Source organism: Gymnodraco acuticeps, unplaced genomic scaffold (genome assembly GCF_902827175.1).
Source record: "Gymnodraco acuticeps unplaced genomic scaffold, fGymAcu1.1, whole genome shotgun sequence".
In the NCBI taxonomy this organism is placed as follows: Eukaryota; Metazoa; Chordata; class Actinopteri; order Perciformes; family Bathydraconidae; genus Gymnodraco; species Gymnodraco acuticeps.
This window is the reverse complement of record NW_022989800.1, coordinates 3,218,433-3,353,088: the sequence shown is the minus strand read 5'-3', so window position 1 is coordinate 3,353,088 and position 134,656 is coordinate 3,218,433. Positions and strand designations below refer to the sequence as shown.

Below are 134,656 nucleotides of genomic sequence, written 5' to 3'. Positions count from 1 at the left end.
AAACGGCCTAACTGTCAAACTGCAGCGCTTCTGTTTCCCATCTCCCTTCCCTCTTTCTGTTTGGACCTTTGACCCCCTCAAGAACCGGTGGGACATCCCTCTGCCTCTTACCAGAAGCGATGAATATTAACCAACCACTTGGGCTCTGACTCTCTTATACTCATTAACATACAGAAGCCCAACAGGAAGTCATTATTAGCGCTGCATAATTGCTGTAGAACTCCTACACAAGCTCTTTGGACACTCCTAACAGCGTGAAGTGTTCATGAGTGAATTATAGCAAACACATGAGAGCAGAGGTGTAATTCTCTCCAGATACTGAATAATTTGATGGACAGTCCAAGCTTTGGTTCATTTAATAACGTCATTTATTTGCAAAGGAAAGAAGACATGTGGAGATTCAAAGATGTGATTAGGTCCGTCTCTCAGGATTCATCTCCTTTTTTTCTTAAGTGCGTGTAATAATTGACCATATTTAAAGGCTTAATTTGCACAGGGGGGAGATGGTGCGATGAATATGAATAAGGAGATAACCTACAGCTAATGCTACAGGTTGTGTTTGATTTGCAGCTGTGTGTATCCAAGCAGTGTTTCAGGGGAGTTTGTGTTTATCTATTGATGTGTGCTCTTTCTGGGACTTGTCTCGTCCAATTTCTATCACTTTGCTACGCGGTGAGGAAAACAAATCAAATCAAGCAGAACCGGAGTGGCGTTAAAAAAAATTGGAAACGCAATAATGGTTTGTTTGCTTTAGAAAATAGCTTTCATCAAACACTGAATCCTTGTGTGTGTTTACATTTTGATCCAGGCTGATTCTGATGGAATAGTTAGGGTTTCATTTGACCATGAAGATTATCTGTGAGGCACAAGGAATACAAATAGATTTATTTTACCTTTAATACATATATAATAATATATAAGGGTTACTAATTGTCTGAGTAAAAGCTCTGTAACGTATGCGTGGTCCAGCAAGTGTTTTCCTGGTGAAAGGGGACACAGACAGGAAATTGGATTCTTCTGCTTTCTAGTCGCACTGGCACACGGGTGCTCCCTGCGTCCCCATGGCACGGCTCTCTCAAACACTTTCTCACTCACAGCGCTCCAACATAAGGCTATTAGAGCTGCCGCACAGATGGATGTAATCCATACACAGTGGTGCGGTGAATCACAGAGACATGTCCCACTCTGCTTTTTCTAATGGACACAGCCAGCACTTCAAAGCATTTCTATTTAAAGCAGTGTGTCTGAAAGATGTAATAATAATAAATAATAATGCATTACGTTTTTAATTAGAGCGCTTTTACAGGTGCTCAAAGCGCGTTACAATTACACATTACACATATTAGACATGTAAGAGTCATTACTGTGGACATTACCCACAGGAGCAGATGCGGGTAAAGTGTCTTGCCTAAGGACACAACGGCCGAGGCAGTGGCGGCCGAGGCGGGTTTCGAACTGGAGCTCACCACGCCCCTTGATCTGATGATCAACACTCTAACCACTGCGCCGACCTGCGTAAGAATGCGACTTTAAAGCATCAATTTGAAATCAGACTGGACCATGAAATTACAGCGGCAGGGAAATCGTATCCATCTCGCCGCATTATTGTAACTCACAGAGAACAATTAATCCCATGTTTGATTCCAATCAAACCTAACCTTGTTATATTCTAGGCAGAAACACAGTTATTTCTGAACTCACAGGTAACATATGTAATTTAATTAGAATAATTAAAGGGATCAAAGTGTTCAAGGATTTTCCTTTCTTTTAACTTCAGTTGGATGCAAACATTGGTGTGTTTACACATTCCTGCAGTACTTAGAAAGATCTGCATAATTACCTTGTTAAATGTGAATGTGCATCTGGAGTGGAACTAAAACAAATAACATAAATATCAACATGCAACAGTCCAGGCACAGTTCACTGGAAGATATGATGATATTTTTTTACATTTTGCATAATATATAGAAGGAGGTTCAGTGTAACTCCAGGCCAGGCCCATCGGGAGGACCGGGAGGTTTCCCGATGGCCTGGCCTGCTAAGTGGCCTGCTGGCCTGAGGACTTTTTTTTTTTGTATGTATGTCGCAAATGTGGGTCTGACTCTGCCTCACAGAGGGTGACTGGCTGTCTACATGATGTGGCCTGCCGACATGGCCACTTTCATACAGATCATACTAATGCCCGTCTCTGTGTGTCATTCAAGCTCGGGAGGGTGTGTGTTATGTGTGGCGCGAGCAGTGAGATAAAGCACGCGCACCGGTTACGTGTATTGTTGTTGTTGTTAGCATCTGTTGCTAGCTAGCTGCGCTAACGGATATAAGGAGCTTTTTCAACAACAAGGTGGAAGAGAGTCCTCTGCTGTCAGACTGAGAGGCTGATAACCTCAGACCCCCTATAGGATTTGAGGTCCACCCCCACTTAAAATATGTTCACATAGGTTCCTAAATAGATTTGCAATTTTTTTAAATAGTAACCCATGTCCATATGTTTATTTTTGGGTAGTAGATTTAAACTAGAGGGCTATCACTACGGGCAGCAATGCTGTAAATTTGACAAATAAATCCAGCAAAATGGCACAAAAAACTGGTAGTGGCCTGGCTGGGTGTGTAATTCCCGGCCTGACTTATTGTCCCAGTCCGGCCCTGCTCCAGGCTAAGCATTTTACTGTTGATTTTTCTGCGTCGCTAGAGCAAGATGGAAAATAATCTTCAAATAATGCAGTCACATCAGTGTGTTTCATCTAATATCTATATTTTTCTAATGCAGTCTTTACATTCCAGTTGTTTTGTGATTCCACATCTGCAGGGCCCACAGCCAGCGCTCTACTTAACATGCATCTGCTGGACAACAGGAAAGCATGTGAATTATTCAACACGCTGCTAGATTGGAAACAGCTTGGAATGCAATATGGTGGAATAAGATGTCCACAGTCCTACATTGGTTTGCACAGCTAAACGCAGCAGGAAGTGAGATGAAGCGGAAACAGTAGGTGTGCCAGGTGAAAAAGACTGAACGCGCTTGACTCAATCAAGCTAACCCCGCGCTGCCGCGCATCTCGACAGGCTGCCTGCCTGCGGGTGCGTAAATTGAATGATATCTCATCTCTACATGTTGTAATTAACTTCGATGAGAGGCAGCAAAGGGATCATCTCTTTGAAATGGGAAGAGAACACCTTGTAGCTACACTACCAGTCAGCACATGGACTACTTGGCGAAATGTTTCTCACATATGGGGTTAGATTTGTCTCAATAATATGTGTCTGAACATGAGTGTAAATGTGTGATTCGTAAAAGTAAAACACCTTCCACAAATGCATTCAAAAGATTTGAAAACTCTCAAAAAAAAATTGCAAATGTAAAGCAGACCCGCAAATAAGATCTATGAATACTGTAATTATTTTTACAAATAAAGAAAAGGAATTTGTGAATCTCTCTATAACATTGACAACTTTCGATCAGGCATTTGTGAATCCATTTTGTATTTGTCAACCAAAAATGCGCTTGTGGATCTCAAATCTCTGCTTGTGGATCTTTAAACCTTGAAATGCGGAACTGTCATTAGCAGGCCATCACGTGGTTTCTGAAAATAACCGAGTGACACAAGCAGATTTTAGTAGAGACCGGCGCAAAGTTTGTCTCGATCCACAAGCAGAGATTTGAGATCCACAAGCGCATTTTTGGTTGACAAATACAAAATGGATTCACAAATGCCTGATTGAAAGTTGTCAATGTTATAGAGAGATTCACAAATTCCTTTTGTTTATTTGTAAACTAATTAAAGTATTCACAGATCTTTCTTTTATTTGTGAAAATATTTAGCGTATTTGCAGATCCGTTCACATTTGCATTTTTTGTGAGTTTGCAAATTTTTTTTTTGTGATACATTTTTTATTTATTAAACAAATGGTACAATCAATAACATAAAATGCAACAGTACAAAAACAGCACAAAACTAAAGAAACAAAACCCAGTGACGTCCCTAAACCCACCCACCCCCATCCAGATCACCATCCCCATTAGATAGTTATCCTAATATGCTCTTGAGGTTCACAATGAGCGAAGTCCACATCTCTATTGTTGACTCCTTTGCCCCATGTACCCGGGATGTCGATACTTCTAGATACGATATGTCTAGATATGTTAGAACCCAGACCTTACGTGAGAGGGAATGGGGAGGCTTCCACCGAGTCGCAACCAATTTTTTTGCTGCTGTAAGCCCGGCTAATAGTGCTCGCCTTTTGGTCAGGGTTAAACCCAGGTTGGACAGGTCGTTTAGGATAAGTGTAACAGGTGAATGGGACGTTGGTCTCAAATATCGCCGAAAGGTTAGAAGCAACCATCTCCCAGAATCTGGCCACTGGCGGACATTCCCAGAACATATGTATTAAGTACCAATAGCCTCTACGTCACATAGAGTGCAATTTGGATCAGCAATTATTTTCATTAAACAAAGCTTCTAGGTGTAAGGTAAACTCTATGAGTGAAATTATAATGTATGTGTTGGTGGTCAGGATTCCTAGAAGCTATTAGTATATTGGACCAGACTTCATCCCAATCAAACTCTGGATCCAGATCTGGGACATCGGCCCTCCATATCGCCTCTAACGCCAGGGGTCTATAAGTGTGTTGTGAAATGAACCAGTAAAGTTTGGAAACAAGGCCACTTGTACCTCTAGTGGAGTGTAGAATGTTATGCAGCGGGTGTGTGATAGAGGACTTTGCAATGGAACACCGCTAGCCCTTAAAGCCGACCTCAACTGTAAATAAAAGAAAAAAAAGATCAATCAAATTCTGTACACAGCTCCTGAAACGAACGCAGACCTTCATCTCCATAGACGTTCCCCAGTATATGAACCCCTCTCCTTTTCCACTGAGGAAACTGAATGGGATGGCCACCAATCAACAATCTGGCATTGTTAAATAATGGGGAACATGGATTCCATACATAGGGGCAGCCACATAGTTTCTCTACCGCCCTCCAGACAGACAGCAATTGTGATACAATGGGGCCGAACCTGCAACGACACTGCGCAATAGGAATGTTTGAATACAAGAGATCTTGAAGGGTGTAAGGATGCACTAGACTCTCTTCCAGGGCCCGCCATGACACTGAAGTCTCAGACTGGAGCCAGGTTAATAAGGGTCTAAGCGTGAAGGCCCAATAATAGTGTTTAAAATTTGGGAGAGACAAACCCCCGGCCTGTCTTTCCCGCTGCATTGTAGAGAGCTTGATGCGTGGGCGTTTGCCTTGCCATAAAAATTTCGTCACAGCTGTCTGTAGCTTGCTCCAGTACTGAGTTGGTGGAGGAAGAGGTAGCATTGAACTAAAAAAATTAACTCTGGGTAGAATGTTCATCTTGATTATTGATACACGGCTGCGAAGTGAATTAGGCAATGAAGACCATCTATCCAAATCAGAAATTATTTTATGAAGCGTGTTACCATAGTTATGTTTAACTATTGTCTGAATCGAAGGAAAAACGTCTATCCCCAGGTATGTAAAAGTTTTGACAACTGGGATAGATGGAGGGACAGGTGCATTGATCATTGCCTGGTTAAGTGGCATCAAAGCAGATTTCTGCCAATTTATCTTAAACCCAGAAAGCTGACCATATCGATCGACAATAGACAGTACTCTTGGGATACATTGTACAGCATTGCCCAAATACAATAGCACATCATCAGCATATAACGAAAGATGATGATGCGTACCATTAATAGAGATTGGAGATAACGTGGGTGACTGACGAATGGTGTGTGCCAGCGGTTCAAGTGACAGCGCAAATAGCAAGGGGCTTAGCGGACAGCCTTGCCTTGATCCTCTCGAGATAGCAAAATATGGGGAGCATACCTTGCCTGTAAGCACCATAGCTGTTGGGTTTTTATATAGCACCTTGACCATGTCAATAAAAGGGGCGCCAAAGCCCATTGCCCCGAGTACCGACCACAAAAAGGGCCATTCTAGGCGGTCGAAGGACTTCATCGCATCAAGTGAGAGAACTGCAGCTGGGGAAGGTAGATGTTGGGCCCCATCTATGATGTGTAGTGCTGTAGCGACGCGTCGACTTCAAAATATCGTCGACGGCATATTTCCGCGTCGACGCGTCGCTACACACACGTGGGTCACCCAAGGCAACAAGCAGTTCGCAATCGCACTTCAAACACAATGGAGACTGAAACGGCTACCACCTCCTCCTCACAGGATTGCGCACGAAGCCCCCAAACGAAAACATCTCGCCCTAGGTCTTCAAAAGCATGGGAATATTTTTTAGTTAGTCCAAAACGCAAAGATATGTATATCTCACTGAGACTGCTGCATAGCCTAGCAGAAGCAGCAGCTAGCTGTGGTGGCTACCATTAGCAGCTAGCATTTGCTCTCCGATGTTTACATACAAATGGAATTATGGATTATAAATTCAATCATTTTTTATACATGGACGTTAAAAACCTATGGATTAACCGATTCAGCCGCGTTTTTTCTCATTTTAATGCCATTGAACACGTCTTTTGATCAGATTGACAGACAGCTACAGTGGTGAGACGATCTCCCTAGAAGCTCTGTGAAGGTACGTGTTGTGATGACTGTATTTGCTTCCCCTGTCGCGAGTCCGGATCACTCAGTGATGATACTATATACTAGTGATGCACCGAATATTCGGCCACCGAAAATTATCGGCCGAAAATGGTTAAAAAGCACCGAAAAAATATCACCGAATGTCAGAACAGGCTTACGTTGGTAACCTAACGTGTTGTTGTGATGACGTAATAAAGACGCGGTGACCATGCTCGCAGCTGGCTAGACAAATTAGACAAATTGCTCGTGCTTACATGCTAAACTCTTATTGCACTTATGGTAACAAGTATTCTCCACATCGAGACGGGTAAAGTTTAACCACCTCGGAGCGCGTTCTCTCCGCCATCTCCGCAATGTGCTCCGCTGCATGTAGCAGCTGCGTGTGTGTAAACTGCCCCGCCCCCTCGCACACAGACGGGGGAGAGAGATCTCGTCTAATCGAAAATACATCATAGACGCATTTGTTGTCTTTGCATATTAGAAACGAGTTGGCGACACTAAGACTGCGATATAATGTTTTTTAGCAATAATACATGACATTATATATGTACTGTATGCATTCAAAAGTGCTGAATAAATGTTTTATGGACCCATAATAGTGATTATTATTTAAGTTAAGTTTTGCCATAATCATGTCTATTTCCATAATCAGGTAGCTGAACAACATTGGTAAAAAATGTATACATTATATATATATATTTCTATTAATCATTTTCGGCCTTTCGGCATTCGGTTTTCGGCCAACTGTTTCCTATTTTCGGTATCGGTTTCGGCCAAGAATTTCCCATTCGGTGCACCCCTACTATATACCTACATAATCTGTGGAATCTCAGCTTTAATCGGATATATTGCATGTGCAGCTACGATAAGTAATAAGGGTACTTTATCTTGAGTTCTGTGCCAATGTCCGTTAGCATTTTTCGCTCAGGGGTCATTTAGATGCTTCTTATGAGACTTGTGTTTGTTTTGGTAAACATGGTTTGTATCGTCAATTAGCTGAGATTATTTCCGTTAATCTGGTATAACACATTAATAAATTCTTAAATATTAAGATCCCCTGAGACACAGTATCGTGAAATTTTTTTTTTTTACATTATGTTTTTTATGAATTGAACAACAGAAAAATAATCGTTAGATTAGTCGACTAATCGATCAAATAATCGCCCGATTAATCGTTTTCAAAATAATCGTTTCCCCCCAGCACTAATGATGTGTAATAGCCTCCTTACATTGTCAGCGGCAAGCCTGGATTTTATAAAGCCTGTCTGAACGCTATGTACTAGATTCGTCATGTGAGACTGAATGCGCCTAGCCAGCACTTTGGCATAGATCTTTACGTCAGTGTTTAAGAGTGAGAGGGGCCTGTAACTAGTACACTCTGTCGGATCCTTGCCTTTTTAAGAAGCAAGGATAACAGGGCAGTGTTGACGTCTCTCAAAAATGAACCCTCCTTAATAGAAAATAATATCATCTCTACAAGCAAGGGGCCGAGCAAGGGCCAAAAGGTGAGATAGAATTCGGGTGGAATACCATCTGGGCCTGGCGACCTGCCCTTACGCATGTCCATTACTGCTTTCTCAATTTCGTGGTGTGTGATGGGGGCATTCAGATTTTCAGAGTCGCTGACAGAAAGAGACTCCATTTGGATATTATTTAAAAAATCATCGCATTCAGATTGTACAAAGCCACTCTCCGAACTGTACAGCTCCTTGTAGAAAGAAACAAAGGTGGTGTTCACGCTCTTGGGATCGGTTAGAACAGTGCCATCGATAGATTTAACACTGAAAATATCAGCAAATAGTTCATTGGTCCGAAGCCTCAAGGCCAGCAGGTGGCTAGGTCTGGCGGAGTGGAAGTAGTAAGTCTGTCTGGTTCTGTGCATAAGAAATTCTGAACGGCGTCTGAGGAGAGAATTCATTTCTTTTTTTATCAGGTCTTTTTGGAGAGCAACAGAATCGCTGTAATGGTGTTGTAAGTTAGCATCGAGAGCAGCATACTTTAGTTCTAATGCTTCCAATTTAGCTGCACGTTCCTTGTTTCGGGTGGATGCGTACAGAGTGGTGTTGCTTCTAATAAAGCCCTTTGTTGCCTCCCACAAAAATCTCGGGTCAGACACTGACCCCTTGTTGAACCCCAAAAACTCACGGAGGTTAGTCTCAAACTGAGACTTGTATGTTTCGTCACGCAGCAGTGAGGAGTTAAAACGCCATCTGGGAGCTCTAGTGGGGACAGCCCTAAGTGTGACAGAACAGTAGATGGGTTTGTGATCAGTCCATGTAACTGGTATATAGAAAGCCTTCCGAACATTATGAAATAGATCTTTGGACGCAAAGAGAAAATCTATCCTAGAAAAGGATTTATGTCTACCTGAGAAAAAAGAGTAATCTTTTATGGAGGGATTCATCACACGCCAGATGTCTATCAATTTGTTTTTGTTTTTGTGTTTTTGTTACCTGCGTAACACATCAGAAGCGAGACGTTGGTCTCTACTCTCTGCCCCACCTGTTCTATCCATACTGCTATCCCATACTGCATTGAAATCTGCGCCCATAACCAGACGAAAGCCTGTGAGATCCCGTAGAGTTTTGGTTAATTGGTCATAAAAGCCAGCCTCAAAAGTGTTGGGAGCATAGGCAGAAATCAATGCTATATTCTGCCCGTCGAGACGAATCTTGGCAATGGCCAGTCTCCCCTCTTTGTCTGTCCAAGAGCCGATCAGATCAAATTTCAGCTTGCGCCTACAAACTATCATCACACCCTTGGTCTTCGTAGGAGCAGACGAAAAGACAATAGGGTGATAGAGCCTATTTGCAAAGCGGGCCGCATCCTTGATGAGTAAATGTGATTCCTGTATCATGGCAAAGTCAATATTTTCTTATGCAAAAATCCTAAAATAGTGGTTCTTTTATGTGGGATATTCAGTCCCCTGGCATTAATGGAAATTAAATTGAGATTAGTCATAAGTAGAGTAGTGTAAGAATACAATATAAAGTATAGTCACCTCAACAAGCAGGATATGGTGATCTGGATCCCAAAAAAAACCTTCCCCAAAAAAGAAAAAACATAAAACATAAACAAACTCAAAAACAACCCAAGAAAAGTGAGGAGATATGTCCCTCCTCGACATTCCTGATAAGTCCCTAACTGGACAAATAACTCAAATCTGGGAACTCTAACTGCCTAATGCCCCGGCCACACGAGGACGAAAACGGCCGTTTGCGTTACTGTTTAGTGTCATATAGACCATTCGGCCATACGAGGACGACCGAATACGGCACTAAACGACTGAGGAAACGATAACGGGTCCCAAGGTGGATAGAACGGCATACGCAACGCTCTGGGGGTCAAACGGCTCCGTGTGTGCGCCCTATACGAACATTTTCTGATAGTGATTGCGCAATAGCAATAGCCCCGCCTCTCCCCACCTCTTCTGCTCACCTCCGTTTACCCCGCGCCATTGCTGATGTGTTTCGCCACCAACAACAACAATGGCGGATCGCAGAGTTGCTATCGTGCTCCGGACGCTACTGACCATGCTACAGTTCTTTGTGCAACATCTACAGCAGACTTACACATCCGGGGGGGATCTTACTCGCTGCTTTTGTGGATATGTACTGCAGCTTCAGCGATCATTTTCTGATAATGATTGCGCAATAGCCCCGCCTCCCCCCACCTCTGCTGCTCACCCCCGCGTTAAAGTAAACTGCACACTGAATTCAGATTATTTATCTTTCTCTCGATATGGACATAAACGCGAGAGAAGTCTAATCTGACAGGACGGAGACACCTCTCAAACTACCTAAACTAGTTATAAATATGTTTAGTTTACTGTTGGCCGGGTCACTCATTACTGGATCAGCTGCTGCATGATGAATTGGAAATGGGGGACCCTGATGTAAACAAGACGAAAGTCTTTCTCTGGTCTGCATCCCCTTAACAATTATATGTTTTGAGCTGTACTGTACCCAATATACAAGCTGTTAATACACTTTTCAATCAATCAATCAAAACAGACACTGACGCTGTCCAAAGAGAGGGTGGAAAAAGAGAGGCTCCGTGTATTTTTATTATTATATTATATAGAGTCGTTATTCATTTGTTTTAAAGCTCAATATATAATACAGAAGACCTTTGACTGGCACTTTTATAATTTTGTCGGAAGGTTTAAACTTGAATACACGTTGACTGGCGAAAAACTCTGCCCGGTTCCCTCGGCCCCCACCGCGGAGAATAAACAGAAGGGCAACCATGACAACCATGCTTCTTCGCTGCTTTTGTGGAGGAAGTTACAGCTCCACGTACAGGCTCCTGCATATGTACTGCAGCTTCTCCAGCGGTTGGAGCTAAACGGAGCGGTCTCGTGTGGGCAGACACTATCCGGATAACTATTGCGTGTGGACGGAAGCTTGTTTGCGATTGCGTTTGCGTTAATCCTATGCGTTTAGCCGTTTTCGTCCTCGTGTGGCCGGGGTCTAAGAGGGGCAGCACCATCACCAACCATTAGATCAGGTGATATCTGTTAATTGCTAGACAATGATCTAACGAACTGCTGAGCAACACGTCAGCGTAGTGAGTCATCAGCACACATGCAAAAGATCCATCACAACATCAAATAATCAAGAGAAACATTTAAATGTGGCCAAGTAACGTAAGAGCATGTGAAATAAACGAAAGAGATACAACAAGATAATAGTTTGTACCACTTTGACATGGAATGTCGATATAAGCCCAGCCATACAGCCTGCCCAACACCCACACGCATACACTCGCACCAGCACTCTCCCACCAAGCCGATACATCAGCGTCCGTACACTCTTAACTCCATCCCGCGTATAGGCACAAACCCAGGCCGTGCGCGGCCACCACGCCAACCATACACCCGAGAGCACGGATGCGCAATTATGGCACTTTGAGCTTCCATACATAATAGACACCCACAAACCTATGCCACAAACACACCGCCAGCGCGACAACCACACACGGAGCCCACACATACAACAGGACAAATTATGCTTGGCTAGGAATAGGCTACAAGAGAAAGACTTACCGGTCTACATATGGCCAGTGCATAATAAAAATAATTAAACAAATAAATGTAGAAAGAAAAAGGCAGTCCAAAAACTATGGTCTCTACGTATACGCCCCGCGGGTCGGGGGTTCCATCCAGACAGACAGCGTAACTGAAACTTCACACTCCCCCCACCCCCAAAGCCCTTAGAATGTTATGCCAAACACCTACGAATTATTAAATAAAACCGGAGCTCAAAATGTCTTACCACAATAATGCAGTGTTCTTCAGGGGAGGGGAGGGCTAATAATCAGTTTACTAAGACACAGTCCGGTCCGTGATAACACTTATACGTTTATAAACTTCTGATGCACTGCATAGCCTTCTTCGGGTCGTCAAAGCGGTGCTTAGTCCCACCAGGTGCAGTGAAGGACAGCACAGCCGGGTATCCGATGCCAAACGGGATCTTAGCCGAGTGAAGTAGCCGTTACATTCCAAAAAGGAGCGTCGCCGATCTTGCGTTGCCTTTGAGAAATCCTGGTAGAAGCTTATTTTATGGGTCTTCCACCTGACATCTCCGATTTCCCTCGCGACGTTTCTCATGTGCTCCTTTTGCTGGAATCTCAGGAAACGCACCACGAAAGGTCTCGGTGGAGCCCCGGGCCTGATTGGCGCTAGAGACCTGTGAGCACGCTCCAAATCCAGGCCCCCAGGAAAATCCGTCTGAAGGATGTCCGGCAGCGCTGTCCTCAGGAAGGATAAAGCATCTTTCTCCTCAGAATGCTCCGGTAATCCATAGATGCGTAGATTCACCCGCATATCCCTATCCTCATATTCCACTAGCTTAGCATTCAGCGTTTCTACCTCCGAAGCCAGGGCTGGCGGAGAATTGCGGCGCCGGTCTTCTGTGTCTTCCAGCATATCCAGCCGGGCCTCAGCACTGGTAATTCGGGTAAGCACGTCAGCTAGCTTCTGCTCAACAGCAACAACGGCTCTCCGCGTTTCCGATAGCTCTTTCCGAAGGTCAGTAAAGTGCTTTGTTTGGTCCTCAGATAGCTTTTGAAGAAGCTCGAGAATCGCGGTGTTGGTAGGCTCAGTAGCAGCTGAGTTCAACACCGACATGTCCGGTGAGACATTCGCAGGCTTCGGGCTAGCATTAGCCTTGAGAACCAGGTGTTGTTGAGTTGCATTAACTACGGTTTTCGGAGTTTTTTTTACTATTCGGCATGTTTAATGTAACAGATGACTATTGGGACTAATAACTCGTGATTGAGATAAAAAAGTATCACTGATAGTGGGATATTTAAGCAAAAATAAATGGTGATGGCGCCGGAGCCACGAACTTAAGCAGCCATCTTCCTCGAGGTCCACTCCTCCCCGACCAGTTTGCAAATCTTTTGAATGCATTTGTGGAAGGTGTTTTACATTTACAAAACACACCATTTACACAAATTATTTTTATGTTCACACAAATATTATTGAGACAAATCTAACCCCATACTCAGAGCATCGAGATTTAAACTGAGTGAAGACTGGAGTTGAGGTTGCGTGCAGTTTTAATGAGTCAGATATGTTTTGTATTTGTTTCACGAGTGCTGACAGGGGATCTACTTCGGCTGAGAGCTGGTACTCACAGGAGGAATGGCTGCTGGGGAAGCTCTTGCGTCCCTCGGAGACTATATCGGGCTCACCGGTGCAAAGCATCTTCGCATTTATCTGTCCATCCGGGAAACAACGGTGGAAGTAATCGGGCCTGGGTCTGAAAGAAAATAAAACCCAAAAGATGGTTTGCGTGTCTTTGATGAAGATAATTCCTGTCAAACAATGTATTACTCATAAATCTAATAAGCGTATGCTGCAAAATGTATCATCAGTGACAGATCTTGTTTGTTTGTTAAGCATACCTTCCAACAATCAACTTGATAGTGTTTGTGAAGACTCCATTCAATGCGAGGGCCAGGGACACAGCTGGAATAAGCAGATTGACAGCCAAATAAGCGTTTTGGATTACACAGACAAGGTTGACACATTAGCAATGTGGTAGCATTCATAGAAACAGTGATGCTGTAGTAAAATGATTGATATGTTTTATCAGCTCTTCTGACAAAATGTTCAAATTAAACAGCCAATGAGGTTTACTGGAGTTCTTTCTTGCAGCTGGACAGATGGTTGTCAGGATTAATGTGGTTATAATTTCTATGCAGCAACAGTAGAAATAATGTTTTATCACAGTGCAAGCTTAAAAAACAAATATAAAACACAACTAAACCTTTACATACATAGAAATAGACAAATCTCTATTTTAATGCATGGACATTTCTCCCATAGATTGTTTAATTGAGAGAATAATGTAATCCCTTGTGCATCTCAATGAAACACATTGTATAACATTCATATGCAGATATCTGTTTTTAGAGGTTTATATTATAAATATAGACCATAGATTCAAAGAACACATGTTGGCCTATGTATTCTGCCTCTTTTGCTTTTCAGCGTCATTCAACTGAGCTCTGCTAGAATGTAATTGTTAGGGCTAATCTGATTTAAAACAAAACAAAACAGCAAAATCACGTCCCATTGCCTATAGATTATGCATCTATCTGCAGATTCCAATACGGTATACATTAAATCATTAACCTAAGCATTACAAAAAAGGAACTTTGCATGTTCAACCCTTTTTTCTTCTTCTTGACATTCCATGCAATACTTTTGAGACATTTTATTCAAAGCCATGGTGACAATGATATTAGTATCTAACCTACAGTATGGGCAACATGATTGTGTGGTGTGATGGCCACAGCCACACATGGTAAAGCAATAACACTGAACCCTAACCTCTACTAGTTTTACCTCATTTCAGATGAAGTCAACCACATCAATAATTAACAGCACACATTAGATTTAAATGGTAAACCCTTTATTTGATTTAAATCTGACATTATTTAGTATATTTGCCCACATTTTAGCATAGTTAACACAGGTATTTTTTGTATTTCTAACTATATTTGCGTTACCATGGTTGTTAGGGGAGGTTCCTTCCTGGTTCAGCAAAAGGCGTGGCTGAGGGCTGAGGACTCATAAGTAGTGCAAGCAGCCAATTGGGCCAAATTGGGACAAACCATGTACTTCAATGTCAGAGGGGGGATTTGGGTTTGTCAGTGTCAGTTTGTATTGTGTTTATCTTTATTACCCTTGTCTCTATTTGGTTTAGCCAATCCACTATATATGTTCCATTTTGCATCATTGTCTTCATACATTTTTGGGGTAAATAAAAAAAAAAACCCAGTTTAACTCCTGTTTCATGTTGACTCAGTGCTTGGTCCCAAATGAATGAGAAATGCTGCAAACTGTTTGGTTTCATGCTGGTAAGTATCAATCAGATATGTAATTATGAGAAAAGTGTCTCTACAATTGTGGTGGCAAAATGATTTCACCCACTTAGAGCCAATCTAACTGTTAAGCAATTACTGCCTCTGCTCAACTTTTGGTAATGAGAAACGGAAGGACTGCCTTTGGTTGTCATGTAGGCATTGCACTGTACATTCATTTAATTAGCTCTGAGCCAAGCCACTGGGGCTCATCATTAGCTGATACCTGCCCTCACAGGTTAATCCCAGTGGCCTGAGGTTCAATTGAATGCACCCCATGTCGCAAGAGCGCAAACCCATTATCCTGCTGAGCTGCAGGGGCAAACTCAATATTATTTAACAGCTTGTTAATTGGGGCAAACTCTGCAGATGAAATGAAAATGATCCAGTTGACCGGTTGAAAAATAGAACATTAACTTGCAATGAGTTCCCTTTGACAGATCGCTCTTGGTGTGAGGAGGCATTATTGTAATAAACTCCAGCTCATATAAAGTATAGCCTCTGAGCGTTTGCTTATTATGATCATTAAAGTATACATACATTTTGGATGGCCCAACAGCAACAGTAGCACTAACACAGCTTTAGCAGTTCAGTTTGTACTGCACTTATGCCTGTTTGTGACACTTATGACATCAAAAGAGCGTTAGCTAGAGTAGCACAGCTCATAAAGGAGACTTCCTCTGACCTTGTGGCATATTTTAGTAATGTATTATTGTGGTGAAAGGTATATTCTGCCTTGCACTGGTGGAATGGAACACAGTACATTTACTCATGTCCAATTCTGAGGTACTTGTATTTTCATTTTATGATTTATTATGATATATTTTATACTTCTACTCAAATACATTCTGGAGGCAATATTGTATGTTTACTCTACTACATCTATCTGACAGATTTACCTACTTTAGATTTAGTTTATTAACAGGCACAACATATTTATTTAGTAGAGAATAATAGATAATAATAGAGAAACACTGACATATCATTATAGATATACAGCAGGTAAGGTAATTAAAATACGCTCCACCATTACTAGCTGTGATAAACACATTAATACATCAAAATCCAACAATTAATGAATGATTCTGAATTGTACACATGACGAGTTCTCTTTAATGTTGGAACTTTTATGAAGACGTTTGCACTTTTTCTTGAGTAAGATTTAAAATGCATGACTTTTCTCACAAGCCTCACTCATTTTGAATGGTATAAGAAACTAATTATGTCACATTAACCCTACCACAGAGTTTGCATTATTGAATGCCATGGGCAGAGGTGGGAAGTAGTGGAGTACAAATACTTGTTACTGTACTTAATTAAATTGTTCTGGTATCAGTACTTTACTCCACTACTTACTGACAACTCTTTACTTGTACTTTTTTACGTTTTTAACATGAATACCTGTACTTTCTACCTCTTACATTTTCAAAACAGGTTTGTTACTTTAGTTTTAATCTGTGTTTCATTACATTTAAAAGAACACTTCCGAATGCTCAAAGCGCTTACATTACATATTACACATATCAGACATGTAACAGTGAATACAGCAAATTAGGGTGACGTGTCTTGCCCAAGGACACAAAGTTAACGGTACTTTTTACTCAAGTACATTTCGAAGCCTATACTTCTATACTTTTAATTGAGTGAAGAGGTTTAGTCAGTACTTCTACTTTTACCAGAGTATTTTAAAACACGAATATCTGTACTTCTACTTGAGTAAAGCCTTTGTGACCTCAAGACTGGACTATTGTAACGCTCTGTATGTGGGTATGGACGAGGCATCAATTAAACGCCTGCAGCTAGTCCAAAACGCAGCTGCATGTCTCCTGACTGGCCACAAAAAGCGTGACCACATCACCCCAATTCTGGCCTCACTACTGGCTTCCAGTTCGGTTCAGAATTGATTTTAAAATCCTTTTATTTGTTTTTAAAGCACTAAAAGCTACAGCTACAGCTACATATAGGCTCCGGCCTATACTGTAGCTGAACTCCTCCAGCGCTACACGCCAGGCAGAGCCTTAAGATCTGCTGACCAGGCTCTGGAACACTCTTCCCTTCCATGTGAGGTCGGCCCAGACCCTAGGGCTTTTAAATCCACACTGAAGACACACTACTTCTCTCTGGCCTTCTAGTTAGAGTGGGGTCACGACTCCTGACTGTTCCATGTGTTGTTTTTATCTGTTGTGATTTATTGTGATGTAATGTGTTTTTTATGTGTTTATATTACATGTACAGCACTTTGGCTCGACCAAAATCGTTTTTAAATGTGCTCTACAAATTTGATTTGATTTGTGTATACTTTTGCCATCTCTAAACAATCTCAGGAACTCAGTCACATTGAGTTAAGACAGCGTTTCTGCCACCCTACCAAAGTCCCTAATGTGTTAGCTCATATTTGATTGACAGCTAATCTGACCTGCTGTTGATGACTGGAATAAAATCTCTGTATGTCAAAACAAATGCCAGTAAAATAATTGGTCTAAATCTTCTCAGTAGTGTCCTGATTTTGATAAACATAATCAAATCTGTGTTTCAAGTTTTAACACATTATACTACATTTGCAGACACCACATACTCTTCTAGTATTGAAAGCATTCTTATTGTCTCACTGGGAGATAACTCCCTCTACACGCATTAAGAAATGCGGTGGTCGCTATGAAACTCCCTTCTAATTGATGAATAATATCCTTTATGCTGTTTGACCCGAATAAAAATAATCACTGCAGAATCATCTCTGCATCATTCTCAGCAGAATGTAGTCTTTCTTTGGAAAGTCTAATCAAACTTCCGAAAAGGTCCCATTGTTTCATGACTGATGGATAATCACACAATAAAGCTTCAGGAGTTTGGGAATCATAAAATGTTATTAGGCTACTCAAAATGGGTGCATTGTGTTCTTTGCACTCAACGGAACAATAAAGGATTTGGTGTTAAAGCAGAGTGCACTCCAGTTCACGCTTTAACTTACAACGACCCCTGATAGATCTCGCGAAAATGTGGAATCGGACCATATGGAGAAAGAACTCTGTGCTGTTAGAATCTGTGGAGGTTAAACCTATAAAACCTTTTGGAAGTGCTTCTCTGCAGGCTGTAATTGGGCTGTTACATAGCACCCTAATCTGATGCATAGTCACCATTTCTCCACCAGATGCATCTCTGTGTGACTCTTTAATTGGATTTGTGTTAATGTTATTTAATGCTCTCTGATGCGCCAAAGCCTCTGCAGGCCTGTCGACCCAGCGGGAAATGGAAACCGGAGAGAAAGAGAGTGAAATAAATGGCCAAATGCTCTGAGAATGAAACCAGCAAGACTTTGTATGAGTTTTAAATATAATGTCAATTCAGATGAACTTGTGTTTTGCCATAACGACTGTAACAGTATAACACAGTTGAAATATCTGCACCACTGAACACAATAAATGACTTTCAGGTGACCAATTAGCACACGCCCTCCAGGTAGAACAGGTTATTAAAAACTCCAATATTGCAACTGTAAAATAAGACCAACAACACATTTTTTACACTTCAACTAATATGCTCCACATACCAAAGCATGCCTCTTTCAGCTCTGTCCTGTCCGTCCTCTGAATGATCTTCACCACAAATATCACCGCCAATGGGGCAAGAAATGAAATAGCCTGGGGGGAAATAAAAAGGAAAAAAGTACCGTTATTGTGACATTAGAGACGTGCCGCAGCTCTCCACGGGGTCTGTTTTGCAGGTTAATGGTAAAATGGCTTCTGCCTCCGGGAATGACATGAACCTATCCATTATTCAGAGTTAATTTCTAACAAGGCAAATTGCAGGGCCAAACAAGCCTCTTTATTGCTCAGTGGGGTCTCAGAGAAGAATTTCGCCCTCCACTTGAGAAGAGATTTGGGCTTCCTCAGCACCTCTGTAATTATTCATGACTCAGAATAGATTAATTACATTTTGGCCACATTCAATATATGTTCTTTGCCTTAAGCAACAGAGGTAGTAAAACAAAGACGGGGTTTCTGTTCCATTATTAAAACACGCATTCTGAATTTCCCTGGAGTGCTGTTCATCAGTCCCTGCCAATTTTGAACTCATTTTGTTCCTCACTATCCTCTTTGAAGTGGCTAGATTCAAACTATAAATGGCACTTGGATCAAAGTGCAATAACAGTTACTATCTGTACTGTAAGTGGAAATAAAAATCAGCCAACATTTATTTGATGTGTTCTCACATATGCAGAGACTTAACTGCTGTTAACAAATTGGAATCACCACCATGTTATATTGATGCATTTCATCTTTACTTCAATAATGGCTATTTTAACATACAGAGTTATGTTAAACAGTAGGATCTAATGAAGACACAAAATATATCATGCCTCAGACAAGGAGATTTTGTTTTCAGTCCTGGTTGTTGGTTTGTTTGTCTGTTATTCAGAAGGATTAAAGAAAAACGACTAACTTGATTTTAATGAACCTTAAGCACGTACGAACAACAAACCCATTACATATTTTCAATTAATCTGAAACAGGTGGCGGATACACGCAATCATTTTCCATTTTGTAAAAGACCTTAGAATGCCCTTCTATCTCATATTTGAGATCATTTTCCCCAAAAAGAAGAACCTTTGAATTATTAAAACTTTCATTTAGTTGATTTCCCTACAGTGTTGCATGACAGTGACAAATATTGATGTAACTATTTATTCCCCTACACACCTTTCAATTTAGTTTTCTATTCTCCAACAGTGCAATTGGGGATACAATATATTGGGAAGCTGTTTTGTTTTGCTCCTCTGCAGTCTGATCAGTGGTTATATTGAATAGGTCAACAAGGAATGAAATCAGAAATCCAATTTATTCGTCCAACAAAAGGAAATTTACATGCTAAATCATAAATAAAGGCTAAGATATCTTTTCAAATTCCTTGTGTTCCATAGATGATCAAATCAAACAGCAACACATACTTTAGCCCTCTTTTAACAGTTTGCACTTACACATACAGTAGATGCCTTTTGACAGTGGTGGCACGTTACACAACCACTATGGCCAAAATACCAGGAGGTATTTATTTTATGTTTTTAGCAGTCCCTGCTCTGGGGAACCCTAGATCTTTTTCTGAATTGTAAGAACTTTAGCTGTTATTTCCTGATCCATTCTCAAAGTGCTAACTCTAACCTCAGTGTTTCCCCTATATACAAATAACGGCGGCGCTATATTTTGTATTTTTGTTTTTAAATTAAAATAATAATAAGTGGCGACCCTTTTTGATTGTTTGTTATGTGGATTTGTAGTATTTGTGTGACTGTATGTTCAATAAAGGTGTATTTTGCTAAATCTTGAGACATTGCCATATGTACTAGGCCTCAAGAGCCTTTCTTGTGCTGGCAGACATATAGAAACATATTGGCGGGGCGCACTTCGCACACGCTCACATTAAAAGATTCCACACGCTCCACGCTCACATTTAGCTGGGCCTTAGCCGGTGCCTTAGCACCGCTGCTATGACTCCATCCTAGGGGAAAAACTGAACCTATACAACACTTTGTTGAACTGCACCAGTTCTTTGCAATGGCTAGGCACACAACTAGGCATCTACTCTTATTCTATTTAGATGCCCTAGATTTATCTTTAATTTGTATTGTGAAGTTTGAGACACAGCTTTGCTAATGCTTCTAATTGAAGCCTTTTAGAGGAATGATTGTGCACTTGACACTGAAACCTGTATCTATTTAAATCTGCAAACATTTTGATGTTATGCTTCCAGTTTCTTTAACAAAGGATTTCTGATCTCTTGTATTCTTTTAATTGTTGCTCAGAGCTATCGTTATCTCTTTCTGCCCCTCTGGTTGAAATAATTTCTACAACTTAAAAGCATAAAACACCATTCAATTGGCAGGCAACCTTTTGAATGTCATTGTATGTCAAAATGTAACTTCAGATTTTGACTGATGTCCTACTTCACATTCTGTAGTTGGGACCACATAGTGCTAAAACTTGGAGTTACCATGAGTGTAAAACCATACAAGGTGTTCTATAATAGACAGTATCACATAATATTCAGTGGGACACATTGTGGTTGCCCCTGCAGATTGAAACTATTTTAACAATGGCTTGCAAAAATGAGGCATTTACTGTATCAAATCAAATCAAATCAAGTTTTATTTATATAGCACATTTATAAACGATTTTTGGTCGAGCCAAAGTGCTGTACATAAAATAAAAATAGCCTACAGTAGAGACACTTTACAGCAAATACAACAGCACAGATTGTTCAGAATATCAGAATAAAAAAAACGACACCCTCTATCCTTAGACCCTCACATCGTACAAGGAAAAACTTCCAGAGAAAACCCACAGTTTAAGGGGGAAAATGGGAGAAACCTCAGGGAGAGCAACAGAGGAGGGATCCCTCTCCCAGGACGGACAGACGTGCAATAGATGCCGTGTGTAAATCGAAGAGATAATACATTTTACAGCATATAGACCGAATGTTAGGAAATGCATGTGTCTGTAATAAGAAGATGAATCCACGAGGATGTCAGCTACAATCCTGTGGAAGCCATCAGGGAAGCAGCATGACGAGACCCAAGGCAGGACCGCAGAGACAGGTTCAGCCACGACCCGAAGTCCACGACTTAATCCAGAACTCAGGATAGAGGATCCAAGACACAGGACTACAGCAAGAGGATCAGCCTCGACTCCGGTTCCCGGCGTAGATATAGATACAAAACAAGAAAAAAGATTTGGCTGGGTTAATCGGAACAAGAGAATACACAGACACAGACAGAGAGGGAAAAGTTATTCTTGATAACCCTCTAGAAAGATCTCATGAACTTCCCCACTCAATCTATCAAGACCCGAGCAGTTCTATTAGATATAGGATAAGAAACAGAGATAGGGAGCACAACAACCTATCTCTTCGTCAGATGCACTCCCCCGCTTATCTAAGCGACTCTGTACCCCGTTACCCTCTACAAGGCCAAAGACCAGCAGAGGGAAAATGGGGGGTATGTAAGGATTTTTAAGAATAAACCGCAAGTAATCCTATCTACTATTCCTATATTTGAATAATGTATAAACTATTTTAAAAATACTTTATGAAATCCTATGTTATGTATACTGCACAGTGATTAGAATGAGCTTGTATGGTCACGCTTCATAATCCTTGTTCACATCTTAAAAAAAGACAGACACCCACAGATTTAGATACTGGAAATATTTACTCGTAAATGGATTGAAGCAACTAAGCTGTGGTGACTCAGCAGCTGGTGGCATCCGTCATGTTTGCCAGAAGTGCACCCTGAGTCTGAGTGGCCTTTCAGTCACAGCGGCTGCCATCACTTTGTCACTGTGAGGGAATCCACTGAAGTCTCTGCTGACTTAGAATATGCCCGCTGAAACGGCCATTTTTAGATTTACTCTTTTGCAGTACTTTATTTACAGAAGCTCTTCATAACCTACAATTAAACATTGGCACCCCTGGGAGTATAAACCACTGATCAAAGATGTTTAGAGTCATGATGAAAGGAGGATTTGTGAAGGTTTGAGTTGCTTAAAGGTTTGACAACTTAAATTATATTGTCTCTTAAATATACTTAAAATTAACATTCACGTCTATTAAAGAGATATATTTAGCACATCATTTTTATTAATGTTCATCATCATTTTTTCACATTTATAGAAATCCTTTTTATAAATCTGAAAAAAAGTGTAACTTAAAGAGGCCCTTTTTGTTTTCACTTTCCTTAGTGTGTTATATAGGTTTCAGTGCATGTAAATGGTCTGCAAAGGCTCAAATTCTACAGTTCCCTACAGAGGGAGTTTCTCTCCCAGACAGCCCCCCGCCTTAAACGCCTCCATTGGACTCCTTTCTTTACTTGTGCGACATGGTGACATCACTATGTAAAACGTTCCTATTGGCTAGCACTCCAACACATTGTACGTGATAGGCTAACTATGAACCTGGAAATTAGCATTATAGGGCCCCTTTAAATGTAGGGCTGTAACAAATTGTTTGACATTTGATTCATAACCTTGACATTTAAATGATAAATCAAAATTAGAATGCTGTGCAGCCTGCATGTTTATCCATTGTGGTATTTTTGCACAGTTGCAGATAAAGACTAGAGAGTGCAATTCCTGAAGAAATTGCTAGTGGGAATGCTTTATGCTGAAAAGCTGACGCTAAACTGTTATGCTGAAATGTAATGTGTAAGAAGAAAGTGAAGAATTTAGATTGAAATGATACATGAACACAGGGGGCTTGAATGTGTGATGAGAGAAGAAAAGAAAGTAAAAAGGCTTGGAAAAGCATCAGAATATTTGAAATGCAAACCTTTGAACTAACTTGATGGCGAATTATCTGTCGCTATGGCAACGGCATTTTATGACACCCCATAATACGCTTAGATGCGTTGATGGCTGCATCGTTACCAAACCTGTGAAGTTTTGGGCTGTTTGGAGTATTTTCACTGAAGTTATGAGAAAACCGTGTTTCAAGGCGAGCATTTTGTTGCCATGGTAACGGCATTTGAAGAAATCTCAAAACTGTCCCGTAGATGTCTTCAAGGCTGGACTGTTAGCACACATGTGAAGTTTGAGCACTTTTTGAACATTTTCATATCATGTTTTATGGCGAGGGATGCGTTTCCATGGAAACGGCATATGGTGAGATCTCAGATTTGGCGTAGAGCTCTTGAGGCATGGACCGGTGATATACAAGTGAAGATTGGGGGACGATTGGACAGTGTCGATTGGACTTACAGCCTCATCGTGTTTCATGGCGAGTGGTCTGTCGCCACGGCAACGACATTTGATGACACCCCATACTACACTTAGATGCATTGATGGCTGCATCGTTATCAAACCTGTGAAGTTCTGGGCTGTTTGGAGTATTTTCACTGAAGCTATGAGAAAACCGTGTTTCAAGGCGAGCATTGTGTTGCCATGACAACGGCATTTGGAGAAATCTCAAGACTGTCCAGAAGATGTCTTCACAGCTGGACTGTTGAAGTCTGCTGCATGTCAGTTGGAGTGATGACATCATCGTGTTCCATTACACAGGTGTTTATATTTGAGCTAACGAGCTCTGTAGAGATCACAGGTTTCCATTGTTCTGAATGAGAGATGAACCTCTTACATGTGAACGTTTTGTGGAAGAAACGTAACAGATATCTGTGAAATTTCAAAACGTGAAGCATGTCAAGGAAGTTGAGTATCTGAAGTGTAATTTTGTGTAGTTTCGGGTTAATAATGTGGCCTTTTTGGCAGTTTAACCAAAGGTGTGCGGCTGCTACCGTGAGGAAATATCTGCCTGAAATTACAATGGGATTCAATGGAGGAATTTTGAACGTTTTTGTCACTTCATGCCCTCAAGAGGCATTTTGTTTAATTATTTTGCTTAATTATTTGTTATTTTTCAAGCTACGAGATGTTTTCCTACGTTTATCATGAAAAAGTATGTCTCAGGAATGTAGGGTTTGAGAATTATGGCAGTTTTAAAAAAAGATATGAAGGCAAATTTCAAGATTTTCTACCCTTACGCACTCTAGTTAATGTTAAAATCTGAAGAAAACCTCTAAAACAAGGTCTGAACAAATGTTAATATCTCTAAAAGTAAGAATCAGATTTAAAAGTTTTTGTACACGAATAATGTCAGAAAGATTTGTAACATTTTAAAGTTGGAATGAGGTTTCTGAGTGAAAGTATGAATGAACAGTTAGCAGTTGAAGTCGCATGAAGATTTGTTGAAGTCTGAAGATTTCCTCCATTGACTTCAATGTTAAAAATGTGATGTATTATGGGATGTATCTCTGGAATTATGAAAGTTATGAATGAGAAAAGTAATAGCCATCGATTCCCGACCGAGCTGAACGTTTTGATGTTTGAACGGAGTTTCTGCGATTTTCAATGCGGGAGGAGAAGAGGGCCAAATAAGTCGGCGGAATAATAATAAAAAAATGTGTCTGTAGAAGAACAGTTAGTGGTTATATTAATTATGCTACAGTAATATTGGTAGTATAATACTATTTGCAGAATTAGATTCCAGTGTTGGCTGCGTAGGATTGTTTTGGACTGGTGTGATAAAAAAAAGACAATTCCAAAGGAAGTCTGAAAGTAAACTCATTGAAAGAATATAAATGCAATCATTTCCAAAATTCACAACTTGCTTTCAGCATTACACTCAGCTTCAATCAATGTTTGTGTTTTGACTGCTCTCCCTCTATTCACAAAGAAAGGCAAGCACTGACGAGTTATTTTAATATAAAAGGTTGATTTAATCAAAAAAGGCTAACTCATTTAATTCAGAGAAATCACTTTATTCAAAGTGTTCATGGGACAAATTACATTCAGTATAGCCCTACTGTCAAACAAGATTTTAAAGGTCAGATTTATCTTGGTATGTGAATAACTGCCGAGAGCGGGGACTCGCATTTGCAGCTGTCAGGGACATTCCCAAGGTCTGTATCGTTAAGTACAAATCTTTTAGTATAATTTTCTGTTATTTTCACATTTTGTTGCATTCTAAATATCTCCTCTGGAAATGCTCAGTATTTGTTTTCCTGTGAGTTTCATGAACTTTGCAGAAAATGGGAATTTTGAGATTTCCTCAAAGATTAGGTTTGATTGTATCCACTGATTTGAGGTCTGTACACTAGTATCAGCCTGCTTACATAATGTACAGACAGAAACCAGAACTTCGGCTACACTGATCATTGGGTCCTACAATAAATACCAAACACTGAAGAAATTACTTCCCCTCACATAATGAGAGAGACTCTTGAGGCTATGCAAACTAATCCAGCATATAGCTTAATGAAGGACGCAGTGATTCATAATGTAGCTTCATAATGTAAATCCCTTCCATAGGACTATTTTTAATGGCCAGATAAATTCCCCCCAGCTTCAGGGCTACTGTCAGCGCGGTGACATTGAAGAAGGCTGACTGTTGGGTCTCAGCACTGGAAGCATTTTCCCTAAGAGGTCAGTGGGTTGAGGGGAAGGGGGTCTCTTTCACTATTTAGTGGCCTGTCACTAGCAAAGATCCATGGACATTGAAGTTAATATAAACTGTCATTTTTTTTTAATAGCATGATAAAAACAGAAATAAGAAAATAAAAGAGTTCAGATACCCTGTGTTTAAGCTCACGGGTTCATCTGCTCAGCATTATGGTGTCTAAAAGGCTAATAGGCGTTCATTTGTTTTCTACTTGATTAGTGGAGTCTCTCTATAGTCAATGCACCTATAAGCAACTATAACAAATGATTTGTTGATGAACAATTTAAAGCTCAGTGTTTTATCTATGAACAAATCTGCCTCCATTGATGTTTTACCCATTTTATGTTTACCATTGGCTAAATACATGCAAGCTTCTTAACTTCATTAAAGTGGAGCTATTATGCTCATTTTCAGGTTTTGTATTTGTATTTTGTGCCTCTACTGTACATGTCTCCATGCTTTAATGTTCAAAATGCTCTTTAATTTTCTCATACTGCCTCATTCACCCTCTGTCTGAAACCAGATTAGCAGGCCGGCTCTGTTATGATTTGTCAACTTTTTTTATGATGCCCTGCCTCTTAACCTATCAAGTGCAATGTGTTGGCGCGCGAGCCAATAGAAGCGTGGGTGTTGCATAGTGATGTCATTATGTTATGGTAAAGTAAACAAAGATTAAAACGAAAAAACCCAAGCATATGCAGGGCATAATAGAGCCCCTTTAAGCGGAGTCAAGCTAAGCCTTAAATCACTATCAACAGTTGATTGTACCTATTTTGTTACTTATTTATGTAGGAGAGAACTGCTCCATAAAGTTTACATTTACAGAAGCGGATTACTTCTAGCTTGAAACGACTGGTGTAGTGCTGAACACTTACTCTGCAGCTGTTTCTGTCCAAAATGAAAGATTGATGTGTGTGGGCGAGCATATGACAGATTGCAGAGCTACTCAGTCAAGAGCTGTCAGTTGGCAAAGAGGAGAGCTAAACAATTGGACAGGCCTGCCTTTGCCTGTTAAGTAGGTTTGATTGTTTGATTTAACAGTCTGATGTCCAACTGCACAGCATTTGGACATCAGACTGTGAAACTGTTGACTATTCATCTAAAACTCTCAACCACATGCTAACCCTTCCTAGATCATGGCCTGAAGCCTATGAAAGATGACTTGATTGTTGTTTAATTTGGCGGAATTTTTTTTAATTATACGAGCAAACAGGGAACAGAATGCAATCATTATCAGGACTCAATGTCTGTCCTTGAGTGCTAATGTGAAAACACATTCAGGTTCAACAAACTTTAAACAGTCTGCCAATAGTTTCTAAACGTTCAAGTTTATCTAATTTGACCATGGAGGTGATTACATGGAGGCATAATGTAAGTGGTTGCAGATTTTGCGCAACCACTAAGGAAATTCTTGTTATACTTCCGATATATGCTATACTGTATTCTCCCACCGCTTCCAATCTTCATGCTAAGCTACACTTTAGTGCGTCACCATACGTTTTTACAGAAATGACAGTGGTATGAATCTTTAGTATCAAATTCACAGCAAGGAAGCAAAAAAAAAACATTTCATCCAAATCGAACACCAATTTTCTCCCAAACGTTTCATGTCAGTTATGGTGTATGTTGGTGGCACATTTAGTTTATTATTCACAGGTTTAGCCACAGCTTTTGTTTTGGCATCGTATGCAGTACTCAAGTTGTAAAAATAAATCAGGGGGGATGGTGGATTTTATCATATGGGGACATCATTTGTGCTGATAACCCGCCGAGGGTGGGAGACCAACCAGCATAAAGATAATTATTATACTCCTAAAACAACATGCATGTTATGGATGTTCAGATACTCCTTTCATTGCTCTTGACCAAGGCACCTCAGAATTAGAGTCGGTCCCCAGGCTGCCATGGCACCACTAACATTTAGGGTCAAATGCAGAGGACAATTAGTGCAAAATCTTTTTTTCACTTTAATTTAAAGGGGGGGAGGGGATACAAAAATGTGGTTATAATGGAAGTCTATGGTATAAATCTTGTAGGTTAACAGTCCCTCATTTATTATTCAGATGGATCAACTGATTATACTAATAATAAAGGTAAAATAGTTTTTAGAATATTGAATTATAGTGTATTTTTTCAAAAAAGCAGTTACTGGTATACGATCAAAACTCGTATCTAAAGGGTTACATTTGTATCGTAATTAATTAAATCATTATGTAAATTAAACACTTCATAAAAAATTTGAGGGAAAAAAAATATATATATTGATCCGTCATCATTTTATTGCAGTTAAAATACAAATATTTTATGTTAACATTCCCAATGTTGCTTTTTTTAACAGGGCATTAAGTGAAAATGGAAATTGTTTACAAGATATGAAAATATATTAAAAGATTATACAGATAATACAAAATAGGACCAATGTTGTCAATGGCTGCCTACTCCACTCTCTCCCATCTCATAGAAGTTTCCAAAGATTTTCATAATCATGCTTTTTGGTCTCAATTTATCTGGCTCTTGCTTTTGGATTGTTAGCTAAGCAATGGCTTTGAAGCCAAGTCTTGACATATACCTCTGGTCTGAACTTGTTCAGTGGAGGGCCAACACACTTGATGAAAAGCAAGGCTGACATGCTTTTTACCTCTAGGGAGCTTCTAGTTGTGGTTAAAATGTTCATCTGACTAAACCACGTTCACACTCAGCTGTGGAGCTTGAAGGAGGGGTTTCAGCTCTTCTGGTGCTGGTGGTATCATTTCATCAACAGTTTTGAGTCTTACCAGCTCGCTAACAAGAGAGAAAAACCTATAACTCCAAACTAAGTTGTTATTGCTGCTTATGTCCATAGATTCCACCTTTGGTGACTAAAGTAATGAGTAATGACTAAGATTACTGACTCTTGACTTACCTGAAATGTTATTTTTAGTATTTTTAAATATGAAGTCCCTCAGATCGCGTTGTCCTCCTGGTCGCTTGGCCATTGTGATGACCGTTACCTGCGCTTCTGGCATCGATCAAACAGGCGCATCACGGCGCTCACTAGGGCACTCGCATAGTATAGCGTCAGTGACTTGGTAAAAATGTCATTGCGTGTGTGCGTGCTCCCTCGCCCACAGTATTTAACTCAAAATGTGCAAAATTAATGTTGAAATAGCAGTAATACCAGTGCCACGTTCATTGATAAAATTACATAAGGGATGGAAAGGGGGAATGGCAGTTTTAGAAGGGGGATGATTTTGACAGTTTTTATTTCAGGGGGGATGCCATCCCCCCTCATCCCCCCTCAACTCGACTACTGATCGTATGTGTTGTCATATTTCACCATTATCACTCTTTGAAAATAGGACCATCTTGCGTCCGCCTTCCAAGTCTGTAAACAATGTATGACTCACAACAATATTGGAATGATTCCTGTGATGCTCAGTAAGCTGTCAACTGCATTGAAGCCAGGGATGAAGCCACTGAGAACTGTGTTGACAAAGGGAATGTTTTTTCCAAGAGATTTTTTAGGTTATTTTCTCAGTAATTAACAGCAGAATAAAAATTCCAATTCATTTCGCGCAGCAGAAATTCATCTGAACCTTTTCTCGCCCACTTCTGTCCAAGTTGATTGTATATATATATATATATGTTGGAAGTGTTAATCGGCACAGCTCAGTAAAGCCCTTTTTGTATCTGTATAAACGAGATTCAGAGCCTGAACTCAAGAGCGGAAACAAGAGGCTTTGCAGCATTGATCATCCTAATAGAAGGATTTCTGCAGCGCAAAGATCACTAAGAATAAACCAGAGGATGCACGTCATGTAGACCAAAATGTTCATATTTTTTGGCAATCAAGTCTGAAACAGGAGGAATGAAAAATTGGACAGCAGGTACTTACGAACATGACCCTCTTGGGAATGTGGTCTGACTCAACGAGGGGATTCTTGTAGAGCCAAAGCTCCTCTGGTTGAATCACTCTCTCAAAGGGCTCCAGAAACTCTGTAAATCTGTAGCAGGGAACAAAAGTACACAGATCAGTATCTCGTTTTTTTGGCATTTATGCTTTTACAAAGAGCAGCATGCCATGTACCCTATTGAGATATCTCGTTCTGATTATGTGGAGAGGAGGAATGTTTCTTCCCAAGGATAAACATATCTGAGGCTATGAAAGTACGGGGACTTCACCCGACATCACCTCCACTGAAGAGCTCTGTCTCACACTTTGGATACGAAATTAGCATGCTCCAGCTTCCTCCAGCCCCCGGTGATCTGTCAGACACGACCTTGTTTTCCGTCATCTCAACAAAGTATTTTTCTCTCCGCTTTCTAAAACACTTCAATAGGCTGTTGGGTTGTGAGATTATGTACCTCCTATAGGGCCATAGAGAGCTCTACATATTGAAAGGCTATAAGCAAAGCAGAAAAGGATTATTCAAAACAAAGTGTAGCTGGGATATTGTCTCCTTTAAAAACATTTTTTATATATATATATATATATATCTATCATTGGGGAATTTTGGTATTCAAATAGGGGAATTAGGAAGGTATTACAAGGGTTATAGAAGAATTACATTTTCTCTCTGTCATAGTTTTAAACATGCGGGGATGTGTTGAAAATTGAAAGAAAACATAACAAAAACAAACTTATTGGTTTAAGTTTAGGCAAGAAAAAGGCACCATGATAGACTTAAAATAAGTATGTTTGTTACGTAAATAGATTTTGGATTTAAATTAAAATATGCTGGGGCTCTGAGGTAGATTGTTCATCTACCAATCGAAAGGTTGGTTGTTAGATTCCCAGGCCCAACATGTCAATGTGTCCTTAAGCAAGAGACCTATTCTTAAGTCTCTTCCATGAGCGTTCTCAGTTTGTACGTGTCAACGATGAATCTTCCACGCAAACCAAAGTTAGCCATGGAGTGCCACAGGGCTCAGTGCTCGGACCTATTTTGTTCACATTATATATGCTTCCGTTAGGCAATATTATAAGGAATCATTCTGTAAATTTTCATTGTTATGCGGATGATACTCAACTATATTTATCAATCAAGCCTGATGAAATTAATCATCTAAATAAAATTCAAGACTGCCTCAAGGACTTAAAACGTGGATGACCTTAAACTTTTTGATGTTAAACATGACCAAAACTGAAGTTATTGTACTTGGCCCAAAGAATCTACGAAACAAATTATCTAAAGATATACTAACTATGGATGGCATTAAAGGTGGGGTAGGTAAGTTTAGAAACCGGCTCGAGATAACTTTTTGTTATATTCCATGGAATGCTCTTAACTAGGGCTGGGCGATTTTTTCGGTTTTCACGATTAATCGCATTTTTACTTTCCTACGGTTTGTGAAATGGCTAAACCGAAAAACCGCGATTTTTTTTGGATCTGTAATCAAAAAGCTCCTCAAAAACACTATCGAAGCAGTTCCTGCCGTTGCTACGTTAGTTCAAACAGTAACACGCACTATTTTTCTTAGCGGATGCATGTCAATTTAAATCAATACAAAACTATTTTTTAAATCAATAAAATCATTTTCTAAATCCATAAAAGCATTTCAATTAATATTGGGAGTCATGTCGTTACTTTGCTGAGAATTTGGCCATGTAATAAGCGGGATAATGTGCAGCGAGTTGCACATTGCATAATGTGCCTTCATGTCGATCCCTCCGCAAAAAAAAACGGCTCGTTCGCGGGGCGAGAGCCGGCTCCCGTCGTTCACTTAAATAGTTCGCGACCGACACATCACTACGACAGACGTAGCATAAAAATGTCCACGAACACAGATGAAGAAGAACTCATTCCTAAAAAAGGTACCACTTCAGTAAGTTCAGTTGTATGGAAGTGGTTCGGGTACAAGCAGTCAGACATAGAACAAACAACTGTTCTGTGTAAGGTCTGTAGAAAGACGATCGCTGCAAAACATGGGAACACAACCAACTTATTCCAGCACCTGCGACAGAGACATGCAGTGGTGGAAGCTACATGAAGCTAACTTCCCAAGACTGAGTTATCTGGCCAAGAAATATCTCTCCATTCCTGCCACAAGTGCCCCTTCGGAGAGGGTTTTCAGTACGGGGGGTAATATTGTAACATGCCAAAGAGCATGCCTCAAGCCAGAGGCAGTAGACAGGCTTGTCTTCCTCGCGAAAAACCTGTAGAAAACTTCCTAGAAAGTTAAAGGGATGTTATTTTGTTTGAGGGTATTTTTTTATTTCATTATTTGTTGTATTTGTATCATTCAACATGATGATATTTTTAAATGATGAAACCAGTCTGAAGTGATGTTTTTTGTTTGATGCCAACAGCAAGACTAACCTGGGAATTCTGCATTGCAATTATTCTAATGGTTAACTTCCTGCAAGCTATAACAAACCCCAATATTACCTTTCCTGAAATCAACATCCTGTAACCTGATTTATTTTGGACATGTTTTTCTATTTCCACTATTATATTAAAAACATTAATACACTATATATTTTATTTTTAAAATGTTTAACTGATGACCTATAGCCTTTATATTGTGTATTGGAAACATAACAAAAACATATTTCATAAACAGTGTTACCATTTTCAAAGATATATGAATGCTTTATACTTTCTTTTAATTTCTTTGAGCTATTATTGTGAAATGATTGACAAAAGTGTATAATGTATATTTTTCTCACATAACTAAATATGCAACCCAAATTATTCTGGACAGTGATATTTAATAGGTTTTTTTCCATGCAGTGCATTTGGAAATAATAGAAATGTTGAAATTGATATGAAACCAGATGCAGTCAACATTTCTAACATCAGATTCAGTATTGGCATTTTTTTCATCCGTGAACCTTTGTTGGAAATGTGGATGATCCCAAAATAAATGTCAAGTCCTCGCATCTTTACTCCAACCATCTGTTTTATTCTTCTTTTACTCGCCATACTTAACTCACCACATCCAGGAGGATCCATATCATTTCAGAAAAAATCGAGGTTTAAATCGAAAATCGTCCATTAGTTAGAAAAAATCGAGGTTTTATTTTTAGGCCAAATCGCCCAGCCCTACTCTTAACATCCCGATAGCAATGTAAATCTTAAGTGCTTTGACAAAAAATCCATTAAAAAATGTCATCTGTGGAAGCCGTAGTACTGTAAAAAGCACGACCAATCATCTGAGCCGGCCCGGCTAAAATAACTGGATGGCCAACCTGCCTGTCAGCCTTCCAGCTGTGCACAAACTTATCTTGTGCCCTCATTGGTCATGTGCGCGTTCGTGTGTGTTGGAGGAGGGTGCTCTGTAAGGACAGTGGCAGATTTTTTCCGGCTGTGTATTTTCAATTGTAGCACACTCGAGCTGGTTTTCTCCAAAATTACTACCCCACCTTTAATTTGGCCTCCAGTGAGACTGTAAGGAAACTTGGTGTTATATTTGATTAGGATTTATCCTTTAACGCCCACATACAATCTATTTCAAGGACCGCCTACTTCCATCTACGTAACATTGCAAAAATCAGGCATATCTTGCCTCAAAACGATGCAGAGAAAACTAGTCCATGCATTTGTTACTTCAATGCTGGATTATTGTACTCTTCCTTATTATCAGGGTGTACCAAGAAGTCAGTCAAGTCGCTTCAGCTGATTCAAAATGCTGCAGCTCGTGTACTAACCAGAGTTAGGAAAAGGGACCACATTATTCCTGTTCTGGCTGCCTTACACTGGCTCCCTATAGAACACAGGATATCATTTACAAGTCTTCTTCTCGCCTACAAAGCCCTTAATGGGCAGGCGCCATCTTACCTTAAAGAACTCATTATACCCTACTGTCCTACTAGGACATTGGTGTTCCAACAATGCAGGGTTGTTGGTTGTTCCTAGAGTCTCTAAAAAGTACAATGGGAGCCAGAGCCTTTTCTTATCAAGCTCCACATTTGTGGAATCAGCTTCCAGTTTGTGTTCGGGCGGGCAGACACCCTATCCGTTTTTTTAGAGTGCGCTTAGACCTTCCTTTTTTGATAAAGCTTATAGTTAGGGCTGATTAGATTCACCCTTAGTTTTTGCTGATATAGGCTTAGTTTGTCGGGGGACATCTTACTTCTTCCTTCTCTCTGTCTATACCTGTGTACTCTCATGTTCCGATTAACCCAGTTTTCCCCCATGTCTTTCTTTTTGGTGTCTATATACGCTGGGATCCGGAGTCCTGGATGATCCTGCGGTCCTGTGTCCTGGATCGCGAGCCCTGGATCTTGAGTCGTGGCTGTGGTCCTGGATCATAGGTCCTGGATGGATATCCTCTTGGATTCATCTTCCTATTATACACACATGCATTTCCAAACATTTGGACTACCTATGTTGCAAATGAATTATCTTTTCAATTTACACACGGCATCTATTGCACGTCTGTCCGTCCTGGGAGAGGGATCCCTCCTCTGTTGCTCTCCCTGAGGTTTCTCTCATTTTTCCCTTTAAAACCGTGGGTTTTCTCTGGTTGTTTTTCCTTGTACGATGTGAGGGTCTAAGGATAGAGGGTGTCGTATTGTCATACTGATATTCTGTACAAACTGTGAAGTCCACTGAGACAAATGTAACATTTGTGATATTGGGCTATATAAATAAACATTGATTGATTGGCAGTGAAAGCGGAGGGTCTCGACGGACCAGACCCGGGCGACAGAAGCTGGCTTTGGGGACGTAGAACGTCACCTCTCTGGGGGGGAAGGAGCCGGAGCTTGTGCGGGAGGTGGAGCGTTACCAGTTGGATCTGGTTGGGCTCACCTCTACGCACAGCGTCGGCTCTGGAACCTTACTTCTGGATAGGGGTTGGACTCTATTCTTCTCCGGAGTTGCTCAAGGTGTGAGGCGCCGGGCGGGTGTGGGGATACTCACAAGTCCCCGGTTAGGTGCTTCGTTGTTGGAGTTTACCCCAGTGGACGAGAGGGGTCGCCTCCCTACGCCTGCGGGTTATGAGGGGGGAACACTCTGACTGTTGTGTGTGCTTATGCACCCAACAGCAGTTCAGAGTATACGGCCTTCTTGGAGACCCTGGAAAGAGTCCTGTATGGGGGCTCCTGAAGGGGACTCTTTAATCTTGCTGGGAGACTTCAACGCACATGTGGGCAATGATGGAGACACTTGGAGGGGCGTGATTGGGAGGAACGGCCCCCCTGATCTGAACCGGAGTGGTGGTTTGTTACTGACTTCTACCATGTTCGAACATAAGGATGCTCATAAGTGTACGTGGTACCCAGAGCACCCGAGGCAGAAGGTCCATGATCGATTTCGTTATCGTATCATCGACCTGAGGCCGTATGTTTTGGACACTCGGGTAAAGAGAGGGGCGGAGTTGTCAACTGATCACCATCTGGTGGTGAGTTGGGTCGAGTGGCGGGGGAAGCCTCTGGATAGACCTGGTAAGTCCAAACGTGTAGTTCGGGTGAACTGGGAACGTCTGGAGGAGGGCCCAAGTTCAGGAGGCCTTCAACTCACACCTCCGGCGGAGCTTTTCGGGCATTCCTGTGGAGGTTGGGGACATTGAACCAGAGTGGTGGGTGTTCAAAGCCTCTATTGCCCGAAGCCGCGGCGGGGAGCTGTGGTCTCAAGGTCCTAGGTGCCTCAAGGGGGCGGTAACCCTCGAACCTCCTGGTGGACACCGGTGGTCAGGGAAGCCGTCCGACTGAAGAAGGAGGCCTTCAGGGATTTGTTATCCCGGGGGACTCCTGAGGCAGTCGCAAGGTACCGACAGGCCCGAAGGGCAGCAGCCTCATCCGTGGCAGAGGCAAAGCAGCGGGTGTGGGAGAAGTTCGGAGTAGACATGGAGAAGGACTTTCGAGAAAAGTTGTTCTGGAAAACTGTCCGACACCTCAGGAGGGGGAAGCAGGGAACCATCCAAGCTGTGTACAGTAAGGATGGGACGTTGTTGACCTCAACTGATGGAGTGTTAGTGCGTTGGAAGGAACACTTTGAGGAACTCTTGAACCCGACAACTCCGCCCTCTTTGTTAGAGGCAGAGCTGGAGTATGACGGGGGATCAACACCAATCTCCCGGGGGGAGGTCACTGAGGTCGTCAAACAACTCCACAGTGGCAAAGCCCCGGGGGTGGATGAGATCCGCCCGGAAATGCTGAAGGCTCTGGGTGTTGAGGGACTGTCATGGTTGACAGGTCTCATCAACGTTGCGTGGAAGTCGGAAACAGTAACGAAGGAGTGGCAGACCGGGGTGGTGGTTCCCCTTTTTAAAAAGGGGGATCAGAGGGTGTGTGCCAATTACAGAGGCATCACACTACTCAGCCTCCCCGGGAAAGTTTACTCTAAGGTACTCGAAAGGAGGGTCAGGCCGATTGTCGAACCTCAGATTGAGGAGGAACAATGCGGATTCTGTCCTGGTCGTGGACAACGGATCAGCTTTTTACTCTCGCAAGGATCCTGGAGGGGGCCTGGGAGTACGCTTATCCGGTCTACATGTGTTTTGTAGACTTGGAGAAGGCGTATGACCGAGTTCCCAGGGAGTTACTGTGGGAGGTGCTGCGGGAGTATGGGGTGAGGGGGTCTCTACTCAGGGCCATCCAATCTCTGTACTTCCAAAGCGAGAGCTGTGTCCGGGTCCTCGGCAGTAAGTCGGACCCATTTCCGGTGAGGGTTGGCCTCCGACAGGGCTGCACTTTGTCACCAATCCTGTTTGTAATATACATGGATCAGATTTCGAGGCGTAGTCATGGGGGGAGGGGGTCTGCGGTTCGGTGGACTGAGGATTGCACCACTGCTTTTTGCAGATGATGTGGTTCTAATGGCTTCAATCGGTCTGCGACCTTCAGCACTCACTGGATCGGTTCGCAACCGAGTGTGAAGCGGCTAGGATGAGGATCAGCACCTCCAAATCTGAGGCCATGGTTCTCAGCAGGAAACCGATGGACTGTCCACTCCAAGTAGGGAATGAGTCCTTACCCCAAGTGAAGGAGTTCAAGTATCTCGGGGTCTTGTTCTCGAGTGAGGGAACAATGGAGCGTGAGATGGGCCGGAGAATCGGAACAGTGGGAGCGGTACTGCAGTCGCTTTACCGCACCGTTGTGACGAAAAGGGAGCTGAGCCAGAAGGCAAAGCTCTCTGTCTACCGGGCCATTTTCGTTCCTACCCTCACCTATGGTCATGAAGGATGGGTCATGACCGAAAGAACGAGATCGCGGATACAAGCGGTCGAGATGGGTTTTCTCCGCAGGGTGGCTGGTGTCTCCCTTAGGGATAAGGTGAGAAGTTCGGGTCATCAGGGAGGGACTCGGAGTTGAGCCGCTCCTCCTTCGCGTCGAAAGGAGCCAGTTGAGGTGGTTCGGGGCACCTAGTTAGGATGCCACCTGGGCGCCTCCCTAGGGAGGTGTTCCAGGCACGTCCAGCTGGGAAGAGACCAAGGGGTAGACCTAGGACCAGGTGGAGGGATTATATCTCTTCGCTGGCCTGGGAGCGCCTTGGGATCCCCCAGTCAGAGCTGTTGATGTGGCCAGGGAAAATAAAGTTTGGGGGCTCTCTGATGGAACTGTTACCCCCGCGACCCGACCACGGATAAGCGGGAGAAGATGGATGGATGGATGATTGATTCCATGTCATGGCCAACGGTGTGTGAATGTGTGTGAATGTGAGTCTCCCTGAGCAGGTGTTATCTTCAATGGCTGCCTCTGCCTTTGTATGAATGTGTGTGTGGGAGAATGCTGACTTGTACAAGTAAAAGCGCTTTGAGCAAAGACTGAGAAAGTGCTCTGTAAATGCAGTCCATTTACCATTTTCCCCTCCAGAACGCGGTACATTAATGAAAAAACGTACAGCTTGAATCAGTAATTATATTCATTAAGAGTAATGGCACAGTTTAAATAGCAAGATCAATCTAAATACATATATGGTTAATATAGAGGGAGTAGAGTAATGGATAAAGAGTTGACATAGCTAAAAGTTACAGAGTTAAAAAGTAAGTGTTATGCTTTTGGGGTTTTCCCTTTCCTGTAGTGTGTTATTAGGTTTTTGTCCCACACATTCTCTCTCTGCCTTTAAGTTTGTTGAAGAATTATTGGGTCGAGCAGTGCATTTGTCAGATATACTGCATCACTTTATTGGAAATAGAGATTAAGTAGTTCTCTCCAAAACGGCATGCCCTTCAGCAAGGCATTTATCTCTCATCTGCTCCAGTAGAGCTGCTCAGTGGCTGGCGGCAGAAGTGTGAGGAAATGCTGGCTGCTGTGCGTCTTCTCAATGTGAATGTAACAGTGGAAATGAGAAGGATGCCTTTGACTAAAAGGCACTTGCATCTTCTGCAAACCATTTTCTAGATAAAAACGGATTCCTGCAGAGCAAATTGTTTTATTCTTCCTCTCTTCAGGAAATCAATTATACGTTTTTAATCTCTCTGAAAGACAAGCAGCTTATTACACAGTGTGGAAAGTCTATTTGTTGGTCTGATAACTGCGTGTCATTATGTTTTTACGAGAGAACAGTAACTTAATCAGTACTTGCTCATTTTACACCTTGCTGAGCCTGTGTGCATGATTCACTTCAGCCTTATTACATTTTCTGCTATGTGGGGCACAACAATTAAAGTGCTAATGACACACAATATGCTTCCTGAATTACTCCCATTTTTCCCAGCTTGTCCTTTTTTTAACAGGGAATATTATTTTGGGGCCCCAGGGATAAAAAAAGAAAGAAGGTAGAGATACAGTAGGGCTTTGGCAGCTAGCCATCTGCCCCCCACACCCCTCCAACTCTTCTGGACACACACAGTGTTCTCAAGTCATTACATAGAGCAGCAGTTTAACTGTCACTCTGCAAGGCTTATCATGTATTCAACCCCTGATGTCTTAATGAGTTTGAGACACTCTGCCCCAAGGTAACTACAGAGATAAGATTCTTCGGCACAATATTTGCTCTCATTAAAACGTGGAAAGCTTGCACACAACTTGCTGCTGTGGGGAAATGAACAGTTATATATTAAAAAAGGGGCCATTATATAAGGTATTAGGGTTGAAACCCAGACTACTTCACAAATCTGAAATCCAATCCTATTTTGAAATTATTTATATAATCTTGGTTTTTCTGAAATATGCTAAATATAATTTTCTTTTGATAATTTCATGGTTGTTAGGGTTTCCTCTGGAACAGTCATTGTATATTGTGTCAAGGAACATTGTAATCCTGGGTCTCCCATGGCAAATTAGTCTCAGGTGATGGTCCAGAAGAATGGTTTGAGAAAACACCTCATAGAAGATAGAGGAAGAAGGAAGGTTACCCCGCCCAGAAGAAGCCTGGGTTCTCCTTTTGGAGCCAGGCCCAGAAGGAGGACCCATCAGCGAGCGTCTAGTGGCCGGGCTATGTGGAGGCTGGCCGGAGCACAGTCTGAAAAAGCCACATGGACAACACCTACACTTCTTGGTCCCGTGGGCCCACCACCCAAGGGAGAGACCAATGCAGTCGGGTGCGCTGCCAGATGGGTTGCAATAGGGGTAGAGGGTCTCGACTCTCGATTGATCTGACCCTAGCAGCAGAAACTAGCTTGTGGGACGTGGAACTTCAACTCTATGGGGAGGAAGGAGCTTGTGCTGGAAGAAGTGCTACCAGTTGGATCTGGTTGGGCTCACCTCTGCACACAGCGTCAGCTTTCTACAAGCGGTCAAAATTGTTTTCCTCCGGAGGGTGGCTGGCATCACTCCATCCGGGTTTTGTTCCGACCTCCTACAGCGTCAAACCCCACCGGGAGCGTTTCAGAAGCGGAGCGTCTTGCGTGCCGGCTCGCAGTTTTTGTTGATTTGGGAATATTTCTTGGACAGGCTACTTTGTACAGACAAAGTTAATAATACTTTTAATAGTCCAGTTATAAATGACATGAATCAAAGATGTGTTGCTGTATTTTAGTGGTAAAAACACGGTGCCTGTAAACCGGAGGAGAACGCTGGCATTCCTCCTACTTGAAAGACTACAGAGGGATAGGGTCTGCAAAATTTGTTTATTTTGGGGATTGACTGGATGCTCTGACCGTTCCACTTCCTGCCCGGCGCCATGCAACGCCCCGTGTCTCGCGCCGAGACGCTTCTGGGACGCTTCTGGGACGCTTCTGAGCCGTAACGTGGCGCGTCTGGTGGAATAACACCCATTGACTAGAGTGGCCGTGATCGCCGTGAATACGGGAACGCCGCGGCGCAGCCGTAACACGGTGCAGACGGACCCGGTGGAATCCAGGGGTAAGGGATCAGGTGAGAACCTCAGTCATCATGAGGGACTCGGAGTAGAGGTGCTGCTCCTTGCCGTAGAAAGGAGCCAATTTATGTGTTTCTGAACTCTGGTAAGGATGCCACCTGGCCACCACCCTCGGGGGTGTTCCAGGTATGTCCAGCTGGGAAGAGACCTAGGGGCAGACCCAGGACCAGTTGGAGGGATTATATCTCCACGATGGCCTTGGAATCCCCCTTTCAGAGCAGGTTGATGTGGCCAGGGAAAAGGACGTTTCGGGTCCTCTGCAGGAACTGCTTCCACTGCGACCAAACTTCGAATAAGCAGTTGTAATTATAATTCACAACTGTTTCATTTATTTTTTTTTATTCTTAGAAGAAAAGGAACACTTCAAATTTCACTTGAGGCACTCTATTTTCAAATATCTGTGTTCGCTGGGGATGATTACTTTCATAGGCTCAATATTGAAATTTCTGTTCTACATGCAATAATATTCCTCCTACATTTACAGAATTGAGTATCCAATCTTCTCCAACAAATCAAAACTGCCCTCGAAGGATTTCCCTTGGCTCAAGATTGTCTTGCCTCATTTTCTCTTTTCTAACCGTAAACTTTATTAAAAGAAAGACTCCAATATGTTTTAGGTGTACTTTAAGGACCCAAGGCTCTACGTAAGTGTCAAACACAGTTAGAATTAATCAAGGCTTCATCCTCGAAGCATGTATTGAAGATCTTAAAAAAATGAATTTTACTGCGCACTTTATTTACAGGCTGGTGACTGAGGATGCCTTTTATTTGAGTGAGCAAGGACGATAAGAATTACAGTCACATTGTTGGAGCTAATGTCAGCGCTTGGAGGGGTAATGACAGTAACAGCATGTGCCTCGATTAATCTTGCGGGGAAATAATTGTTAGCATGGTTTAAAGAGAGAGACGGAGAGGTTGGAAAGTGCTGGTGGGCTGAAACTCAGAATTGGCAGATTTAGACAGACAAAATGTCATAACAACGTAAGTGTCATTTAGGGGCTAATCTCTCATTACATTTGCACATATTTTCCATTTAATTTCAAAGCTTAAAAGCCTTTCAACACTTTCTGTAGATGACCGTGAGAGCAGGAGCTATAGAGAACAGACAAAGAGGGAAATAAAGAAGTAGAGAGATCCAACCATGTTGAAAGTCTTTCCAAAGGGCATAAAGAAATGTACAAAAAAGCAGACGTTTCTTCTACAAAAGCTGACTCTCATCATTGTTCTAATGAGACCCAAGGCCCTCTGACACAATCTCTGGCCTGAATGGATGAGCTCTCTAAGTGCCCATAAACACAGGGCACACCAAAAAGCCCTGAACTCAGCACTGCCTGGGGAGCAACTCATTTTGTTATCTTCGATTAAACAAGACATCGCTGAACAAAGGCACACATTATAGATACAACGTAGTGGGTCTGAGGGTGATTATGGAAAGTTTTCAAGATAACCGCTAATGGCAAAACTCAAGATTTCGAGTTTTGGGAAGCTTCATTATTTTTTTAAGATGATTTTATTGTATGGGATATTCATGCTCAGTAGGCCATATTACATGCATTCTCATCAATTGTAATAAAGACAATACTCAAACTTCTCTTCAGTCAGAAACTTTTGTCTTTTCCCTGTTTCTCTTCATTAAAACTGAATTTATCTTCACCAATTCCTATCCAACTCTGCACAGCCATGGCCAAGGACACAAAACAAAATAGCTGAAACACATTTGAGATTTAGCACAAAGCAACACCCAGAACACTAAGAGCAGCTTTGAAAACTCTTAATTCTGTGAGCCAAATCTTTGACTATTGGGAATACACATCCTTTGCTGTGCCACCGTGACAGAAAGCAAAACAATTATATATTTACAAGTCGAAAATTCCTCCTTAATTAGTTAGAAACGCTGTGAATCAACGATGAATAGAAGAGTCGAAAAGCTTAGTTGGAATAACCTTAGGCATGACCCCATTTTCATAGAAAGTTTGAAAGTAATCTAAACTCCAAGCAGAAGCTGTTTTTTGATTATATTGACTTCATTATATCTCCTAGCAGGGGCCGACCAAACAGTGAGAGCTAGTATTAAGCTGCACTCACACAGAGAATATTCTGCTTCCTCATGTCAATGTCAATGAGTTTGAGTTGGAATGGATTGTTAGTAAGCCGTTTAAACAAGCTGAATACATTTATTTTTAAGCTTTTACACTGTAAGAAATGCAGTTGCTAACACGTAGCTAAATGGGTCTGCGGAGGGATGTCGATGGGACGTCTGTGTGTCCCGAGGTTTGTTCGGTCTGTGGGGAAGCGACGCCTCTGTACGGAGCCAGCCTGTCTCTGTGGAGCACCACTTTTCTCCCCTTTGGTGGCAGCTGCACCCTGTAGACCACTTCCCCCACCCTCTCCAGTACTCGGCAAGGACCCACCCACTGACTGTCCAACTTTGGGCACCGGCCTTTCGTTCGTTGTGGGCTGTAGACCCAAACCAGTTCCTCGGCCCGGAAATGCTGCCCTCTGGTCCTGATGTCGTAGTTCCGCTTCTGTCTCACCGCAGCACTTTTCTGCTGCTCGCGGGCAAAGGCATGAGCGGACTCAAGCCGGTCCTGCAGCCTCCTTGCGTACTCAGGACCAGGAGGCGTGTCCAGGGAATCTGGTGGCCGACCAAACGCCAACACCGCAGGGGTTCGAAGCTCTCTCCCCAGCATGAGGAGGGCCGGCGAACAGGCTGATGACTCCTGGACTGCAGACCGACATGCCATGAGCACCAGGGGCAGATGTTCGTCCCAGTCGCGCTGATGCCGCGACGTGAGGATGGCCAGCTGCTTGCCCATGGTGCGATGAAATCTCTCTACTAGTCCGTCGCTCTGTGGTCGCAGGGGGGAGGTGCGTGTTTTGTGAATGCCCAGTTGAGAGCACATGGAGGCGAACACCCGGGACTCGAAATTCCTCCCCTGGTCACTGTGCAGGGTCTCCGGTACTCCAAACCGGCTGAACATGCCGGACACCAAGGCATCCGCGACTGTCTCTGCTTCTTGGTCAGGGAGCGCATACGCCTCTGTCCACTTTGTGAAGTAGTCTATGGCCGTGAGAACGTAGCGGTTACCCCTGTTTGACAAGGGTAGCGGCCCCACCACATCAACCGCTACTCTCTCCATCGGGTCCCCGACGGGAGATTGTTGCAGCAGAGCATGGGAACGCCCCGGGGGGCCCTTCCGTGCCGTACACGGATCACAGCGGCGACAGAAGTCTTCGACATCCCTCCTGCACTGTCCCCAGTAGCAGCCCTGACGAAGGCGGCGGAGGGTCTTAGTGACTCCAAAGTGACCAGAGCCTGCCGTGCCATGCATGGCCTTGAGTACGACCTCTTGCAGGACCCTAGGAACCACCACTTGCCACCTCTTCTCCCCCATTGCTGGCTCCTTCCACGCCCGCTGCAGTACGCCCTGACACAGACGTAGAGACTCAAACTGAGACCACAGCCCCTTTGTCGCTTTGGAGAGCGCTGCCACTTCCTCCCACGGTGGCCGCTGCTGCGACTCAACCCACTGCAGTACAGGCTGAAGAACGGCATCCAGCTCTTGATGTTGCTTCCACTCTGACGCATCCACTGTCTGGAGCTCCCTGCAGATAGCCTCCTCCACTTGCTGCGCTGCCGCACAGACGATGTCCTCCTCCAGCAGCTCCTTTTCGCGAGTCTCTCTCTTCTCGCAGTAGTGGCATCCGCCGGCGGCACACGGCCGCCGGGAGAGGGCGTCTGCATTGGTGTGGCGCACCCCAGCCCGGTGCTCCACCCTGAAGTCGAACGATTGGAGCTCTTCTAGCCACCTGGCGACCTGCCCTTCTGGCTCTTTGAACGTCATGAGCCACTGTAATGCAGAGTGATCCGTCCTCACCGTGAACGCTTGCCCGCACAGGTAGTACTTAAAGTGCTTGATGGACAGCACCACTGCCAAAAGTTCTCTGCAGGTAACGAAGTATCGTCGCTCCGCTTTGTTGAACGCCCGGCTGAAGTATGCCACCACCCGCTCCCCCTCTGGTGTAGTCTGGGATAGCACTCCGCCTACCCCAACGCCGCTAGCGTCGGTGTCCAGGGTGAACGGCAGCCGGGGGTTGGCTGGGACGAGAACCGGGGCTTCGCTCAGGGCACGCCGAAGGCCGTCAAACGCTGCTTGACATTGTTCAGACCACAGAAACTCCCTGTCCTTCTGCAGCAGCTGGAACAGGGGTGCGGCAATACAGGCAAAACCCCGTACAAACTTCCTGTAGTACGAGGCCAGGCCCAGGAAACTCTTCAGCTGTTTCTGGTTGCGAGGATTTGGCCAGCCTGTGACCGCCTGCACTTTCTCGTGCAGGGTGCCGATGCCCTCCCCCCCCACTTTGTGGCCCAGGAAGGTGACCTCTCTCTGTAGGAAATGGCACTTATCTGGATGTAGCTTCAACTCAGCGGCTCTGATCCTCTCCAGCACCACTTTTAGCGATCCCAGGGCCGCCTCAAACGAGCTGCCATGCACCAGGATGTCGTCCAGGTAAACCAAACACTGTTGGCGGGGAATCCCAGACAGCACCCTGTCCATCAACCGCACGAAGGTGGCCGGGGCATTACACAGCCTAAAACTGAGGACCTTGAACTGCCATAGTCCTCGGCCGGTGCAGAAAGCTGTTTTTGGTCTGGCCTCCGGGGCAAGAGGGACTTGGTAATACCCGCTGCGGAGGTCCAAGGAAGAGAACCACGACGACCCTGCGACCAGGTCCAGGGACTCATCGATGCGGGGAAGGGGGTATGAATCCTTCTTGGTGACCCCGTTCACCGGTCTGTAGTCTGAGCACAGCCGCCAGCCCCCTGTCTTCTTCGGGACCATGACTACCGGTGCTGCCCACGGGGCTGTCTGAGGGCTCGATGATGTCTGCCTGCAGCATGCTCTGCACTGCCTCGTCGCAAGCCTGCTGACGAGCCAGGGGGAGTCGCCGCGGGCGACACCTGATGGGCCGCGAGTCCCCCGTATCGATCTCGTGTTCCACCAGATGCGTTCGGCCCACTTCTTCCTCCTTCATGGCGAAACTGCTCTGGAACTCTAGCAGGAGCTGCTCCAATTGCTCCTGCTGCTCGGGATTCAGGCCGCCACAGTTCTTCCTCCACACCTCCAATACTGCAGACCGAGCCTCTTCTACCTCCGTCTGGGGTACTTGGGGGGGGGGCTGTGCTCGGGTGGCGCAGCCCGGGGGTGACAGGTGGGGAATTGTCCTGAGTGGGCGTCACCGTGGGTACAGGAAGGGAGGGAGGGTTTGCTTCCGTGTCTAGGGTACTCACGGTGGGTGTCGGGGGTCTCCCCGCAGGCTCAGCAGGGTTGTGGACACAGGTCATAGTGATTACAGGTCCCCCCCCGAAACTCACTGTGCCGGCTTGAAGATCAAGGAGGCAGCACGTCGCCTTCAGAAAGTCCAAACCCAGAATGCACGGGTCCTGTACATCCGCTATCCACACGGGGTGCCGCACTTCCACTCCCCCCACCGACACAGACAGCACTCCTCTTCCTTTCATAGCCGCCAACTCTCCGGTGACTGTGCGCAGACGCACCGCTGTCGGCTCGAACATAGTCCCACTGGGCAACACTTCTGCTCTCACCAGGGTTACTGTAGAGCCTGTGTCCACCAGTGCATCGCAGGGCACCCCCTCCACCTCGACAGGGACATAGCAGGAGTCCCCACCAGCACGGCCCACCGCGACGACAGGCTCCACTCCGGTGCTGTCATCTTTTTCAGGAGGGAGTAGAGTCTGGCTCCCCCTGCTGTGCTGTCGGGCTCCCTCCGCGGATGTCTGAGTCGGTGGCAATAAAGCTGTGGTTTGTTTGGGGAGTCTTCAGGCTTGGTTCCACATATCCTCCTCTATGCGGGCCCCCCGTAGTTTCCCTGGCGTCGCCGAGCCTTGGTGCAGTCTCTGGCAAAATGTCCTGGCTGACCACACTCCCAGCAGACTCTGGTGTCTGGTCTGTGTGTTGGCTGCAGAGAAACAGCCCTTATCATCTCTGTCAGCTCGGTAACCCATGCAGGCTTCTCCTCCTCCCTGCAGCTCCTCACCGCCGGCACTCCGCCGCTCCTAGCAGCTCCACTCCACACGTTCTCCCTCTCCACAGCCATCTCCAAGGCCGCCTGTAAGGACTGTGGATGCTGCAGCTGTACCTCGACCCTCAAGTCCGCAGGCCGGAGGGCCCTGATGAACTGATCACGTGCCAGCTCACTCTGTACTCCGGGTGCCATGTGTGCATACGCCCGCCACGTCAGGCTCTCCACGTTGTTAGCCAGTGCACGCAGCGTCTCTCCAAACTCTCTACAGCAGTTACTCAACTCATTCCGGAGCAGCTCTGGCGGGAAACACTGTCCAAACCGCCTCTTCAAAGCCCCCGCTAACGCTCCATAGCTGAGTCGGTCCACAGGGCTAAGTAGTAGCAGACATGAAAGAGCTTCTTCTGTGAGGCACAAAGCTAGCTGTAGTGCTTTAGTCTCTACTGACCACCCCCCGGCATGAGCAAGCAGTTCAAATTGGGCATGGAAAGCCTCCCAGTCTGCCTTACCCGAGAATTTGGGTGTTTTCACTGACCCGGCGGCGGCTGCTGCGGGTTGATGGGCGCCGCCATTGTTGTTTACCTCCAGCTTGGAAATGGTGCGAACTGTCGCAGAAGATGGAGACATTCCCGCGTCTCTAGCCATCCTCACCGCCTACTCTCTCAGGCGCTCTCTCACCTCCCGTGCACTCATGAACTCCTCTCTCATGTCCTTCGACCACCCGCATGCTCCATCTTCCTCTTCATCACTACTGTTTTCCTGCTTCACTCCCATCTTGCTGAACTTATCCATCCCCGCTAGCTTACCGGCTAGCTCCGTGACGCAGTTACGACTCTCGTCCGGATAGACGTCCCTTGTTCGAAAAGTTCACTTCTGACACCAATGTAACGTTCCCAAGATGAGTCGGAGACAGGCTTGTAGTTATTAGGCTTTAATAACTCGTATTTGAAGACAGATGATAACAGGTCAAGTACACTTCGTGGGTTCTACCCATAGACTGTATATATAAATGGACGTAGGGTCCGTGACGTCACCCATAGGATTCTGCAGAGTTGCCGTGAAGCCCTTAGTAGGCGGAGTCGGCCACTAACGGCTCGACGGTGTCGTCAGAGTCTAACTCCCGCCTTCTCCAAATAAGGGCAAAAAGGCGGAGCCGAGGCGGGACAGGGCGGGACCTGCTGCCAACGAGCGTGACGTTCGAGTCCTAGCTCAGGCTAAGAAGCTAAGCTAACATGCTCTCAGTATCAATCGAATGTAAAACATGATTGATGAAAGTAGTAAATCGGTCAGATTTGACCCGAAGACAACAGGAGGCTTAATGCCATATTCACTTAGTAACGCAAATATTTCTATATAGTCTGTGTTGGTAAATGTCATCTAGGTTGCACATTTCCTGCCGAAATACATGCATACCAAGTCACTGCGTGGCACTTTGGTTTTGATAAAACAGTGTAGTTCCACTATATACACGTTACATTCATAATCAAACGAGACAATCTGCAAGATAATTAGCTATTTGGTATTATTCTTAATGCTTGTCATTCACACGTTAATAAAATAAGATAAGTACCGATACATAGCAGAATAATTGTGGCGGTGTTCAGCTTAATAAGCCTTGCTCAACATCATTTATTTAGCTAATACTACAGCGGGCTGCAGGCGAACCAAGTCCGCGTTACGATGCATTCCTTGATCTCCAGTTATAACGCCGGACTCCGCCGCTGGCCGAAGCTAACGGAGCCCCAGGGTGCTAGCTACGGCCGCCGGGACGCGCTAGCGAGCTAGCACCCAGCAGCCCCGTTAGCTTCGGCGGCGTGGACTCCGGCGGCCCACCCCTTTTAACATTTGCTCCCGTTTAGCATTATGGGCGTCATAGCCATCATGGCCGTATCTACCATTGAGGTCACCGAGGTCCGGACCTCGGTAATATTTTTCGAGCTGTGTATACAAAACTTGTGAAATAACTGCACTAAACGGGGTTCTTTGTAGTACTTCCATTTACTGACCATGGGGGCGCTGCATAACTACGCAGTCTCGATTAAAGCAAACAGAAGAAGACAACATGTATCAACAAACCACCGCAGCCCGGGCTTGTACCGGAGGACAGGCGGAGGTATCTAGAGATCTGAGTCCAGCGGGCTGCTTGTGTTTCTGTTCATCAGGACATCATAGGACCAGCAGATCCTGTGTGAACGCTGTACGTTAGTCAGTGGACGTCCGACAACATGCACACTAACTGATATTGCAGCTATAGGCTATACTTTGGTTTATATTGCGTGAATAAACTAGCTAGAGAGCTAAAGTTAATTACATTCATCCAATGTCAGAAGGATTACCTTTTAACAAACGTTGTAATGCTTTTCTTTCATTTCAATTTGAGTAAAACATTGAAGATATAATATTGTATTGTTTTCTTTTTACACTGACTCAGATATAATGAAAAGACTACGTCAGTCGAAGCTCAGCTTTGGTAAGGAAGAGAGAGAGAGAGAGAGAGAGAGAGAGAGAGAGAGAGAGAGAGAGAGAGAGAGAGAGAGAGAGAGAGGAGAGAGAGAGAGAGAGAGGAGAGAGAGAGAGAGAGAGAGAGAGAGAGAGAGAGAGAGAGATAGAGAGATAGAGAGAGAGATAGAGAGATAGAGAGAGAGAGAGAGAGAGAAAGTGATGGAAGTCAGGGAGGAACTGCAGGTACAGTCACACAAATTAATGTAGGCTTAATAACCCCATCTATCCATCCATCTATCTATCTATCTATATATCCATCCATTGTTAGGAACCTTGACTCAATAGCTTGGAGGACTCAAATGCATGACCCAGAGACAAAAAGGTTTTTGAAGAAAAAATAGTCTTTACTTGCAACAAACAAAATCACTCTTTTAGAGGAATGAACAAACTGACAAACGTAAAGCGCTCTCGTGGAGGGTAAAAGGCAAAACACTGACTTTCATTAAACAATGGCTTAGATCTTACTTCTTGGAGCAATGAACAAGACGAACCGAGGGGAGACAGGACAATATATACATGAGGTAAGTGGGCACAGGTGGAAACAATCAGGGGCGGGGCAGACACTGATGATGGCGGGAAAAGGAACCAGAGCAGGAAGTAAAGGGACCTGGAATGAGACAAGGTGAGTACAAAACAAAACAGGAAATGGAACATAAACTAAACTAACATGACAAAACTTAACATAATTGACGGGACACAACATCCATCTATCTATCTATCTATAACAATAGTCTTCATTTATAGACAATAGGCACCATTTTAAAACAACATATATCTATTGCAGTTATGATGTCATAATAACATACAATTGTATAAAACACAATTTGCTTACATCTTTGTTCTCTTTTGAGAATCAAACAAAACAGATTTAAATGTAAAAAAAAGAATGCAAACAAACAAGTTAAATGAACTGAATTGGTTTTAATTCACTGGCTGGAGCGACAAGTGAGGAGGAGCAAACATTTAACAACGAGGGAGAGATTGAACAAAGAGAAAGAGTAGAGGACAGAGAGAGTAATGGAAGAGATAGAAGAGATGGGGCGGGTTATGGAAATGGAGACTGAGGGAAATAGCACAGGAGACACAAGAGAGACCAAATACCAATACTAGAGTAGACCAGGCCGGAAGAGAGGTAGCAGGAATAGATGAGAGAGATGAGTGGTGAGAGAGCTGATAACGGTCAAAGAGAGACAATTCTACATGAATTTGATCGAGCCAATTATAAAAATAAAGCACTAACTGATGAAGAAAAGTACTGCCTTCTCAAAAAAAAGTGGTTCAAACATGAACATAATTACCCCAAAACAAAGTTTGGTGAAAAGCAATTACGCTATAACATGAAGTGGGAGGAGAAATATCCTTGGCTAAGATATTCTGTTTCAGAAGATTCCACCTATTGTTCCATTTGTATGTCATTTAGTAAAAAACAAAAGAACACAATCTTCATAAATGACGGATTTCGAGACTGGAAAAATGCCATTGGAGAGAAGCGGGGCATCATTTCTAACCACAGTTGTAGTCCAGCACACCTACATGCCTCGGAGCTGGCTGAACATTTTCTGTCAGTAGCCAAGGGCAACAGAAAAGCATTAATTCTGTTCTGAGTGATGCATATGCAGAGAAGGTTGGAATCAATCGCAAAGCTCTACTTTCCATTATTTATGTTGTCAACTGTCAATCAACTGATTCTTATGCATTACACTTTCAAAAATAATTTATATTGTAGCCCACTGACTTGGTTTGAAATCAATATATTATCCAATTTCGGACCCCCCACAGGACTTAAAAAGCACCTCACTAGATCATGAAAATCCCAAAAATCTCGGGGGTGTATACCCCCGAACCCCCCTAGAAGGTTTGGACCTCGGTATTTAGGAAATCCTAGATACGGCCCTGATAGCCATATAGTATAAAAGTCTTACCCAAGGCTGAATCATAAACTAAACTGTATATATGTATAAAGGGTTACGTCCTTAGCTGGCTAATAAGCTACATAACAGGCTAAGCTAACAAGCACACAAACACCTGCTAACGGGGTTAACATGTATAATATTATCATTTTACTCACCGAAAAAAGCTGAAAGTAGACTTCTTGGAAGATCTGTTAGTACATTCAAGCGCACAGCACGACATTTTAATTATCTGGTATTTGTAACAATATTCCCTAACAGGCACGATCACCACGAACACAGCTAAAGGATCAAGTACAGTAACTACAACTAACTAACGTTGTAGCCTCTATGGTTGTAGCCTAGCAGATTGGACAAGTTGCTGTTAGCTGACAGTGAGGCACGTATCTGTCAATCAAAGTGACCACGCCCTAATGTATGCACAAACTTTAAGACCTAATATAATCCGGCTCTACCCCACAGTTTGCCGCTTGGTTCTACCGCACACTGACTTATTTCCTAAACCAACCACAAGATATAGCACTGTCCACGTCACAACTCCCCGCCCTCCCCCGTCCGCTCCACCAACCACAGGCCCGCACCTCAGCCACCATCACGGTGCAGCTCTATGATTGGCAGAGAGACGGGGGATGCCTAAGTGACACCCTGAGTAGCCTATCAGGATCGCTACAATAATGTAACATGTGTAATGTAATGTGACTGGATATACCCCCCCCCCTCTCTCTCTGGTCGCTGAAATGGGGAAATGAAATTACGGGCCAAAAGTTGTATTTACAAGTATTAAAAGTAAGCAGAGGACACAAAAACAACTGAGACCTGTCTGTCCGCCGCATCTACGCACTATACAACACACACACTTACACACTACCACACACACACCTACAGCTCCTAAAGCATAAGCAGGCTACAGCCGTTGTGTATTTTATTATGTGAAGCACTAAATGGTCTTAGAAAAATATCGACTATTTGTTTGTAGTTATCTACTAAACTAAAGCAAATAAAGAGAGTAGGCCTGTTATACTGAGTGATATATATATTATACACACTGCTCTGCTATCTGCACGGACCTCACAGCTGTTCTCTCTGGAAACATCGCCACGCGATGAAAGCAGTTTCTAAAATAATATCCAGGGGATGCATGCAGAGCTGTCATTGGCTGAGATAAGTCCGTGCGTCACGCCTCCACCGTTCCCCGAAATGCATCCGTGGAGGAACCATCAGTGTATCCTCGGTTATAGCTCCTCCAGAGAGCCTCCTCGACGCTCGATCCTCGGTGTGCATTTAGAGAAATGAGATATCCTTCAAAATGGCATGCTGAAATCCATTTCCGGGTCACTACCGGAGGACCGAGGAGTCGAGGAGGGGAAATTTGAGTATTGAGAAGCCTCTCCTGTGTCTTGTTTTCCTCCCTGTCGTTAGTTTCCCTGGTGTGTCTGATTGTGTTCACCTGTTGCCCTTGTGTTTCTCCTTCCCTGCCCGGCTGTTTCTCGTCTCGTAATTACCCCTCCCTGTATTTAGTCTTGTCTCTTCGGTGTTGGTTCATTATTTGTCGTTCATGTCTCCCTTCATGTTGGTCACAGTCACCTTTGGTTTGGATGCTACCTCGTGCCTCATACCTGTTCATGGATTCTTGTTTTGTTCAGCTTTTGTAAATAAAGCTCGCCTTTTGTTTCCTTTTGAAACCTGCTTCCTCCTCAATCTGCATTTGGGTCCTATTTTTCCCCAACCCTGACAGAATGAACCAACCAGAAATGGACCCAGCAGACGATCCATTTGAGGTAGAATTACAGAATTTTGGTGGAAGGGAGCGTCCAGTGTTCGGCAGAGGAAGGCCGCTCTGGTAGAGGCGCACCGGTTGGCAACAGAGAAACCATGTTTAGTTAAGTTCTTACCTGACTGGATTTTGGATTTCCTTTCGACATGTGATTCCCGGCCAGCTAGCCCCAGGCATGCTAGCTCCCTGCCTCCCAATTCCCAACCTGACACCATACGTCTCGGTGTGTTCCGTCTGGAGTCAACCCCTGCTTCTTCCCCAGTTCCTGCTCCTGTCCAGGAGCTGTTCTCGGGTACTCGTCTGGCTTTTGGAGGTCCACGAGAAGGAGTCGCAGGTCCAGGCTAGCAGCCCGAGCCCCAGAAGCCATGCTTTGGGCTCCAGTACAGGCCCCAGCAGCCATGGTTCCATGCTCCAGTACCGGCCCACACAGCCATGGTTCCGTGCTCCAGTGCCGGACCACACAGCCATGGTTAAGCGTCTTTGAGTTGTGAAAAGCGCTATATAAATAAAATGCATTATTATTATTATTATGGTTCCAGCCTCAGTTCTGGCCCCAGCAGCCATGGTTCCGGCCCCAGTTCTGGCCCCAGCAGCCATGGTTCCGGCCCCAGTTCTGGCCCCAGCAGCGATGGTTCCAGCCTCAGTTCTGGCCCCAGCAGCCATGGTTCCGGCTCCAGAACTGGCCCACAAAGCCATGGATCCGTGCACCATACCGGCCCACACAGCCATGCTTCCGTGCTCCATTACTTGGCACACACAGCCAGGGTCCAGGATTCTGTTCCGTGCCCAACAGCCATGGTTCCGGCTCCAGAACCGGCCCCAGCAACCGACCGTCTCAAGTCTCCTCTCAAGTTCCTTCTCGAGTCTCCTCTCGAGTCCCCTCTCGAGTCCCCTCTCCAGTCCCCTCTCCAGTCTCCTCTCGAGTTCCCTCTCCAGTCTCCTCTTGAGTCCCCTCTCAAGTCCCTACCCTATGTCCTGTGCCGTTGGAGGTACCGCTGGGGGTCCTGCCAACTCCATGTCCTGTCCCGTTGGGGGTCCCGCAGACTACTCTTCTGCCGGGGGTCCTGCCAACCCTATGTCCTGTGCCGTTGGAGGTCCCGCCGACAACTCTTTTGCCGGGGGTCCTGCCAACCCTATGTCCTGTCCCGTTGGGGATCCCGCCGACTACTCTTCTGTCGGGGGTCTTGTGAACTCTATGTCCTGTGCCGTTGGAGGCCCCGCCGACAACTCTTCTGCTGGGGGTCCTGCCAACCCTATGTCCGGTGCCGTTGGAGGTCCAGCCGACACCTGTTTCGTCGGGGGTCCTGCCAACTCCATGTCCTGTGTCGTTGGGGGTTCCGCTGAGAGTCCTGCCAACCCCATGTCCTGTTCCGTTGGAGGTCCCGCCGTCACCTGTTTCGCCGGGGGTCCTGCCAACTCCTTGTCCTCTTCCGTGGGGGATCCTCGATTTTGAAAGAATAACAACTGGTGACTTCTAGAATTGTGTGAGCAACATTCTGTTTTTAGACTTCTCTGTTTCAGTGTGTGTACTCTGTATAAATGCTCTGTAGTTGATCTGATTGAAATTGTGATTTTAAATCTCAAAACCGCTACAGTATCTGTCAGGCAGAAACTTGGGACAACTAATTTGACTAAAACCTTAAAACTGAACTAACTGACTGCTAGGGTTAACTTTGATTGAAACATTTATAGAATACTAAGAGCTTTATTGAGTAGGTGTAACTGTATTAAGGCTTAAACTCATAACTTTATAACTTAGGGTTTAATGTAATTGTAAAACCATTGTGCCACTGAAAAGACAATCACAACTCAGGAGGTAGCCAGGCTCGATTGAGGCCCATCAGCTCTGATCTGCGGCCACTTCCCCCCCAGAAACTGTATTTAAGTCTCATCCTGGTCACTGACCTGCCAGTGTGCAACTCGATTTTGACAGGATAACAACTGGTGACTTCTAGAATTGTGTGAGTAACATTGTTTTTAGACTTCTCTGTTTCAGTGTGTGTACTCTGTATACACGTTCTGTAGTTGATCTGATTGAAATTGTGATTTTAAATCTCAATACTGCTACAGTATCTGTCAGGCAGAAACTTGGGACAACTAATTTGACTGAAACCTTAAAACTGAACTGACGGCCCGTCCACACAGCGGGGTGCGTTGAAGCTTCCAACGCTTCTGCCCATTCACTTTGAATGGGGTGACGTCACTTTTAGCCCAACTGCATTTTGGGAAGCGACGTGGAGCGTTGCTGGCGTTGCTGGCTTCAAAAGTTGAGCAATGTTCAACTTTTGACGCCTCGACGGAGGCGTCAGTCAATGAAATCCTGTTTATGCAAATCTGCCAGTACAAGCGCTAGCCAATCAAACCGCGTGTATGCTGGGAGAGACTACGCAGGTCATTTCCTCATATTCCAAAAAATGGAGGGAAAATTCATTATAGCGGTAGTGAATCACCCGGTGCTGTATGATCAGTCTCTGTTCATCTACCGGGATACAAACCGGAGGAGCGAGGCATGGAGGGAGGTGGCAGAGACAGTGGATGAAACTGGTAGGTTTTCGCCTGTTTGGGGATTTTATATCCAGTTTACTTCGTTTTAACATTGCTATTGCTTTGTATGTCGGGGGCGGGAGATTCATGTGATTGGTTGTTGGTCGCGTTGCTCGCAAAAAATCCCCAAGCTTCAGATACGCCCACCTCCAAGCGTCAACGCACGCTGCTGTGTGGGCCACGGTTGTCAGCATTAAATTAGCTTTTTACTTATATAGCAAATGCATAAACACGCTATAAAAGCCATAGAAATGGTGGTCCTTTGTGAGGATTATCCTGCTGAACATAACGTGTAAGTATCATAAAACTGTTATTTTCTGCCATAATTAAAAATCCAATGGGCAAATCCCATTGGCTTCTTCACTCCCATGTCAGTCGACAGAAGTACGTCAAGGCTGAATGCCCTCCATGTTTCCATTCACATTTGATTGCAATTGCACTCTGAGGTGCAAACTTTGAAATCTAGGAGGTAGGTGTTTTGTGAAGGTGCTGAGGAGAGAAAGGAATTCGAGCTGACCATCTGCCAAATCTGGGACATAATATGAAATGACTTCCCCCTCCACATCAGAGCTGGGCTATCATCACTGCCTTTCTCAATCTGATGGGGCCCACATTACTCTAGTCATTTAATCATATGGCATGGAGCTAAAAGAAAAAAAGTGACTTATGAGATTTACAATCTATTAGATGAGAGGATGTGTGGAGCCCTGAGGGAAATTCCCACCCGTCTCTGTTCAGTGCATCCTCTGGTTGATTTACCACTGGTACATTCCCATTTCTTCACTTACACGCTACCCGATCCAACTGGATAATTAAGCCAGCTATTAAAGCTAAATGGACAGTGGTGAATGTTTGAGAGGTAGGGCGTTGAAATGCTAAAGTTTATATTAAAAAAAGAAAAGAAAGGAGTATTGGTTTAAATGTGAGTAGGGTTTCAATTAGAAATAGTAAAGAGAGAGAATGATGGAGCAGACTGTTTTCTGGCTCTCTGATTCCTGGCTTAGTGTTTTCCCGGTGGTGGGTAACAGCCAGTCTTTGGACAAATCAGCCCCATACTGGACGGCGACACAACACATCCTAGCTGAGGCGTTTGGTTTTTGCTTTCAAGTTGTTCAGTAATTGATGTGCTTTTTCAAAGAGTATGTGTGTAGTCAGTTTAGCTGAGATTTATTTTCATCATCTATTTTTGAATCAGGGAAAAATACAAATATCTGGTGTCAGATGTGCTATATAAATCTGATCATGACCTGATATATATTTAAAAGTTGAATTAAGGTCTTTAGGGAACACAAAAGCTCAAAAAAGAAGAAAGGACCAAGGCACACTACTGTCGAAGACTTAAAAGGCATTACCAGAAGGATATTTCATTGTGAATTCCTCAAAACACTGACAATGCTTGTGCATGTTAAGATAAAGATGGGTAACAACCCACACATGGCGACACAAACAAACAAACAGAATGGCTGTTTGTGCAGCTATAGGCGTGGGTTCTATCCATCCGATTAAAGGCTTTTTAGCGTTTTCAAGAAAAGTGACCTTTGAAGAAGAACCAGAGAACCAGGATTGCCATTAGGAGAAAAACTGAGAAAAATAACGTAATTAGTAAAAGGAGTTTTCTGAGATTTAGGTACATTTTTTGTTCTGGTTCTTCCTGAGAGCTAATCTCAAATGTGTTTGTTCAATTTAAGGCTAGCTAGTTTAAAAAAGGCACAGGGGGAACCAGACACTTTGATCCAATGGCAACAATAAAGCTCACTAACGAACATTTTAAATACAGTGGCGTGGTATTGATCTTCTTAACTAACAAGAAAGCATATAAACATAATCCATGATCCCAAATAATCCGGTATTCCTTTAGATACAGTTTCTCCCATGTACATTTTGGAAATTTCAGTAACAGAAAATGAACAGCTACATTATGAATGTACCTGATGTGTGACAAATAAATCTTGACCAAGTATATTAGGCATATATAAATGGATACCTTTTCACAATGCCCTTCATCTTTTTCAGATTTGTGCATCCAAGAAAATATGCTGCCACAATGTTGTAAACAGCAAAAGAGATAATCTTAATGATTAGTGTCCCAGTATGTGAGCAGTGGTTTATGTCATATCCACGGCTTACACTTTGAACGCTGCTGGGAGGGAAAAGTAGAGCACAGGTTTTCATTAAACCTTCAGTTTCTTACTACACAAAATATATTTTTTAATCCTGCATTTGCTATTCAAGCAAAATTAAACTCCTCCGGCACGTCTGGCTTAAGATAAATACAACCGGGTGTCAGTGATTTAATAAAACGCTGCTGCTGTTGCAATTCGATTAGAGGTGGGTCGCAGTGGAGATAGAGGGGAGCCCACTGACAGACCGAGGTTACATCCTTGATTTAATGATGACGCTTTATTCTATTCATTATTTGACGCGTAGACCAAAGCCCACTGCTGCTACTTTGACAACGAATGTGTGCTTATGTGTAGAATCTATAGTGTTAATCATGCTAGCAACAATATGTTAGATTCACATTAATTCCACAAAAACAGGACATTTGAGGCAGCTTCTTTTGGTTTGAAGGTCGCCACCCTTCAGTGGAATATGTAGAAACAGAAGTCATTAAGCCTGGAGGTGAGGTTTTTTGGCTGGGTATGGCAATAGGTGTAAAGACTGACGTTTGGAGACAGAAGTGAGATCTTTTGGGGCTGCTGCAGTATTGTTCCTCTAAGAAGAAGCATATCACCTTTTTTTTGCAGCCTATAACAAAAAAAGAAACAGATGAGTAAATTAAATTGTTAGCTATTAAAACAAGTCAAACACCTACCCTCATCATTTAATATCCTCATCTGAATTCCCCACACAACAAACTGCCTAGATAACCATATTCGATTAGCATAATTACTGGGACGTGTTCATCCAGAAAACACAATATTTCCTGGAGGTTTCTTATGCTTCACTCTGCTCGGCAAGTCAGAATTCTGCGAGTGCAGTAAATGTCAACTCTCTCCTTTCTGTTTGTGTTAGTGTTTACAGTCAGGGCCTCTGTCAAACGTGTCAGGAATGCACAGTCACAGTGCTGTCAGATGCAGGGGAGAGGGGAGAGGGGAGATGCTCCTGGCTAAAGAAACGTAGGGTCATTTTAATTTTAATGACCCATGCACACTGGATGATTCAAGACGGTTTGTTAAAGAGGCACAAATATAATGAGAAAGCAAACGACGGCTGACTCGATCCGAGCCCAGGACACACTTAGAAAAAGGTCAGGAGCACGATTTGGAGACAGGTATTAGGAAATGCAGCGGTGTGAAGCTGGCAGAACATGGCCACAGGGACACAGGGGGATTGGGGAATCAGGGAAGCATGGTGGTGGCGGAGAGATAAGTCTCTACCCCACAGCAGGGGGAGAAAGCAGCCGATCCACTACACAGAGATGATTTGCCAGCAGCCTTCGCAAATGCTCCACAGGTCCAAAGGCTTATATTTATGGACCTTGCTGAGTTAATGCATGACTTTATCGGCCCATTGGAGCCGGCTCATCAGATTTGGGAGAGCTTTCTGCATCTCTTTTGTAAAAGGAACTGTCACCCTCTGATGCTCCTATGTAGTACTGTAGTGCGCAGGAGTTATTCTCTAATGAAGTGTTGTAGTTCAATTTTCTGGTGTAATGGACTCTCCGTTCGCATCTACATGAACTTGAACCATTCGTTTCCCATTTTTTTTACACTATGACTGATGAAACCATTAATATGATCAATGTTCATCATTTAACTTTCTGACAAAAAAGAGAAGAAAATCTATTTCCAAAATGAGGAACTATTGCCTTAGAGTTGAAATATCAAGGATCTAATTTAAGTAACACACTATTCATTGAATCTATGGCCCAGTTAAAGTATTGCAATATTTTTTATATTTGCAATTTTACAAACTGGGTGTCTGTGGCGTCATTCCAAGAAACAAATGCTGTTTACAGATTTTCACTGTTTACATAAAACATTTGGAAGTATGCACACGCTTCAGCACAATTATTTAGTTTTCAATCAATTTCAAATAAAACTCCTTTTACTATGAATTGAAGTGTCAGTAGGAACGTGGTTTCCACAGCATATGCCTTGTGTTTTGGGAACGTTTCTATCGAAGCTACCAATTATTGGGAAATTGGATTCCCATTCTATTCGAGTGATTGAAAAGGGACTCCTCTAGAAGGAAGGCTAAGATTGACAAACAGGCAGCAATTCTTGATTTCTATCATTGATGTGTATTTCGACACTCGGGCAGAGCAGAGTGATGCCCATCATACTGTATACATAAAACCACCTTACATGACCCTTCCAAAATGATTTGTTATATTATTGATTATTCCTTAAAAAAAACTTAAAACTATGAGTATTCCTTCTATTAAAGAGAAGATTATTTTGTTTATTTCAGCTATACTAACCTCAGGGCTCTGCTGCAATCTTTATATAATCCACACTTTCTGAAGGGTGAATACACATGGAAGTTATGTATTTATCAGTTTACCACGAAATGCTTAAAACTACAGGTCAAATCTGAGTTTCACTGCATTCCCTTGCTTTGACATTGATGATCAAAACATAAAACAGGCAAGCGCACTGAAAAACGGAATAACTGACTGTCTCTGTTGTTGCCTCAAAGGTTAAGGAATATGTCTCAGAGCAAGCACCACGTGTTTCAAATCCCAGCACTTGGGGCGAGAGTGGGTTGGTGCTTTTACAACAGGTTTATTAAGTTAGGCATGAGGGTAACTGTGTTTGGAGTATCATTACATTACATTACATTGCATTTAGCTGACGCTTTTATCCAAAGCGACTTACAATAAGTACATTCGACCAGGAAGACACAACCTTGAAGAAAACAGAATCATATAAGTACATCAGGTTTCATAGAGCCAAACATTTCAAGTGCTACTCAACTGGCTATAGATAAGCCAGTCCTTTATTAGAATATAAGTGCTTTGTTAGTAATTCTTTGTTAGTAATTCTCTCGCTCGAAGTGGAGTCGAAAGAGATGAGTTTTCAGTCTGCGCCGGAAGATGTGCAGGCTTTCTGCTGTCCTGATGTCAATGGGGAGCTCATTCCACCATTTTGGAGCCAGGATAGCAAACCCACGTGTTTTTGCTGATGGGAACTTGAGTCCCCCTCGCAGTGCGGGTGCAGCGAGCTGTTTGGCTGATGCAGAGCGTAGTGCACGCGCTGGGGTGTACAGTTTAACCATGTCCTGGATGTAGGAAGGGCCAGATCCATTCGCAGCATGGTACGCAAGTACCAGTGTCTTGAAGTGGATTCTAGCAGTTACCGGAAGCCAGTGAAGTGAGCGGAGGAGCGGAGTGATGTGGGAAAATGTAGGAAGGTTGAAGACCAGACGAGCCGCTGCATTCTGGATGAGCTGCAGAGGTCGGATGGCACATGCAGGTAGACCAGCCAGGAGGGAGTTGCAGTAGTCTAGGCGTGAGGTGACGAGAGCCTGGACCAGAACCTGCGTGGCTTTCTGGGTCAGCTGGGGACGTATCCTCCTGATGTTGTAAAGCGTGTATCTGCAGCAACGGGTTGTAGCAGCGATGTTTGCAGTGATGTTATCTAGGGTCACACCCAGATTCCTTGCAGTCTGAGTCGGGGAAACAACAGAGGTGCCGATGTTGATTGTCAGGTCAAGAGTGGGACAATCTTTTCCTGGAAGGAAAAGCAGTTCAGTCTTGTCAAGGTTGAGCTTGAGGTGATGAGCAGACATCCACTGAGAGATGTCTGCTAGACAAGCAGAGATGCGTGCGACGACCTGGGTCTCTGAACGGGGAAAGGACATAATTAATTGGGTGTCGTCAGCGTAGCAGTGGTATGAAAAACCATGCGGGCTAATGACTGATCCGAGCGAGTTTGTGTACAGGGAGAAGAGGAGGGGACCAAGAACAGAGCCCTGAGGGACCCCTGTAGTTAATTGACAAGGGTCGGACTCGGACCCTCTCCAAGTTACCCTGTAGGTACGGTCTTTGAGGTATGAGGTGAGGAGGGAAAGTGCAAAGCCTGAAACTCCAAGTATCAGAGATAAAGACAGAGGAAGGGACGAAGAATAACACACAGACAGCCTGATCACTCACGCTGGCAGTGATGTCGGACACAGATATGCGACCGGGACACAAGCCTGACATTTATCACAGTTGACATGCTTGTTTTTTATCCGAACAAATGTCAAAGTTGACAGCAGCGGGGGAGAGGTTTCAGCCTTGTGCTTTTATTTTTCTTTGAAACGTATATGCCTTCATCAACAGCATCTGCAGAGTGCTGAAGCTGGTCATTAGCAGCATCAGGAGCCAGAGAGCACTAATAGATACCCACGGACACAAAAACCAACACACAACCATTTAAGCATCATACTCTTCTTTTACTAACAAACATGAACAAAAAACACAAACAGATAGTGATGTAATGCTTGTATGGATCTATATTCACTTAAAAAACACATGTTGACACATCTCTTCATGAGTCACATTTTTTGCCACTTAGAAAAGTATCATTGCTACGACTACAAATATTATGTTTCATTATTATGTATTCCTTGTTATTTTTGTTGTGTGTTGTCAATCATTTTTATCTGGGATGAGTGAATAGTATTTGGCAAGAAATGACACTTAGTCAACTTGATTTGTTGTTTTGAGAAGATTTTTTAGAAACCTTAAGGGATGTGTTGGTTTCACCTGCAAGAAAATGTAATGACTTCCTTTTTTTGTTTTTCTTTAAACCACATGACCAAATATAAATACTCCCATTGCACATGACAATAACATACAAGGATGTAGGGATAAATCCCAGTTAAAGCCTTTAACACTGCAGGTGTTTACTTTTACTCTGGCTGTGTGAAGCCCTGTGGGGTTTGTAGCCCCCTTTTAATTGCCTCTTATGTCAATCACATGACGCAGAATAGTGTCTCCTAGTGGAAAAACATGTGCTGGAAATGATTGATGGCTAAATAGAAAAAAGGATTGACCTTATATCCTTGGCTTTCAACGATCTGGTGGAAATCAGTTTAGGGGTTTTGAAATTACGAGAGGGTTGCAGAATGGATGCAGAGAGAGGAAATTAGATAAAGATGCGCGTGGTCAAAGACACAGCATGCCAGTTTTCTAGAAACAATTACAATTAAGTTATTGTACCTTAGCTCGCTAATTCACTCGCTAAAGTCAGCAGTGATTGCAGCGCACCGCACACAGAGGCAGGTAAGGTAACCCTTAGCGCCTGATTGCCCCAATTTGAACCAACACTTTATCGAAACTCCTTCTCAGAGTCCTTAGTCCCTCAAATCATAACATACATTAAGCACATATTTTAAAGGGGGAAATATCATGCCCATATGTTGGCTTTAATTGTTATTTTCTTTTAGATATTTGTGCGTCCTGGGAGTGCCTTTATTGAGAGATGCAGGATTCAATTCAATTAAATTCAAAACCTTTATTTATCCAGGTAAAATCCCATTGAGATCAATGATCTCTTTTTCAAGGGAGACCTGCAGCAGTAGGTTCCACAAGAAGACATAAAAACATAAACAACAGAACAACAAAAGGACATCATACAGCAAAATGTACAGGGATTACAATTTACATATTTAACCACATGTACAGGTACCAACAGCATCTGATTTTGTAGCATCCAACCGAGCTTTAAAAACATGTAGTGGTACTAGCTTGGTAATTTTCCATTCTTTTTGCAGACTGTTCCATGTTAGTGGAGCTGCACATCTAAAAGCTTTCTTCCCTAAGACAGTCCTAGCACTTGGCACATTTAATAAAACCACAGCATGCGATCTCAGGCAATAAGTACTTTAAATTCGCAGAGAGATCAGGGAGCAGATATAAGATGGTAGTTTATCCAACATGGCTTTGTAAATGAAAAAGTACCAGTGACTGAGCCTCCGTACAGTAAGAGATGGCAAAACCGCCTTGGTATACAGGGTACAGTGATGCGTAAGTGCTTTACAATTTGTCAAAAATCTCAGTGCACTGTGATACGCAGCATCTAACTTGCTCAGGTAATTGGCAGGTGCATTCATATTATATATAACAAATCACCATAATCCAGCACAGGTAAAAAGGTCACAGTGACTAGCCTTTTCCTGGCCTCAAGCGAGAAACAGGACTTATTTCTGTAAAAGATACCTAGCCTAACCCTCAGCTTTTTAAGCAGGTTATTGACATGAAGTTTAAAAGTGAGACAGCCAGATACCCAAGTATTTGTAACAGGTAACCACTTCAAGTTGTATTCCTTGCGTAGTTACAATATCCAAAGCAGTCTCTGGTGTATTTTTAGCTTTAGCTTTCGAAAAGTGCATTACCTTGGTTTTATCCACATTTAAAAGAAGCTTAAGCTCAGAGAGCTGAGCCTGAATAATGTTAAAAACAGCCTGTAATTTAACAACAGCCTTGTTAATCGAGGGACCTGCACAGTACATAACGGTATCGTCCGCATAAAAATGTAAGGTTGCTCCTTCGACATTTTCACCTAAACTATTAATATAGATAGAGAATAATAGCGGACCTAAAACTGAACCTTGTGGTACAATATTAGTGATGTTTAACCACTCAGAAGACAGCCCATCAAACTGAACACATTGGGACCTTTCAGAGAGGTAGTTTACAAACCACCCTACTGCATGGCTGACCAGCCTTTGCTTCAAAATGCGATGATCGACGGTATCAAAAGCTTTGGATAGGTCAACAAATAGAGCTGCACAACTCTGCTTATTATCTAAAATACTCGTAATATCATTTACCACTCATTGTGGCAGTGATGGTGCTATGTTGCTTTCTGAAGCCTGACTGATGTTTAGACAGGATGTCATTGTTACATAAAAACACCTTTACCTGTTCACTCACTAGGCGTTCAAGAACCTTGGCCAGAACTGACAATTTAGAGATGGGTCTATAATTGTTTAATAAGGTGGCCTCCCCTCCTTTTAGTAGTGGCAGGACATAAGCTGACTTCCATACTTTTGGGATTTTGTTCGTGCTGAGAGAGAGGTTAAAAAGAGTAGTAAGAGGTGGAGCAATAAAATCTGCAGCTATCTTTAAAAAGAAAGGTTCTACGTTGTCCGGACCAGCCGGCTTTTTAGGATCTAGCTTGGTTAAGACTTCACGAACAACATCAACAGTAAAAGGAGTAAAACTGAAAGGGTTTTCCAGACCACATTGTTCTGAGTCACCGACTGTGGTGTTCACAGAAGCAGAATTAGAAACGGAATGAAACAGAAAGCCACAGGACACAAAATGCTCATTAAAACAATTTAGTATGGTGGCCCTATCCGATATAGTGCCAGATACTGTGGTAAGGCACGGAGGTAGCTCATTACGGATATCACCGGTGGATATCGATTTTATGGCTTTCCAGAATTTTCTAGGGTTGTTCAGATTCTTTGTGGTAACTGACAGATAATACTTAGATTTAGCACTTTTGACATGTGAAGTGAAGCTATTTCTTAGCTGCCTAAAACGCAGCCGTTCTACCTCTGAGCCTAAATTCCTAGCCTTTGCCCAGGCCTTGTTTCTCTCATGTAGGAGAATAGATAATTCAGCAGAAAACCAAGGATTGTCTCGTCCCTTCACTCTAAATGTACGCAGGGGTGCATGTCTATCTATAATTTCCATAAAACCAAGATAAAAATAAGACCATGCAGTCTCAACATCAGCACACAAATCGATTTTTCCCCAATCAAACCCAAACAGATCATGTACAAAACCCTGCTCCACAAAATGTTTTATGTCTCTCTTGATGATAATACGAGGTTTAACCTTTTGGACCTTAGTGTCCCTAATTGTGGCTACAACACAGTGGTCACTCAGATCATTCGCAAATACTCCCACAGCTGAGTATTTATAGGGAACATTAGTTAAAATGAGATTAATTAGGGAGGATTTATTTGGGGACTTAATATTAGGGTGAGTAGGACTGTAAACAATCTGAGTAACATTTAAAGAGATACAAAGGTTTTTAAAATCCTCTGACACTGCAGTTAACCAGTCCCAGTTCCAAGTAGCACTATTTCCTTGTAGTCTAGTTGCGATAAAATATTTGCTAGCGAAGACAAGCAGTCTTTGACAGCTGAGGGGGGTCTGTAACAGCCCACGACCATGACCTGTTGACCCTTTGCCACTTCTATATTTAAGGCTAAAAATTCAAATTGCTTATTGATAGATTTGGAAACTACAGCGGTTACACTGAACTTATTCTTAACATAAATGGCAACGCCACCACCTTTATTAGGCCGGTCGGTACGATACACATTAAAACCATTTAAGGCAATGTCAGAGGCCAAAATAGATTTGTTTAGCCATGTTTCTGATAAAACAATGACGTCAGCGTCAGTCGAGCTCGCCCAGATACGGACAAAATCTAGTTTACCTAACAGACTGCGCACATTCAAGTGGATGAAACCCAACCCAGACCTAGCTTTAAAATCAGCAGGAGTAGCGATCTGACTACTACTACTGGGCGGACCAGGGTTAGGTTGTACATTTCCTGACAGTAATAACAACAACAAAAAACAGGCATCTTTTCCTCTTAAGTGACACACATACATTGTCATCTACTTTAGAATCACCGGAAAAGTCTGCGAGAGTGTGATTAGAGCTTAAGAAGCAGTCCTGAAGAACCATCATCGCAGGAAAACAAAAAAGACAAACATATTTTGTCGAGCAGATTGACTGTGACAAGGCAACCGGTAATTGTTTGTGTAACACATCTGAACCTTTGCAGGGGATGCCCACTGCGGGTGGCAGAACAGACCTGAATCCAGTAGACTCCTCAGAATGACTAGAGATCTTCTCATAGTCCAAAATAGTTAACAGGCACAGCAGAATCAAGATATGGGCCATTTTCCCAGACCAGGGAACCGCGATGTTCCTGGAGAAAAATCAGCACAGCAGCAAAGGACAGGCGAAAGCAGCAGCGTGGTTTCCCCGGGGTGAAAGCAGGCCTCTGCGACAGCAGAACCAGGACAGGTGGAAAGCAGGCCCCAGCCGTGGTAAAATCCTCCTCCGTACAGCAGCACACGCCCGGTGGATTGAAAGGGGGGGGCTGATAGTTCAGCGAGCCGGAGTCGAACCCGCCTTCTGGGCACCCAACTGCCTCTATTTTGGGTTTGTACTAGAACATGCTTTATTTTTCAAATAACACTTAATTTATCTCATGCTGATGCTGCCTGTCTGAACACACCTACATTCACCCTTTGTCTGGAACACTCTGTTGCATAGTGCTGTAGCGACGCGTCGACTTCAAAATATCGTCGACGACATATTTCCGCGTCGACGCGTCGCTACACACACGTGGGTCACCCAAAGCAACAAGCAGTTTGCAATCACACTTCAAACACAATGGAGACTGAAACGGCTACCACCTCCTCCTCACAGGATTGCGCACGAAGCCCCCAAACGAAAACATCTCGCCCTAGGTCTTCAAAAGCATGGGAATATTTTAAAGTTAGTCCAAAACGCAAAGATATTTATATATTTATATCTCACTGAGACTGCTGCATAGCCTAGCAGAAGCAGCAGCTAGCTGTGGTGGCTACCATTAGCAGCTAGCATTTGCTCTCCGATTTTTACATAAAATGGAATTATGGATTATAAATTCAATCATTTTTTTATACATAGACGTTAAAAACCTATGGATTCACCGATTCAGCCGCGTTTTTTCTCATTTTAATGCCATTGAACACGTCTTTTGATCAGATTGACAGCTACGGTGGTGAGACGATCTCCCTAGAAGCTCTGTGAAGGTACGTGTTGTGATGACTGTATTTGCTTCCCCTGTCGCGAGTCCGGATCACTCAGTGATGATACTATATACCTACATAATCTGTGGAGTCTCAGCTTTAATCGGATATATTGTATGTGCAGCTACGATAAGTAATAAGGGTACTTTTATCTTGAGTTCTGTGCCAATGTCCGTTAGCATTTTTCGCTCAGGGGTCATTTAGATGCTTCTTATGAGACTTGTGTTTTGTTTTGGTAAACATGGTTTGTATCGTCAGTTAGCTGAGATTATTTCCGTTAATCTGGTATAACACATTAATAGGTTCTTAAATATTAAGATCCCCTGAGACACAGTATCGTGAAAAACATTTTTTTACATTACGTTTTTTTTACATTACGTTTTTTATGAATTGAACAACAGAAAAAATAATCGTTAGATTAGTCGACTAATCGATCAAATAATCGCCCGATTAATCGTTTTCAAAATAATCGTTTCCCCCCAGCACTACTGTTGCAGCCCCCAAAGTGGCAAAATGTTGCAAAGATAATACTCAAGCCATGTCTTGAAATACTCAATTGGCTAGTTGTACAAGATGGCGTCTATCAACTTCCGGCGGCTGGGTGTGCGGTTGTAAACTTCCGGTCTATAGTAGAGCGGTAGAGGGAAGAGCGATAGATAGCGAGAAAGAGATAGCGTATAGATATTATATAGGCACTATTTTACACTCGATGTCTCCAAGACCTACCGAAGGTTAACATCAGTGATGTACATCGGCTCAAGCGGCAGGCTCAGCCCTGAGGAGCAAAAGAGAAAAGGGGTTCAAGATGTAGCTACTGTACATATCCAGCTACGTCGACAATTATGAAGGTAAGTGACAAACAAAGCTGTAGTTACTGGCTAACTTTGACAAATTGACAGTGTTGATACAGTGTAAAGCGTTTTAATGATGTACTATTACGTTTTTTTGGACAACATGAATGATATCCAATTCCCCACAGTTTCAAACAAAGAACTACCTTCAGGGAGAGTGAGCATCAGGGCTAGCTGTTACAGGTCCATGAGAAAGCATGAAAAGCCTCACGATCTCAAAGTAGGGAGGAAAATAAAAAGTGTTCATGTTCTGGGGTTTTGATGTAGCTAGAGTAGGTAACCTGTGATTTAGGATTCAAATAAGCCCAGCTGACGTGTTGCAACAGATTACATAGTGACAATACATTTGCTCACATCAACTGGTAGCTATGTGTGTGTAGCATGAAGGGGCTACACATTTATTTTCGTTTTGTAACCCTCTCGTGTAAAATTATAAATACATTAGCTAAACCCAAACTTAGCTTTCATCAAAGATTCTTAATGAGAGGTTGAAAACCGTCTCTGCTTTCATGGAAACCCCAGAAACTGGTTGTGACGGCTGCTGTTCTTTACTGAATGGTTAGTATAATCCATGTAGGGTCCAGTTAGTTGTATGGGCCAGTGTTAGGTAAGTGCTGGTTTTGTACCCTACATCTATGTTAAGATGTTCAACGTTCTACTAACACTATTTGATGTAGTTATAATATAAGATAATAAATTGAGAGAGCTGAGACAGGCGATACAAGCGTATCTGTTTGAATGTCCTCAAATTACAGTATTCCAAACAGCAGAACTTCTGTGTATGTGATGTGACTGACAACCTGACATGGTTTAGCCTTTTCCCACACCTATTACTTGCCTGATCAGCCTGCTCTCAGCTTTCTCATTTGTCTGTGTTGTATTGAAGCAGTGTCCTAAATGTAAAATGACTGACATTTTGTTTTAAGAACTGCTCACCTGTGGAGATTGCAGTGGCAAAGTGTTCCTGTGTAGCTGGAACAGCACTCTGCAACCACAATGTTGCACTGCTGTTCCAGACTGCAAACTACTCCACACTCAACCTGGCTGCTGTACCCCCTGTCCTCAGCTGCACTGAAACAGAGCAGCGATGGCACAAGCCAAGAACCATGGTAAGTACAGTATGTGTTCACTACCAATCCACGGTTTAATGAGTATTTCCTTTGTGCCAAGAGCTGATTTAGTATGTTGCATCAATGACCTTTTCAATTAATTTGACAATTATTTTGTGTAATTAATAGGGAGTGAAACCAGGCAGAGTGAGTGACATGGTGTTCATTTCCACTAAGCCAAAGCAGTTTACAGTTGCTGACGGTGTAAGGTAATATATATTGTCCTAAGTAATTGTATGTAGCCTGCTACAACTTTGTGATTGTTGTTCGAGTGTACAATTGTTCTTAAAGTCCTAATTATCATATAAACATGTTCAAAGGAGTACACGTTACAAGGCAGTGCGGGGGGTGCTGCCAGACCCAGATGTCCTCAAAGTCAGCGAGGCATACAAGGACTTCTCAGCAGACATCGCACCACGAAAAAAAAACGAATGGCTCACTACTCAACTCAACGACTAACACTCTTTAGAGGATATGTTAGAAATGCACACATTATATATATTTTTTGCATCTACTTTCTGGATATTGTACATCTGTTCATCTGTTATATAAACTAGCATTACTTAAATATGCAGACACTAATTGAAATGTTTAAATATGTATTTTTCCCCCCGATATAACATCAACCTATGTTTTGTAAAAGTTTATTAAATGAATCTGTAAAATGTTATCATATTGTGGATTTATTAAATTATGTATTTTCCTTTGTTATTTATGTGTGTGTTTGTTTTGAGGATATAATTAATTAGTACCTAAACATAGTATGGTATAACTGCTTTTTGTAATGAAATACACAATTGGTTTGGGAGCAAGAAATCTTTTAATCGTTGTTGCCCAGGCTTGCCGAAATGAATGGAAACTTATCTCCCGATTATAACATTGTGTAACTTGCTGCTGTTAAATACCGTCAAACTATGTGCAATATGTGCTTTATGTGCAATATATAGTTTATATACATATGCCATCTTTAATAACTGTAATATATATACCGGGCTGCTAAATCCTAAGAACTGCTACAGGATTTGATTTGTAGATTTGATTTGTTTTTGATCTGTATTTTTGAAAATTATGTAACTTTTTATCTTTTTTTTTAGCATATTGTTTATTATATTATAACTTAGTACTTTTTAACGCATGTAAGATATTCAACACTAAGCTGTCTGTGGCTCTTTCCTGCTTCAACGCTGCAAATGTCCCCTACTGTGGGACTAATAAAGGTATTCTGATTCTGATAACGGGACGAATTTGTACAAAGGGGCACACAGCAATGTAGTGCCGACTTTCTTACACGCTGGAAGGCCAATCGCTTTTCTTTACCCCGAAATCCGCTCATTCTTGCTCTCGGTGTGACATAACAAACTGTCAAGCTGTCAAAACTCTGTACTCAAACCGGAAATACTCAGCCGCACACCCAGCCACCGGAAGTTGATAGACGCCATCTTGTGCACAGAGCCTATTGGGAGGGGCGTACCCAAATGTATGTGCACAAGCACGGACAAGCATGTTTTGATAAAAAGATTAGAGAGTTAAGACCTGCAAGCGATATTATTATCAGCTCAAATAAACTGCAGTTGGAAATCAGAAAAAGACACTCCTCACTAACCCAGAACAGAACCTGCTTGAGAATCACCATCAGTTTAACTTTTTTACAAGTATCAAATAACCAAGGGCTATGCAAATCTGTGTAACTCTTCAATCTGGAACTTTTTAGTTCAACTTTTTCTATAGTATAGCGTTTAGTGTATATCTTAAAGGCCATGCAAGGCCACATAGGTTATTCAGATATTCTTTCTGAGTAGACCTCGGCTCAGGTTGCAGGGGCAGAACTACCCAGAAGTAACATTAGGTCACTGAACTTCAAGCACTAATAAGGACGATAAACAACAAGCCAACCAACAGAGAGGGAGCTGTCAATCACACCTCCCTGTACACAAGCACAGTGTATCAATCAAATGAATCAAACATAATAAATACAAGTGTGAGGCTTAACTTGGGTCTGCATGGCAGTAACAGTATATCACTGCTGTCTTACTTGGTCTAAAAGCTGCATTACAGTAAAATAAAACATTAAAATCAACTGTAAGGTTCCGGTGACGTCATCGCCCTGAATGGCAGCCTAATCCCTCGATTCCACCGGGTCCGTCTGCGTCGCGTCACGGCTGCGCCGCGGTTTTGGTCCGGCCTCCTCCGGCATCATACCCTCCCGGGCGCGTTTCAGAAGCATTTCAGTTTTTCTGGACAGGCTACTTTGTACAGACAAAGTTAATAATAATTGTAATATCCCAGTTACAAACGACATGAATCAAAGATGTGTTGCTGTATTTTAGAGGTAAAAAAATGCATAATTATTCAATTTACACAGTACCTGTAAACCGAAGGAGAACGCTGGCATTTCTCCTCCTACTTGAAAGACTACGGAGGGATAAATTAGTTTCAAAATTAGTTTATTTTGGGGATGGGCCGGATGCGCTGACCGGTCCACTTCCTGCCCGCCGCCTCTGCAACGCCTTGCGTCGCGTCGAAAAATAGACTTGAATCCTATTTTGAGCGGAGCCCAGCGCCGAGACGCTTCTGGGACGCTTCTGAGCCATAACGCGGCGCCTCTGGTGGAATAGCACCCATTGACTAGAGTGGCCGCAATTTTTGCGAACGCCGCGGCGCAGCCGTAACATGGCCGTAACGCGGCCGTAACACGACACAGACGGACCTGGTGGAATCTAGTAGTAAGATAGCAGCTCCTCCAAAGTAATAGTTAATTAACCCCGTTAGGTCGTCAAATAAAACAAACTGAGAATAAGCGACTTGGCAGTGGGGCAATAATGGGAAGAAGGGATGGAACCAATAAAAAAGCCGATGGACAACCTGGAAATGAAGAAAAAACGGATAACGGCTCACCTACGCAGGTATAGATGGCGAAGCTAGCGCTAGCTCATTGGGCTTAGCCAAAGTTTTGGAGGAGATACAAGACTTTCGAAAGGACACGAAACAACAACTAAGCGATATTAAGGCTGAGCTTACCAACGTTAATACAAAAATAACAGAGGTACTATGAAAGCGGGACTAAATCTATGAAAGTACTGGCATGGAAACTGAAAAAAAAGATAGCAGAGAATACAATCCACAAAATCAGGGATCCAAGAACCAAAATAATAAAACCAAATTAAGTGATATCCAGGAAGCTTTTGAAGCATTCTACAAAAAATTGTACTCTGGAGTTCCAGGGGGCAGCCTTACTCAAATTGACACTTTCTTAGCTCTATAGATCTGCCGACCCTAAATGAAGAACCAAATAAAATGATGACTGTTGACATAACTGAAGGTGAATTAAACATTGCAATAAGTAAACTCAAACTAAGCAAGTCACCAGGATCAGATGGCTATACGGCAGAATGGTATAAGGAATTTAAGGGCGAGTTAACACGGCATCTATTGCACGTCTGTCCGTCCTGGGAGAGGGATCCCTCCTCTGTTGCTCTCCCTGAGGTTTCTCCCATTTTAAACTGTGGGTTTTCTTCGGAAGTTTTTCCTTGTACGATGTGAGGGTCTAAGGACAGAGGGTGTCGTATTGTCATACTGATATTCTGTACACACTGTGAAGACTACTGAGACAAATGTAACATTTGTGATATTGGGCTATATAAATAAACATTGATTGATTGATTAACACCGATTATACTCTCAACACTCAATTGGGTCTTAAAAAAGGCTCAAACACCTCCCAGCTGAAATGAAGCGATAATATCTGCAACACCAAAAGAAGGAAAGGATAAAATGGAGTGTGGATCATTCAGACCAATATCTGTTCTTAATGTGGATTACAGGCTTTTTACTTCCATCATGGCCAGACGTTTAGAACAATTCCTGCCTAAATTGATACACAATGACCAGACAGGTTTTTTTGACAATGTCAAACACAAGACAACATACAAAGGACACTACGTGTCATCAGTACTCGAGTTGAAGGGGGATGAGGGGGGATGGCATCCCCCCTGAAATAAAAACGGTCAAAAATCATCCCCCTTCTAAAACTGCCATCCCCCCTTTCCATCCCTTATGTCATTTTATCAATGAACTTGGCACTGGTATTACTGCTATTTCAACATTAATTTTGCGCATATTGAGTAAAATACTGTGGGCGAGGGAGCACGCACACATGCAATGACATTTTTACGAAGTCACTGACGCTATGCTATGCGAGTGCCCTAGAGGGCGCCAGAGCGCCGCGATGCGCCTGTTTGATTGATGCCAGAAGCTGCATAGCAGCACTAGCTCAGGTAACGGTCATCACAATGGCCAAGCGACCAGGAGGACAACGCGATCTGAGGGACTTCATATTTAAAAATACTAAAAATAACATTTCAGGTCAGTCAAGAGTCAGTAATCTTAGTCATTACTCACTACTTTAGTCACCAAAGGTGGAATCTATGGACATAAGCAGCAATAACAACTTAGTTTGGAGTTTAGCTACGCTTTTCTCTCGTGTTAGCTAGCTGGTAAGACTCAAAACTGTTGATGAAATGATACCACCAGCACCAGAAGAGCTGAAACCCCTCCTTCAAGCAGTGAACACTCTGGTCATCTCCACAGCTGAGTGTGAACGTGGTTTAGTCAGATGAACATTTTAACCACAACTAGAACTAGCTCCCTAGAGGTAAAAAGCATGTCAGCCTTGCTTTTCATCAAGTGTGTTGGCCCTCCACTGAACAAGTTCAGACCAGAGGTATATGTCAAGACTTGGCTTCAAAGCCATTGCTTAACTAACAATCCGAAAGCAAGAGCCAGATAAATTGAGACCAAAAAGCATGATTATGAAAATCTTTGGAAACTTCTATGAGATGGGGGAGGGAGAGTGGAGTAGGCAGCCATTGACAACATTGGTCCTATTTTGTATTATCTGTATAATCTTTTAATATATTTTCATATTTTGTAAACAATTTCAATTTGCACTTAATGCCCTGTTAAAAAAAGTAACATTTGGAATGTTAACATAACATATTTGTATTTGAACTGCAATAAAATGATGAAGTGTTTAATTTACATAATGATTTAATTAATTACGATACCAGTTTTAATCGTATACCAGTAACTGCTTTTTTGAAAAAAATACACTATAATTCAATATTCTAAAAACTATTTTGACTTTATTATTAGTATAATCAGTTGATCCATCTGAATAATAAATGAGGGACTGTTAACCTACAAGATTTGTACCATAGACTTCCATTATAACCACATTTTTGTATCCCCTCCCCCCCTTTAAATTAAAGTGAAAAAAAGATTTTGCACTAATTGTCCTCTGCATTTGACCCTAAATGTTAGTGGTGCCATTGCAGTCCGGGGACCGACTCTAATTCTGAGGTGCCTTGGTCAAGAGCAATGAAAGGAGTATCTGAACATCCATAACATGCATGTTGTTTTAGGAGTATAATAATTATCTTTATGCTGGTTGGTCTCCCACCCTCGGCGGGTTATCAGCACAAATTATGTCCCCATATGATAAAATCCACCATCCCCCCTGATTTATTTTTACAACTTGAGTACTCTCTGTAAGCAACTGCCAGCTAGGTCTCTCAGTCACTCACTCCTGATCATTCACTGTGCAGTGACAGCTGCTACGGGCCTGATGTGTGAAAGTGAAACTATCTGATAGATAGAACAAAGGTAGCATATCAAAACGGCCCACTGGGCTGGGCCGGAACACTTACAAATGCGGGCCAGTAGGATTTAGGCAACAAAAAAACACAGCACCGGCCCACCGGGGAAACTCCCGGTATTCCCAATGGCCAGTCCGCCCCTGCTGGAGAGAGTATGTGTAAAAAAGCATTTGAGCTCCATACTGTTTCAGAAATAATCCTTGATGTGGATTTGAACATAATATGGCATTTAATCACGGCAGCATTTAGCTGAGAATCTCTCGGTAGAATTATCTTGCGTGAGCTCCCCCTCCTCCTTCTTTTTTTTTTTTTTTTAAAGCTACGGACCCAGAATCAGCACTTCTCTAACAGGGCTGAAATAGATGGGTATGAGGCATGGCTAGAATCGGTGATGTGTTTGGTATTTTGAGCAAAACACTTCATAAACATATTTTTTATATATCTGAGAGCTATAATATATGCCTAAAAATAGTATAATAGGAGACCTTTAAAGTTATAAAAGTTTACGAGACATGTTTCAACTTCTCTCCTACAGTGGGCTATGACCCACATGGGCTGTGTGCGATTCACCTTGCTGTGGCTAAAAAGAACCTGTCACTCTGCAGCGCATCGTCTGAAGGAAACCACAGAGTACACATCAAGGAAAGAGACTGATCTGACAGCAAAACCCAGGGGCCGAAGAGGGACAACAACACACATACACTCACACACACACACACATATAGAAGAGGGGCTTTTTGCTATGAGACTTAGGCCTAGGGACCGCTGCATGTATGAGTGTGTTGGAGAAAGAGTCTTTCATCTCCTCAGCCCCTCTTCTGTCTTTGTACACATAAGAAAATGAATCTGAGAATAACAGTAATGGAGCAGATCTAAGAAAATACCTGAGCAAAGGAGAAACAGAGGGAGGAAGTGACAACGAGAGAAGGTGAGTGAGATGGAGAAGGGATATGAATAGAAATATCACAATGGGAAGAAGTGTTAGAAGAGTACGGGGATCTTTCTCTCACCCCTGAAAGGAAGTGTCACTTCCAACACTCCGTCCACACCTCTGAGGTTGACAGGCTCCCTCAGCGCAGCCTCCACCTGCTGAGCACCAGCCGGGGTTCAAATATTTCATCATCTACAATACTAATAGGGAGATTTCAACATTGTCTTGGAGTTGTTTAAGTGTTATCTACATCTTCTTAATCGTTTCTGACAAGATTTTCATTTTTAACATCAAGAATCTGCACTTGCCTAGGGTTATTAAAGTGGCATTTAACAGAACACCGCACAGCAGTAAGACATTCTTCCAAAGGATCAGCAGTGTAAAATATAACTAGCAGTTCAATTCCAGCAATGTTCCAGCTGAAAATGTCAATTAGGAAATGCCTACCAGCATAAGCAGAATCCTCACTGTGACTGTGGTCTTAATGACTGGATTTCCTTCATTAAATGCCCCCCTGTAAACACGGTATCTTCTTATTAATTTTCTTGATTTCACTTTGTAATGAGAGCTGAGAATTCAGTCAGATTGGGGATGGAGGCTGCAACAAAATGTGAGAAACTATTCATCCTTTGTTTCACTAATGACTACAAAATTAAGTTGCGAAAACGAGCTGTGATTACTGTTAAAACTGAGAGCATACTGGATGAGACATTAAACTGTTCAGATAGAATATTATAAACTCTGTGCTATAGTGTCTGCTTTGATTTATTTCATCTTGACCTGAATCTGTCTATTGACCAAACGTGTTGTTTTCTCTGAGAATATACACTTTGTTACACCCAAACAAATGCGGTCTACATCAGCTGTACCAATAATAGGGTTATGTACTATCAACTACAGTAAGTGTAGTTGCAACAAGGCATGCCATGGTGATAGTAGTTTTTTTTTCTGTTTCATGCCTTGCTATTCTTCTACTGCACTACAGTACATTTCTGAAGGATAAGTTGTACTTTTTACTTCATAAAATGTATTTAATAGACATAGTAACAAGTGATTTTGCATTTTCAAATTTAAAAAAAACGTATAGTTATCACCTGAGTTCTAAATAAGCAATATATAAATGTGTTATGCACCAACTGCAACATATACAGTAAGTGATGTTATTTACTCATGATTTAATAAATGATTCTGCATTGGGACATTAGGGAATTCAAAGGTATTTTGAAGAAATCTGTTTGTCTTTATTTGGTGGCATTTTTGGCTACAAACTATTATTGTAGCTATATTTCTTTTGCAACTTTCCCAACCAAAGCGGTCAGTTTTGCAAATGGGAGGCTTTCATTACTTGACCACAGCCTAAGGCCACGTTTACACAGAGACGAAAACGAAAACTAACCGATGTCGATATCAAAAAAGTATTCCGTCCACACGGAATCGGCTCAAGAAACGTGTCCGTCCACATGAGACCGCTCGACCCGCTGGAGACACTGTAATACATATGCCGGGCCTGTAAGTGATACACCGAAAAATAAAATACACCGAAAGCAGCGAAGAAGACCCCCCGACAGTGTTTCCGCCAGACCAGGGCTGATAGGGAGTCCACCACCCCGAGAGCGGGGGGGGGGGGGATAATTTGGCTCGGCTCTCTTAAAGCGCCGGCTGTTTCGGCTCCCAAACGGCTCTTCATGTTACCACAGTTTACCACGGAGCCTCAGCTCACGCGCGTGCTCCACTAAAACCCCCCCACTCATTGCTTCCAAATCGTGCACGTTCCGTGTTGTCCTGTAGCAGTCCCCTTCGATGTCGGGGAAACGATCTTCAATACTCCGAAAAGAATCCCACCAGACTCCTTTGCCCCTCCAACAGAGGGATGTCCTTGTCCTTTTTCCTTTTCGTCATTTCAAGTGATAAAAACTCTCGATCTTCTCTGGAATTATTAATATTTTTGGACGCCCTCGGCTCGAGTTCAGGGCGTCCCGAGCTGAATAAGGCGGTCAAATGACGGCAAGACGCCCCCCTGGCGGAAACGCTGCCCCCCGAGCATAGTTGCCATGGTTGCCTGGTTGCCCTTCTGTTTATTCTCCGCGGTGGATTTAGCAACATGTAGTTCATGTAGTTCTCCATGTCCACTTGTTGCTGATGGTTGTGGTAGAGGAGCTGTAGATTTTGCACTAACATCTGTAGCATGGTCAGTAGCGTCTGGAGCATGAAAGCAACCCTGTGATCCGCCATTGTTGTTGTTGTTGGCAAAACACATCAGCAATGACGCGGGTGACGCGGAAGTGAGCAGCAGTGGTGGGGAGAGGCGGGGCTATGGCGTCATCAGGAAATTATCGTATAGAACGTACACACGGAGCCGTTTGGCCCCCCAGAGCGTTTCGTCCGCAGATCTATCCACCTTGGGAGCCTTTATTGTTTAAGGGCTCTGTTTCCGCGGTTCCATTACGGCGAACCGTCCATACGATACGAACTGTAGCGGATATAACCCGTTTCCTCTCCGTGTAAGCGTTGCCTAAATCACCATTTTGTTAGCTCATTTAGAGATAAGTAATGACCTAAAAGATACGGTATTTACCTACCAGTATTTCCCATACATATTTTTTTTTTTTGGTTGTCTAATGCAGTGGTTCCCAAACGTTTTGTGCCCAAGGCACACCAAAGGACAAGTAAAAATCTCAAGGCACACCTATTGTGCAAAATAGCCCTTATAACACGTGTTATCACTCATATCATGTAAAATATCTGTAAATGTGCATAATTATTTACTAATGCCAAATAAAATGTGACAAAGACAACTATATTACTCATGAAATATTTATTAATGAAATATTTCAGAAATTAATTTGAAACGTTATCAAATTAGGCTGTGTTGCAAAGCAGCAACACACTCATTTAAACCAGACAGGTCACAAAATAAAAAATGAGGCAAAGGAAACTCAGCAGAAATTCAGCACAGAGAACTGTCAATGCAAGGAAGCTGCATTGTCCATGGTCCTGAACTACAAATTATAAATGTAACATTTCAGCAATCAGCATTAAAACATGTTCTATTGTAAATATTTTTGCCGACTTACAAATTAGTGAGATACATGTGCCTGTCGGGGCGCGCAGAATTTTGTAATCCTTGGTGGCACTGAGGAGAGGGCCACTCGCAAGTCCTGTTCAACAGAGAGCCGTGGCCTCCTGTTGTTCTTCATGTAAATCAGAGTAGAGAACGCCAACTCCAGAGATGGGGTCGTTACTAAAAAAATGTAATATATTACATATTACTTTTTTTAAAAAGTAATATATTACACTACTTCGTTACTATCTACATAAAGTAACTCGTTACTTTACTCGCCGAGCACGTACGAACTGCGCATGCGTGAGTGGCAATAACTTTCCTTACCAGCAGGCGGCGGTAGTGTGTATTTGTCATTCAAAACAGGCAACAACCGGAAGACAGAGAAGAAGAACAGACTACGTGATATAAACAAACAACAAATAGCTGTGCGTTAGCTTCACTTTAGCATGTGTTCTTTGCAGGTGTTTGTTGAGGTTTGACGTGGTGTTTCCAGCAGTGGATAACAGCTTCTGGCCTGGACACAGTTTGCACCTCACCGTCACATTCCTGTCTATTCTTCGGACGAACTCAAAGTAATGGGCATACCTCCACCCCTCGAGAGTTATCGCTGACTCAGCCATGTTTATGCAGCACTGCACGTGGAGATGTGGACGCGCAAGTCGTGCAGATTACGTACATATAAACCTACAAAGTACTGATATAGTAAATTAAATAATTATTTTTGTGTAGTTGTATATTGCAATAATAACGTATGGTTGTCACAAAATCCCACGGCACACCCGGACTTGCCTCACGGCACACCAGTGTGCCGCGGCACACCGTTTGGGAACCACTGGTCTAATGGATGGATGGCTGATGATCGGAAGGTTGCGAGTTAAAATCCCGCCTGGAACACCACTACTAGTGTGCCCTCGAGTAAGGCACTTAGTCCAGGGAGAACGGCCCTGTAATTGGTCATTGTAAATCACTTTGGAATAAGGCGTCTGCTAAATGCCTAAATTGTAAATTATATTTCTGGGAGAATAAATCCCACAGATCCTCAACTCCGGTGTGTCTCACTCATTAACAACGCAACACAGAGCAACAAGAACGTTATCTACAGTAGCCATGAACTCGCATGTATTTTCTTATTTGAGGGGGGGTGGATGCGTGGGCCAACCGAATAGGTTAAGGGGCCTTTGGTTTTTAGAATCAAATTATGTGGGAAACACTGCCTACATTAAACTCAAATCCTCAAAATCCTCTAGATGAGTAATTCCTAACTGTATTTACACTTTTGCTTTCTTCCACCACGTAATATAAGTCCACCATGCTAAGACCTCAGTGAAGTTGTCCTTTGGCACAGCATTGCTAACTTAATACAGCATTAGTAACTAAATACTAATGTCAACATGCTATGCTGTGATCTTAGTTTAGCATGATAACAAATGCTCATTAGCAATAAGCAGTAATTATAAAAAGTAGTAAAGATGAAACGTTAAAAGATAACACAGTTCTCTCCCATCGTTTGTCTGCCTCCAGCAAATGTAAATCATCTAATGGATAATTTAACCCGAGGGGGCGATTTTTGATAATCTGTTTTGCTTTAAGGAGAAAAAGGACACATGGAGAGAAACTGAGTGATGTGATGCCCACGGAGGGATAAAGAGATGGGGTTGGATAAATGACAATGCGGACAGTGAGACATAATGAGCTGATCAAACGATAGTGGAGAATGAAATGCCACAGTAGTTCAGAGCAGTGACAGACCGGCTGCTGGGGAATGGCTGGTCTTGCTGTGACAGTCAGCTGCCTTTCATTGGAATAATGGTTAGTTCTGCCGAAACACCTGCAGAGTTTGCTGATCCACATTATCCTTCTGCTTAACCCAAACAGCTCCATTCCGTCCATCAATTCTCTTTCACAATACCTTGGCCTTTTCTGTTGCATCCATCTATCCTCCATTATTCTTTTATCACAGACGTCTCAGATTCTGAATTCGCCTTGTTCACTAATTCAAGTCCTTTTAAAACTTTGGTCTTCTGGTTTATTTCCCCATCTTTTGTATGTTCTGCTAGTGCTTTCACCTGTACTTGTGGAATTATCTTTCTTTTGTTTGGTTTAATTGGATGCCCCTGAATAGACTGACTTCTCAAAAGCTGCTCCTTAAAGAACGAAGTCCGTAATTAACCAGGAGGTATATTTTACATAATCAAGTAACAATGGGTGTTCTCTCTCTCTTTCTGCAGCGTTTCAAAGGTCAATGATTGAACATTCCTGGGGGTTACACTGCTTTCAGTTCTCGTTTTCCCTCGGTCTCTGGTCAATTTGTGTCAAAGGCATCCAGTCGCTAAGTGTTTCCACGTAAGTCCACCCTGCTGCTGTCGTGAACCTTTCCTTCATCTTCAAGGTAATGAGAGGATGACCAGTGATTTAGTGCTTCAGATGTTGGCTGCCAGAATATAAAAACACAGCAAGAGAATAAACTGTACCAATAAGGCAGGCAGTGAAAAGTAAACACACAGCGGATTACCATAGCTAGTGAGTGGAAAAGTCATTTATAAACCCGATACACAAAAACAAGGTCAAATTAACAAGAGTGTTTGATTAATGTATGTCAGAAATAGAGCAACACAGTCATCAGAATCCTCTTTCTCATTACCTGATGAATATAATTCCATTATTTACATGCCTTTTTTGGCTAAGCAGTTTCTGAGAAAAACGTATTTTTCTAAATGCTAAATGTTCAACTCTATTCCTTTTGCCCTTTGTCACTGCTCACTGCACAGCTATCATTAAATCAGCTTGAGTGAGCTTGTTTGCATGGAGATTTTGCCCATGGGAAACGCAACTTTGGGACTAAACCCGTGAGATAAAATAAAAAGCTAAAAGCTTCAGGGCTGAATGGAGGAGCACCGATTTTTAGGGGATTAGGGGGATTAATATTGAAACATCTTCAAAGTGGTACTCATTCTAATTTCTCAGTAGAGTTTTGGAAGAATGTATAAGAATATTCTTGTGGAAGTAATTTTTTAACATTCTGTAATGCATGTTCGATAATTTAAGGTTCGTATTGGTATTGCCATTTAAATGCAGAACTCAGCTCTCTTAAGACAGATGCAAATGAAACTGTAGACAAGAGTTTGGTAGTGCAAAGATTCTGGTTTGTAGTCCGTGTATGATTGAGCAGGCTTTGGTTGAACGCAGGTATGGAATGGAGAGAAAAGAGGTAAAACCCTTTCGCTGAAATGCAATCAGAGAGGCTATTTTCCGCAATCTCCCTGAGCCAATCATACTGCATCACTGCCTCTATCAGTTGTCTTCTTAGTGGAAAATCGATGGAACTCCCTAAACCCCATTCAACCCCAGTTTCCACATCCTGTCCATCCAAATCCTCACCATCTCCACCATCACCATACATTCTATATGGGCTTAGATATGTCTCATAATTATTTGTGTGAACATAACAATTATTTGTGTGTAATATGTGATTTTTAAATGTAAAACACCATCCACAAATGCATTTAATAGATTTGCAAACTCACAAATACATTTGCAAATGTAAAACGGATCTGCAAATACGCAAAATATTTTTACAAGTACAAAAAATATCTTTGAATATCTCTTTAACAAGAAAGAGTTATCTCTGGGCTGATTCGCTGCCAGCTGCTCCCCTCGGGACCCGAAAGTGGCGTATAGCCTGTACTTCAACATCAATGCATACGAATGTGCTTGATGCTGTATTGAACCAATAAACTAACACAAACTAACTGTATCACTATAACATGATGATGATGATGATGATGGTGATAAAGAATGCATCTAATGTTCCGCTGTTCATTATAATACAAAAACAGAGCATTAAACAAACCATCATGCTCTTACTTTGAAATCATGCGGAAATGTCGTCATCAGCCGGCTATCACGTGGTTTCCGAAAATAACCGAGTGACACGAATAGATTTTAGCCGAGACCGGCGGAAAGTTTGTCTCAAAACTCTGTTTGTGTAAAAAGACGGTCCACAAGCAGAAATGTGAGATCCACAAGCGAATTTGGTCGACAAATACAAAATGGATTCACAAATGCCTGATCGAAAGTTGTAAATGTTAAAAAGATATTCAAAGATCTGTTTTTTAAGCCCATTGTTCTAGGACTCTATCAGGGGGACTGTGCCTGTACTACTCATGGCATCACAACCCCCATTACAATGAGGGGTCTAAATGCCAACGATTCTTCAGTCTAAACTGGATTAGAACTGTTAGATGAATAACTCCACCGTGCCCTGTTGTGTGGAAAACTATTCGTAACATGTGAAGCATGAAATCACAATCAGATCCTTTTTGGCATATTCATTAAAAAATATATGATTTGACTGGACTGTGAACGCATACACCAGTTGCTCCTCTGTTGTTTTTCTGTGAAAATTAGTCAGAATGTTTATTGCATTATAAAACAACATTTGCTGTTTTAACGATAGCCAGGGGTGTTGGAAAATCAGCCGAGACTTAAATCTTAAGGATTTTATGATTAATCCAATTACCATAACATAAATAGCCGTAACATTCTCAGAGATTAGAAATGCTCTTTTTTGGTTCATACTACAGAGACAATGTGTCCTGATGACACGGTAACCGATCCTTTACAACGAGAGCCCAAGAGCCTACATTCTCAACAAGCTAAACAATCCGCTTATTCTTAAACATTCGAGAGCCTGACATTCTGCCCTTTCCCAACATCTCACAAAGCTTACTGACTCTTGCCAAGGCTCTGGGCTGAATCCCAGCACTGCTTCTAAGCCCTCCTATAAGTGGAGAGGATGATATGCAGTGAGCCCAACTCTGGTGATATTTTAGAGTGCAAGCTGTTAACCTCAGATGACGATAACTACGTTGTGATCCCTACAATTCCAAAACTGTGTCAATGGTATTAAGCTTGTCTTGTATTGGATATTCTGTCATTTTTCAAAGTAACAATCAAGACTCTGACTCAGTCACAATAATACTCTGCAATAAAAGAGTCAATTCAGTTTAAATCCAAATTATTAGCCCCGGCATAAACAGATCTATTCTTTTTTGTTTTGTACATCAGACCAAAAAACATCTGCCCTCTTCTCTAGCCAATGGCTCCATCGCATAACTTTTAGATTGCATTGATAAAAAAAAAGTATTTGTATTCCACTGTGCCTTAGGATTTAATCTGTAAAATCTCAAAACAATCTAGATCCTTATAACTCCATGGCCTCCTTCTTATCTTCCACGTCTGTGTCTCTTTCGTCCTTGCTTTGTCCCCTGTTCTCTCTTGAGACAGTCATTTTATATTTATTTGAATCTTATTGAAGTGTGTAACTATGAACAGACACGTAGAAACGTCAACTCTGAGCTTGTGTGTCGGTTGAGGAAAAAAGCTGTGCTGCACCACCACTCAAGGAAGAAATTACTTCCTGGGTATTCGTCTAAACTCTTCTTGTTTCGCACCAGATTACAAGTAAAGTGAAATAGCGCCCATGTCATTATCCTTCCTTTCTGTGTTGAGTAGCTAGCCACGGAAGAAAAATAACAGTATTGTTTTCTGATGAAGCTCTCCGCTTTAGTTTTTTTCCCATTTTTATAAATGTCAAAGATCTATTTCCATTTAGATTGAACTTTTTGCTGTGCTCACCAAGCTATGATGACTGAATAGAATTAGCTGTTTGATAGCCCAGGGTTGACCTTATGGCACAAACTTGGCCCGTGACTTAGGGTCGATGCATCTCTTGAGGAATGGATCAGACAGGCAGCTTGGCAAGAAAAGGCAAATTAAAAGTAATGTTAAGTCAAATTTGAGGGAATAACGAAGGGAATGGGGCACTTTGATTTAAAATGTCCTCCCAAACTAAATCAGTCCTCAGAGACATGTTTTATTGTGTGGTTGAGACAAACAACAGTTTGTTTGGGTGAACAGTCAAAGTGAGAATTATTTAATCAGAATCAAAGACAAAAACAATGACAGAACTCAAATGTGTGATCTCTGATTAAAGACCCCTCTCGGATGCATTCATATCTGCCTATGAGCCCAAACTAAAGGATTAATGAATTCAATTTCAGCATCCCTTGGTATAGTCACAATTATGAAGGAGTATAAACAACAAATTGAAAAAAGGGACTTTCTTCTTATTAAAATGTAATTGTGAGCTGCAGAGGCAGATTGCAATCAAATGCAAATATATTAAGAGCAGCGCATTTAGAAGAAAGGATGATTGCTAAAGCAAATTGGTGAACATACACAGATAAGAATGCCATTTCTTTCTAAGATAAAACTACAGCACATTACATCTATTCTGAACAGCAGACACAAAGGCTTACACAATGTCCTTTACACCTTAACTCAAGATAACAACAGATTTTAGGTGACCCCAATTATTCTTCTCTCGCCTCAGGCTTGGAGGTGTGACAAGAACAGGGCACTGCTGCCCCACAGAGCCAGAGAGCAGCTCTCTCAGATCTGCTAAGAAATGCAATGCAACACTTACTGTGAGTCCCAAAGAAAAGACCAAATCAGATGAAATGCTTCCTGCCATGATTGTTATTTTCCTATGAAATATTAAGACTCTTAATCTAAAGGATAAAGCCAAAAGGTGTATGAATGTGTTTCTTTTCTTTACAACTTTAATCCAGATAAAATATAATTAATAAAAGAATGGAATTAGGCTGTAGCAGCTCTGTGATTCCCTATGCAATCACAACAGCACCATGCTCAAATATCACCACACTGCCAAAGCTGGACAAAACAACATAACTTTTATGCAAGTTAATGTGTGTGTGTTACATCTTTTTGTATTTTATGTATTTCTATGCCTGTATTTGTTCAGTTCTCTTTAAAAAAGTTAGTAAAGCAATGTTTTACTCAAGCCTGATTTTGCCATACACATAAAACAATGATCCTCCAACACAGTAAGGTAGGAACAGCTCTACAAATATCCAAAGCCCAAGTATTATTATGGGGACTGAAAAAGTCGGCATATGTGAGCAGTTTACTAATGGGGGGTCCCATTACAAGCACGGTTTACTGGCTCTTAACTTGCTTTCTGTGATCGTAGAGGGAATTTGGGGAGTAAAACTCAAAACATTACGGCGATCAAGGACTTTGTGATAGACGGGGGCTTCTGTGACAGCATGCAGCAGTTAGTTGATGATGATGATGATATTGTGTGAAATTGCTTTTTTATATGGCCTTGAGTACTGATGCAATAAGAAATCAGCCACTAATGTGAATCCAGCAGACTCACACAAAGGGCTTCACTGCAACAGTCCATTTCATCCACTCCTGACATGTTTCATGCTTTAGTCTGATGCCTCCTGTTGAGTTTCCCGCATGTCACACACTGTGAGCATGCATCATCAGGCTGTATGATAATTGTAGGGTGACAGCACATGCACAGCTGGACACCTTAGCCACAGGATATGTTAACATAATGAACACTGGCTATGCAGTCTATGCAGCCAAACAATTTTGAGTTTTCCCCCCACAGATAGAATGAAAGCAGCAGCAAGGTGAGTCATTTCAGATAAGACCTGGAGCTTTTATCAGATCATAGGAAAGCAGAGACACAACCATGATGCAAACAAAGATTAATGCCTCCAGGCTAGACAAACATTTCATAATTCATATTTAGGGTTAGTTTGGAGTCATGCTGCAAAGAAAGTATTGAGCACATTCATCACTGCCTTCCCTTTGGATCACTGTCTGTTTCTTAGAGGGAAATAAACTGTGTCTCTTTTACCATCCCTAATCACACAACATGTCCACTATGAAATGATACTTAATATAAGTGCAATCAAAGAATGGTGACAACATGACTTGAAGTTAAATGATGCTGTATACAACTTGTTTTTTGCAACCTAACGCTGCATCTGTCTAGTCTGTTAGCACTGATGTGACCATTAACTGCGCTTACAGTGACCATGCAGCACCACACACCGCGACAAATACACGCTAAATACAGCAGTTCAGGCATGTATGCACATGGATAACATCAGTCATGAAACTGGATATCACCCTCAGGGTCCATAATGGCATTAGCTTTTTTGTTAAATCAGCTGTTCGAAGATTTTACTTACACAAAAACTCCGAAAAGCAGCACCCGGATGCCAATCTCCAAAGCCAGCTCTCGCACGTTTTTCCTCCGGTCTGGTGGCGACACGTTCATGGTTCTGGTGATAATCCGTCAAGTTAAAACAAAACAGCTAGAAAAGGGCGGTCAGTTTCTGGTCACTTTGTAAATCCACATTCACAAAGCGAGCGCTCTTCAGAAGCGGTACTGCCTAATGCTGATAATCACGCATGCCGAGCGCTTCCATCGCCACTTGGTCACCTCAAGCAGTCTTCTCCTTTTATTTCTCGCCTTCGCCTGTCTCCTGCTGCTCTCCGTCTGCTTCTATCCCCTGGGGCGGTTGTCTTTATTGCAACTCTGTGGCTGACAGCTGCTCCTCTACCGAGTGAAAGTCTCCTTCCTCCACTCCATCAATTACTTAAACTGGGTTAGAGTTTGAAGTTGATGCGGGAGAAGATCGGAGGTGCAGTGGGTTAGCAGCAGCAGTGTAGGGTGGAAAGTGATGGGAGACGGCAAAGTGAGGAGAGAGTCTGAGTGTGTGTCGAGTTAGAGTCTCTCTCTCTCTTTCTCTTTTTCTCTCTCACTCCTCCCGTTGATCTTTGGAGCATCAGAATCAGAACACACTAGAAGTCTATTGAACACCACTCAGGACCTCACAGGAGGACACAGGAATGAATGAGTTCCTGTCTAGTTATGCAATAAATTGTGATGAACTGAATTTCTTCTTCTCTGGTTTAAGGTCAAGAGACCTCCTGAATAAACATCTCATAAATAATGAATGAAGCACCCATAGTAAATGTGACATACACAAAGCAGAGAAGCACTCGTCGGTCCGGTTCGCCGTGCCAATGGCTGGTGGGAGGCATTACGCCAAACTGTCATATAATATTACATTGCTGTGCTGAAAGATCGCCAGTTCAAGGGGGGGGCTTCAAACCCTTGGCACCACCATACAGCCCAATCATGAAGAATCCAGGGTCTATGCAGTCAGACAGTGATAAAGGAGTACAGGCAGGAGCATACCTGAGGGGCCAAGAAACCTGGCAGGCACTTCACAGACCCACATGAATATTTGATGCTTTCTAAAACTGGCCCTCGTGCTCTACCTGCCTGTCCAATATTTGCATCTATGTGTATGTAAGTATGTATGAACGTGAGAGAGAACCCCTTGTTTGCCGCCTTTATAGGTCACATGCTTGACAAGCTAGAAGCTCACTCTGCAGATGCAACTTAGAAGGTGTGCAGTCTTTCTGGTTAACAAGGCATCCCAAACCTATGACAAAGATAAATGAATGTATACATGGCATGCACGTACACAGAGGTTTTTGATGTATTGTGTTTATTACGGCAGAGTTGTTGTGGGTGATGCGCCTGAAGTGTTTGCCGGCTCCCTAATAAGAACAAAACAAAACAACAGGAGATGTGAAATGGTGGTTAGGAGGTGAGATCTTACTTCAAAGCTTTCTGGCAGCCATCAGACCTTTTAGAGAGTGTGACGTGTTTATTACAAGCTATCAACATGCTTTACCTCGCTCGCAGCATCAGAGCACTCGTGATTCAGATGATTCACTTTGGTCAGAGAGGCTTTCTAGACCTGCACCAGAGTCCACATAAACACTCAATTATTATATCAAAAATATGACTTAGCTCTCTCCGGCTAATGTCATGCTGATATGTTCTTTGTTGTTGAAAGGGCTGCTTTACCTTTTCATCTCTTATATTTAGTTTTTTGTATAATTTTAATATTCTATTTCCTTGAACTACTCCTTGAGTTGTTTTCTGCTTCACAGTAGGCTGTGAGTCACATTTCCAGAGGTTGTAGTTACTGTAAGGTTAGGACATACTGGTAAACTCTCAAATAGATCGTGCTCTCATAAATCAAAGTTCACTGCTTCATAATATAATGCTCTTAATCACCTTAATGGGTATGGGTGCTTGCATTGTCTACTGTTGAGAATATTCTTTGTGACAGAGTGACTCATCATGCTATGTATGGGATTGGTTCATTTCTCCCTGAGTTCTAGGCATCACTGGGCATCTCTCCTTATTACAGTTTAGGTTAGGTTTTATTGGAACACATCCCTCAGTCATGATTTATGTACAGTTATATCAGTATGTGGGCAGCATTTTTACATCCTGCAGGGGGTGTAAAGTTTGATGCTGTTGTATAATGCTATGTGAAAACACAACTCCTTTGCTGAACACTGTACAGTATCTGTTGCTAAGACGTGTATCTGAAAAAAATGATCTGCTGGAATGTGTAAAAAAGGTATTGTAGTACATTTGAGTGGCATGTGGGGTAAAGCAACCAATTGAATGTGTTATTCTTGGACTTCTATAATTAGTCTCTAAAAAGTCTAGAATTGCCAACTGTGTGAGTCGCTCCAGCTACTCCCCAAAGTGGACTGGGGCATATTTTTCCTCTCACAAAAGTTGGCATCCTGTATCAACGACTATCCGGCATTCCACCATGTACTATGGTACAATGCTTACCACTCAACTACATTTTTATCACCCACCTAAAATGATAGGTAAAATAAATAACAAAGTCACAAAGTAGGGTTAAAACGTACTTTTTATGAAATATATTTCTCACTTGTTATAAACAGTGTATGGTTTTATAGGCTTTTAGAAACATTACATCTACATTGCTTTACATTAAGTCATTACAATTTAAAAGGTTGGGAATCACAGCTAAAAGAATAATCCTGTGAGCCACTGAAGCTTTAAAGTAGGCTCATATTGAGCTGCACAACAGCCAGAGTGTTCAATACCATTTAGTTTGGCATAATCTCTATTATAATCATTGTCTGTGAGTAACATTCCTGCACCCAAAGAAAAAAGTAATGAGAAATCAATAGACCATTTCACTGGAATTGCACTGCTTTAGGCCTAGGTTAACTTCCTGATGACCATTATTAAAACAAATTCTGGGCAGAATTATTATTTTTGGCTGAATAATTACCTCAGAATCCCTGCACTTTTTTCAAACTGATCTATACCGCACACAGGTACTGTGGCTCTCAACAGGTTTTGAGCTTGCTTACAAATTCTGATGCAGTAACATATTTTGACACTTATATCTCCAAATTTTCATGTCACATCTGTAAAGGAAACTTCTGCAGCAATGGAGAGTCAGGACTCAGGGAGACACGAGGAGAGTTGGAGCTTTGATGTCAAACACTGGTGTTTTATTACATGTATCGGCCGTAGAATTTCACATCACAAGTCACAGCAGCCAGAAGTTCTGACTGCACGGGTGGGTTGCCACATCAATTCTGCCCAGTCTCTCTCTCGATAGACCTTTTAACTAGTAAACAGAGAGTTAATCAACATATTGGGGCACTGGAGATAGCCCCAACATCTGGAGACACTGAATCACCTGTCTGTGGTGTTTAGAAGCCAGCGTTCTCACAGTCATAAAACCCTCTGTGACCGATAGTTGCCCGGTCATAAAACTGGTAATATCAACAATAGCTGAAGTCTCCCATTCCTTAAGACAGATAACAGACTCAGGGTTGGTCATAAACGTCAACACACAGAAAAGGTTAGACTCCTAGGAGTAAGACAGAATTATTCTCTAACAACATCTATAAAAAAAAGAATGAAAGCTGTGACCTGTTCTGCTAAAATATAATCATTCTTCCTTTAGTCTCACCACAACCTTGATAGCCTGTATTAAGACAAGGTGTTTTCATTCATGATGAGGAACAGAACAGCGGACTGACCGTGTTGAGATTAAAATGTCAGCTGTCAAATTTTAAATTGAGTTCTTATCAATTGTGAAAAAATCAGTGGAAAGATTTTTCTCTGGATCCAACACTCGAGCTGAATGATTGGCAGGAATAAGACAAAAAAGCCAGGAGAGGTCTTGACATTTAAGTCATCTTGGCCCTGATTGGTTCCTACTCAGTTCACGATGGACCAATTTTTGTTGGCTTTCAGCTGTTAGGAGAAAAAAATGAATCAGGGGGTGAATCAGCGAGGTGTTTTCCGGATATCCTCTCAGGGATGTTTGAACTTCTGTACTATTTACTAATTTTCTGGATCACGTCTTCAATTTCTGCATCTTCATCTTCATCTTCAGGACTTCTTCTAAATTTAACTTTTTTTTTCAAACTGTAGAAATAAATAGGTGACAGTAACATTAAAAGACCCTGCCTATTACATTTTGAGGTGACATAAACTATCAACACTTCTTTATAAAGAAGTACTTCTTTTTTTGCGTCATTCCTGCGTCATTCCTGTTGAAGCTACTCAGTCTAAACCATAGACTGTATATATAGACCAGTAATTCTCACATGGGGGTACGCCATGGATGTATAATAAGAACTGGATACAGCGTGGGAGGCGGGGCCTCATTCATTCCTATGAGAGTTGCTCATTGGCGCATGATGATAAAATGGCCCAACTTTTACTATAGAGTGGCGAAGTCCCGCCCATCTACTTCAGACCCATTTCGGAAAAATTATGTATTGAAGTCAATGGGGATAGAAAACGTATCTTTCGATCCCGTTTGAATTGATCCACGAATTACACATATGATGTTTGTCAATATTAAAAAATCATTTCCATGTAAAAAAAGTCACAGTTTGTCGTACAACTGTTGAAATATAAGACTGTGAAAAATACACAACTAGAAAGATTACAAATCCCAGAGTAAGTGATATCATAACTGATGTCATAATTGTTTTCCTCCACTAAATATAAGAGATGGCTAAGATAAGATAACTTTAACAAGATGCCTGTGTGCTTAGTACCAGGTTGTTATCATACCAGCAATGGGTCTTGCTCGTTCTTTCGCTTCTCATCTCAGCGAGCTCAAAGATCTGGCCCATTTTGGACTCTCTGCCAGCTTGGAAGAGTCTTTGCCAGTCGCAAGAGAATTTGCGCTTCTGCTATATGGAAAAAAGAAAAAGGAAATTGGACTGATGTGCACAAACTTGGATGAACTGAGGTTCATAATTGCATCAACAACAGATGCAGCCTCGGAAAATCTGCCGCCAACAGAGGATGCATTTCAACAACATGTAAAGAGCAATGTTTCAGACGGTGATATGGTGTCACAGCCCGAACCCAAACCCTTGTTATGGAGTCCTATTGGCAAGGGGTGGATTGTCAGAGATGGGGCCATTCAACCAGTTCTATTTACAAAAACCCCAGCACCTACAGAAGTGAGAGACATTACACTCACTTGTATTGCAAAGATGCAAAGTGTGGAGAGAGTGGAAAGTGCCAGTGCCTCTCTGTTGGCCTTCCCTGTACGGAGGTCTGCACCTGCTGTGCACAATGTCAAAATGTGTCCCCTAACATTTCTGAGGAACCTGACATTTAACATTATATTCTAGTATCTATATACTTGACCTCTCACAGAATTATTTGATGATTTGTATACTGTACTTTGAATTAAGGTTCCCGTTTCAATAAAACCTGTACTATTTACACCTATGTTTTAGAGGCTTGAAAACCTTTTAAATGAAACATTCCTCTTAACAGATAAGATTTGATCATTTATTTTAAACGTCAGGCCTACAGCATGCACACAAACCCCATCTAAAAACAGAGGCTCTGTCCTGATTGCATCCATGGGTTACTTGGCTCGACTCAATAACTTTATATAAGTTTACTTTAAACCACACTTAAAATAATAATATAATTATACATATGTAGGCCTACATGTCTACAGTATAGCAACTAATAAATGTTTTAAATAAATAAACATTCAAATGTCAAAGACATCTTCAATGAATATTTAAAACTTACACAAAATCAGATTCTTGTAAAAATTGTAAAAAAAGAGTAGGCTACATGCATTGTTCCATCTGTCAAGCTAAAATATATACATAATATCTTAGCTCTTAGCTGGACATGCTCGCTCAGCTAGCATACACATTTACATATTAGTCCCCCTGATCCCACCGGAAGCGTCTGCGCTGCGTCTGCGCTGCGTCTGCGCTGCGACCTCCTCCTGCGTCATAACCCACCAGGCGCGTTTCAAAACGTTGCGGAAGCAGAGCGTTGTGTGTGCAGCCTCGCAGTATTCCACCAGACCCGCTGCGCTGCGCCGCGTCAAAAATAAGATTCAACCTATCTTTTAGAAATTCCTTGCGGCGAGGAGCTTCTGGGACGCTTCGAGCCGCGGCGCAGCGGGTCCTACAGGTTCAACCTCCACCGGCTGCAGCTGCAGCTGGACCCTTCTCGAGTCCGGCGCACTTCCTGGGGGCTTGGGGTAGAGTCGCGAACCCCCAGGGGTACGTTGGGGTACTGCAGGGGGTACTGCAGGGGGTAAAAAAAGGTTAATTAAAAAAATACCATGCATGATTACAAAAATATTCATAGTACAATAAGTTAAATAGAAAACACAATTGTATATAAAATATTACTAGAACCACCAAGGGTCAAGATCCGTTCTTGTGCTTTTCTGGTGCTTAACTGGTTCTTCTCAAGTGTGTGTGGTCACATAGTCACTTTGCTCAGCGCTACTGCTTGTTGCAACTTTTATTTGCCGTACTCGCCATTAAATGCTATTATTGCTCAAGTTAATCTCGCCCCCCTCCGACGTACGCGTGAAGTATTGGTACTTGCCGGGCAGCCGAGTGGGGCCAGCTAAGAACCGGTTTTCGATACTGAGAGCCGGCTCCGCTGCGGTGGAAACAGGAAGAACCAGAGCTCAATCAGGCTCTAGCCCGGAACCACGCTTGCACATTTTTTGTTACAGCGTTTTTTTTTTCAACCCTTTCATGCATGGTGGTCACTACATTAGAGACTGCTAATGTAATGCCGTTTTCTTGTATATGCATGGGGTCAGGCACCACAGTGGATTTTATTATAATATTTGTGTATTGTATTTATCATTTTGTTCATTGGTTTGTTAAAAATCTGTTTTAAAAAAATGTGCCATGCATAAAGATGAAAATATCCTTAGTTTGTTCAAGCATGAAGGAGTTAATAAATAACACACTGATGGAACATCACTATATTGTAATTATGTATATAGGCTTTTTCTATCAAAAATGTTTGGGGTTGGTCAAGGGGTACTTGGCTGAGAAAATGTTTCAAAGGGGGTACATTACTGAAAAAAGTTTGAGAAGCACTGCTCTAAACTATAGGAGTTATTGACATATATCCCATGTTTTTAATGCATTATGATTAAAGCATAGCCTGCCAATTATATGCTTTACAAAGGTTTGTATTGTTTGATTTCACAACCAATTGCTGAACATTTGAATTGCTTTGATTGCCCGGAGAAGGGAACAAACTGCAGGGGTTGTGGATATACGCATAAATGTACATCTTTCAAAACATGCAAAACACTTACCCAGTTTCAGCCATTGCTGCCAAAGCAACTATAAGAGATACTGTACATGCAAACACTGTATTATGAATCACCAAGGATACAAGGAAATCACATTCAAAATCTTACAATAGATTTGTGTTCTTACCCATGTGTCTGGTCAGTAATACAAAATACAATCTGCAATATTTCAGGAAATAAAACATTTGATCTCCCTCTGAAATAAGGGTTTCCTATTATTGCCTTTTGGGTTATTTATTATTTTGAATGCATCCACAAGCGATTACAATTAGCCCCCATTTTAGCTGCACAAGTAAATGGATGCACATATTATTGTATAAATAATTCTGATTTACTAATTATATACATGACTCTTAAAGAAGACATTGTGCATAATAAGTACTTTTACTTCAAGTACATAATGACGCCGAAGAACTGAATACTTCTTCCACCATCACTGTCCCACATTTGTATATACTCAAGATTTTGCTGGGTCTTTAAGCATAATACAGCTGGACTAATCCGATCACCACACTTATCAGTGCAAATGCCATTAGTGAAATAAGTAATTAATGTCAGCAATTAGTTCTGCCATAGACAATGACATGCAGCGATGAAATATTAAACTGCGACAAGAATAGGAATATTCATGCTGCTCTTTCTGTCTGTTCAGGGCCCACTGTGGTTTTATGTGATTTGTAACTCTGTCACAGTGTTATTTGTTTTTGCCTTATTGTAATGCTAGTTCTTGGATAGAACAGGCTTTATTTCAGGGTGGATAAATTGCCTCTCCGAGAGGAATTGAGAGACTATGAATCAGAGCAGAAATAACATTACATTTCAGACCTTATTTGTGTGCATATGTAACAGATTAGCCAGTAATTTATTTATTTCCAACCAGCTATTTACAGGTAGACTTGATACACAGCATGCCTCCTGTAAGCCCACACACAGAGCGTGACTCTGTGAACTACTTTACCCTCTCTGCTTATAATTCGATAGTGATAATAAGCCAATAATTGCTTGGAATGAGAATCTTGTCATTGATCAATCTCGTAAACACCTAAAGCAAAAAATCATTGGGATTAAGGAGTGGATCCAAAATACTTTCTCGAAACAACGACAAGAGAAAATGTATTGATTTAACCCTGAGATGAACCATCTTCATGGGTATGGTATGTATTGATTTACCCAGGTCTGCACTTTGTTGTGGAGTACACAGACTCCTATTAGCTGGTGATTCCACAACAACTTTCTCCCTGACTCCATGGCCATTTCACCTAAGCTGCTACTCTCTATGGGACTTGTTGTCACAACCAAATATACAGTAAACATGTATTACAGTAAACATTGAAACCACACTATTGATCCTGTACACAGGAAGCATAGGGAAATTACCTATTGTCACATCATTTGCACAAACATGTTGCTATTTTTTCATGGAGTAAATGTACCGTCTAAAATACCTTTTTCTGGCCGAAACGTTGACAAGTATTAGGAAAAGTACTGGTGAATTCAAAAACATTAATAATAGCTGAATGCTAAAAAAGCATAAAGTCCCTTTCACATTGACCTTGAATGGCTCAGACTTTCCGACTTTTCTGTTGTGTCCAAACTCACATTACAGGTGTGTAACATTCCTGGATCACTTCCAGAACTCAACAGCTTAACCTTGGCACAATGAAAAAAGGTAGTCTCATTCAGGATCAAATTGCACCACGTCTTTTTCTAGTGTGACATTTTTTGGGATGGTTGGACTCTTGGACCGGTTACAGGAAATTCTGGCAGGCCAGTGTGAAGTTATAAAATGTTTCAGATTGTCTATAAATAAATGCTGCATCTTTTTAAGACCCAAGTAAAGTCCCAGCAAGATAAGCCCCGCAGTAAGCATCAATTCAGGCCTGGCCACAAAATGTGATTTGATGGTTAGGCAGAAACAATTGTTGTCAGTCAGAACCGGACACAACAGTGCAAGAAAACAAAATGTTCTGCTTTCTCAATATGATGAGAAAATATGGACTGATTTCATTCCAATTAGTGACATGTATAGGGAATGCAGCTTACATATATGATGTCAACACAAAACTTGTGCCCGCATAATTGCAATGTGATGTTAAACTAACCAGAATCAGCTGCTTCACTGTTATTGGCTCATTCACCAGTTGCTTTACTACCAGCTGACTGGTAATATCCTAGTCCAAAGTCATGCAGATGTACAGCCTGGCCTTTATACCCTGACACTTTTCACTCTTGTACTCAGCTCGACGTGAGTGCCTTTGACTGTACCAGTATTACTTTATCCCTTTCAAAACTCTACACAGTTATTGTCCAACCATTCAGGTGTTTCCACTTAATGTGCGGTGTTTGTAGCCTTTATTTAACCAGGTGAAAGCCCCTTGAGATCAAAAGATCTATTTTTCAAGGGTGACCTGCAGGACATCAGTTACACGTGTAACATAAAAACAACAGAACAACAATAAGGATGACATACAACATAATGTACAGGGTACAGTTTACAAACTCTATTTACAGGGACAGGTACCATGAGTATCAAACAGCATGTCACCCAGCTGAGTTTTAAAATGATGCAGGGGAACCAAAGTGCTCAGTTTTAAACATGTTTGCAGACTGTTCCAATTTAGTGGAGCTGCACAACTAAAAGCTTTCTTCCCTAAGACAGTCCTAGCACTTGGCAGATTTAATAAAACATCATGAGATCTCAGGAAATATGTACTTTCAATTCGTCGAGAGATCAGAGAGCAGATATAAAAAGGTAGTTTACCCAACATGGCTTTGTAAATGAACATGTACCAATGACTGAGCCTCCGTACAGTTAGTGAAGGCAGACCTGCCTTGGCATACAGGGTACAGTGATGAGTAAGTGCTTTACAGTTAGTAACAAATCTCAGGGCACTGTGATAGGCGGCATCTAACTTTTCCAGGCAATGGGCAGGTGCATTCATATAGATCAAATCACCATAGTCCAGCACAGGTAAAAAGGTCACAGTGACTAGCCTTTTCCTGGCTTCAAAAGAGAAACAGGACTTGTTTCTGAAAAAGAAACCTAGTCTAACCCTCAGCTTTTTAAGCAGATTAATGACATGAAGTTTACAAGTAAGACAATCATCAAGCCAGATACCTAGGTATTTATAACTGGTAACCACTTCAAGTACTTGTCCTTGGATAGTAACAATATCCAAAACAGGCTCTGGTGTCTTTTTAGCTTTTGAAAATAGCATTACCTTGGTTTTATCAACATTTAAAAACAGCTTAAGTTCAGCAAGCTGAGTCTGAATAATGTTAAAAACAGCCTGTAATTTAACACCAGCCTTCTTAATGGAGGGACCTGCACAATACATCACGGTATCATCAGCATAAAAATGTAAAGTAGCTTCATCCACATTTTCACCTAAACTGTTGATATATATATGGAGAATAAACGTGGACCTAAAACAGAACCTTGAGGAACACCATTGGCAATGTTTAACCACTCAGAAGACAGCCCATCAAAGTGAACACATTGGGACCTTTCAGAGAGGTAGTTCACAAACCAACCCACTGCATGGCTGGATATGCCGATACTGAGTAGCCTCTGCTTTAAGATGCGATGATCGACGGTATCAAACGCTTTGGAAAGGTCAATAAATAGAGCTGCACAACTCTGCTTATTGTCTAAAATACTCGTAATGTCATTCACCACTTTCATTGTGGCAGTGATGGTGCTATGTTGCTTTCTGAAGCCTGACTGATGTTTAGACAGGATATCATTTTTACATAAAAACTCCTACCTGTTCACTCACTAGGCGTTCGAGCACCTTCGCCAGAACTGACAATTTAGAGATTGGCCTATAGTTATTTAAAATAGTTGCCTCCCCTCCTTTTAGTAAAGGCAAGACATAAGCTGACTTCCATACTTTTGGAATTGCATTTGTGCTGAGGGAGAGGTTAAAAAGAGTAGTAAGAGGAAGAGCAATAAAATCTGCAGCTATCTTTAAAAAGAAAGGTTCTACGTTGTCCGGGCCAGCCGGTTTCTTAGGATCTAGCTTAGATAAGGCTTCATGAACAACATTGACAGTAAAAGGAGTAAAACTGAAAGGGTTTCCCAGACCACATTGTTCAGAGTCACGGATTGGGGTGTTCACAGAAGCAGAGTTAGTCACAGAATCAAACATAGAACCACAGGACACAAAATGCTCATTAAAGCAATTTAACATAGTGGCCCTGTCCGATATAGTGCCAGATGCTGTGGTAAGGCACGGAGGTAGCTCATTACGGATCTCACTGGTGGATATCGATTTTATTGCTTTCCAAAATTTCCTAGGATTATTTAGGTTTTCTGTGGTAACTGACAAATAGTACTTCGACTTTGCACTTTTGACATTTGAAGTGAAGCTATTCCTTAGCTGCCTAAAACGCAGCCACTCTACCTCTGAGCCTGATTGCCTAGCCTTTACCCAGGCCTTGTTTCTCTCATGAAGGAGACTAGACAGCTCAGCAGGAAACCAAGGATTGTCTCGTCCCTTTACTCTAAATTTACGCAGGGGTGCATGTCTATCAATGATCTCCATAAAACCAAGATAAAAATAAGACCATGCGGTTTCTACATCAGCACACAGATCGATTTGACCCAAATCGAAATCAAACAGATCATGTACAAAACCCTGCTCCACAAAATGTTTTTTGTCTCTCTTAATGATAATGCGAGGTTTAACCTTTTGGACCTTAGTGTCCCTAATTGTGGCTACAACACAGTGATCGCTCAGATCATTTGCAAATACTCCCACAGATGAATATTTATGGGGAACATTAGTTAAAATGAAATCAATTAGGGAGGATTTATTAGGGGACTTAATATTTGGGCGAGTAGGACTGTCAACAATCTGAGTAACATTTAAAGAGATACAAAGGTTTTTAAAATCCTCTGACACTGCAGTTAACCAGTCCCAGTTAAAATCTCCAAGTAGCACTATTTCCTTGTAGTCTAGTTGTGATAAAAGATTTGCTAGTGAAGACAAGGAGTCTTTGACAGCTGAGGGGGGTCTGTAACAACTCACTACCATGACCTGTTGACCCTTTGCCACTTCTATATTTATGGCTAACAATTCAAATTGCTTACTGATCGATTTGGAAACTAATGTGGTTACACTGAACTTATTCTTAACATAAATGGCAACGCCACCACCTTTATTAGGCCGGTCGGTACGATACACATTAAAACCATTTAAGGCAATGTCAGAGGCCAAAATAGATTTGTTTGGCCATGTTTCTGATAAGACAATGACGTCAGCGTCAGTCGATTTTGCCCAGATACGGACAAAATCTAGTTTACCTAACACAGTGGTTCTCAAAGTGGGGTCCGTGGCACTCTGCCAGGGGGTCCGTGAAAAGTTTCATTAATTTAAATTATCATATCATTTTTTTTTTTTTCAACAAATAATATATATTTTTTTTAATCTAAAATATTTCATAGATTACGTTCAAATCTAACAAATCGATACATTTAAAAATCAAGCGTGTTACCGTAGAAACAACAATACCGGTAATTGTTTGAGCAACACATCCGAACCTTTGCAGGGGATGCCCACTGCGGGTGGCAGAACAGACCTGAATCCAGTAGTCTTCTCAGAATGACTAGTAGAGATCTTCTCATAGTTCAAAACAGTTAACAGGCACAGCAGAATCCCGATATGGGCCATTTTCCCAGACCAGCACACCGTATCCGCGATGTTCCTGGAGCAAAATCAGCACAGCAGCAAAGGACAGGCGAAAACAGCAGCGTGGAAGTGCTCCGGTCCCCCCGTGGTATCCCCGGGGTGAAAGCAGGCCTCTGCAACAGCAGAACCAGGACAGGTGGAAAGCAGGCCCCAGCGGTGGTAAAATCCTCCTCCGCACAGCAGCACACGCCCGGTGGAAGCAGGCCAAGCCCGAAGCGTGGATCCACTCCGTCTCTCCGCGACGACTCCGGGGTAAAAACCTCTCCAGTACAGCCGTATTCTACAGGTGGGAGCAGGCCTCCGTAGATCGCAGATCGCAGGCAGCAAACAGGTGGAGCCGCTCCGTCTCTTCGCGACTCGACAGGTGGGAGTAGGCCTCCACAGTTCGCAGACAACTAAAACTACTACTTGTATAAGCAGGGATGGCTAAAAGTTTGTAAGCAGGAGAGCTAGATTCTGCTAGATGCTAACAGATGCCAGATGCTAACAGGTAAGTGCGAGCCTGTAGAAATTGCGACTGCCTCCAATGACAGCGTAGGTGTGAGTGACCAGTCCTGATTGACATCTCCTTGACTAACCCTTCTCTGTCTCCTATAGAAGATACAACAAATGCTGTGAAATTGTTTCCTGAATCACATTATGGGTACACATGTAATTGCTGCCTTATGTTCAAAGGGAACGTTGTTTGTTCCATATCAACATCATTTCTTGCTCCTCGAAATGTTTCTCTTCAATTTTTCCACTGAGCATAAAGATTCACTGACAATGTATTTCATTTATTGTCTGACAATAAACGCTCTTGCAATACAACATAATACAGGCAAAAAACACAATATAGATACAATGTGTTAAGGACAGCAAAACCAAAAGTTGTTTTAAACATAATTCCTGATCTTCCCGTTTTCTTTTTGCTTCATCTGCAAGGCATGGATAAAGTACGCCATTATCATTTAAATTGACAATTTATTAATCGTAATGTTGTTTAGTGATGTCAGTGCAACTCCAACTTAGCAGAGGACGTCTAATAACACAATCTTATCAGAGAGAGTATTACAAATGTAAACACTTTGGAACAATATATTCACAATATCATAGGTCCATCATCTCGGTGGTTGTGAATGTTGGTCATTTTCAGTCCAAATGCATAATTCTTCCCTGTACCAGGCAGAACAAATGTAACATTCCAGTAATGAGAAGATATTTTGTTATTTCTAAGAGGCTGGGGTGAAAAGGAAACAATATTTGGAGGGAAAGAGCTTACCATCGGGCCATTGTCTCTTCATCTCACATTTGGTTATTCACTGCAGATTGTGTCCTGGCAAGAGCTGTTAGGGGAGAAAAAAGTTTATTTAATTAAAACTCAAGTAAATCCTTTCTCACTTCAGTGAGTGTAGCTCTCTTTGTTAAAGGTCACGGATGAGTGTCAAAAACTTTAGCCGGTCACCAGAGCCTAGTTGCTTCTGAAGTTCTGAGATTTTATCTGTGTGCAGTAATGTCTGACACTTTCTGCACTTGGACTTTAGAAATGATTGCCTGAAATCACAGCTGACTGCAGGGGGGAGGAGAACTATTTTAAAGTTTAACTGCAGGACGATATTTGGCTGCTGGAGATTGTGGTAGAATGTAATCAGTTAAAAGTGGACGTATCAATAATAATTGATCTGATTTGCATTTGACTGTGTGATAAAGACAACAAACATATTTTAAGATCTTATAAACAAATGGGGAAAGATAAATAAGGTCAAATAAAGAGCTAAACACATAGAAACAATATCATGTTTGAATAAAATGAATTGAACCTCGAATAAAAGGCTTAACAGAAGTTAGTCACTCTGAACGCAGGGTATCTCTAAGGTCCCTGGGTATGTGTAATTAAGTAAAAGCGAAAGAGAAACAGGATGAAAATCAAACAGACTGATATCTTGCCTTGTGCGTCTCCTCTCTTCTGAGCAAATAACCCCTTCTCCTTTCATGCCAGACTGCTCCAAGTAATTTCATTTTAATATGACTAAGAGAAACAAGCCAGGGTCTACTGTGCTCCTTGTTATTTATGAGAACCCGATCTGCCATCTGTTATCACTACTAAGTCTGTCAAAAAAACAACCTAGATGTATTGCTCTCCACGCTGCATGGTGTCAGGCATCGTTGTTTTAAAGACACAGTATCACGGAACTGCCCTTCATGCTTAAAATGTGAATTACTTACAGCAGGCATGACGAATACAGGTGCAGTTAACCTTAAAATGCAGATTTAACGTTAATTACATGTGTTTTGATGTGTCTTCAATGTAAAAAATAAGCCCATCGACTGATGTAAAATGAACAATAAAACAAAAAAAATAGTTTTTCTATCTTGCCAGGTAGAGGCTTATTAGAGCGTTTGACGTACGTTTTATCACTGTTCCGAGATTGTCATAGCAGAGAAAGCTTTCAAATGTTGGACATTGAAGAGTGCTCGGAGTGTTTTATTTCCCTTTTGCTAAGTCCTTATCCAATATTTTAATGCTGCACATATATTTTTAAATTATATTCATCACTGAACGAGTAGGGAGAATACGACTTTCCAGACAATTAAGGGCTTTGGAGACTAAAGTATAAGGTTTAGTATGACTTTTCTTTTTTCTTTTTAATGACTGATTTTAAATGCCATTTTCTTAATCTCTTTCATTTTTTGTAAAGCACTTTGAATTGCCTTGTGTTGAAAAGTGCTATATAAATAAACTTGCCTTGCCTTGCCTTGCCTTTCTGAAATCCCAGTCCCCCCAAGCCTCAGCCGTGCTACACGACACACTCCCACTGTGTCTTTGCGTATCAGAATGGTTTGCAAAGGTAATTCTCATGGTTCATTGTTGAAGCTGTCTTAGAAACAACACCTTTTCCGGTTCCATCTGACTGTGTCTGCCCGGCCACTGACTGTGAAACCCAGCCATAAAAATGAAAAACCATATCAGACATAACATAACAGCCATAAGCAGCTACATGAAATCCAGCCATCTTTAATGTTAATCAACACCTGTACTGTAAAATGTCAAAGCGTATTCAATGAAAATGGGCTATTATGCTTATATTAATATTCTAATCATGCAAATACTCTGTAGTCCCTGTTTCATCATGAATTTGCATGCGCTAACTCGAGTGTGTTTATTCAGAATATCACAGGAGACTTCTCACTTCTCCCCTAACCCTCTTCATTCTTTTGTATTGTTTTTCAAGCTCGGTTTCATCTAATGCCGTGACAAACAATTTCATTGTCTCTTAGCGAAAAACATTTCAAACTCTCCATAGCAGGTATCTTTCTATGATGTGCATGAGCAGCTCTGTGCAGACACTCACCTTCAGCAGAAAACAATAACAAAACACAGGAAGCAGTATTGGAGCCCCAGTTTTCCTTGGCATGGCCCTGTAGTGAGTTCCTTCAAAGGTGTTAGGGACTTCACTTTAACTCATTTTTCTTCACAATATTGCACAGATTTGGCAACTGCTTTTCTAGACAGCTGGGAAGTAAAAAAAAAAAAAAACTTTGCTCAAAACATCGAAGGCCCTGCTTAATGTTAGATGAGTTTCAGGGGACTACTACTTCTCACTAATCAATATGGATGATGCACATTTTTTGTAGGTATTTCAAAGGATTGGCACAGATCAAATAACTTCTGTGAACATGTGCAACTTTCTAAAAAATCCAAAACGTAAAGACACCTTGATCAGTAAGGATTAACAGACATACTGTAGTTAAACATTTTACTGTTATTGTGTAATAATACCAAAATAACTTCACACATTAGTGTATATATATATATATTCATATCTTACTCTGCACTCTATACATGTCCAATTCTGCTTTGGCCTGTTGTTTGTATTCTCTTGGCTTTTAAATGTATAATGTTTTTACGTGCCACTAAACCTTAAAGATTTACATTTGTAGTAAATCACTTTAATTTTCTACATGTTTAATTGGGCTATATTGATACACTTGTGAAGTTATTGATTATTTACACAAAGCACTTCACCAAATTGATTCAAATGTAAGTTCTCCAAACTGTTGATGTAGTAAAGTTACAGTAGTGTGTGTGAACTCATTTTGGTATAACTACACTCTAGTTTCATGGTGTCACGCACTGTAGTTGTTTTAACTACAGTGTATAACTTTAGTTATACCAGAATGAAATTATTAATATTGTAGGCCTACACAAGAAAAATGATCCGGCAATATAAAAAAGGGAAGTGTTCTGCTATAACAAGGAGACTGTAGCAGTCAAAATCATGCAAAAACAAAACAGAAAATGAACTCAAAAGTAAAACTGTCGCTGAGGCAACAGATAGCTAATCGTACTCATGGGAATGATCCAAGTCCAGACAAGATTATCCGTTTGTGCATTTATTTCCATTTACAATATGAACAAAATACAATAAACAGGTTTCCTACATTCCCTGTGCCTCTCCTAAGGCCTCCTTGTGCTTTACCTGTGGTAAAAAAAACATATGCCTACTGGCACTCTAATCCCACCACCACCTGTTAGCAATATATGCAATTACATCAGGTGCTCAAATCACCCAGTGCCCAAAGATGCCTTCAAAAATAAAGCATAAAAAACAACTTTCAATAACTTAAATAATAACACTTAATACGAATACATTTACTATAAACAAAAACAGCAAGGAAATACACAGGGAAGTTATTGAATATTTTTGTACTAACCTTTTTTTTCCGTCGTTGCACTTTGGAGACGGTCCCTGCCCACTCTCAGGCTGCATAGACCAATGTACATTTCTCAGCTCAGATGACGGCCCGTGTTGCCTTGTCTTGTTTATACACAAATCAGTTTGTTGCTTGTTGTCTACCTCGTTGTTGTCTGTCATACTTCGTTTGTGTTTTAACAACGATTTGTTCACGAGTTACTGATCTCTCATGTTTTTTGTGACATGTTGTTGTTATGATTTTCAATCGCTTTCAAAACATTTTATTCATGCTTCAAAACCTAGTATAAGGCCATTAAATAGGCCAATGCCACCAAAAAATAAAAATAAAAAACATGTTCATCATCATCACATCATTGTCTGAAACCAAATTGACAACATGTTTAGATGTTTCCATTTTCCACAAATAACATCCATGCCCCAATAAAAAAGTACCCCGCAACAAACACATTTTGGTAATTTAATGGATCATTTAGCATGATGGCTCAAACTTTGAAAGAATGTTTAAAAATTGTGAAGAGTATGATAATTTCACTGGATCAACTGGTCAGTTTGAATCAGTAAGCCATTTGAAAGAAGTTTTGTTGCAAATTGTAGACAATTGTACATATTTGTTTGGGCCAAAGTTGGAGATATTTTGTGAACAACAAATTACTTCCATTATTTTAACCTTTTTTCCTTTGAAATTGGCCTCAAACTTGAAATACTGTTAAGGCTCCTCAGTGCAGAACAACTGCAAATATCCACCAGAGAGCAGCAAAATGTTACTTTGAATCATCACACCCTTATAATCATAAATGTAAGGACGAGGTTGTAGGACAAATAACTTTTGTTCACAATAATTATTTAATTATTTGTAGGAGGTAAAGTAAGAGAGGATAACTTATTTATTACATGAAATGTATACAAAAATAAAAATATTCTGCATTTTCTCATAGTAAATCATTGCTGTAACTTGACCTTAAAAGTACTCAGTGATGCTAAAGCATACACAAATAAATAAATCTATGCCCTGGCCTCTATAAAAATAGACTCAGCAAGTGTTGTTCACAAAGCATTACACACATTGTTTTATAAACTGCTTCTGACACATTTTTGTTTTTGCTTTTAGCTGTACCACTTGCACCTTGGAAGACAACAGTCATGAGAACCACAGCATAGTAAGTACAATACTTTTTTCTAAGTACAATACTTTTTGTTTTTAACTGTAAACAAAACAGTTCAAAAGGATTTACATTTGACAACAAGCCTACTGCCTCGCTCTCCACTAATGCACTACATTCACTTCAACATTAGCACACCGTCTCTTTGATCCCTCCTTTCACTGAGTCCCTCTCGTAGTTTTTTGTAAGACACAAGAAGTGAGGCGTCTGGTCCTCTGTCAGAAACAGAATGCTTTCCCAAATCTCATGAATAGTGGAGGTGCTTTTCAGCTCATTGGAAAATGATATGTTGGATGGAAAACAGTGCACTGTTTTTACAGAAGCACAGGGCATACATCAGAGGGGGACTCTGATGAATATTTACAGATGAAAAGTCCAAATTGTGGCTCTGAGTAGACGAGACAATGAACATTATGAATGTACAGTGACCACCAAGACTCCCTCACTTATGCTGTGAGTTTTTTGTGAATTGTTTATGTGGCGGGGTGGTGTGTTTTTAAATATTAATAATATACTAAAATAAGGGATGATAATAATAAGGGCACCCTTATTTTAGTATATTATTAATATTTACAAACACACCACCCCGCCACATTCATTTTTGTTTTGTTCCCTTTAAAATGGTTAAAACTGTTCTGAAAAACTGCCTACGTTTAACAGACTTGGAAATGGCCATTTTGATCTAGCCTCTCCAGTCTGTCTCATTTAGATATTGTGGTCTTTGCTTCTATCTGTAATTCTTCTTTAAGACACTAGATGACGCTGGCACACTGGCTATTGCTCTTCAGAGCCATGAACTCTGTGGTTAAGTAAAGGATTTTAAATGTAATTTGTCTAATATATTGGCTCACAAGCTTATTTCGGAGGCTTATAAATAGATGCCTATAATCTCAGTGAGTTAAGCCTTCTTCCATGAAGCGTGGAAATGATTTGTCAACACATCTAAGCGTAATTATTATTTTAAAGGCTTATTTTTTATAAAGGCGTTAATACATTTGAACATCAAATGAAAAATATACAAAATAACTTTAGATACAATTCACTGTCAGAATGTGAGTGTACATCTTTTTTTATTGAGAAAAATTGAATGCCATTGCTTAAGAGCAGCATTTAAAACCTATGGGCTGTAACTTGCTGGAGTGTAACCCTGGCTCAGGAGGAGTGGGGATAATAAGGGACATTTGCTCCATACAAGTGAGGGTTTAGCTTTTGCAGTGGTAGTTCTGAACGCTGGGAAGTGACATTAATGACCAGGGTGTGATAGAGTAAAGCTAACGGGAGAAATGTTTACAAATATATATATTTAGAGAGAGGGGAACAGTGAGGGAGGGAGAAAGAGACGGGAGCAAGGAGAAGGGAGGGAGGAGAGATAGAGGGGGTAGCAGATACTTGGTAACGCATCACAGCAGGACAGGCAATCGAATCCAAAGGCGCTCAGCCAGCGACGGACACGGACGAGGAAGGTAGGACAATATGAAAATGACCTGATCATCCTGCTATGAGTTGATATACACCAAGCAGTGTTGGAGGAGTGACTGCGGCAGAGAAGAGCTTTTCAGTTTAAGGATTTTTCATTGTGGTGTTTGACATTCTCTACCTGTGATAGTTGTGCGTAAGTGTCGACTTTTACGCCCACAAGTATTCCTCTTACTTTGTGGTTATGCAGGGGGCTCACGAATTTGCCCACCAAGAGTTGTAGAAGTAGGAAAATTATCATGAAAGTTACGTTTGATGAGCTAGTCCAATGAGTGGATCGGTCATTTTATTCTCAATATTCTATTCAGGCTATGTTATTCCATTTGTGTTGTCTTTCGAAAACTCCAACTGTTGCCATTGTTCCATAACGCGTTATGTTATCAGCGTAATTAAGCGACCAGTAACTGTGTGGTAGTGTGCATGCCTGCGCGGAGGTGTCAGGTGTACAGTGTTATCTCAGGTAGCCCTGGCGAAAAGGTGCCTGCTGGGAAGCGCCTCGGTGCCCACTTATTTATTCATGTGTCACCTGAACGCGGCAGCGACGCAGCGCCAGGTTAAAGGGAAACTCCATCAATGAGAGCATCCAACTATTAATTCTGCGGCTTGGGTCAGTAGCATCATGTTTGTTTTAAATATATGTTTAATTATTCTCTTTGTTACTGTAGATAAACTAAAGCAGTAGCCTACCAGTTGTTTAATAGTACTAATTATAATCGTGGTTTAGTCTTCATGCACGAGCTGCTTCAGACAGCTGGTGCTGCATTACTTTTACATTCTTTAGGAGTTTTTTTAACTAATAGCCTGAGAGCTCATATTTTCAACCAGTTACAAATATTTTCCTTAAGTGTTTAAATCACGATTTGATGCAAAATAGGTGCTGTACTGTATCAATAAGTATGGGAGATTTAATATTTTCACATCACTGCAGATGTAATGCATTTGGACCACTGCTGATTGGCTTAGCAACATGCTTTAATGATACAATTCAGAAAAGCAATTATTTTTTACACATTTGCTAGTATTACAATATATGGCACTTTTATGAGGGAAAAAAGAGACAGGAGAAATTCAGAAATATTTCATAAACATGTTTAAACCCAGTAGAGTAAGCCTAACATTGTGTTGCTCCCAGACTGCCAGGTGATAGAATAATGCCAGGCTTCAGGTGGGCAATACAAAATCTAAATTATTCAACATAAAATGATTGACCATGTGTTTTATTTCATTACCCCTGCTGAAATATATAGCATAGCAAGTTGTAGGTTCTCTCATTGGTCCACCAGTGTATAAGTAATGTGCTGCTTTTGTGACCCTAAAAAGTATACCATACATTTATTTTGCATTCGAAAAACAGCTTTATAAGGATGGAGAGAAACTCCTGCATTAAGTGGGGAAGCTTGCCACTGACATTTGTTCCATTTGGAGTGTCTGTCACTCTGCCTGAATTCATTCAGAATACGTGAAGGAAGGGAAAAAATAGTGAAATGGAGTCTATATCTGACGGACACCTTGACTGACAGGCTCAAATGAAACCCAATGTGAGTGATAGAAGAATGAATTGCAGATGCAGTGTCTACTGGGCTATCTGGGGAGGGACCAAAACAAGATGTGAGGAAAAACTTATAAGAAATATTGTAAATAATATAACAAATAAATATTTAATAATACTAAATGTATTCAAGAGCAAATGAATAGAATGTATTATTGAAAAGTGGAAACATATTTATTTTTTTCCTATGGATAAAATGTAAATATTGTATTTTAGCCAATCTAGGAAAATTATGAGTGGATCCATTGGGAATGGTTTGGCATGGATTACCAGATGTGGAAGCATCTGGATAGCCTATATACCTGCCCTGGAATTACTATTAGGCGATGTCTCATTAATGTGTTGTTTAAGTAATTTAAGTCTGTGTTTACATAATAATGAGTGTTTTGGCACAAGAGCTCAGAGGGTTGCAGTGAAGTAACTGACAGAATAATGCACTGTTTTGGTTTGTGCACAGTAGTCTCTATAAGAAAGATTTTGACACAAAATTCACAGACCTTAAATGTCAGTTTTCTGCCTTTTCCAAGCTCCTTCATTTAGCCACACAGCATTCCTGATACTTGAGAGGATGATCATCACATTCTTTTGACTTTTCTCATTTCTACATCCACCTCTCTCCCGGTCCAGCTTGTATGGTCATTAAATCACCCAAGGCAGTCAGGCGGAACTGAAGAAAAGTGGTTGGAGAGGAGGATGGAGGGGTGGTGAGAAGATGATTTTGCACAGCCAGTTGTATAACAGCCGGTGAACGGTCTATCCCTGCATGCTGCTACCCTTATGGATGTGAAATCATGTTTCATAAATGTGTCACAGTAGGCCAAAAGGATCACAGTAGACCCAAATATTGACAATACCTTTTTAGAGGAGATAATGGCTTAATGTAAACCCAACCATCCACCATAATCTTGTTGTAGTTTAGTCTATTGCTACTAATCCCCATGTCCCTGTATTGAATGTAGAACTATTATGAAGGAATTAGACGATTCACATTTTCTGCTGAAGAAATGAAAAGGCCCTTTTATTCCACACCGTTAAAACGTTGGGTATCATATCAACGCCAGTAGCATTTACCATTTGGAGCCATATTTTTCCCTTCAAATGAACTATGCCATGTAAAACAAACAAAACAGCAATTTAATGGCAGCTTTGTAGTGTGACAAATCCTTGTTGTTGGTATTTAGGCATGGATTTCTGCCCTGTAGTGGGGCTGATATGCACAGAGAGAGAGAGGCGACGGGAGGAAAGACAATAAGGCTAAATGAAGAAGTAGGTAGGGCTGAATGAGTAGAGAGGTCAACTGTAGAGATGCAAAGGTCATCGGTGCTGGAGAGCAGCTACTAAATTGTGTGTTTTGATCCGTCAGCTGGGATAGAAAGAGTCAGCTGTTGGCGGGGTAGAATGACTACGCTCTTACATGGAGAGAGACAAAAGGAGATGAATGAGTCTCTGCAGGCTATCGGCTGCCCTCTGACTTAGTTGCCTGTGTTTATGTTGTCTGATATACACACAGGCCTCTGCTGGGACAGCCTTGGCATATTCATTGCCGCAGATAATGGCCAAGTGAAAAGTAAGCCAGGCTAAGAAACGCGCAATTTAATACGGGCATAAAAATGTTCTGGGAGAAGCAATCGGTTCACATTATGAAGGCTTTGGATGTGTTCATTGGCATAATGTTTGAGTGAGGAAGAAAGAAAAATCACATTGTGGATTGTGGAGAGTTGACGCGGATATGCATTGAGATGAATATTGTGTTAATGCCGTGATTACAGTATTAAGCAAGGGAAACTCATTAACACTACATCTCATTGCCTCGTAAAAACGGTTATAGGCTGTCTACATTAGTAAAACAGAGGTGATGCTTAAAGAGTGTGATTCAGTAAAATACAAATAGAGCAGAGGACAGGAGGGGCATGCCAGCATATTGAGCTGTGGTGTTTTTATCAGTGGACAGATGTATCATTATGTTCTCACTCCAATTTGTCCACAAAAACACTAAAAGCCTTAAAGAGAGAGCTAAGATTGTTATGTCAGTCTGCATCCCAAAGAGGAGGTGGCAGCAGCAGCATCAGACATGGTTGCATGCATTCTCTAACACCTCTTTTAGCATTTTTCCTCACATCTCATGACACATTTGGCTGTCCTGTTTTTTTATTTGAGTAGTTTCTTTGCAATATTTTACATTTAGTAATATTCACATAATGAATATAGCTGCAGTAATCTGTTCTCTCTGTTCTTTCGACAATTTATAACAGTTTGTCAGAACAATTCCCATCCCAGTTTAATATTCAAGCAAATCATCTTGTTATTGATCCATAAAAGCAGCTAACCTGCTCTATCATCATTTTCTAATTTAGCCGTACAAAAAGCAGGATGGAGGTACACAGCGACACAGTGATGGCTCCACTTGCATGAAAACATACAGAACACTTTACACTAATAGTCACTGGTCAGGATAAGATCAGTTACATTACATTAGTTTAAGTCAAAGCGTCTTACATTAAGTACATTCAACCATGTGGATGCAACCCAAACATTTCAAGAATCATAGAACAACTTCATCAAGCATGCAACACTTCTTGAAGTACTACATTTAGCAACCATAAGAGATAGAGAAGTTATTTGTTTTTTAGGAGCCAGGACAGCAAATGATGTTGGTGAGCAATAGCAGGTTTATTCAAGGGGAGGGAGTAGCAAGTCAAGGGGAGAAGCAGGGCATTGTAGAAAGATTTTGTGTATGGTTTAACCATGTTCTTACTCCAAGATGGGCCTGAGCCATCTTCAACTCGTAAGGCAAGAACCTGTGTGAGGGTGCCTTGCATTCAGTCTTGGAAACCACAGAGTTTTCTTTATTATCATTTCATATTTGTGCCTTGGATGTAGGCCCTATCCTGCCCTTATCAGTTTTTATATTGCAGAGACGGCTCCTGAACCTCCACTTGACAAATGACTGGACTCTCAGATCCAGCTTAGTCTCAGCATGCGGCGCAGGAGGAGGTTTCTCCCCCACTGTTTAGTCCAAGTGAACACTAATCAAACAACAGTCCTCCCTCAGGCCCCATGTCACTCACTCACTCACCCACACACACACACACACACACACACACACACACACACACACACCACACACACACACACACACACACACACACACACACACACACACACACACACACACACACACACACACACACACACACTACTGTTGGTCAACACAGGGCAGGGTGTGTATGAGTAGCGCCTGCTCAAGCATTTTGTGACAGGGTGCTGTAATGCGGCGCCTCGCAGCGCTCCCGTCCTGTTCCTGATAATTCCCATCTCCCTAGGTCCTGTTTAAGATGCTCTCTCTCCCACAGTGTTTAGCTTTACTCTCAGCCCATAAAGGATCAAAGAAGTTGTCGGCAGCGAGTGTCTCCGGAGGAACAACAGTTTGGCTTGGCATGTTTCCTTTAGTCCCCTATCTTCTGTTTGCCAGGCAGGGAGGTAGTGATCTTTTATTCATGATTTTATTTATATAGCTCAATATCACAAGTCACATATTTGTCTCAAGGGGCTTTACAATCTGTACAGCATACAACACCTTATATCCTTAAACTCACTATTAGAGTAAATAAAATTCCCCCCAACAAAACCTTTACAGGGTGCAAGAAACCTAAAAAAGAGCAGCAGAGGAGGAATCTTGTGTGATGCTGAGTGTACAGAACAGTCCAAATGCATTCTGGGGCACTTTTTTCTTTATTTTTTATAGAAGGGTGAGGGAAAGAGGTCTATACCAGGCCGCTCTACCAGGGGATTTTAGGTAGAATCCATAATGAGTGTGAAGACAGAGGCTTAACTCATACGGTTCTTGGAAAATTGAGGCGTGGTCACTGATGTGAAAGTTACCTTTCAATGCGTCCTTACACAATATGCTATGCCAGGTGCCATGTTGCCTTCTGTCTAAAAATGGTGATCCAATTACAGTAAATGTGCCTAACACTTGCTGGACTTATGCATCAATGTCCAGTCGATATCACTGAATGCCTTTTGTCTCAAACTTATTTTTGAAACTCCTCTGCCACTCATTTGCTTTAGAAAGTGGAACATTTGCTCTAGCAATTTCATAAATGACCCGAGCAGAGTGAACAGTTTACTCAGCATCAATGTGCCGTGTCAGTTTGATTTGCATTGCATTCTTGTCATGTGAGTGAGGTTTGCTGACTAAGGCTTTCCGCGAGTCATGTTATGTTGGAGATGAAGAGATCAGGAGGGCGGGAAGAAAGACATTACTCCGCTCATCAGAACACCGCAGCCCCTCCCTCCTCCCTGATAAAGCCAAATGTCTGCTAATGTGTCTGTGATCACTCATACAGTCCTTGTGATCACTGTGCTAATGAGTGATGGCTTTTTGCCATTGATTTGCTGTGATAATCCACATTTGGCCGCCGGCAGAGGCCCACCACTCTCTCTGAGAAGGGTGCCTTTTGAGGTTAAGGCAAGTTAGACACAATTGCCATGTAATCAATAATATCGGGTGCTATAAGCCTGGAGATACAGCCATGTGGGCAGGCAGCCTCTCAGGAGAGGACCACAACTCATTAAATAGACCTGGATCTCAGCCACCCTACGTTTTGCCCAGTGGAGCTGTGGATGTTCCTAACAGTCATTTTAAGGCTTTGCAATAGCCTGCCTTTACATTTTGATTCAGGGCTGAAGAATGTTTGCAATTATTAAAGGTGTAAAAATGTAATTCAAATGAATTGTCCCAAAATAGTTTGGAGTACAAATGCCTGCTTCATAGCTGAGAAAATAATGATTCATTAATCAGGGGTGGAAAGTCATTGTAACAAAAAAGCCTCTAAGGCCATAAAAGACCATCCTACGTATTTTATAGAAATATTATTTAATGATTAGTCATACTTATTTATTCGTCATTGGGTACAGAGTAATCGTCATCTTGGACCCACACTTAACATGACAACACAATAAATACATGGCCCACAGTAGACGTGTATTTGTTGTGTTGACATTTTACATCAGGACACAGGAGACATAATTATCTGCCAAAGCGTAGCAAAAAGAAAAACAGTTTGAAACGAGTACAGGATAGATATATAATTGGACAAGCCAGGATCTGTGGTTAATATAAAAAGGAAGAGACACAAGTCAATGTAGATGAGAACAAGAAGAGGAAAGGGAAAGACATAGATGATTAAAAAGAGTGAACAAATAATGGAAACGGACAGGAAAAGGCAAGCTTGGGGAGAGATGGAGACTATAAGATGTTGTTACGGGTGAGCAGAAGATGAGCAGTGACTCTGACAGAGGGAAGGATGAAAGTGAGGGATTGATAGATGGTGACAGAATAGCCAATGGAGTAGGACAGTGCTGCAGTCCAGCGCCCATCGAGAGACACATCCCTGCTTAGCCCTGTCCTCTGCACTTGAATTGTCCCATGCATAAGTGACTCATTGGAACTTTACGTTTAGCTGGGACTCAGCTCAATGTACAGCTGTGCTCTAATTACCAACTCACCTCCACCCATACTATCATTTAATGTTATACCTCTGTTTCGTACAAGATGCCTTTCCATCACCATCTCTTAATAGCACAGTCTATTATCTGAATGTAAGATTCTGAACCTGCTGTCACTCCAAAATTAATTAACAGGTCTTTTTATTTATGAACTAACACTAGACAGTAGTTTCTGAAGTATAACATGCTCACATTTAAAGTGTGTCTTTAATCATATGTTTGACTTTTCTTCCTGGAGTATATGGCAAATGTGTTTATAATTATACTAGTATTTTATCAACAGACTGGTTTAATTCTTGAGTGAGAAAGCCAGGGACACGTCCAGTACTCCTGGGGGGCCGAGCATGCCTTGATTACCATGCGCCATGTTCCCACTCTACTTCCATTAAATTGTTACTGAAGTGATTGCAGTGGTAGGCTCCTGTATGGTTAAATAATAGCCACCTAAAACATGTATGTAGAGAAGAAACGTATTACCATACAATTTTATTTTTATTTTAGGTGGTAAACCATAACAATAGCACAATTAGTAATATGTTAATTTTGAAGAGAAACAACACATTTACATACCAGACATTTAGAGGCTCTGTTCACCCAAGTCACAAAGAACTTGTACCATTTTACTATTCAGATAGTTTGATTCGCTGAGATTCTGACTTACAATATCTGCAGCAGTGATTTCTGCCACCATAGAACACAAATTGAGCTAAACATAACGTTGTTTGCGGTGCTCTTAATATTGAGAAATTACAGTAAAAAGTTATTCTGCAGTCTCCTTTTTAAACAGTGTCCTTCTGTTTCTATCCGGGATAATCCAAGAAACTGTAGAGATGTCCATTTTAACCTTCAAAACAAAATACATTTCCAAAAACAACAGCTGAACTACAGCAATGTGCAGTCCTGTAAAAATAGTTGCGGGCAATTTTCTAGTCATCAAGCGTCCAAAATACATTTCAGCAAGATCTATATTTTATCTGCAGAGGATATCTCAAATGTGGGCAAAACTGAATGCATGTGCATGGTAAAATACCCAGGGGTAAGTTAGAAAATCACTGTTATTTCGGTGAATGACCGTTACAGTTAGATCAAATGTTTTCTCTCCCAAAAGACAACTGTCAGCAGTTTTAAAATAAATGTTGTGGTCTGCAGGTGTGCAGAATGACAAATACTTATCAAAAGAGAGACCTAGATCACAATGAGTGAACCTGAGCGAACCCAATTTATATACATTACAGTTTATTCGTGTCAACAAAAAACTCATAGAATGCTTACCGCATTCATTCTGTAGTTTATTATAAAAATCCTTTAAGTTTGAAATGAACATCCTTAGCAAATGATTCCACAGGAAGCTGTGAAAGTAGTCCAGAGTCATCCACACATCCAGGTTACATACAGACAAAAGAAAGTGACCACCTGCCTCTCTAGAATAGTACAGTGCATGTGTAACTTTGTGGGGGGGCTTCCTTTGTGAGAATGTTTAATATTGAATTCTCCTTCATCCTGGTGACAGGAGAGTCAGATGCTGCTGTAGGAGAACTGCTTTTATTTTTCACGGCTGCCTCAACTCTCTGGAACCCAACGCGTCTGTCCTCACCAGTATTCATCTTCACCTATTCGTTGTCTCAGAAATGTCCTTTAGCATTATGAGGATGCTTTAGGTGTGTGAGGGAAGATGTGGTTGAGAGGGAGAGAGATATCTGTTGTGTGGCAGGTTCAGGCAGGGGCGAACTGGGACTAAAAATCAGCCCGGGCATCTCGACCGGCCCACTTCGGTACCACTAGTAAATTGTCAACGGGGGGTGCTAGTGACTTATCCGACTGGCCCACATCGTCCGACCGGCCCACTTCGGTACCGGCCCATCGGGATTCGTCCCGAACGTCCCGATGGCCAGTCCGCCACTGGGTTCAGACATTGTCACCAATATCAATTTGAGGCATCAGATTGTACCAGATATTAATGGTTTTGATGTTGTTTTCTTTCAGTGTGTAGGGATTTATATTCCAAAAGAAAATCAGTAGAGCATGGCCTGATTCTATTTAGAAAAGCAATTAAGATCATCAACTTTTGTTTTCATCCAACAAAGGGGATCTATGGGGGAAAAAAGGAGATTCAAAGAGCTTTTTTATCTTCTCTCTACAATATATTCTTTCTGTGGGGAGAGCTTTAAAATGGGCTTTATTGATTGTCCTCATCCAGACTGATCAACCCTAACCGAGCATCAACGAGGAACACTGAGATTTCGCAATTAGGTCTTGTCGCTTTCTTTGTCGTAGTCATTGGGGTGGATTAACTTTTGTCGGTGTGTTCAGTTTTTTAAATGCTCCAGGGCTTCCAAGTCATGCTTCCCTCTGGTGTGTTGTTCATAACAAACGGTAGGAAATTATAGGATAGGTAAATACATTATTTTTTTGTCCTAGAAAATATACAATGTTAAGAAATGTCATATTTTTAAGCTGTTGTCGTCAGCTTTCTGTCCGAGCTTCCTACTGAACCAAGATAATTCTCTACACTAGAGGACCACGACTGTATTGGAGAGGACAATGAGGGAAGAAAGGGTGTGGGAGGGGAGACAAGGTCTTCTGGGGTTGGCAAGAGAAGTGAATGCAAGTACATAAGCAAAGACTGAAGGGAAAAGGAAATAAGGAAAGAATGAAACATAAAAAGGGCACGCAGGTTGCATTGTTAGAAAGTAAACTGCAATAATGCTGAGGAAGCAGGAATCCAAATGAAAACAATTGTGCCATTTCAAAATGACACACAGGTAATAAAAGCACACTCACACATATAAATATGTTTACATACAATAAGCAATGGTAGCCTATTTACCTTGCGTCTCTTTCTCACTCACCTGTACATTTTTAGCTACTTTGTCTGAATTGAATACACCACTCTAAATGGCACAGCAAGCAGCAACACAAAGCAGCGTGTGTATTGTATTTTATTGCATTTCGAACTGGTTAATGTTTTTATTTAGCCATCGGATTCCTGAAGGACTAAAAGCTCCCCTAGGGTTTGGGGAGTAGCAAATTTAGAAAGATAACCCTTCACAATTAAATCGTCTTTCGGTGAGTTTGCCGACCAGTGAGGCCTTGCAGGGACAAGTGATGACGGTGTAAAAAGAGGGAACAAATGACAGGGACTGGAATTAAGGGTAAATGGTGAGGGCTTAAATATTGCCTTAACATTAGCAGAGGATTTCTAAATTCATTCATGTTCTGGTTTATTGTTTGGAGTCGTGTTCAATTTTGACCTTTCGAGCCTTTTCTACTTGTTATTGCACAAGACATTTTTCTGTTGATTATGCCCCTATGTCCGCGTCCTACTGTCTGTCAAATGGTCTATAATGTGATATTTAAAAATAAAATAAAAAAACCTTGAGGGAATTTCTTTAGATTTTGCATCCATTTGGGTCATAAAAGAACTGATTCGAATTTGGTGTTTGCAGGTCAAGGTGACTGACCTCACAGATATGTTTTGGCCTTTATCCAATACTTCATATGCTAATCATGAGAACATTTCTAATAAATAGAGTAACATGAAAACGTCTACGGTCACCTTTTTCTGTGAAATCATGAAGAGATTGTGAACATATTTCACATTTGGTCGGATACGGAATTGGTGACACTCAAATTGGGTGCACACGTAGCCACTGTGGTGATTGTAAAGATCTTCTGTGTTCCCGGATCTAAGATGTGTTTGAAACATCAGCGCTCTAAAATCCAAAAATCGGCTTTATTGGACATAAGTAAAGAATTGTACTTTGAGTTGTCATTGGGTCTTTATTGGTCTTTATTTAATTAGACCATAAGGTACTTCTATGGACCAGGTTATTGTCACTGCACCATGTGACAAAGCTGATCATATGGATGATTACATCTTTCCAAAAATACACTTAAAGGATACCTTACCGATTTTCAACCACCTCTTTTTCTCTCACTTGCACTAATGAGAGAGGGGGGGCGCCATTCTGCTTTCCACACTGCAATGACACAGAGCTGGTTGGAAATTGGCAAAATATCCCTTTTAATTAAGTATTCTCTTCATGTAGCCAGTTGTTATGTCAGTGAAAGTATGTGTACTTTAAAACAGGAGTGCTGTGGCGGTGAATTGCCTTCATCAACACCTAGCAGATACTGTGGGTGTTTCTCAATGTCGAGGACGCTTCCTTGGTAGGACATGTCCCTCCGAGTCAGGTCCTTCAGAAGCGAGGTAAGAATCCTTCCTAGCCTCGGAAAACGAAGAATGGTGGAACAGACTAACAGGTGTGCAGGTGTGCGTCATTTCCGAGGCCCGCCTTAAATGGAGCGTGATTTCCACCAAAGATTTTGGAAATTGGTCCGTGCGCAAAGCATTGTGGGGATTTTAAGACCGCGGAGGATACACATGTGCAGCCTCGAAATTTCCCGCAACGAAGGACGCTGGCCTCGGTAGAATTCCAAACATCCTGGACATTGGAACAGTCCTTCGGCGGGACTCGATGACGTAGCATACTTGAAATAGTGGCTCTGGAGCAGCCTTCCTCGACATTGAGAAACACCCACAGCACCTGTTGAAGCATGGCGTGCAGCAAATCCTTTTTCTGTCTCCTAATTACACTAATCACCTCTCCCACTCACTTGCATGGTACATGTCATCTAACATTAAGGAGCAGTCTTTAAACATCATGAGGCTGGAATGAAAAGGCTATGTGGATAATCAGCCAACCATATAATTGTGACGCGACTGTATTCTGTGTTTGTGTTGCAGGTGCAGGTGATGTCGTGGAGTGTGGGTTTAGGCGGCAGGATGACAATTCCCAAGCTCCTCCTTCCCTTCTTCATTCTTCACTCTTTCTGTGAAGGTGGGTTCTTTTGAATTATGTTCAAATCCACAATAACTCAGTTATTTATTCCATGACCATCATTTCCTTTTATGGTGAATACTTTTTATGAAATGTACGCTAGTGTAGCTTCTTTGCGACAACAATCTGACAAAAGGTTTTACTATTTTTTTCAAAATACTCCACTGTGTGAATTTATTTATGCAGAATGTTTCAAGTCAGCTAACCTTTCCCGAATTGAGGTTTAAAAATATCACTGTACAATCCACGTCAAATAAATCTACCTCTGTTAGTCAAATACAAGCTTTTAAATCAGTATAATCTTAAACATGTCTCTATCAATGACTTGGTAAAATATAAAAACTGCCATAAAGAAAAGTGAACATTTGAAAGCCCACTTCCTTCTCTGTTGTTCATTATTAACTGCCTGCAAGGATTTTCTGTCGCTTACGTTCTACACATGATTGTATTCCCTTACTTCTTTCTCAACTTGTACATGGACTATTTTATTCTTTCACATGTTATCACTGTCATTACATCACTCTTTCCTCCCACCACCCCACCCTCCTGTCTGTCTTGCATAATGTCTTGAATTATTGTTCAGCCTTAGAACTCTTTTTGAAATATTTGCCTCCTTGCTGAGTTTGTTACTGTGAGGGATAGAGAGATACACAGATATAAAGAGAGAGCTTCTATGTAGTGGAAAGTCACGATAACTGTCTCTCAGTGATACGCCTCCAATCACACACAGCGCTGTAGCAGCGGGGAAAGTTATTAAGTGAATGCCACAACCACTTTCCATCAAGCACAATGAGTTTATCAAGTCCTCCAGCCCCTCGCCTCTCACTCTAACCTCTTACCTTTTGTTTGCTCTCGATGTTATCGCTTTCTTCCTCTCTGCTCTTTCAGCCTCCCTCTCCCTTCCTTTCTCTAACTATCCCATTAGCACACTGACCCTGCACTCCTCCTTGAGCATCACTTCACTGATCAACCAAATTAGATTGATGATCATTACTGTGATTTTCTTTTTGGTTGTAATTTATCTGCATTCCATTATCCCAGCCCGACGCTGTGCAGTAATTAAAGGACAGGTATGTACGGGGGCTTGTCAATCAATCAATCAATCAATCAATCAATCAATCAATCAATCAATCAATCAATCAATCAATCAATGTTTATTTATATAGCCCAATATCACAAATGTTACATTTGTCTCAGTGGACTTCACAGGTTGTACAGAATATCAGTATGAAAATACGACACCCTCTGTCCTTAGACCCTCACATCGTACAAGGAAAAACTTCCAGAGAAAAACCCACAGTTTAAAGGGGAAAATGGGAGAAACCTCAGGGAGAGCAACAGAGGAGGGATCCCTCTCCCAGGACGGACAGACGTGCAATAGATGCCGTATGTAAATCGAAAAGATAATACATTTGCAACATAGGTAGTCCAAATGTTTGGAAATGCATGTGTCTATAATAAGAAGAGAAATCCAGGAGGATGTCAACAATCCTGTGGGAGCCATCAGGGAAGTAGTATGATGAGAGTCAGGCAGGACCACAGTGAAGTCGACACAAAGTCCAGGACTCAAATCCAGAACTCAGGATAGAGGATCCAGGACACAGGATCCAGGACTCCGGATCGAGGACTCAGGATGCAGGTTCCAGGACACATGATTCAGGATCCAGGACACAGGACCGCAGCAACAGGATCAGCCACGACTCAGGATCCCGGCATAGATAGACACCAAAAAGAAATTTGGGGGAAGCTGGGTTATTCTGAACATGAGAGTACACAGGTACAGACAGACAGAAGGAAGAAGTAAGGTGTCCTCCGACAGTCTAAGCCTATAGCAGCAAAACTAACGTGTCTACGTACAAGGACTCCCTTAGGATAGGTTGAGGGAAAAGGGTAGCAAGTAAGAAGTAAGGAACAGAGGTGGAGAGGCACAACTTGTCTACGTACATGCACAACCAACAACCGTGCATTCTTGGAACGCAATGCCCTAGTTGGACAGTAGGATATAATGAGTTATTTAAGGTAAGATGGCGCCTGCCCATTAAGGGCTTTGTAGGCGAGAATCATTTTAAATTCTATCCTGTGTTCTATAGGGAGCCAGTGTAAGGCAGCCAAAATTGGAGTAATGTGGTCCCTTTTCCGAACTCTGGTCAGTACACGTGCTGCAGCATTTTGAATCAACTGAAGCGAGCGACTTAACTGACTTTTTGGCACACCCTGATAATAAAGAGTTACAATAATCCAGCCTTGAAGTAACAAATGCATGGACTAGTTTCTCTACATCGTTTTGAGGCAAGATATGCCTGATTTTTGCAATGTTACGTAGATGAAAGAAGGCGGTCCTTGAGATTGATTTTATGTGGGCGTTAAAAGATCAATCCTAGGGGTGTAACGGTATCCGTATTCGTCCCGTACCGTCACGGTACGCCTTTTTTTTTACGAGTGGGAAAAAAGTCTGTCATTCAGGGCAGTATCCACTACACTATTTATAATCCAGGGGGCGGTATTCCGCCTAAAAGCTGTTTGCCAGCCGCCCTTAAACAACAAATGAAGAACAAGAAGAAACACAACAACAAAACGAACAAAATACAAGAAGAAGAAAAGTTAGTATGGCGATTTCAGATAACACACAGGAGCTAGAACCCACCTGCTTCTTTTAAATCAGCTGTGTGGGAACATTTCGGGTTCCCTGTGGACTACAATAACGATGAGGTGTGCGAGTGGTGGATCGGACGAGTGGTGGATCGGACGAGGACGGTGTGTCGCCGTTGTTCTACAGTGGTGCGGTATGCTAATGGTAACACACGCCAAACATGCTAAATCATATCAGAAGGCATCACCCAGATTTGCCAATCACCGGAGCCCGGCAAAAGACAACAGCAGTTCAACAGTTTATCCCCGCTGTTTTTAAGAAGCCAATAGACATGAGAGCCGAGAGACCAAAATAAATAACGGAAGCTTTTGGCATATGTTTTTCAACGACTTTGCGCTCTTGAAACACTTTCTTATTATTTATGATGTCATATTTTCAAGACATTCTTTTTAGTTTTACAGCTTGATGAAACCTTTTTGTTTGACATCAGCCATTATAGATAATATGGCCATCTGAGTACACTGTGTATGGTTTGTTTTTAACTGTTTAATACAGTTAATTATTCAAAATGTCAGAGTTCTTTATTTTTAAACTGAAACTTGCACTACTGTTCAAACATAAATAACAACAAACCTGGAATTATGCATTTGGGACTTTTTTTTTAGCTTTTTCTTGTTGTACCGAACCGTACCGAACCGTGACCTCCAAACCGAGGTACGATCTGAACCGTGACTTCTGTGAACCGTTACACCCCTAATAAATCCTGATCAAATATAACACCAAGATTCCTTACAGTCTCACTGGTGGCCAAATTAATGTCATCCATAGTTAATATATCTTTAGATAGTTTCGTAGATTATTTGGGCCGAGTACAATAACTTAAGTTTTGGCCGTGTTTAACATAAACATTTTTAAAGCCATCCACGTCCTTGAGGCAGTCTTGCATTTTATTTAGATGATTGGATTCTTCAGGCTTGATGGATAAATATAGTTGAGTATCATCTGCATAACAATGGAAATCTACTAGGGCTGCACGGTATTGAAAAAAACTGACATCGCGATTTTTTCGCGATGTCAAACGAGAAAGAAAAAACGCGGCTGAATCGGTTAATCCATAGGTTTTTAACGTCTCTGTATAAACAAATGATTTAATTTATAATCCATAATTCCATTTTTATGTAAATATCGCAGAGCAAAAATGAGCTGCTAATGGTAGCCACCAGAGTGGCTGCTGCTTCCGGTCTTGGCTATGCGGAAGTCTCACACACACACATTACCAAATAAGGACTGTGTGATTTCCCCTCGATTCCATTGGCTCTGACGGTCAGAAAGAGATGTCACATGTCAAAATCCAGCAAGGTGGGCCAGAGATATGGAAAATCCACCCAAATGGCCCCAAAAGAGGGTTTCTTTGGTGCTAAATCTGTCTAAAAAGGTCAAATATCACTTGTTTTGCATCAATCTTGATACAGAATGATTGTGATTGGTGGTTTGCTGTGCATGCAGGGGAAGTTCTACACACACCAACTAGGGGTGTAACGGTACACGTACCCGTACCGAAATTATTCGGTACGGGCCCTTCGGTTCGGTACAGGTGTGTACCGAAGTGTACCGAACGAATATAACGTTAAACGTAAAAAATTGAGAACGTGAACAACTTTTTGGAAGTAATCTCAGGTGCTGCGTCGCAGCATTCAGAGTAATTTGGTCACATTGGGTTCAACGCGTCATAGAGCGAGCAAGTCATTTCATTGGATGAGAGGCATACTATGAGAGCTGGTCAGAGGGATGCGTTCAAATGTAGTCAGTAATTTGAGGAACTATCGAAAATTAATGGCGAACGCAGATAAAGTTGAGCTCGAAAATCCTCCAGCATCATTGAAGTCTCCGGTTTGGGAACATTTTGGTTTCGCAGTTACGTACAAGGATGAAGGACAAAGACAGGTGGACCGAACCAAAGCTGTTTGTCGGCATTGTTCAACTAAAATTAGTTACGCGGCTGGCAATACATCAAACTTGCACACTCTTGAAAAGGCATCACCCGAACGTGAATATCACCGGTACCAAAAGAAAAAAGACTGAAGTGCAAACCCAACTCCCGCTAGCATTTAAGCCTCCACCACTCGCAGAGAGTTCAGACCGAGCCAAAGCTATTACAAACGCCAACTATCCTTATGTTGCAATGTTAGCAAAGCGCTACCTGGCTGTATCTGCTACCTCTGTCCCTAGCGAGAGGGTGTTCTCCACAGCAGGAGACATTGTTAGTGCCAGCAGATCTGCCCTTTCGGCAAGCAATGTGGACAAGTTCATTTTTCTTTAAAAAAACATGAAAATACAATGACAAGCAAGTCATAATGTCAAACTGGCTGCTTAGGTGCAGTACAGTACAGTTCAAATACAGATTATTTCAGTTCATCGAAAAGCTGCACCTTAATGTTTATTTTATTATATTTTGTATTTATTTGAGTGAATATTCACAGTTTAATAATAATTAAAAACCCAAAACTAATAGTTTATGTTTTGTGAGTACTAGTAGCCTACAGTAAAGTTCAAATACAGATTATTTCAGTTCATCGAAATGCTGCACCTTAATGTTTATTTTATTATATTTTGTATTTATTTGAGTGAATACATTATTCACAGTTTAATAATAATAAAAAATATATATATATATATGTTTTGTTCTGTGAAAAAAAATTCTGCTGTACCGAAAACGTACCGAACCGAACCGTGACCAAAAAACCGAGGTACGTACCGAACCGAAATGTTTGTGAACCGTTACACCCCTAACACCAACACATTAACAAATAAGGAGTGAGAGTGACGCGTAGCCAAAACCGGAAGCTGCATACACTCTGGTAGCTACCATTAGCAGCTAACTTTTGTGCTCCGATTTTTACATACAAATGGAATTATGGATTATAAACAATTGCTTCAAAGCCACAGATACATTATCAACCTATGGATCAACCGATTCAGCCACGTTTTTTCTTTCTCGTTTTAATGCCATTGAACACGTCTTTTGATCAGATTGACAGCTACGGTGAGACGATCTCCCGTAAAAGCTCCGTAAAAGGTACGTGTTGTGATGTCTGTGTTTGCTTCCCCTGTTGCGAGATCGGATCGCTTAGATAGATACTATACTTAAATAATCTGTGGAGTCTCAGCTTTAATCGGATATATTGTATGTGCAGTTTCGATAAGTAATAAGGGTATCTTTATTTTGAATTCTGTGCTAAAGTGCGTTAGCATTTTTAAAAAAATGAATAAAACCGCACGTCCCTGCGGTGTGAATACCGCGCATGCGCATACCGCGGTTATCGCCATGACACGGTATATCGTTCAGCCCTAAAATGTACAGAATGATTCCTTATAATATTGCCTAACGGAAGCATATATAATGTAAACAAAATAGGTCCAATCACTGAGCCCTGTGGCACTCCATGGCTCATTTTGGTTTGCATGGAAGATTAATCGTTGACACACACAAACTGAGACTGTTCAGATAGATAGGACCTAAACCAGCCTAAAGCAGTTCCCTTTATGCCAACTAAGTGCTCTAGTCTTTGCAATAGGATATCATGGTCGATAGTATAAAATGCAGCACTGAGATCGAGCAAGACAAGAATAGAGACAAGTCCTATGTCTGAGGCTATGAGAAGGTCATTTGCGACTTTAACCAGAGCTGTATCTGTGCTATGATGTGTTCTAAAGCCAGACTGAACATTTTCAAATAAATCATTGTTTTTTAAGTAATCATACAACTATTTTGCGACTGCTTTTTCAAGTGTTTTTGAGAGGAACGGAAGATTAGAAATAGGTCTATAATTGGCTAAAACCTCTGGATCGAGGTTGTGCTTTTTAAGAAGAGGTTTTATCACATCTACTTTAAATGATTGTGGAACATAGCCTGATAATAAAGACATATTCATAATTAGGGATGCACGATATTGGTTTTTTGAAACCGATACCGATAACTTCCTGCTTCTCAAGACCGATACCGATAACCGATAATAATATAATATATATATATATTAAATGTACCTGTAGTTTTTGCACACCTGGTGGTAAAAAAAAGACTAGTAGTGAGCAAATGACATGAGCATTACTACTATGAACAAAACAAAGCCAAGAACAGTTTTGACTCTTCAAAGTGACCATATTTATTTTCCCAAACAAATCTGGCAAACTTCTTGCCTTTTTTAAAAGCCTCGTCGATAGGTAAAAGCCCCGGTGCCTTTGCAGCTGGCTTTGGATTCGGCGCTAGTTTAGCAGCGCAGGCGTCTTCGTACGCTTTTAACACACCATCGTAGCGATGGCGATGTTTCAGGTGACTAATCAGGTTGGAAGTATTATAGCTCGTTGCCTTTTTCCCTCCTCGTGGAACTTCTGCATTGCATTTGTTAATACAAATAGCAAGCGAACTATCTAACTCAAAACTTTGAAATAGTCCCATACTACCGACGACATGTTTGTTTACTGTCCTGGTTTCACGGCCGCACACCATTTACGTCACAACTCACGTCACAGTCATGAGTTAGGGAGCGCTGGATTTCTGAAAAACTCCCCTCTTCCTAAACCACTAATACCACAGTACTGGCAAAACGGGAGGAGCCGAGTAAAAAACAAGCGCCCCTCATCCCAATCCACCCACACCGCAGTATTTTTTTCTTTTTTTTTACCCAAAAAATATATTGTATATTATCGGGGCTATTAATACTTTTATCGGGTTTATCAGGATGACGTCATAATTCCTAATATCGGACCGATAATTATCGGCCCGATAATTATCGTGCACCACTATTCATAATATTTAATAAACATGTGTTAATTAATGGAAAAACTTCCTTTAACAGCTTAGTTGGAATTGGGTCTAAGATACACGTTGATGGTTTAGAAGAAAGAATCATTGAATTCAATTGTTCAAGGTTTATGGCTGGAAAGCATTCTAATTTACTGTCTAGTGTAATATTAGAACTTACGTTTCCGGGAGCTGTTGATAACACTATACTGGTCAAAGGCAAGAGTTCATTTTTCTTTTTAAATAAGTTTCCTCCCTTACATGCTATCGAGTTAAGTATTGATGGAATCTCTTCCTTAAATTTGGCTATAGCACTAACGGATAGGTTTCTGCTGCAGGAACCTTTGACTAATGGTTTGTAGTCTAGTAACAGTACTTCAGAAGTTACCAAAAAATGGTCGGAAAAAGCAGCATTATGCGGTTCGACTAATAGTTGCTCAATTTCAATACCATAAGTCAGAACAAGGTCGAGAGTGTGATTATAACAGTGGTTTGGTTTATTTACACTCTGACGGAAACCAATATAATCTAATATAGAGTTAAATGCAATAGTAAGGCTATTTTTATCATCGTCAACATGAATATTAAAGTCACCTACGATAATTACTTTATTTGTTTTAAGTACCAAAGTTGATAAAAACTCAGAGAATTCTGATACAAATTCTGAACAAGGACCTGGTGTACGGTACACTGTAACAAATAAGATTGGCTGCAATATGACTATTGATATGGCTGGGTGGAGTGGTCTTCATGTCTCAACCAAGTTTCAGTGAGATAGCATATATCAATATTATAATCTGATATTAAATCATTTACCAATATTGCTTTAGATGCTAGAGATCTTATGTTTAAGAGTCCACATTTAATCTTCCTGTTTTGTTGCATTGTAGTAGTTGTTACATTTACTTTTATTAGGTTATTATGTATGACACCTCTATTAGGTTTTACTTTAAATTGTCCTTGGGCAGTAGTCGTCGACGCGTCGACTTCAAAATATCGTCGACGACATATTTCCGCGTCGACGCGTCGCTACACACACGTGGGTCACCCAAAGCAACAAGCAGTTCGCAATCGCACTTCAAACACAATGGAGACTGAAACGGCTACCACCTCCTCCTCACAGGATTGCGCACAAAGCCCCCAAACGAAAACGTCTCGCCCTAGGTCTTCAAAAGCCTGGGAATATTTTAAAGTTAGTCCAAAACGCAAAGATATTTATATATTTATATCTCACTGAGACTGCTGCATAGCCTAGCAGAAGCAGCAGCTAGCTGTGGTGGCTACCATTAGCAGCTAGCATTTGCTCTCCGATTTTTACATAAAATGGAATTATGGATTATAAATTCAATCATTTTTGTATACATAGACGTTAAAAACCTATGGATTAACCGATTCAGCCGCATTTTTTCTCATTTTATTGCCATTGAACACGTCTTTTGATCAGATTACAGTGGTGAGACGATCTCCCGAGAAGCTCTGTGAAGGTACGTGTTGTGATGACTGTATTTGCTTCCCCTGTCGCGAGTCCGGATCACTCAGTGATGATACTATATACCTACATAATCTGTGGAGTCTCAGCTTTAATCGGATATATTGTATGTGCAGCTACGATAAGTAATAAGGGTATTTTTATCTTGAGTTCTGTGCCAATGTCCGTTAGCATTTTTCGCTCAGGGGTCATTTAGATGCTTCTTATGAGACTTGTGTTTTGTTGTGGTAAACATGGTTTGTATCGTCAGTTAGCTGAGATTATTTCCGTTAATCTGGTATAACACATTAATAGGTTCTTAAATATTAAGATCCCCTGAGACTAGGGATGGGTATCGTTTGAAATTTATCGATTCCGATTCCGATTCTGGTTCTGCTTATCAATTCCGGTTCTTATCGATTCCCCGTTTCGATTCCAAAATTGTAAAAGAAAGAGGTCAAACGTTTAGATAACAAAAATATCTTTATTCTTTTCAGCTTTAACTGAAATTGTTACAAATAAAAAATATACATGCAATACAAATGTATTGCACAATAGCTGTGCTTTATTTTAACTGAGCTATGCCTGTGGCAAGCTATTAACACTGTGCCCAATTGTCTTTTTATTTTTTAGTGTAGTGGAGCCTCACTTCAGAGCGTTTACCGCGACCCATCTTTGGTGTTATGAAGTGACTGAGCTCGTGAACTGTCTACGGGAGGGCGGGGGGAGCCTCGCTGCGGGGCAACTGTGGACCTCTGTCGCCTGTCAGCGCAACTTACATGATGCCGTTTAAAAAAATTAAGGGCGGTGCCGGCCATCAGTGTACCGAGCCGGCCGTCAACGGCCCGCTGACGACCGGCCGTTCTGTGATTCTCCAGGTCCGCCCTGTATTCCACCGGGTCGCCGCGGTACAGACGGACCCGCTGGAATACAGGGTCTACCGCGTTTAGGAACCGTTAAGCAGAACCGAAAAGGTGTATTTTGTACGGGTACCCGGTACCCGGCATTTTCTTATCGGTTCTCATCTGGAACCGAGTTTCGGTTCCCAACCCTACCTGAGACACAGTATCGTGAACATTTCTTTTTTTACATTACGTTTTTTTTACATTACGTTTTTTATGAATTGAACAACAGAAAAATAATCGTTAGATTAGTCGACTAATCGATCAAATAATCGCCCGATTAATCGTTTTCAAAATAATCGTTTCCCCCCAGCACTATTGGGCAGACACACGCAACGTTAATATTGGGTATTTTATTGGGTTTGGGATTCCTATGGATGACTGCCTAGGAGAGAGGGCAGAGAAGCGTGTAAGACTGCGACTCCGCCTCCTGGTCTCAACTCCACTTTGTCATGGATTACGTCCACAAAGCCCTGAAATGTTTGCCGAAATGAGATCTGCACCTTCCAGAGTAGGATGAATGCCGTCTCTCTTAATCAGACCAGGTTTTCCCCAGAAGGCTGTCCAATTATTTACGATGCCCACATCGTTTGCTGGGCACCACCAAGACAACCAGCGCTGAAATGATGATATGCGGCTATACATGTCGTTATTGATCAGATTGGGGAGGGGACCAGAGAAAATTACGGTGTCCGACATTGTTTAGCATCTACACACCAACGCCACATTAACTTTGGCGCATTCTGATTGGCGTAAACAAACATCATTACCACCGACATGAATGACAATCCTACTGTATTTACGTTTATTCTTAGCCAGCAGTTTAAGATGCGCCTCAACGTCACCTCCGGCCCCCGGTATGCATGTGACTGTGGAGGCATCGGTCTCTAAATTCACGTATCTCAGAATAGAGCTACCAATAACCAGAGTTGGCTTCTCAGCGGGTGTCTCACGTTATGCCCCTTCTGAACAGTCTGTTCAGGAGTTGCCGGGGGGCGGCTGGTAAGAGCTACCTCTTGCCGGTCCGCACCGACTAACATGGGCTTTACTGTAGCTGAGTTACTTTCCAAAATGCGGAGCCGGGCTTCTATGGCTATGATTCCCGCCTCCAACCTAGAAACTGTACTACATTTAACACATGTAGGCCTATCGGTACAAGTAAAGGAGGTAGGGAAGTAACCAAACATGAGACAGATAGAGCAGGAAATAGCACCCGAGGGTGGGGAAAGAGCCATGGCTGGCTATCAAGCTAAAGTAGCTACCGTTAGCAAACCCGAAAGGAGTGTAAGCAACTGTGATTGCCAACCGTCCCTTATTAGCCGAGACGCCCCGTATTAGCCGGGACGCCCCGTACTAGCCGGGATGCCCCGTATTTGAGCCAAAAGGGGCGTGTCCCGTACGGGACTTTGTTTGTCCCGGACTCCCGTGTAAAGGGAAAAATCAAAAATATTTTTCTGTTTGCGCGCAATGCAGTGTGTCTGGCTGCGTGTTTGTGTGCTGTAGGCGAAGGGCGCTAGGACCGCTTAGATGACAGGGCAGGCACAATGCTTGCATGTGTGTGTGTGTGTGTGTGTGTGTGTGTGTGTGTGTGTGTGTGTGTGTGTGAAAGAGAGTCAGTCAGCTGATTGATGGGAAAATGCTGGGAAAATGGTTGGTTGAAGGATAACATTAAGTCTAATAATGATGTACTGTGCATGTTCACATCATGTATACTTTGCATTACTTAATACCATTTTTCAAATATTTTATTTTTTAACATGTTGGACAAAATAGCCAATTGTACATCGAGGTGCCCAGATGTCCCTAGTGCCCACCTATCCGATTTGAACATGCTGATGTACAATGTGATGTAGTAGCCTAATGCAGGTGTAAGACCATTGTGTGTTGTATTGTGTTATAGGTATGCATAGTTTTCTATGCATTTTGAGGGTTTTGGGGGGTTTGACCCCCAAAAACATTTTCGAACCCTAGGGGCTGGCTCCCCCAAAATAATTAAATAACATAACCCTAACCTAACCCGAACCCTAAAACCGAAATAAAGTAACAAAAAAAAGTAACTAAATCCGCCAGAAACATGCGGGGGATACATGCATGTGTCCCGTTTCTCCATTTCTGGAAGTTGGCAACCCTAGTGGAGTTGCAGTCGCTAAGAGAAGGAGAGTTGTGAGTGATTAAGCTGTAGTAACGTGTGATTACAACTTCAGGTAGCTGCCGTGATCAAGAATTGTAAAACGATCGATTAGGTTAAGATAATATAAGCTATCAGCAGCAGAACAGACGCACAGGATAGCCCTGAGGTGACAACAACAACTGGAAGTGACAACATGCTTACCGCAATAGTGAGGGTCCGTGTAGGAACACTATATCCTATCAAGCGCTCTCACTTCAAACAGACTGGCCTCCCCTTCTCTGGCTTCAGTGTCTCTGTGGTCTGCCGCTTGTAACCCCTCCCTCCCTCCCCACCACCCCCAATCCAGTGAAGCGCGCTCCATGTTCTTGGCACCCACTAACAGCCACACTGGCAGGCCAGAGATAAGCATCTTCTTCCGCACAGGCGGGCACATGACTGAAGGAAAAGCTCCCACTTGCAAGGCAGCGATCCTATCAAGCGCTCTCATTCAAACAGACTGGCCTCCCCTTCTCTGGCTTTAGTGTCTCTGTGGTCTGCCGCACAGCTCAGCTGATCAAAGACTGTCAGCTTTGTTCCCTGATCTTCCCAACAAAACAGCTTGTATCACACTGCCTCTGACACCACAGATCCATGTCCAACACGGCAGACTGTTACTCCTTCAACATCCTTCACAAATGTGCCGTTGTAATATTCTCTCATAAACATAGAAATCAATGCGAGTTCAATTCCATGTTGGTCTTAATATTCCATGTAAACACTTATTATGATTGAAAATACACCTTTTCTTGAGGTTTTTCTTTTATTACAGCAGCTTTTTTCACAGATTTATGAAAAGCTTACTTGTTTTTACCATGGTGTCAAAGTGTTTTCCCTGCAGGCATGAAGGACTATACCTACACACAGACTATGTAAACATTTTAATTCAAGTTAAAGCATCGACATACTAAGAAAACCTGACAGGAGTATAATGCTCCGAATGTAATTTGATGTTCTTTGCTTGCACAGGTTTATATCGGCTGTTAAGTGCCTTTCAAATTGGTGATCCGAAAATATATATTTTTTTTTAGGTAGAAATAAGATGCAGTGTATAAGATGTTAAGCTGAATTTTGCCAGAATATACAAGGGGGGGGGGGGGTTGTTTTGTTGGTTTGCTGTTCAAGATCACATATATGTACAGTATCTGTCCCTATCCTGATTGATTGATGCACTGCAGAGGGAACATAGAAACAGTCAAATATACTGTACATACAACAATTAATGGGTGTTACCAAACAAAAATATTAGGGATGCTCCGATCGGGTATTTTGGGGCTGATCGCCTGAATCAGTATCGGCCGATACCAATCGCCGATCCGATCGGGTGGGTGGGGGCTATGGGGATCTTCCATTTAAAGTGATGTTTAAAACTCAGTTAACGGGGCTCATTTTTATATTGCTTCAGTTTATAATCGTAACGGATCGAAAAGTTCAGATACATTTTTCAATACATGATGCACTTCCACAAACAACAACCAACATAATTATTACATTCAAATGAAGTACATTATTCAAGTTTACATTAACTTTGGATAATTACACGGGAGAAATGAGCGGAAGCGCTCTCTTTTCCTCTCTCCCCCTCTCTCTCTCCTGACAGCCCGTCAGTATCGTCTCATGCAGCTCGCTGATCCAGTAATGAGTGACCAGACAGTGAAGAATAAACATATTTATAACTAGTTTAGCTAGTTCCAGAGGTAGATAAAATAGCTAAGTGTGTTAGGTCTAACTCTTAGTGTGTGTTTTGCTCCGCTAACCAGTCCCTCACAGCGGGCGGAGCTGCAGGATTTCTGCTTCACACACGTTGCATACCGCTATTTTATTGTCTTTTTCGGACACCTTAAAATACTGCCAGACCGGTGAAGCTATTTTGGCGAGCTTGTTTTGCCAAATGGCAAAAACACCAATGGACCACAGGAGAAATAAACCAAGGTCGGTATTCTTATCAAAAAAGTTAAGCTGCCAAACTTACATTAGCAACTCCTGATCAGAGGTGTGTAAATCCAAGATATAAATATGTTTATATCGTTTCCTTAAAATGTTCCCATATATCATGCACTGTCTGGCAGTTTGCCCCTGCCAATCGTACAGTTTTTTGCACTGAATACATCAGCCTCCTGGAAGAGGGGGGGGGGGGGGGGCATGCGTTCCCTGGGAAGCAGTCAGGGGCGGACTGGGACTAAAATTCAGCCCTGGAAACAGACCCAGTCCGGCCACATGAAATGTCAAATGTTAGAAATCCGCTGTTTATTATTTAAAGTTTTATGTCCGATTCGCTCCTTTTTTCCTCTCTGTACACAGCTCCAGTTTGATCATTGGCCTGTCATCAGATTTCATTTTTAGTTGCTGCTGTAGCGGAAGTTTAGTACAATTATTTTTGATGAAATACTCAATCTCTACCCTCCATAATTGCACTTGCTTCAGTTGCTTGCTACTTTTTAAGGGCGGTGATGACAGTTACAGTATGAACTGAAGTTGATGCGATTTGATTGGATTGTGAGGCATGACGTGAGCCTCATCTGATTGGTCAATCCCTCAATTTTTTTTCACCAAGGGAAGCCAATTTCAGCTAGCCTCCTCTCACAACAGAGTGCAATCTACTGTTTCACCATAACATCTAGAGGGGCGCTGTTTCACTCTTTGTAAAATACTCAAAGAGAATGGGGGAGAGACGGGCCGGCAGAATAATTACCGAAACTAAACAAAGTGTTTTTATTTATTTATTAAAATTATAACTACAATCCTAAATTCAGGGGAAGCCTGGCATCCCTTGGCCTTCAGGAGAAAACGCCACTGAGTTCAAGGGATAATTCTCACCCACCTCTTGCTCTTACCCTGTACTTGTATGAGTTGAGCTGGTTCTTCCAGCAGCTCAACTCTGTCCCTCATCATGAACGCAGGAGGCTGGCTGTATATCTGAACTCGCGCCCTCATCATTCTCATCATCATCTTGCACTTGTTCTAAACTGCTGCTGATAGTGCTTGTAGCAGCGCTGCTGCCAAAAAGGTCTGTCAATTTGCCACATTTATATGCTTCGCCTGCGAGTGACTTCACCTTTTTTTCTCTGGCCTTCTCGGCCCCACCTTTTTCTTTTAGTTTTCTTTGATTTGTATCCATGTGTTTTCATTCTCCCTGTCTGCCGCGGCGTCTAATCCCTTCTCTTCGTGTGGCCGGTCTTTTTTCTTCTTCGTGTGTTATTATTTGACAGATAAGAACCACACAACTGCATTAGCGGCCGCTGTCGCCCTCTGTCGGCCGTCAGCGCAACTTAAATGATGACGTTAAACTATTTTTCTTTAAAGGGCCGGCCGGCCGTCAAGGGCCCTTGACGACCGGCCGTTCTGTGGTTCTCCAGATTCTACAGATGGCCAGTCCGCCCCTGGAAGCAGTATGGAAACTGTCTGTATGAAACAAAAGAACAAGGCTGTCTGCAGTGGCAGCAGCATCAGTGCATTTTTCAGTTTAAGTGTTCATTGGAGTAGAGTTTTTTTCTCCTATCCTTCCTAAAGATCACTTGACAAATGCTGCTAGAGTACACAGCTCTACTGTATCATATAACTCAAACTGCTGCTGCTGCTTCTGAGAATGTGAAAGAGCAAAACCAACATTTGTCAAAGCTCTCAGGATAGTAAGTAAGAGTAAGCTATCAGGCTATACTTTGAATCAATGGACATACATTTGACAAAGTAGAGATTATTTACATGAAAATCGAACTGTTTCACTTGAATATTATTATCAAAGCAATAACCTCAATTAATAGTCCTCGAACATCATTGTAATCACCATTCTTGCCTCTCTTTATCCCAGGCTCCAACCAGCCACCACGCTTCCTGAACTACTTCTTCTCGACCTACCTACTCATCTATGAAGATACGCCAGTCGGTGAGTCTCTATGGAGTGCCAGCATGTTGTATTTGCTGCACCTACCTTGTGTTCAAGGAAGTAAAGCTGTCTTTGTGGATTGCTTTGTTTACTGCACAGAAATGGTCTGTCCTTGTATCCCTCTTGAATATAAACTGAAAAAGTGAAAACAACAAGGAAAGAGAGATGTCTTAAAAAACAAACTGTGATGACAATGGATGTGTGTGTGTGTGTGTGTGTGTGTGTGTGTGTGTGTGTGTGTGTGTGTGTGTGTGTGTGTGTGTGTGTG

At 41.9% G+C, this 134,656-nt stretch overlaps 2 protein-coding genes across 6 annotated transcripts in view; one reads left to right on the top strand and one right to left on the bottom strand.

Moving 5' to 3' along the window:
- Positions 1–13,033: 13,033 nt before the first annotated feature.
- Positions 13,034–86,836, bottom strand: LOC117552578 (phospholipid phosphatase 4-like). Of its 2 annotated transcripts, XM_034226167.1 has the most exons (6): positions 86,343–86,836; positions 67,385–67,433; positions 29,806–29,914; positions 18,499–18,589; positions 13,488–13,551; positions 13,034–13,342 (listed from the first exon to the last, which is right to left on the bottom strand). In XM_034226167.1, the coding sequence occupies exons 2-6, from the start codon at positions 67,408–67,410 to the stop codon at positions 13,048–13,050; spliced, it is 585 nt and encodes a 194-aa protein (XP_034082058.1). In that variant the 5' UTR covers positions 67,411–67,433; positions 86,343–86,836; the 3' UTR covers positions 13,034–13,047. The 2 variants fall into 2 exon arrangements, with proteins under 2 accessions (XP_034082058.1, XP_034082048.1); XM_034226157.1 differs by lacking the exon at positions 67,385–67,433.
- Positions 86,837–106,628: 19,792 nt separating this feature from the next.
- cdh23 (cadherin-related 23) overlaps positions 106,629–134,656 on the top strand; it is a 221,556-nt gene continuing 193,528 nt past the window's right edge. For all 4 annotated transcript variants that reach the window (XR_004569981.1, XM_034226090.1, XM_034226097.1 and 1 more), the window contains exons 1-3: positions 106,629–106,663; positions 118,484–118,577; positions 134,314–134,388. Coding sequence is in view for 3 of the 4 variants with exons in the window: in XM_034226090.1 (XP_034081981.1) it covers positions 118,493–118,577; positions 134,314–134,388 (160 nt within the window). In the remaining variant the exon portion in view is untranslated. The remainder of the gene's footprint in view (positions 106,664–118,483; positions 118,578–134,313; positions 134,389–134,656) is intronic.

What these genes read in the sequence shown, in the direction of transcription:
- LOC117552578 (XM_034226157.1), bottom strand. Translation starts at nt 86,431, where the DNA reads ATGAACGTGTCGCCACCAGACCGGAGGAAAAACGTGCGAGAGCTGGCT. An exon ending in TTCCCAAGAGGGTCATGTTC is followed by an intron (nt 18,590 to 29,805) that starts GTAAGTACCTGC and finishes ATTTCCCCCCAG; the next exon opens with GCTATTTCATTTCTTGCCCC. An exon ending in ATCAAGTTGATTGTTGGAAG is followed by an intron (nt 13,343 to 13,487) that starts GTATGCTTAACA and finishes ATTTTCTTTCAG; the next exon opens with ACCCAGGCCCGATTACTTCC.